The sequence below is a fragment of the Emys orbicularis genome, chromosome 4 (assembly GCF_028017835.1).
Source record: "Emys orbicularis isolate rEmyOrb1 chromosome 4, rEmyOrb1.hap1, whole genome shotgun sequence".
Taxonomy (NCBI): domain Eukaryota; kingdom Metazoa; phylum Chordata; order Testudines; family Emydidae; genus Emys; species Emys orbicularis.
The window spans coordinates 16776249-16920427 of record NC_088686.1 but is presented as its reverse complement, the minus strand read 5'-3'; the positions used below and the strand labels follow the sequence as shown (position 1 = coordinate 16920427).

Here is a 144179-nt window from a genome sequence, read left to right as displayed (position 1 = left end):
AACTTCTTAGTGTCTAGCTTCTCAGCTGAGTTGGAATTTTGACATTACTTGCTCTGTCGGACCACGAGCTTTCTTATACTCTGGTATTTCTAATATTCAAAGGGTAGCTTGTGATACCTTTATTAATGTCCAGAAACACCTTACTCCTCTGTTGTCCTACTGAAATCAATGGGATCACTCTAGGAATGAGGTATTACTCAATGTGAGTAAGGGTATCACAATCTGGGCCAAAGATTTCTGGCTCTGGAAAACACATCCAGGACCTGAAATCAGCAATTAGACATGCCTGTGTTATGAGCTGGTGAAAGCTTGTTATGTGTTGAGTTAAAACCTCACTGAGACTGGTAGGTGTGAACTCACCCTTTAGTTAACATAACTGTAAGCATAAGCCCCACCCAAGACAAAAGGGGTGGGTGGGGATGTGTGTGAAGAGAAATCTGCCAAACTTAGGTCAGACAAGAACAGATGGAGTAAGAGAGGCAGCCTGAAGGAGCAGCTAAAAGCATGAGGCTAACTCTGAAGAAACCTAGAGGAGAGGTTTTTGTGTCCCGGGTGCAGGCTGAAAACAATGCTCTTGGTGCTGTGAGCAAAAGAATCTGTTTCCTACTATTTTGTGCCATCTGTGTTCAGAGACACAGTACTTTGTACATTTTAGCTCTCTGCATTTCAAGTAATTTACAGACACTGACCACCTGTGTCCTGAGACGATACTGAGGCCTGGTCTACACTACCCGCCTGAATCGGCGGGTAGAAATCGATCTCTTGGGGATCGACTTATCACGTCTCGTCAGGACGCGACAATCGATCCCCGAATCGACGCGCTTACTCCACCAGCGGAGGTGGGAGTAAGCGCCGTCGACTGGGAGCCGCGGCAGTCGATTTTGCCGCCGTCCTCACAACAGGGTAAGTCGGATCTGATACGTCGAATTCAGCTACGCTATTCGCGTAGCTGAATTTGCGTATCTTAAATCGACCCCCCCCCGTAGTGTAGATGTAGCCTGAGGAGGTCAAATCAGGGTCCTCTGGCTCCTGTTACAGAGAGTGGAGGAATATTTAGGGAGTTAGATATTCATTTCCCTTCCCTCCCCCTCTCCCTCCCCCCCGACTCTTTGGCATTATTGCACTATTGATATTGACTAGGAATTATTTTGGGGAAGTTTTATGGCCTGTGTTATACAGACTAGATGATCACCATGGATCCGTCTGGCCTTGGAATCGATTAGTCTATATACTCTTGATAGTTAAGAAGCTGTAGTAAAATCAAATAGCCCATTTCAAGCCTCTAGGTCTCATATAATACATTTATATTTCAGTGCTGGAATCAGAGCTTCACAGGTTTTCATTGTTGCTGCTGGATAGTGGTTAGATTGCACCATCATCTGATCAACTTATTTTAAGTGACCAATCACAGTAGCAGATTTCTTTTAAAAATTGTAAGCCTGAGAGGCCACTGATTACTCTTCATGCCAAAGTTAACATGGGTCACTTGTAGCTACTTGTCATTCCTGTAATGAGCACGACATTTTGACAGTGACTATACCCAGCTTGGCTAAAGTCTTGTTTAGTTGACCCACACATGACTCAAAAGTACTAGATAATCTATTACTTCTAATAGAAAGTGTTGCATACTCTGCCTATATATGACAATGATTAATGCTATATAAATACCTTAGACAGATAGAAAATAATTGGAAAGACCAGGTAGGTGAGGTAATATCTAACAGAAGTTGGTCCAATGAAAGATATTACCTCACCCACCTGGTCTCTCTAATATCCTGGGACCAACATGGCTACAACAACAGAAAATAATTAGTAACATGTAGCTGATTAGTACATAATTCTGACTCGCACACACAATTTCAGTTATAAAATGAGTATTGTGAAAGCAGGCATCTTGGTATTTGGGGCAGGTACCAAGCATGCAAAACAAATTGGGGCTTGTTGGCCTTTACCCAAATTACTGCACTGATAAAAGGGCAAAGAAATAATAGTAGGTAAAACATCTGCCAGAAGCTGGATTGCCAAAAAAAAAAAAAAAAAAAAAAAAAGGACCCATGAGTATAAATAATCACTGTTAACAAAGGATTTTTTTTTTTGAAACCGTGATCAGTTTAAGGCACAGACACCTGTTTCCATGAGAACAGGAGCTGTATCCAGAAACCAAGTCCTCAGAACTCTTGTCAATTGCACAGAGCTAACTCAGGAGGCTGCAAATACTGCACATATGGATGTTAGGACCAGACAGAAGTCAACAATGGGTTATCTGGTGTGTGTGTGTGTGGGGGGGGGGAAGACAGATTTTATGATAACATTTTAAAATCTCTTAATATTTTTGAAAGAAGAGGAACCTTTTAGTTTATGCTGATTTTTTAAAAATAGAATGTTAACAGTTATTTATTTTAAACATATTTTGAAATGTTCATCAAGAAGTGAATTTATTCTGGAAAACTGCATCTTTTGAGTGGCTAAAGACATGAGGCCAAACCTCAAGCACATGGATATTCAGGATAACTCCTTGTTATCTTCGTCCTGTAGAGTTGTTCCCACAATTGATTTACATTCACATATCTTTTCCTTCAGGATCTTCCACATGTGAGACTCTCTATCACATACTGTTTTAGTATATGGTAGCACAAGTTCTTTGTGACTGCAGATGAGTTACACATTTTGGGTAAGATATACATAGGGCCCTACCAATATCATGTCCATGAAAAACACGTCATGGAATAAGCCCTTCCCTGTGAAATCCAATGTTCCCTTGTTCCTAGACGCGCCCTAGTAAAGGGGGCTCCTAGCTCTGGCTGGGCTGGAGAGGGACAGGACTTGTCCATTCACTGCACAGCTGCTTGGGGGTGGGAGGGAGAGGAGACCAGACCCACCTCTGGGTGCCTCCCCCTGTTGCAGGACTCTCTGGGACTGGGCAGCAGCCCCAGAAGTTCCTGCAGCTGGAGGAGGCTTGTGGAGTTGGATCCAATCTTTCCTGTGCTGCTGGGAGCACCCCAGCAAAGGGGACTCCTAGCTGCTAGTCCGAGCAGGGCTGGGGCAGGACAGGACTTGCTCTTTCCCTGCAGGGCTGCTCTTGGGTATCTCTCCAGGCTGCAGATAGCTCTGCACCCTCTCATCCCCATAGCTCTGAAGGCAGCACAGAAGTGAGGGTGGCAATCCCATGACCCCCCTACAACAGATTTGCAACACCCCCCCCATCCCCTTTTGGGTCAGGACCCCCCACAGTTACAACACCATGAAATTTCAGATTTAAACATCTGAAAATGTGAAATTTACCAATTTCCAAATCCTATGGCTGTGAAATTGACTATAATGGACTGTGAATTTGGTAGGGCCCTAGTTACACAAGAAAGTCTTTTTACATCAGGTTTCCATATAATTTGCACAAATATTGCCCAGGACTTAATGTGTTTGCAATAGAAAGCTGAGGGTTCATGTTTTCTATATTGAAAAATAAGTGTCCTTAATACATTATACGTTCACTATCCATTTATATATTTCAAATGAGACCATCATCACGGCATGTGGCTCCATTAGTTTGAAAATACAGTAAATAGCCATACCTGGGTATACATGGGGAACTATACATGCTGCATGGGGAATTATGTGCATGTATGAGTGGGAGACCTCTAGGGAAACAGAGGAGCTGAAGAAATTAATGCTGGCGGTTCAGTGGGTGACATTCTTCATGCTGAATAAAGCTCCCAATGTTACGTAGCACTGTACTCCTTGAGAAGCTGTCTTTCAGATGAAATGTAAAAGTCAGGACTGAACACTTGTATGGTGATTTTAGAAATATCAATTTTGGCTAAAGTAGCAATCTAACCCTAATTCCAGTGGTGGCAATTACCAGAGATATGAACAATTTTTGCATTAAAATCCCACACCAGACAAAACTCATCTGATTTAAAGTTTCATTGTGAAAGATGAACTAAGTGGCTCACACAAACTCTATCCCAGGTTTGTAAAACTTTTAGAATATCGGGGCAGCCCTGGACTACCTAGGAAACCGCCCTTCCCCGACCATGTCCCTTCTTTTCCCCACACAATCTCCTTTCTCCTGAAGGATCTAGGGCCCTTCTTTCACCCAGGAGTTGGCTGAACAGGGCCCTGCTCCCTAACTTCCTCTTTTATGTGTCATTTGGTGGCTTCCTGGCCTCTATTCATTCCTGTCTCAAAGTCTTTATGAAGCACAGGGCTGATCTGCTCTCTGCAGATCAGCTGCCTCCTGGCTGCCATGGTAGAAAGGAAAACCATTCCATTCCTGATACCGCACCTGAACTCAAGCAAGGGCCTGAGACATCACACACAGCTCTACTACAAAAGTTTAGACAGTGTTTTAACAAGAACAATGAGGAGTCCGGTGGCCCCTTAAAGACTAACAGATTTATTTGGGAATAAGCTTTCGTGGTGCCCAAATAAATCTGTTAGTTTTTAAGGTGCCACTGGACTCCTCATTGTTTTTGTGGATACAGACTAACAACGCTACCCCTCTGATACTTGTTTTAATAAGCTTGCTTGACGCTGCAGGGTTAAATAAACCCCAAACTCCAGGCAAACTTCAATTATAAATCCTTAATATTTATAATGTAAGTCACTGTGCAGTAAAATAACTGCCCAAGAACCATCACACCATGTTTCTCCCTAGATGTGGCTGTACTGTAAATATAGTACTCAATTGTGCAGTCCTTACTCATTGGACTAGTCCTGCTGAAGTCAATGCTTTTACACATGTGAGCAAGGGATACAGGTTCAAGTTTAAAAAGCCCTTTGCAGCTGGAAGAAAGGTGCTGTATAATGTAAAATTAATATCCTTAACCCTCTTGCAGAGCAAGTTGACAATATATTGTACTCGAATGCAAAATATTCTGCTAATTGTATTAATGTTACCTCATGGCAACTTTAGAAAAAATATTTTGTTAAAAAAGGAAAAATCCACAACGAAACTAGAAGCACAAAACTCAGGCTGCAGGTAACTGGTGTGCATGTTGCTTTTGCAGAGTGATCATACGACTTGTAATTGATGCAATTTCTTGCAATAACAAAATGTTCCTGACCTTTTGCTGGTTACAAAGCAAATGTACTTTTACTATGTCAAGTAAAATCAAATCTCTCCCCTTTCCACTTCCTGCTAGTTCTCAAGGATGCAGTTATATTCTATCCAGCTTAATAAGAAATTTGAACTAAGTCGATTAGATTAGAACATAATAGTTTAAGATGTTGATGGCCACCAAAATGCTAGCTCAATTTTCCTTCTTCAGTACTTTTCCTACATCTATTCGGATACAAGGAAGCAGAGAGTGAATGAGTGAGAGAGAGGGTTTTGAGTATGGTACTAAAGAATCTAGTGGTTTTATTAAATGTAAAGTCAGGAAATAAAATGTGGGTCACAGTCATTTTCCTCTGCTGATCGGTAGGTAGTTCTTGCATTAGACACTGATGATCCCTATCAAAACATCATGCTGCCACAGAAAGAATTCAGTATATTACTCCATATGTTGGAGCCATAGGCAGGCAGGCAGGCTCTTGTCCTTCCTGGAAGTATCAGCTTAGCAAAGTCCCACTCTACTGTACAGAATGCAGAGGGCCGAATCCTCATCTGCAATAGAGCAGAGCTCAGCATAGCTGAGGGAAGAGGGAAGTGGCTCTAAGGCACTTTGCTGTTGTTCCGTGCACCCTAAAGCTGGCTGTGGACCAAACTACGCCCCAGTGTGTGGCCCCCTACGGGCCACTACATTGACAAACAAGGATCACCAGAGTGCACTGTTCTCCTGCCTTGCCCTTGAAATGCCCCCAACATGCCCATTATGCTGGAGAGGAGGGACAGGAAAGATCTGGCATGGAGCTAGCTAGGACATCTTTATGCTGGACAGGGATTCCTTAACATGGATCTGGCAGCTCAAAGTATTTTACTTTCTTTGCAGAGATTCCAGAATTAAAGAGTTAATTAATTCATGTTTATAAAACACTTTGCGAAAGGTGCTATATGAATACAAGGTATTTTTATTTTTATATCTCATATTAGCCAATAGTGTGGTGTGCAGCTTGGGACCCTGTGACAAGCTTTTGAGGGCCCTGAAAACCCTAGATTTTGCTTGCTAACTTATTCAGGTCACTGAATTTTAGCCAGCCTAGAAGAGGGTGCTGAGTCTCGTAGCTATCATATACCATCACGGGTTGTTTTTACTTCTGACGTATGCAGTTAACATTACCACAAACGTTACAGCAAAATCCAGCAGAAAAGGCTTTCACTTCTGAGTATAAAATCTTCACTTTTCCCAAGTTACTAATAACTTGTACTGTGCCAGGTCTCTTGCAAGTACAGATGCTATTATCCTTCTATTCTTCTTCTTAAGATCCAACAGCTCCAAAGCCAACTGGTAACAAAAGAAGCTTCTTTGCAAGAGATGAAGTCAGAGTTGGAAATCTACAAAGAAAATAATGCTCGACAGTCCTCTAAAATTCAGACCCTAAAAGCTCAGGTCAAGGAGCTGGAAGAAATCGCTACATCTGTAACAAGTGTAAAGTCACAGTCAGGTGCCTATATTTATACTCTCAAAAGGAAGAACCAAGAGTTAAGTGAAAGAGTCTCAGAATTCGAAAAACATCTGAGGTAAGGTTCCAAGTCCCTTTCAAAAGTGTCAGTTTTACCAGACACCAGGTGTGTTAACAATTTGACTGTAATAGCCTAATGCATGATACGCTCAAAGAAAGAGAAACATTATTGTCTCTCAATATCCAATGCACCTCTGTTACCCACCACAATGAGTATCTATGTACTGAATGAAAAGAGGTCATTTAGGAGCTATTGGGTCAGATTCTGACTTGAGTTACATCGGTGTTAGTCCTGAGTAGCTACATTGAATCAGTGGAATTACTCAGGAATTACATTAATATGAGTTCAGAATTTTGCTCAAAATACTGTGTTTAAGTGTCAGAGGGGTAGCCGTGTTAGTCTGGATCCGTAAAAAGCGACAAAGAGTCCTGTGGCACCTTATAGACTAACAGACGTTTTGGAGCATAAGCTTTTGTGGGTGAATACTCACTTCGTCAGATGCATGACGAATACTCATGCATCTGACGAAGTGAGTATTCACCCACAAAAGCTTATGCTCCAAAACGTCTGTTAGTCTATAAGGTGCCACAGGACTCTTTGTCGCTTGCATTTAAGTTATTACTTTGCTTGCTGTTTCCTTAATTTTAATTCATGTCCCTCACTCCTGGGGTTCTCTAGATTAAAGAGTTTATCTAGGCCTGCTTCTACAATCCCATTTGAAGTCTTAAACTTCAATCATATTCCACTCTTCAGCTGTATTGTGGGAGGGTCAAGAGCCTTGTCATAAGTGTTAAATGGGAGGGTCTGGAAGCTGGGAGAGATCTTATCCGCATAGTCCCTCCTGTCAGTCCACTATCTTACCTTGTAATGATCCCTGGCCTCCTTCCAACCTTAAAATACATTGGGGGCCTGATTGTGCCCATATCTGTTTTGGATCCCATTGGTTGTTTGTATGCTCTGGTGTAAAATGGAATCTGGAGTGCTTGTAGCCCTGGAGATCTGGTTCTGATCTAGCCAGGGCCTTGTCTACATTAAGATGTTTCCCTTACGGTTACCACGGTTGCTACCATTGATTCAGCTCCACTGGTGGCAATAGTAGGGGGAGTACTAAAATACACATGGTAACCACCACATCCTCTACAGCTGCTCTCAGGAGATTTAGACAACACAATGGTTAAAATGCTGGCAGCGACCTGAAGACCTGTCTATAGCACTTCCAATTATTTTAATGAAAAGTTATTAGTGTCTTCAGTAATATATAGCGTATAGGACTGTCACTATGACAGTCTATCTTTGGGAGTGTTCCTCTATCACTGATACTCAGGCTGCTCTTTAGTTAGTGAAATTATTTTTTTAAATGTATCTCCCTTGATAAATATGGTGGGTTGAAATCACGGGGGGAAATGTTTTCCTAACTTGAACCTGCTTTGCTCACCTAGAGAATCCAAAATATACTCTGAGAGATATGTGAGCCCTCAAGCTTCGTGACATTTGCTTATCCCTAGCTATTGCTTTTGACCGTGAGATTTTGGTTTGTGGAATGTTAGTATGTTTTATACAGGATGCTTCTGGTGAGGAGAGAAAAAGCAGAGCAAAAAGTGGCCAGCTTGGAGAAGAAGTTGGCAGAGGTCACAGACAAGTTATCCTCTTCCATGAATATAGATATCAAAGGACAAGAAGATCCTTTGGGATTTTTAGTAATAAAGGTACGAGTACTCTACTCTTCATTTATTTACAGAGATTATGGGGATTGTTGCAGTGACATGCTGTGACAGTTTCTATTGTAAGTTAAATTTTGACTGCCCTGCTTTTCTGAGCACTCTGAAGAATGAAGCTACTGCCTAACATTTTCAATGGTTAGTCTCTGGCCAAGTGAGCCTGTTTGTTTTAAAGGAAGTTTTTTTTGTCCCAGGTCAAATCCAAAACTGGAAGGGACCTTTCCAACTCTCACACAACAGTGTAAATCTTATGAGAACAGCTGTGTTTGTGGAATTTCTGTCATGTTTGGCACCTCACTATCAGATGGCTACCAGAGCTCCTACCTCAAATACCTGAAGTGCAGCATCTTCCCTCTTGCCCCAGCCACACTATTGGAAGTGGTATAGGCAACAGTGGAATCTGCACCCACAGCACACTTCCCACGGAATACCACTCTTAACATCAGCAGCTCTACTAAGCAAAACAAACAGCATCTCCTCCACAGGCCTGGAGCCCCCACTGTCTCCCTCTATTCATATCCATGGAGATGGAGTTTGGCTGAGAGAGGTATTGTGGAAGGGGTGTCTCCCGCAGGTACTCCAGTGTGCTGAAAACAAAGGACTCCAAAAGGATGTGCCATCCCACCTGCAGCCCTTGGCATATTGGGGGAGGGGAATGACAGGATCACCATTTTGCTCCAGCGATCTCCAACTCGTGGAGAGCCCTTGGGAGTCACAGCCAGCTGATGTACATTAGAGCAACCAAAAGCCCTCTCAGATGCAATACTACTACTTGCAGGATTTGCAGTGCATTACTTGTCCATGAGACTGCATGCTTGGTTGGGGACCCCACGGGTACATTAATGAGCAGAAGGGATGGAGTAAATAAAGAAATGAGGCTGCTAAACTTTTCTGTTGAATGAAATTCATGTTCCAACAGCACATTTTAAATTTGTGTCTCTTCAATATTGGTTTTTATTCCCCGGTTAAACGCATAATAATGGCATCAAATATTGAAGCTGTGTCAGTAGATGGTTTGCTTTTATTATGCAGTTTCCAATGCTCTTGAAGGAACATTCACTAGAAAAGACAAGAATTGCACTTCTTGAAAAAGCCTTGGCCACTCAAGAAATGGAGCTTAAAGCTAGTAGGGAAACAATAGTGAATCTTGTTTCAGAAATGAAAAAGGAGCAAAAAACAGCAGCTGGCCACACTGAACAACTGGCAATACTAAAGAAGGTAAGGACGATACTTTCCATGTATCTCTTTTACCAACTATCAGTGATATAGTATAGTGGATAAGAGCCTGGCATACAAGGGAGAGCAAGACGCTCCCTTATTCCTTTGCATTGGCTGCCTGTGTTGTGAGTAACAGTGCAGAGAGCAGAGTAGAGCAGCTTCTGCAGGGCTGCTATGTGCCTCCACTGTTCCAGCTAGCATAGCCATGCAGGTGTGCTGGGGGAAGTACCCTGCACCAGTTGTTGACCTGGTGCAGAGTAGTTTCTATGTTGAGCAAGGTGAACGGCAGATTGTGACTCAATAGGTAATTTTCCTAGTGTAAACAGACTCTTTGGTGTTGGGCCTTACTACAGAGGCTGACTCATATTAATTTGGGGCCTAATGGATGACTCAGAGGGGGTCCCAAAGCAGACACCACAATGACGAGGACAGTGAGCATGCGCCATGCAGGTGTGAGGCTCAAGTAAAAAATTCTAGTGGCGGCCTGACAAAAGGTAGTGAAATATCAAGATTTAAAGACACTCCTTTTCCTATTTTTGGGGTGAACAACTCAGGAGAAAAGGTATGACTTTTTCGCATTATTGGCAGGATTGAAATATTTCGTTTGCACAACTGTACCTGGCAAAATCGTGTCCATCACAATAAGAAAACAATAACCCTCTTTGAATGCTTTAGCAGCACAGATATTATTTAAAGAGGTTGAAAAACCAATCCTGGATCCTCGTCTGAATGAAAGAGGAACCCCTCCAAAGAGGCCATGCTGACAGACTGAGAAATATTGCGTTACTGTAATTTTCTTGCCTTTAGGAGAAGGATGTGGCTGTATTGACCAAGAAGACCTTTGAAAGGAATAACACCATTCTCTTAGAAAGATTGAAAGACAAACAAATAGCTTGGGATAACTGTTGCCAAGAACTGCTCCATAAAGAGAAAAAATTCACTGAGTTAGATAGAGCTCTGCATGCCTCCATGTATGAGACTAAAACTACACAGACCCTATATCAAACCTTCATCAGTCAACTGGCTACACTCCTGAGCAACACCTTTATAACTGTGGCTGGGACAGAGGAAGCTATTAAAGAAAGGATACAAGAAATCTGTGGCAGTGAACATTCTTGGAAATCTGTGAGTACAGTACTATCAAAGCTAGCATTTATGAATGCCATTTTGGTAAATCTGTTCTGAGACCTGTGCTGTTCAACATATTCATAAATGATCTGAAAAAACAGTGAGGTGGCAAAGTTTGCAGGCAATACAAAATTACTCAAGATATTTAAGTCCAAAGCTGACTGCAAAGAGTTACAAAGGGGTCTCACAAAACTGGGTGACTGGGCAGCAAAATGGCAGATGAAATTCAATGTTGATAAGTACAAAGTAATGCACATTGGAAAACATAAGCCCAACTACATGTACAAAATGAAGGGATCTAAATTAGCTGTTACTACTTAAGAAAAAAATCTTGGCATCATAATGAATCATTCTCTGAAAACATACACTCAATGTGCAGCAGCAGTCAAAAAAGCTAACAAAATGTTAGGAACCATTAAGGAAAGGATAGATAATAAAACAGATATCATAATGCCACTCTATAAATCCATGGTACACTGATACCTTGAATATTGTGTGCAGTTTTGTTCACCCTACCCTCCCAAAATATTAGAATTTGAAAACGAACAGAGACGGGCAACAAAAATTATTATGGATATGGAACAGCTTCCATATGAGGAGAGATTAAAATGACTGGGACTATTCATTTTAGAAAAGAGATGACTACGTGGGGATATGATAGAAGTCTATAAAATCATGAATGGTGTGGAGAAAGTGAATAGGGAAGTGTTATTTACCCTTTCTCATAATACAAGAACCAAGGGTCACACAATGAAATTAATAGGCAGCAGGTTTAAAACAAACACAAGGAAGTAGTTCTTCACACAACGCACAGTCGACCTGTGGAATACATTGCCAATGGATGTTGTGAAGGCCTAAAGTATAACTGGGTTAAAAAAAGAGTTAGATAAAGTTCATGGAGGATAGGTCCATCAATGGCTATTAGCCAAGATGATCAGGGATGTAACCCCGTGCTCTGGGTGTCCCTAAACCTCTGACTAACAGAAGCTGGGACTGGATGACAGGAGATGGATCACTTGATAATTGCCCTGTTCTGCTCATTGCCTCTGAAGCATCTGGTATCGGTTATTGTTGGAAGACAGGATACTGGGCTAGATGGACCATTGGTTTCACCCAGTACGGCCATTCTTATGGTCTTATTTTATTTTGTGAATAAAAACAATGGGACATATTCATCTCTACTGAAACTTTGCTGACTTTAGTGGGATGACAGCAGGAATGGATTTGTCGTATTATTACAACAAAACAATATTATAAAGAAATATACATATATTACTTATATTTTAGGAACAGTTCAAGAAAGCAAACAAATTGATTTCATTATGTAAAACTGAAGGCTGAGAGGTAACATAGTGTTTCAACAATTTTTTACAGCTAGAACAAAATGTTTACCTGTACTCTAATTTTGATTCCCACAAATAGTGAGTTGAAGACTTGTAGAATGCAGAAAACCCCATTTAATTTTTTTGTAAAAGGAGAGAAGGTCTCATTTTAAAAGCATTCTCTCCTCCACCATGTGATCACTGCAGGAAGACAGCAAGTTGTACAATTCCTACATACACCAAAGTGAAATTGTCTCCCTTTGTGCTCAATGAGGATGAAAATCTATAGCCTTTGTTTTCAGGAGGTCAAACTAGATTGTCATAATGGTCTTAAAAATCTATTAGCTCATTTTCCCCCTATGTTGGAGCTTTGCTCAGTGTTTGTGGGGGGCAGAAGGGAATCAGGGAGACAGTTATGAAAAGAAGCCTAACTCCAGTAGCTTCTGTACAGTTACTCCAGATTTACGCCAGTATAGCAGAGGGTAAATTTGGCCCATTGTGGCTCTTTACTACTAGAACTTATTTTTAGGCCAGAGCTAACTAAAAAATAATGCACGTTAGCAGAAATGCAAGAATTAATTTTATACAAATAGCTTAGCAACACTAACAGTATTATATGCATAAATAAGAATGGAAAGAAAATAACCTTTGGCAATATAAACTCACTCTTACTGAAGCAACAAAGAATCATATGACCTTGCTTTAAATTACAGATGGATTAATATTTTTATTTTGTGACTAATCCTATAATGACAATGGGCCAGTTTCATTCCTAGTGAAACTTCATTGACTTTAGTTTAATCTGTAGATCACAGATGTACTGAATTTGAAAAGTCAGTCTTAAAACAGCTTGAAGCACTTACCTGTTAACACTTTGGTGTGCTGATACAGCCACCGCAGTCTCCCACTTACAATATGTACTGAGTATTGAGACAGGGGATTGTCTCACTTATTGTGGCATTGAATAAGATGAGAAAATAATGAACTGCCAATGCTATATCTGATCATGGAGAAATCCATCCATTTCTAAATCAAGAGAAATTATTGGAAGAACATTTGCAGTAATAGTTTTAAATATTTCCCCTTCTACATTGTAAAATAAAGGTAAATGAATAATTTTGTAAATAAATATCAATGAAACTGTCAGTAAATGTAATGATATATTTAGCAACATGTTTGCCATTAGGTCTGTAATATTTAGTCTCTTCCTCAAAAATTTCAAACTAGAAACAAACTCTTAGCCAAGATTCTTCTGTGAAATTGTAAAGTAAAATACTCTCCAATATGAATTAGAATAGCATCTGCTGTCACACTATGTAGCTAAATATTCTAAGATTTTTTTCACACATCATGGCCTAAGTAATTGGTTTCAAGAAAGATATTCAGCATACTATTGCTCTATGGCATAATGTTTACTCCTGGGGGAATTGTGCATCACTGTGCATCTGCAGAATTCATGGCCCCTACACATTTCTTTGCTTACCTGCAGAAAAATGACTTCTGACGGGGAAGCAAAGGGAAGCCGCAGGAGCGGTCATGTGTCCACTCCCTGGCAGTGCAGACTGGTCAGTTTGGGTACCCAGAGCAGCCGGTAGAGACGTAAATCACTGCCTGGGTGTGGGGGACACTTGGTAGTCATTGGTGTGAGAGAGAGAGAGACACTCTGTCTCTCTTGCTTGCTATTGCAGCACACTCGGCATGGCAGGGCAGGGCTTTGGGGTATTTCTGAAGAGGTAGGCGTGAGGCAGGTTCTGTTCCCTCAGGCAGAAGAGAAGGTAGCAGCCTGCCTGCTTAGTGAATTGTTCCTATTGTTCTTAGTGGATTCCCCCACGAGTATAAAACAGGTGTAAAAATGTTAAGGCTCCTTTACATTGTCAGAGTGGTGTAAAGGAAACTTATTGTAAAGGACAGTATGGCCTTATAAAGGCTTATGGTATTTTAGTGATTAGAACTGGTCTAAATTTTTGGACTGAAAAAAATTTCCTATCAAAATTTGCTCCATGAACTGTTTGCAACTGACCTTTTTGGAGATAGTCAGTAGCCAGTATAAATTGTGAGTTTGAGTCCCCAACCCCCACTTGCTCTTCAGTTGTCTATGATGTAACACTGAGCATATGGCTGCATATATTTTTTGACTAATAATTAGAAGTAAAGGGTCAATACTAGCTACATTACTATTAGACAGAGGGGTTTGGTGATTTCCTCCAATGCTCCCCACTCCCATTCTCCATCCATTGTACTGTAGTTTAAATTACCAAATAATTGAAACTAGCTGGATTTTATTGCATTATTTTGACAAAAAATATGCAGAATTTTAAAATATTGTGCGCAGAATTTTTGTGTTTTTTGGTGCAGAATTTTTAATTTTTTGGCACAGAATTCCCCCAGGAGTAAATGTTGCACAATTGGCCTGAAGCATTATGGAGGATTTCATCTCCTCAAATACATCAGATATTGGCTATTGCTGGAGGCAGGATACTACACTAGATGGACCATTGATCCCTTCCAATATGGCAGTCCAATGTTCTTAAACTAACTTGGATTGGACAAAATAGCATTGGCTTTATTATGATGTTTGTGACAATATATAGTCCAAATTTTGCACTGTGCTGCATGAGTGCATTAGGAGAGGTAACCTCTTTCTTCCAGTTCTTTAGCAGGGCAGCATTCCTACCTAGCCCACAATAGAGGGCTTGGGAGGGGGATGGACTCCTATCATGAAAAATGTCCCAAAATGGGGCATAATTGGCTGACTAGGGGTATGGACAGTCCCTCAGCAGTCAGGGCACATTCTGCCATTGGAAGCATGCAGTAGCCTCAGATATACATTGGTCCTTTTCAAAAGAGCAGCCTGCATCCTGGAATGTTGCATAGGATGGCTGAGCACACACTGGGTTGTGTTTCTGGTTACCCTCACAGTGCTGGCAGGGATTTGGCCCTAAGAAGAGTAGTTCTGAAACTCTCTTGAAGGTGGATGTATCAGAACATAAGGATGCCAGGAAGTAACAAGTATGTCAAAGTGTCAAATTGCTGTCTTTTACCCATAGAAAACTGATGAGCTGCAGCAGAAAGTTCTGTCACTAACCAGTCAGCTAGAGCAGCAGCGTGATCTATATCATGAGACTCTGAGTAAATCCTATAAAGCTGAAGAAGTGCTTCAAAAACAAAAGGGATCCCTAAAGCGTGTGGAAAAAAAGCTTGCTGCAGAAGATTTGCTCTTAGAGAGATTTATCTCCGAAAGGAAGAAAGTAAGGAGACTTCTTTAAAGGTCACACCGATTTCTCGCAACAGAAACACTGACCCTGCAGAGTCAAACTGCATTGAGCCCTGATTGTGCAGAGGAACTGGGTAGAAAGCAGGGAGGGCCCAGTCTTGCAAGGTGTTGACACAGCCCTCAACTTTCATGGACTTTCATTGGCATTGAGGGTGCTCAGCACTTTGCAGGAGGCACGCACAGGTTCTGCAAGGACAGACTCCAGGAAAAAGGCCCAGTGTGTAAATGTATTGGCAGATCTCCAGTGCTAGTGGCCAGTGAGGGATTAGGGTCCTGTGAGAGATACAAACAACATACACTTCTTATCTTACAAACTGTATATAATTTCTTTTCTTTTTACCTTCCATGTTATCCCACTCTCTTCTTCACATCATCGTTCTCCTTTTTACATTCTCATCTCTTCCCGTCTGTCCCCTTACCATTTGCTCTCATGCTTTCTCAGATGGATTTCTACATTTTCCTCCTCCTCCATCATCTCTCTTTTCTTCCCATCATCCCAGCATAGCTCCTTCCCTTCCCCAGCTTTCCAATGTTGTGGGTGGCAGCACCCCCTATCTTGAAGTGGTTTCCATTATATGCAGGGTTTACTATTTTGTTCAATGGCTTTCAGCACCCCCACTCTAAAAATTGTTCCAATGACATTGCAACCAGGCAGTGTTTGTATGGAAGGTCTGCCATGGAGGAAAGGGAAGCAAACAGCACAACCTCCCCGCTTTTCACTGGTTTCAGGGCCTTCTATCCTTTCTCCCCCTTTTTGCTCCTCCTGCTGTTAGGTAGCATCTAGCTTATAATACATCTAGGCAGATGACTCTCTAGCCTGCTTTAACTGATTGTGACTAACAAACACTCCCATAATGCGCCAGCTGAATAAGTATGGGGAGAAACTTAAAAATTGTAGCAGTAGGTATCTCATTTTGTATTATGAGTTTCAAAGCACTGGAATACAATTTAAAGAGTCTTTATGTACTATAGCAGGGAGCACTTTGCTCCTGGTCCTGGTCTAGCACTAAAGATGCTGTTCAGACTTCACTGGTTAGGTATTCACGCTGTGCAGTTTATTTAAATTCCCTCCATCAATATCTTTACAGTTCATGCAACAATAATACTTAAAACATCCCTTGTACCATCAGCCCTTTCACCCAGAGCCCGAGAGGAGAAGTCTCCCTTCCTTGTGTGCTCTCTAGGGCCTGATCTACTGTAGAAAATTAGGTCAGCATATCTATGTTGCTCAGGGGTATCACTGAATGACGCAGTTTAACTGACCTAACCCCCGGTGAAGACAGCACCTAGCTACTGCCTCTCGGGGAGGTGGATTACCTACACCGACAGGAGAACCCTTCCTGTCAGCATAGGTAGCATCTTCACTGAAGCACTGCATTGGTGCCACAGTAGCAGTTTATGTGTAAACAAGCCCTAAGTCTGAGCTCAGGCAACCCTGCTCCTCTCTTCCTGCACTTCCTTTCTGTGCCTTTTTATCAGCACTCAGCTGATCGGCTAATGAATCCTTAGTGCAGGAGCCTGCCAGCCTGATTAGATAGTTCAATCAGACCTCTCTGGGGAACCAATCAGTGCCAGAGTGATCAGAGTTCTGGCTCACTTCCTAGTTCCCAGCACTCTGTCACATGGACATTTTTTATACTTATACAGAAAAATTTATAAATGTCTTTGTAGAAAATGTATTTCAAATAACAAGGATGTGAAGTAATAAAAGGGGGGGGGGGACAAGTCAAAAGAAACTAAAAAGAAAATTACTCTTAAATGACCTATTTGTAACCTTGACTAGAATCATGCTAAAGTTTGTTTAATGCATTTTACTCACTGGCTTCTTATGCAGCACATGGGGTTTCTACAAGAGCTGACAGAGAAGCTACAGATTAATCAGGTTAGCTCACCAGAAAATCTGCACTGCCAATATGAAATGCTCTTGGACAAAGCAGAACAGCTCAGTAAACTGGATACGGAATACCTTATTGAGAACAAGAACTGCATCTTTAATTTGCAGAAGAAGGTCAGTGTAAATTCTCATTTTCACATTTTAAAGACCATTTCTCTTATTGAGAATGGCTGATCATTATTACTAAGCTGTATTAGTCTTGTAGTAATGTCTGCACTTCTGTCATAAACCACTGTAGGAACTGGATGAATGACAATGTCCACTGAAAAATACATAGATAAGTAGATTTTCATTCAAATGCCTATTAAGCCTAATCAAAAATAGAAAATACATTCTTCTTCCAATTGAACTGTAAATCTTGGTAACTGATACAGAATTTGTTATTTTTACCTGAAAATGTCAAAGATAGCATACTTACTTACTTTATGATTTCAGTACTTGGTTATAAATAGGAATTCTGGGCAAGTTTTACACCTAACGAATGTTTGTTCCCTGATGTCTGGTATTAATGTATATACTTACTAAATAAAACTGCTCACACAAACGTAATAATCAATCCAAGGTAACATTTTTCATGTGGTTTAACACTTTAACCCCAGAAAACACTTTGGGTTAAATTCAGGGACAAGAACTCAGCCCAAGTAATGGGTACTTTTTTGGAGAGAGAAGGAAGGAAGAGGAATTCTGTGGATGAAGTAGCCCTCTGTGGTACAACATACCCTGGCTGCAGGGATGTGTAAAAAGGAGAGGAACTGAAGATATGTGCAGTGATGGGTTTGTCCCAATCTTTCCTCCTCCTTCAGCCTACTCCTGCCCCACCCTCTCTGGTCCTCTGCTTTAAAGGGTGCCTCCACAGAGTTGGACTCCATGCCACACAGAGTTATGCAATACACAGGACAAGCCGTGGTTGTAATGTTTCAGTATTCGGTCTTCTTCAGGTAGGAGATGAGATGAAACAAGAATAATATTTTTAAAGGTTCCAGCCAACAATGTTTAAAGGCTACAGCCAACATATTTAGGGGTTCGTCTGAAGCAAATACTGGATGAAAAACTCTGGTCGGCACTGTTTAAAATAGGGTTTATCCTTGGTAGTCATGATAAAGTGCAATGGGTGAACATGTTAAGTGCATCACACACAGATGTTTTATGATGGTTTTTTTTTCTGGTAAGTTTTATCAAACAAAGCTGGGTCTTTCCCCTGCTTTACAAGTGAAGAGGGAGGGTCTGTGATATAAGAAAAAAACAACTATTAGAATACTGGAATATTTTCAGTGCTTAAAGACTCTTAATAGACTTCCCGAACATCAGCTAAAGCATTAAAAGTCAGCCTATTAAAATGATAACCTAATACATGCATGAAAGACTTTCCGAAAAGCAATATACATGCTTAAAGGCAACTGTGGCTTAGACAAATCAGGTACTATGTCATCCTGACCTCTCACTCAAAGCTACTCACTAGGGTATTTTTGTTTTAGGTAAGAAGAAATGTCAAATGTTAACAGCAGGAATTCAAATCTTTTATAGCATATCCTGTAAAAAAAAAACCCAACCCTCTCTTAATGCAGGTAAATTCTCAAAGGGAAAAAATCAAAATGAAGAATTGGCAGATAGAACAACTGACAGAGAAGATCAAACAGTTCGAAAAAGGAAAAGAGCAACAGGTCTGCTTGAATGCTGGGCAGGATCCACAGAGCCTGAAAGCCCAGAAATAATCTGAGAAACTTCAGGAACAGCTTAGTGAAATGAAAATGTCAAATCAAACTCTCCAGGCAAAATTTCTGAGTGTAAATGATCTCAAAGTAAGTATAGCAATCTGTAAAATCAGATGAGAAATGGCTGCTAATTAAATTCTGGGAATTCAGCGTTTTCTCTTCTATTTCTAAGGTAATTAGTCTTTTAGGCCATAGCTTTTTAAAAAAACCATTTTTTTGCAGAACAAAACCATAGAAGAACTCAGTAAATCTCTGGAAAAAGTTGAAAAGATTAAGGAGAAAGCAGCTAGAAAGGTGGTCAGTTTGAAAACAGAACTAGACTACACAGAACATGAGGCAAGGAAGGAGAAAGAGAGGGCCCATCATATGTTGGAAACAGTCACTAATGAGCTCCACATAGCAAAAAGAGCACTTGAAGAAGTAGCAAGAAGAGAAAAACAGGTACTTTCCTCCCATTACTATTAAAGCAAATCATTAATGTCTTTTTAGCAACTCTTAAAAAGCTGATTAAATAGTTTTTAGTGCCTCTGGCCCATGTTAGTTGCAACTCAGTTCACACAGTGGTAGCTTAAGGAGTTTTTAAGAGACTTATTCAAAAACCTGGAAAAAAAAGATTTTTATCCCAAAGATATCATGAACTGTGTTGCAGAAGAAAAGAGGAATATCACAAGCATCATATTATTCCATAAAAGGTAATTAGAAGTTATCTTATCCAGAGTTTTTAAAAGGTGGGGGGAAGGAAAAAAATTCTAGGGCTTTAATTAAAAATTTGTCTAGGTGTAGTTTTTTTTACCCTAAAACTGATTCTAGCAACATTCTTATCACATCCACTTCCTTATTACAATTATTGTGTGAAAGTAAGTGATAGTTTTTGCTTTTCTTGTTGTGGTTCTTTGTAGCTTGTTGACTTTAGAGAAGCTATTACGAAGATTATGGGATTTCGCATAAATACATTGGCTATATCAGACAAGGAGATCATCAGACAACTAAAGCAACTTATACAAGCCTATGAAATTTCTAAAGTTACTTCTAACAATTAATCAAAACTTTCGTGTGGTTTTACAACTGGATTTGAGAATCAGTAATGTGTATTTTGCTTCTTCTCAACACAACCTAGATTTTAGAGAGGATTTCTAGATTTCTGTAATATCATAGATATCATAATCTAGTGATTAGCGCACAGGACTGGAAGTCTGGATTATATTCCTGGTTCTGTCACTTAATTGCAATGATACCTTGGGCACTCTCTGGCTCAGGTTCCCTAGACAATACTTATCTGCCATAAATTGGTGTTCTGAGCCTTAATTATTTGTTTAATGCTTTGAAATCCGTGGACGAAAGACTCCATATAAGGATAAAGTATCGTTATATTAACTTTGACAAATCATCAAACAATTTTTGAAGAGTACCACCTACTAAATAATTTAAGTGTATTATTTTCACCATGATCTATAGTACTTAAAAAAAAGGCATGCACGATATCAGGGGTCGGCAACCTTTCAGCAGTGGTGTGCCAAGTGTTCATTTATTCACTCTACTTTAAGGTTCCGCGTGCCAGTAATACATTTTAACGTTTTTAGAAGGTCTCTCTCTATAATATATAATTAAACTATTGTTGTATGTAAAGTAAATACGGTTTTTAAAATGTTTAAGAAGCTTCATTTAAAATTAAATTAAAATGCAGATCTTATCAGTTTAGTGTGATCCTTGCCCTTGCTTTTCCTTGCTGAGTTTTCCAATGTCTGGCACGCATTTGGATACTTTAAGCTGCACACAGGCTTCTGAGTGATCAGTTGTTAACCGGCTCTGAGAGGGACAGAGGACAGATTTCATGTGTGAAAATACCTGCTCACACAGGTATGTGGTTCGAAATGCTGAAAGCATTGCAAACACAATTTTCTTCAAACAGTTACATTTCATTGGCAGGGACGTCCAGCAGATCAGAATAGAGGCCCCATGATCTCTCTCGATAGCTTTAAGTGCACTCCGCAGATCTCCAAACGTTGATGCCCACAATTCTGAGCTTTTTAACTGAATGAGCTGCATTTCAAAATCTTCAACACCCATCCACTGAAATACAGACAAATCCAAGTCACTTTCGTTGAACTTTTCAGGTTTAATTAGAAAAGAAAGCATTGGGCCAAATCGCTGGAAATCTTGAAATCTGTCAGAAAATTCTGATTCCAGTTGTTGCATGTACATTCCAATCTCATCAACACTGACAGTGCAACGTGTCGTTAGCTCTTTTATGTGTTGGAAGTAGCGGAAAGTTGAAGTTCGAATATCTCGAGGAAAAACTGCTAAGTTTTACAACAAATACCTTCCAGGTTTCATAAAGATCCAGAACCGTTTGCCCTGCACCCTGGAGATGGAGGTTGAGTTCGTTTAGGTGAGCGGTGTTGTCAGTTAGAAACATGAGCTTACACAGCCATTTGTCATCATCCAGTTCAGGGTAGTTTTGTCCTTTTTCCGACAAAAAGGCCTTGATTGCATCAAAACAGTTTACAAAGCGCACCAAAACCTTGCCACGACTTAGCCACCAAATGTTGCTGTGAAGTGGAATGTTATTATAAGCACTGTCCATCTCTTCTAGCAGTGCTTGAAACTTTCTGTGAGTCAAAGCAGATCGAGCAACAAGGACATTCACAATTTGCACCACTGTATTTATCACATTATTAAGCTTTGAATTAGAAATTTTAGCACACAGGTTTTCTTGATGGATGATACAGTGAAATCTGACTGTCGGGCGGCCAATTTGATCTTCAAGTAACTTTACAAATCCCTTCTGTATTCCAATCATGGCAGGAGCACCATCTGTTGTCACACAAGATATTTTTCTGATGTCAACTGCTCGTTCTTCAAAATGGTTTACAAAAGTTTCCGCTATATCTTCCCTCTTTGTTGTGCCATGCCAGGGTTTTAGGCAACAAAGTTCCTCTTGGATTTCATCGGAAGCACAATATCTTGTAACAACTGCCAAATGTGGAACATCATTTATATCCATGCTCGCCCCAACTGCAACGCTAAACACTGCTGTGTCCTTTAATGCAGTCGTCTGCTTTTCCTTAATGTTTTCTGCCATTTCGCTTACACATCTCTCAACTGTTCTGGCAGAGACAGGCAGTTCTTTTATTCTAGATATACATCTTTATTTGGCAAATCATTGAACAAAACCTCGGAACTGCTGAGAAAAACTTCTTTTATATATTCCCCATCTGTAAATGGCTTTCCATTTTTTGCAATGCACTGTGCAATCTTGTAACTTCCTTCTGTGGCTTGATTTTTACTTACCCTTAAGCATTTAAAAACACTGCTTTGCTTCTCATATCCTGCTACTGCCTTTTTGATCAATTCAGTCTTGTCTGCTTCATCAAGAAAGAGGTTTTCTCGTGCTTCGTTTGAAAATGTCGTCGAACACTTGATGTGCAACAAACAACACTTTCACAACAGAAAGCACAAACAGCACGGTCCTTCTTTTGAATAAATCCAAATGTGTCTGTCCAAGAAGGCTGAAATGAATGGACATCTAACTTTGCTTTCTTAGGAGCTGACATTTTGTCAAATGTACTCAACTTACAGTGGGAAAAAAATCGCGCAGATGCAGTGTGAGCGCCACTCAAAATCATCTCATGTGCTGCCTTTGGCATGCATGTCATAGGTTGCTGACCCCTGCACTATATCCTCAGCTGGCATAATTCATGGCCCCATGATTTTTTTGTAGATTAGCCTGGATTTGTCAGCAGTTAGAAATAAATATCATGGGCCACAAATTTTTAAAGCGGAGGCAAAGCTCTGCGTATTAATCCATCAACTGTACATGCAAGTTGTGGGCCATGAGCAAAATTATAACATGAACTACCAATAACAACATTTTCTGGTTTACTATATTTCCAAAAGCATGGCCTGAATTTTAGAAGTGCTATGCAATCACAACTCCATATGAAATCAATGGGAGCTATAAATGCTCAATACCTCTGAAAATTAGGGTTTTGCCTTTTAACCCGCTCTTAGTGTTTTTATATAAATGTTATTGTTTTTTCTTAGTTATTACTGTTGTTTTTACTCCACTGTATTTTATTTATCTCTCATGACAATATTTCTGTTATTTGTCTCTCAATTGTTGCTTTTATTTTTATAAATATTATTTTAGATTCTCTTTCATATGTTCCTTTACTCCCCATTATTTATTATTGTTATTTAGATAGTGGCAGTATTCCAAATGTGCTAGGGGTTCTCCAAACATCTGAGGTTCCATTTCTTGCCCTTAAGAGTCTACAGTGTAAAAAGACAAAGACAGACAAAAGTTGTGGAAAACAGACATGACATACAAATAAAGTGAGCAGAGTGATAATAAGAACGAGTATTTTAGTTTGTTTAATTTAAATAACTCCATTTCCCCCTATAATTCAGCCATTTTATCATCTTCTCACACAAGTCCCAGCTTCATTTCCTGTGTCCCATGCCCTTTCCCCTAACATTCAACATCCTCTCTACATATAGATGAGCAGTTCATTCATGAGGTAAAATAATAATAATAAAAATAATAATAATAATAAGAGAAGGTTACTCACCTTGTGCAGTAACTGAGGTTCTTTGAGATGAGTGTCCCTGTGGGTGCTCCACTCCAAGTGTTGATGAGTCCCTGTGGAGCACCCACAGGGACATCTCTCGAAGAAGAATAGAAAATACAAGAGATGAATTACTCAACTAATTTCTTGTAAGGATTACTGAGAAAATGGGAATATAGGAGGGATTTAAATGAGGAGAGGTTGGTGGCATTGTAGACTAGCCCAAGCAGGGTGTTCCATGTGTAGGGTATGGCATAGGAAGGAACCCTGAAGACAGTTGTGCCTGAACCAGGCAAATGGCGTAACTCTTATATATCATTAGCTCTTATCTTTCCATTTTGTCTTGCTGCGTTATTTCTAATTTTTATAAGATATCTCTGATTCTTACAGATACTGTGTTACAGTGACATCTTCTTCCCCAAATCCACTAGTGTTCATTCAAAACTGCAGGGATCCAATGAAGATGGAGACAGACATCTGGATTTTTGGCACACCTAAATTTGCCTTTTAAAATATTTAACTTGAGCCCATGTGTTCTTCTTATTAAAGAAATTAATGTGGGAATATTGGTAATTTATGGTGAATCCTAGAGACTCTAGAATTCTGATCAGAAGATTTCTCTTCTTCTCCTCTGATAGTATTCTTCATCAACCAACCATCTCATGAGTTCCCAACTCTGTAGTGCCACTACACTGCAATCATAGATACATATTTTAGGTGGGTGTGACATTCCCCAGGGTACAATCTGGACTGTTGAACAGCTCAATTCTCAATTGTCCCCACAATTCTCCAACCTGGGGTTCCTTTTATGTTGCTTTGCTCCTGGCTTGTTCACACACAGCCTGTCATGATATGAGTTCCCTAGCCAGTCACTCCTGAATTATATTGCAGGGTGACACCAGCAAATTTGCAGTCCCAGACTTGTCCCCAGAAATGTGCATCTTGGATTGCCCAGCAACCTCCTGGACAATACAATGCTTATAGAAAGTTTGTCATTTCATTAACAGAAAATGATACGTACAAACCCTGTTATCTCAAATGAAGGTTCCCAAACACTTCAATCCAAACACACACTGGTTTAGTTAAAACGATAGAACAGGTTTATTACCTACAGAAAAATAGATTTAAGTGATTACTAGCAATGATGCATAAAAGTCAGACTTGGTTACAAAGAACTAAAAGGTAAAGGGAAACTAATTTCTAATTTAACAAGCTAAGTGAATTTAAAAGCAAAAGGTTTCTCTCACCAAATGCTGACAGCAGTCTGGCTGGATTCGTTTAGCCAGGACCACTCCCCCAGTTCACTGATGCTTCTTTTCTTTCAAACGTTGTTGATGACGTGAGTAGAGATGAGGGGAGAGAGGTGATTTGTGTCCTCTGTTCCTCATTTTTATATCTTTTCCTCCTCTTTGAGAATCATTTCCAGCTGGGGTTCAGGCAACAGCCATTCTGTTTACACGGGAAGCCTCCAGCTTTTCCATTGTCAAGATGTAAATTTCTCACTCACACCCTTTTTCCTGCCAAAGATTGGCTGCTTACCCAGATGATAGTCCATTTGATTGTGTTGACATCTGGATGAGGAGTCAGTTTGCCTTTTGTCTCTGAGGAACTGGTCTGGACTGCTTCCTCAGATTTGGAATATGCCTTAGTAACATCATACAGTAGAATCTTATACTTTACATACAGTGTTACCACACATGTTTTACCAGGACAATAATGATCAGTGAATTATGAGTTTTCAAATGATTCCTCACAATGCACGATTTTGTAAAAGTGGTGAACATAAGAGTACAGTCTTTCACAGTGGGCCCAATTCTGCTTATTGGCTGGATGGTATCAATAGACAGGCATCCTACCCCATAAAATGCCAAATTTGGCTCAGCACAGAACATCATGTGGATGCATTAACGCATATAGTGGCCTCTACACTGTCCAAGTGACAGCATGAGAACTAACCTAACAATTCTACTTACAGATCTGCACTATATGTCTCAGAAATATGGACTAAATAAAGTATTTCTGAGCCTCTGAATGTTTCATCTGTCATCTCCAGATCAAATCTTCCACATGTGTGATGGGAAGATATGCAAAAAGATGTAGGGAATAGGCTAATGTTATTAGTTTTTCCTATACTATTGTCTGAACTGTTCATTCTAGGAGTGAATGTCAACCTTTGCTGGAATACTTAAACTTTAAAGCCTCCTCAAATGTACCCAGTAAGGAGCTAAATGTATTTTATCATCCTTCAGTTAAGTTAGAGATCCAGATGCAAAATTTAACAAGTAAGGGACATCCTACAGATTTGTAACACTCCTCAGAAGATTTTGGATCTATAATCCGATTATTCTAATTGCTAATGCAGCTAAGGTCAAACAACCTCAATCTTATACTAGAATGAGAAATTAGAAGTATTAGGCTATGGACATACTCTTGCCATTGACAATTCACTCACACCTATTATATTTTTATGGATTGTGTTTTCCACAAAAAGCCCTCAGGATTACAAGGTACAGGGAATAATTTAACAACAGTTATAAGGGACAAGCAAAATCACATAGTTTAGAAAGATTTAAAAATTAAATAGCTGACCTGGAAAACTAGATATTAAACTAACACTGATATACTGAAGTATTTACAAGGAAATTGTCCAGTTAAGCTCACATAAATCATGTCCTAGTAACACAGATGTAATGGGTCTAAATTCTCCTTTCACGCTAGGGTAAATCAGAAGTAACTCAGTTGAAGTCAGTGGAATTAGAACAGTGTAAAATTAGTATGAAAAGAGAATTAGGTCAAATGTGCATAGTTTAAAATATATTAACAATTTTTGCTAAAAATGTAGCTTTTAGCCAGGGGCAGGTCAAACCAATATCAAGAGATGTGGTAAGGCATGGTATTACAACATTGTATTGCCCCAAAGACAAGCATTGTGGCATCTGTGGCACTTTGCTAAATTTTTGCTCATGTGCAAACTTAAAAGGCCTGTTTTTTTCTGTTTTCTAGCAGTTCATACCAACCCCAAAACTAGTATTTCACTGATGATATGACACTATTTATTACACTAAATCTCAGCATTAAGATAAAAAGCTAACAGCTTTATTGAACATATTTGGCTTTTCTAGAGGTCTGCTTAAAATGATCTAAAACTTCTGGAGCCTGATTTTCAGGTTTGAGTTGGCTCTTTTGTGCTGGTGGAGTGGCAAAAATGGTCAGATAGCCAGAGGATCTGGCTACCTGGGGAATCTACAGATCTCCGCCAATCGACCCCTGAAATTCCTGGCATAGGGGGTTCATTCAGGAGAAAGAAGAGGTGGCATCTTTGTCTTTGATTATATTCCTGACTGTAGGAATGGTACCTTTAGGATGTAGGTTAGAGAAACCCTAAGACTGCTCTAATTTATGCCAAGCACTGAACTGGCTCCCCCAGCCAGCCTCCAAATCGTGTTCCTGGTAAGGTGGCATAAAGTCTCCTGTGCCCCATCCTTTGGTCCTGTAGTGAGCACAACTAAACAGATTCCACTGTTGGGATCCTAAGGTATCCTATTCCAGCATGTTTTGTTTTTGTTTTATTATTTTCAGCACCATGTGCTAGTGAAACCTATTAAGTGAAAAATTGAGTGTATTCAGGATTTGAATACTAACTTTCCTACAGCTTCTTCATAGATCAATACAGAAGGTGGAATCCTGATTGCTAAGATCACTGAAGTCAATGGCAAAACTTCCATTGACTTCAACCAGGCCAAGATCTCACTTAGAGTCCAAGCCAGTCTACCGACGCAGTGCCAAGTTTACAATGGCTCCAGTGGCTCCATGGAGCCGGGCCCATGCCCAGAAGGGGCCTGGGCCTGCTCCGCTTGCAGTGCCCCCCAAGACCCCGCTGGCTCCCCCCGCCCACCACTTGTTCCTCTCGGCCTGCCCGCTGGCTGGCCGAGGGCTCCTCTCCACTCCCTGGCTCCACCCCCTGGTCCTCTCAGCCCCCAGTGCACCTCCAGCTCCGGGCAGTCTTGGCTTCCCACCACCTGCGGGGCCCCACCTGTCTCCCTGGAGCTGAGTTGTCTGGGACTGGTGCAGAAGCCTGGCCAGTCTCAGCCAGGTGTGTGTGTGTGTGTGTGTGTGTGTGTGTGTGTGTGTGTGTGTGTGTGTGTGTGGGGAGAGACAGTGTGGAAGGCTTGGCAGGGCCCCTCCAGGCAAGTGCGTCTTGAGGGACCCTGGCCAGGGCAGGTCCTGGCCTGGCTGATCGTGCCACTCCCGAGAGGCCGGAACAATTCCAGGCCCTGGCTGTGCTGCCAGCTCTGCCCGGCAGACACAGTCGCCTCCCAGCAAGGCTGGTGAGTGCGGCCGAGAGGCAGGGTTTGGGGGAGTGGGTCTGTGGAGAGTCTGGGGGGTAGCTGGGCTGTGAAGGGGCAGGGAGGATTTGTGTGTGTTGGGGCACTAGGGAGTGGTGGTTCTATGATGGGTGCTGGGCAGTTGTGGTGGGGCTGTGGGCAGGGGTAGTGTTGTGCAGGGCACTGTGCATTTGTGCGGTGAGTCTGGGGGGGCGGTGGGCATAGTCGGTCCGGGGGGGGCTCTGGCCATAGGGAATCGGGGGGTGTTGGGCTGGGGAGGGCGTGGCATGGGCCTGCCCCCGAGGGGAAGGGGCACACTGGTAGCACAGGGCCAGGCAGGCCACTGTGCTTCTGGCAACTGCCGGTTTGTAAATAGTGCCCTCGCATTGGGTGGCCACTGCCATGCCATGCCCCATTGCCTCTGGCTTGCCCCTCGCTCCAGGGACTGACCTCCCCACGCCATGCTCCATTGCCTCCATGGGGGCCCACAAATATGTTTGGCGCCAGGCCCACAAAAGGTTAATCCGGCCCTGTCTACCGTCCTCAGTTTACACAGCTAAGAGTTGAGAAACTGTACATAAAAATATTCAGAAAGGAGGTTCCTTTCCCAGGGAAATCAGTGAAGTAGTTTTGAAGATGAATTTCTAATACTAATAAAGAAAATGTAATAGGCCATTGTATGCACCTGTTGTTAGATGTACCTTGTATCATGATCAATATAAAAGAAAATGATATTTTCTTGATTACTCATTCAAGCAGGAAATGAGGTCTCTTACCTGCAAATTGAGATGTTTCCTAAGTAATTGGATAGCCTTTGTACATCTTCAATTTTTGATGTTATTGAGTAGTTTATGGCATTTACTAAGATGTTTTAGCCTAATCATTTTTTGATGGGATAAAATACCACTATTACAAGATGGAACATTTTCCTGACAGAAGAAATCATTTAACAAAATAGATTCTGAATTACAATTACTGGTCAGTGATACATATATTGTACAGTACAGCTGCAAGAAATATTTAAAATATCAACCCGGAACTAACTATACAAATTATACAAAAACGTTTAATTGTACTGGTTTTCTTTCTTCTTTTAACCTGAAAAAGGCTTTGGCAGAAATTACTTTAGTGCTACAAAACATTTTTGTAAAGACATATCTGCTGCAGAATTACAGAATTTTTAAAAAGTTCTAGATATGATTCTAAAACAGAACTGATTTAGGAGCATAGTTAATGAAATGGTAAACAAAAGTTAATGCAATATTGGTCTCTTTTGTGATGTGTTAGAAGAGAAAACTGGGGGAAAAAATGGTTACTCACCTTTTTGTAACTGTTGTTCTTCGAGATGTGTTGTTCATGTCCATTCCAAGCAGGTGTGTGCACGCCGCGTGCACGCCAGCCGGAAGATTTTACTATAGCAGCGTCTTTAGGGTCGGCTTCGGCGCCCCCTGGAGTGGCGCCTTCATGGCGCTGTATATAGGGGCCAGCCGACCCTCCACCCCCTCAGTTCCTTCTTGCCGACACGCCGACAGAGGGGCAGGAGGGTGGGTATTGGAATGGACATGAACAACACATTTCGAAGAACAACAGTTACAAAAAGGTGAGTAACCGTTTTTTCTTCTTCGAGTGATTGTTCATGTCCATTCCAAGCAGGTGACTCACAAGCCTGAACCTAGGCTGTGGGGTCGGAGGTCACTGCAGACTGGAGTACTGCATGGCCAAAGGCTGAATCATCTCTGGCCTGGTGTGTGATGGCATAGTGTGCCGTAAAAGTGTGGATTGAGGACCACGTGGCCGCTCTACAAATTTCCTGCGTCGGGACCTGGGCCAGGAACGCAGTGGAAGAGGCCTGTGCTCTTGTGGAGTGGGCCATGATAGGTGGGGCTGGAATGTTAGCCTGACTGTAGCATTCCCGGATGCAGGTTTTGATCCAAGAGGAGATCTGCTGTGAAGAGACCGGGAGCCCCTTCATCCTGTCGGCCACGGCAACAAAAATTTGGGCTGATTTCTTGAAGGGTCTTGTCCTTTCAATGTAGAACGCAAGGGCCCTGCGAACGTCCAGGGAATGCAGCTTACGCTCCTTAGCCGAGGAGTGCGGTTTCGGATAGAACACTGGGAGAAAAATGTCTTGACCCATGTGAAATGGGGAAACCAACTTAGGAAGGAACGCTGGGTGCGGCCTGAGTTGGACCTTGTCTTTGTGGAAGACGGTGTATGGAGGGTCAGATGTCAGTGCTCTGAGTTCCGACACCCTCCGGGCTGATGTGATAGCCACCAAGAACGCGACCTTATATGAAAGATATAACAGCGAGCACGAAGCCAGTGGCTTGAAGGGGGGCCCTGTGAGGACGGACAGGACCAAATTGAGGTCCCAAGCAGGGACAGGTTGACGAATGTGCGGGAACAACCTGTCAAGGCCCTTGAGGAAGCGACCAACGAGTGGGTCCGCAAACACTGAGGTACCCCCCGCTCCAGGGTGGAACGCCGAGATTGCAGCAAGGTGTACTTGAACCGAAGAGAGGGAGAGTCCCAGGTGTCTCAGATGTAGCAAATAGTCCAATATGAGAGGGACCGGGGCGAGCAAGAGAGCCTGACCCCGTTGTGTGGTCCAGAGGGAGAAGTGCTTCCACTTGGCCAAGTACGTGGTCCTTGTTGAGGGCTTCCTGCTACCGAGAAGGACCTGCCTGACCTGGTGCGAGCATTGCATCTCCACGGGGTTTAGCCATGGAGCATCCAGGCTGTGAGGTGGAGCGACTCCAGGTTCGGGTGACGCAGGCGAGGGTGTGTATAAAGATGTTCATAGCCCTTGGATGGAACAAAATATCGCCTCTCAGTCCTTTTAGCCGTGGGAGCCAATGAGGCTGGCGTCTGCCACAAGGTGCGGGTTGTGTCCGCAATGGTCTTTATGAGAGGCAGGGCTACCCTGGATGGGCCTGACGGGGTCAGGATGTCCACCACCGGATCAGTATCCACCTCGATCTCCTCCGTTTGGATCGAGAGGCTCTGGGCTGCTCGCGTAAGCAGCTGTTGGAGGATCCTATTGTCCTCTAGAGCCAGTGCCGCTGACGTTCCCGCCACTGCCTCATCGGGCGAGGAAGAGGAGGAGATCCCCCGAAGAGGGCCTTCTTCTATACCCTCTACCTCTACCAGGGCCTGCAGCACACGGTACTCAGGCTGTGCGGCCGGTGCGGGTTCAGGATGTGGCACCGCGGCCGGTACCGGGGTTGACACCGAGCAACAAGGCGTGCTGGGCAGTGCCTGCGGCGTTGGGAGCATGGTCCCCGTTGGTGCCGGTGCCTGACTAGGCGGTGCTGTGTCCCATTGTAGCACACTCCTGTCAGACGGCGGTGCCGGTGGTGGGGGCATTAGCGGTGGGGCCACCGACGTCGAGGAGACCGATGCGGCCCGTGAGCAGGGTCCATACGCCTGACCCACTGACTGGTGGTAGGCCCATGGCGTCCAGAACGGCCACTGGGGAGGGGGGAGGGGTTTGCCACTGTTGCTGCCACTGCGGCGGGTAAGGCTGGGCACTCGCACGCGAGGACGATCTATTGGAGCGGTATGAGTCCGCCTCCGAGTCAGAGGTCTCCGAGTACGAGGACATAGGAGGGACGGTACCCACTGTCGCCAGGGACTGGTGCCGCTGGACCGGAGAAAGTTCCCTCTGCGCCGGTGCCGCTGGGGTGGCGCAGTGTGGGGAGCACGGCGATAGCATTGCCGGTTTGCCCCAAGATTGTAACTGGGGTCGAGCGGAATCCGACGGTTCTCTCCACCGGTGCGGCAATGCCGGCACCGGGAGGCTCAAGAGGTCTGAGGCAGCCTCGAACGCCTCCGGCATCGATGGGAGGCGCACTTCCTCTATGATGTCCGGGGACCTAGGCCTGTCCGGACTCAACCGTACCCTCTCCGGGGCGTGAGTCAATGGGATAGCAGAATGTGTCTGCGGCGCGGCCTGTCCCGCAGCACTCGTGGACGGCGCCGGCACCTTAGGGTCCTGGTGGGGGGAATGTTCCCTCACCGGCCTCTTCTTTTTAACCGGCACTGGTGATGGTGAACGATGTCTCACCGAGGCCGATTTCTTGTGTACCGACTCTCTCCGGTGCCGGGGTTTGGAGGCTTTGGCCTCACGACTTATCACCGGTGCCGGGGCACTGCGCACCGAGGAGGAAGTGCTGGGTGCCGGATTGGCAGGCCCAGGGTCTGATTGTGGCCGCAGGGCCGCTTCCATTAGGAGGACTTTAAGTCTCTGCTCTCTATCTTTGAGAGTCCTGGGGCAAAATGCCCTGCAGATACTGCACCTGTCTCTTTGGTGGCTCTTCCCGAGGCACCTTAAGCACGAAGAGTGCAGGTCACTCTTCGGCATGAATTTCCTGCAGTCCCTGCAGAGTTTGAACCCTGGGGACCCGGGCATGACCCAGTGGGGCGACGAAAACGTTGGGGAAAAAACCCCCAACAACTATCTATCTAAACTAACACTAAACTAACAAACTGACTAACTATTTACAACTAAGATGGAACACTGCTATGATTGCTGAAGAGCAAGCGAAGTTCCAGCTAGCCGTCACCGGCGGTAAGAAGGAATTGAGGGGGTGGAGGGTCGGCTGGCCCCTATATACAGCGCCATGAAGGCGCCACTCCAGGGGGCGCCGAAGCCGACCCTACGGACGCTGCTATAGTAAAATCTTCCGGCTGGCGTGCACGCGGCGCGCACACACCTGCTTGGAATGGACATGAACAATCACTCGAAGAAGAATTTACTGTTCATGTGTCCTAGAAAGCATCTAAGCCAACATTTTCTAAAATGTCCACTAATTTTGGTTGCTTTTAATTTTTAATTCTGAGACACCTAGGGCTAGATTTTCAGAGGTGTTGAGCACCTTGCATAAATTTTTCAAAGCACCTAAATAATGTAGAGACAGATTTTCAAAGGTATTTACATGCCAAAGGAAGCAGATAAGTACCTAGTTGGATTTTCAAAAGCATCTGAGCAGGTTAGGCACCTAACTCCATGGAAGCACTTACGTGCTTTTGAAAATCCCACTTAGGTGCTTTTGAATTTTTTACTCCACATATCCTATTAACTATATTTGGACCTGTGGGTGCTCCACACTTCTGAGAATCAGGCTTTAGCCTTCTCAGGTTTAGCACCCAAAATTAGTGAAGACTTAAAAATGTTGACCCTAACGTCTGTATTTTGTGGTGGTTAATTATGTGCTAGATTGTGCCTTTAAGTACAGGGCCTGTGTAAGGTGTGGCATATAACCACAACATCCCAGGAAGAGCCCAGGGATCTCTTCTCCCTATTTTTACTAGGAGAGAAATAATCCATTACACCCCCCCTACAAGGTGTATAGAAGATTCCCTCCTCCACTTCTCCCCCAGCAGTAGCTTCAGTCAAGTCTCTGCACACTCCTTGCTACCTCACTCATGGGCAGAATAGTGGCTTGCTCTTCCCCAGACACCTGGAGCAAAATTTTGTGGTGGGGATGGGGTAGGGAAGGCCATAGGCCAGTCTGTGTTTATGTGGAGGGGTCTTACTCCTCCTCACTAGTAAGAAGCAAATCCAACTCCCTCACTTGCAGCTGTGGATTGCTCCTTTGGGCAGAATCTTCGTGGTTCTGCTATGCAAGGATGGGCTGTGGGGCTTAGGATCCAGCAGGTGGGCAATGAGCACAAAAGAGACAGTTTCTCTGCTCTCCCAGTTCTGGTGCACAGCATGGGAAGGTGGTCCCAGCACCCAGGAAGAGCAATTCCAGGGTCACAGAGTCAAAGTCACAGAGTTTAGGGCCAGAAAGGCCACCAGATCATCTAATCTGAGCTCCTGCCTATCAGAAGCGACTAAACACCAACCAGCCACTCCCAACCCAAGCCAACAACCAGAATTAGACCATAGTATAACAGTCTTCAGGAGACTAAACTATTGTGTGCCACAGGCAAAGAATAGGAGGGACTGAAAGGCATGTTCAGCTGGCAGCAACTCTGAGAAAGAGCATGCTTAGTAGTCTGTGGGTATGGCACATACACAGTCTCGCTGCTATGCCGAAGCTGTGAGGGAATGGAGAATGCTCAAGGAGGGTGGAATCTTCGGAGAGTTTGGCTGCACTAACAAACCTCTAAGGTTTGATCCTGCTCCCACTGACTTCAGTGGCAAAATTCTCACTGACTCGCTGGGGCCAAATCAAGACCCTGCTGGGCATGTTGAAACTAAAATTTTCAGAATCTTATACCTTGGCCAAATGTGGGATGGTTTTCATAGGGATAACGACAGGCACATCCCTGATACTAGGGCAACCTCCCTGCCAAATTTCAAGTTCCTTCTGTGACCATGCAGGCATGACAGCTTCCCAGTGAAATGGTCGTACACATTTTTAGCATGGGAAAAACAACATATTTTCCTCTAACGTTATTCTGAGAAATGGCTGGACCCTTTTTTGCTGAAGTGTTAAAAAAAAAACGAAAGGAAAAAAAAATTCAGCCTGAGGCACTCAGCATAGAAAATTTCAGCCCAAATGGCTGAATTTTTACAAAGTAATAAGCAACAGAACACAGGGCCTTATAATGGAAAGTATTAGGCAACTTTAACACTAGGAGCAGCTACCAACTCTGCCTATAATACTGCTTGAATTTATTTTTTCTTAATATTTGTACCTCAATACAACCAACAAGGTTCTCGGTTTGTGTTTGTTTGTTTTCACTCATGAGATGAAGCAAGCTTTCCTTTACATCAGCTGTTCACATACCTGCCAATGAGTTATTGTCAGAATAACATCCTCTTCGGGCAACATTGGGAACTTCTAAGCAGTGGTGCAAGTAGAAATCATTTCTTGCCAGTACTGCACTTGTGGGAGGGGCACAAGGGGGGGGGGGAACGTGACCTTCCCATGTGACCCTCCATTTGACTCCTCCCTGCCCTTCCCCCAGTCTGGGGTCCCCACGCTCTCCCTGCTCCCTTCAACACCCCCCTTACCTGTCTAAAATTTTACAACTGCATCTGTTAAACAGATGCAGTTGTAAAATGATGCTTTGGATCCCTGGTGCTACCTGTACTTCCAGGTGTCATGGAGGATCCAGCAGCACCCCAAATTGAAAACTTCTTAAATGAAAGAAGGATAGGAAGGACAATCACCCCACTTTCCCTTAACACACTATCAGTGCCTCCCTTATGTCCAAACTAAGCTTCTGCCAGCTTTCCTTTATCTAAGTATTGCTCTCCGCCAGGCACTAGGAAAGCAAAGATGCTGCACCATCTGGGTTTGATGGAAAAGAGGCATAGAACTGTGTGTGCCATGTACATCTTGATGCAACTACAGCCCAAATTGTTTTATTATTTTCCTCAGCATGACATACAGGAGGGGCAATCAAAGTCAGCCTGGCAGAACATGCATGAGAACTGTCTCTGGACAGAGAAGCAATTGATCAAAATCACATTCTCAAATCCATGCTGACTGTTAATTATCACCTTATTATCTTTTAGGGGGTTACAAATTGATTGCTTAATTATTTACTCCATTATCTTTCTGGGTACTGAAGTTAAGCTGACTAGTTTGTAATTCCGGGTTGTCCTTATTTTCCCTTTTATAGATTGGCACTATATTTCTGTCCTTGGACACAATGGATAAAAAGCAGCTTGGGAGCTGGTGTCTGAAATATGGTTTACTCCACAAGGGGAAATCAGCACAGGATCTAAAAACCTCATTCATTAGCAAGGAGGAGGAGATTGAGGAGGGAGATGATGCAGGGTTGGGAAACCAGACAGGCATTACTTCCCCGCAAGATATGGCTGCTCAGGTAGAGCTGACCAAACTACAGATTGGCAAAGACAAGGAGGCAAACAAGCACTAGCTGCAGATGGCTGAGCTCAGAATGCAAAAGAAAGCTGCCAAAGAAGCAGGACCACCAGAGATGAATGGAGGTGATCCAGACAGCCCATGCCAATGAGGAGGCAGAGGAATGGGCCCACCAGCGACAACTGGAGGTGATCAAAGCAGAGGAGAGAGCATATACGTGTCAGATGGAGGCACAAGAAATAGAGCCCATAGAGCTGGAGTAGCAGAAAGGTATTCCCCAGCCTGTGGGCAATCCCCCCACCCCCTATTCACCCAGCTAGGACAGACTGTGTCCACCTTTTGAAGACTGAGAACGTATAGAAGAGTACTTAACTGCTTTTAGAAGAATATGCCAGGCCAATGGCACCCCTAAGGACAAATGAATGACTGTACTGATCACTGAAACTTAGGGAGAAGCTTTCCAGTATTTTTCTGGCCTGGACCAGGAGGAAGCTATAAACTATGATAAATATACAGAAGCTGTATTGCTAAGGTTTCAAATTATGATAGAATCATGTTTCATAAAGTTTACAAATCTAAAGAAGCATGACAATATCAGTCATGACAAATGTATGCATAAAATGTGTGATTATAGGAAAAATGGGTAAAAAGTTAAGGGGCAGAAGGGCAGTATGAGAAATTGTTTGATTTTTTCATCCAAGAACATTTCTTTAATGCTTGCTCAGATGAAATCAGAGCTACCTTATAAGAAAAGTGTCCTGACACAGTGCAGGCAGCTGCTCAGGCTGTTGATTAGCACGTGCAGGCCAGAATGGGTATTGAAAAAAAGCCCCAAAGGGAACTACACACTGTAAAAGGGGGTCTCAGAGCCGTTCACAGAAGGAAGGATGCAAGGCCAAAACTACCCCAGACAGGATCCTCTAAATAACCCTATTTACAAACATCTGGGCCAGGACGTAGGCCCAAGAAAATACTTTGAGTGTGGCTCTACTGACACACATTAAATGGATGAAAAGCTGGCTAACCAATAGGTCTAAAAATGTAATTGTAAATGGGGAAACATCATCAAGCGGATTTGTTTCCAGTGGGTCCCACGGGAATCGGTTCTTGGCCATACACTATTTAACATTTTTATCCGTGACCTGAATAAAACATAAAATCATCACTGATAAAGTTTGCAGGTGACACAAAACTTGGGGGAGTGGTAAATAATGAAGCGGACAGAGTGATCTGGATTGCTTGGTCAACCGAGTGCAAGCAAACAATGTGTTTTAATACAGCTAAATTCAGATGTATAAATCTTGGTACAAAGAATATAGGCTCAACTTACAGGATGGAGGTCTCTATCCTGGGAAGCAGTGAGTCTGAAAAAGATTTGGGGCTTGTGGTGGATAATCAGTTCCCAGTGCGATGCTGTGGCCAAAACAGCAAATGCAACCTTGGGATACATAAACAAGGGAATCTTGAGGAGTAGAGAGCTTACTTTACCTCTGTATTTGGCACTGGTGTGACTCCTGCTGGAATACTCTGTCCAGTTCAGGGGTCCACAATTCAAGAAGGGTGTTGATAAACTGGAGAGGGTTCAGAGAAGAGCCAGGAGAACGATTAAAGGATTAGAAAACATGCCTTGTAGTGATAGACTTAAAGAGTTCAATCTATTTATCTTAACAAAGAGAAGGTTAAGGGGTGACTTAATTACAGTCTATAGATATCTATATTGGGAGCAAATATTTAACAATGGTCTCTTCAATCTAGCAGAAAAAGGTGTAACACAATCCAGTGGCTGGAAGTTGAAGCTTGACAAATTCAGACTGGAAATAAGAGGTAAATTTTTGACAGAGAGAGTAATTAACCATTGGAACAATTTTCTAAGGTTTTAGTGGATTCTCTGTCACTGACCATTTTAAAATCAAGATTGGATGGTTATCTAAAAGATCTGTTCTATGAAATATTTTAGAGAAATTCTCTGGCCTAAATCAGATTAGATGATCATACTGGTCCATTCTGGCCTTGGAATCTAATGTATCTATTAATCTTTCCCTAAGGCCACATGATGGAGGCATGGTGGGGGGGCACACACTACATGGGCCGCCCACACTGGAAGGATCTCCACTGCACCGTTCTGGGTCTGGAGGGTAGTGGTAGGCAGCATGTAACCTCCTCCACCCAAGAGCATGAGTTCAGATTTCAACTCAGGGGGGGGAGAGCAACTTTCAGCGGGGGCTCTGAGGCCACTTTGGCCCCTGGAAGCGCTTAGACTAATTTTTACATTTTATTCTTCAAAAGATCTATTTCAAGAGCATTTGTGATTTTAGATACACTGCATTTTACTGAAGCAGCTCCACACACACACAGCTCCCCAGCCCTCCCCATGTGTTCAATGCAGCTTTTCCACCCAAGAATCCTGCTCCTTCCTTGCAGGCCTCCCTTCCCTCCCCCACATAATCTTTGTTGATTTGGGAGATAAGGGCACTGGAGGTTCTGGGTAATTTTGTGGCATAGTTAAATGAGAGACCTTCCAATTGAAGACTCAGACGTATAGACTTTAGATTCAGTTAGTTTTGTGCTTTATACACTTGCTTCAACCTGCACAGCCGATGCCAAACAATGGGATGTGAACACATCTTTGGTTTGAGAGGCAGGTGATGAGAAAAAAATTATAGTAAAATTATGTAAATGCAGTCTAATCCCTGTGTTGTGATCCAGAACAGCATTTTGGTTTTTTAAAATGTGTTCTGATTCCTGTTCTGATGTCAAGAATTCATTCAGGTTCATTTTCCTACGCAAGGATATGTGAAGTTATTCAGATATCTGTTCTGCTGTAGGGACAGACCAATAGCTTTTGATTTTGATGCATAACTTTATCCTTTGTTATAACAGAATAATTAAAATCCAACATTATACTCAGCTTTGCTAAATTAGACACTTTCCCTGCAATAGTCTATCTGAGAACAAACACTAACTGTTACATTTCATTAATATCTTGATATATTGATTTTTAATATCTGTATTAAAGATGGTGTAAAATTGAACGAATGCATTAGGAAATACTATGCAAGTCACAACTCTTACTTAATTGCTATGTTTCTGTCCTGGAACATCAGTTGGAAATAGGCCAGGAAGAGAAAAATTCTCCATAGAAGGAAGTAAAGGCTGTATTTGGTTTATAGCCAGGGAGAAAAAACACCCATTCACCCACACTTAGGGTTACGATATTTCAGGTTCCCAAAAAAAGGACACTGCTGGGGGCAGGGAGGGAGAAGGGGAGAGGGGTGCAGTTTCTACTGTACAGTTTCTTTCTACTTTGAATATCTAACATTTAGCGTAATGGCCTCAAAATAAATGTAAATCAAATTTAAATGTAACTTTTGGCATGCAGTCAGTCCTTTCCTACTGTGCTTCTTCCTGTTTTGCTCTACAGAGAAATATGCATGGGCACATCTTTCTCAAGAGTGGGTGATCGCTCATCAAATAGCCATGAAAGTGTTTGCAAGATGTGTATCTGAAGTTGTACTGTACAAGCAGGATCCCTTTCAGCAACTCAACAGTCAAGTTGTTCCTTTCCTTTGTCCACTGGCTTTGCCTTAGTGAGAAAGCCTCACTCTACATTTGCATTGTGAAAGGGAACAGCAGAGAAGAATTGTCTTTAACAGTTCTAAGTGACATTCAATGCTTTTGGACTTCTCAAAATATTTGGTCCATCTTTGGTGTGCTACCAAATTATTGAACTCTTCATCACTGTTGCAACCTTCCATAAATTTATTGAGATTGCTGAACTGATCAAAGCACTTAATGTCATCAATTTGCACCCTGTTCTCTGTCAGGTATTTCACATAAAATTCTATATTATTCCAATTTGGTGTCTCACTCAGGGCAATCCACATGGAACAAGAGAAGTCTTCCAGGGATGCCTTCCACATCTCCAAATATTCTAAGCATGTGCTGTACAGACATTCTATTTTAGCACAGAATATGTTATACTCTTCATCAAGTCCCTCCTTGCGCTTTTGTGCCAGTAGTCCCTTAACTTTCAGCAACACAAAGTTCTGGGACAGTGTGCACTGAGTTCAAGCTTTTCACCACTTCTACGACAGTGTTGTTTTCCGTTTCTATTTCTTGAATGGGTGACTGGAATGCACTCATGAGTGAGTGCATGTGCCAGAAGTAAATCTTACTGAACTCCTCTTTGAAAAATTTCTTAATCAGAGTGGCTGGTCTGTCCCGTGACAGGAAGAATGACTTCAAGGCCGGAAATATCTGAAGCAGCCTTGTAATACCAAGAAATGACAATAGCCATTGTATCTTCTTGTGATAAAGCAGCTTTCTGTATTCAATGTCAACAAACTCAGAGTATTCCTTCAGAAGCTCAGCTTGGACAGTGTAGATATGAAAATAGTGGTAAAGTTTTAAAATAATGCTCTCAATGTCAACATCAAATGCGTCTGCCTCATGATGGACACAATTGTTCAAAATAGTCTTTAAGGTGCCACCAGACTCCTTGTAATTGTTCAAAATGTGTGCTGGGCAACCCACATCGATTAAAGTCCCCTTCTGCAACAGCTTCTTTAAATTTGTACACACGTTCTTGCCTTCTTCATCACGTCACAATCTTCCGAACATTGTATTGCAGTTGTTACCTGCAAATGCAATACACTTCTCAAACAAATCTTTCTTTCCCAGAGTTTCCTTGATGTATTGTGCAATTGTAGTCTCATTAGGTGTGTTCTGAACCTCAATTAATTGGGACCCACCATTTTTCCAGTCATAATACTGAATTATTATTGGAAATATTTTCATAGCACCATGATTGCTTCCATCTGCAGCAACACCACAGTAAGGAATATCATCGTCTTCAAGTGCTTTCCGAGCAGCGTCAACAGAATGTGGTGCAAGCACAGAATTAATAATCTCTTCTGTCTTGGTGCGAGCAGTTGAAAATTTTCGGACTATCTCAAAATCAGGGAATATCTTTTTCAGTAAAACAGATGTACAATCCATTGAAACTATTATGATGCATGACAGCATGAAACACTAGAATGCCTTCTGCTGCACTAACAGCATCCTCTGATTTGCTGCCTAGTTTTACAAAATAATCTGTTAACTTTGCTGATGAGCTCTTTTCTCGAACGAATTTCTTGTGTTTCTCAGAATCTACATGAGCTTGTTAATCAAGAGCACCTTTATTTGCAACAGAGATATACATACCAGCTCTGCATATCAAGCTCTCTGCTTCCCATTCTACTTGACTACTATGAAAACATGGACATTTTGTCTTTAGTTATTCAGTAAATTTACATTTTCGTTTTGGCATTATGTTCAGTGGTAGGTTCACTTCACTTCCAACTCAAAGGTGTTTACAACAAATCAAATTTAACAAAATTAATCAAATTTGAGAGGAATTAGATGTGTAGCACCCCCAGAAATTCCCCATTCCAGGGCTCTAAGCATCATTAATATACGACATAAAACCAGCAGCTCCCTCCAAACCAAACAGCCAGGCAATGAGTTCCTGCCCCATGGGCCTGGCTGACCACGTGGGCTGTGCAGCAGGTCCTGTGAGGCCTCACCCCTGTGCTCTCTCTCCTCTATGATGCATGCTTGTGGGAGGACGTGAATTCTCTTCTCCAATGGGGATGGCAGAGGGGCAGGCTGAGCAGTGTGTTCTGAGAACCCATTACAAGGACCCCACGCTGCAGCTGGGCTACACACTGGGCACTTACTCCACTTTGCATTTCCTGGCTGGCTGACACCAGTCAGAGCAGCACACATTGCCACATATGCTTTGGAAATGCCTCCCAGTGGCTAGCCAGTTCAGTGAATGGCAAACATTTGCTGGTCCTGCCCCAGACAGCTGCTCACCCCCAGGCACGTTCCCACCCACTGCTGCCAGGTCCCCAGTGTGACGGGTTGGATCACAGAAACCCCCTTGGGAGCTGCCACCCGATGTGCAAAGACTACCCCTGCTTCTGTTTTCCCTGCCAGCTCAGGACTCCAGCACCCTGTCTTGCTGAGTTAGACACTCCCGTCCGGCTCCAACAAAGACCCAGGGTCTGAATCACTTGTCCCAAAGCTGCAAGTTTACCTGAAACCAGCTCACAGGAGTGTGCTTGTCTTTAGCACTCAGATGCCCAACTCCCAATGGGGTCTAAACCCAGATAAATCCGTTTTACCCTGCATAAAGCTTATGCAAGGCAAACTCATAAATTGTTCGCCCTCTATAACACTGATAGAGAGATATGCACAGCTGTTTGCTCCCCCAGGTATTAATACATACTCTGAGTAAATTACTAAATAAAAAGTGATTTTATTAAATACAGACAGTAGGATTTAAGTGGTTCAAAGTAGTAACAGACAGAACAAAGTAAGTCACCAAGTAAAGTAAAATAAAATGCGCAAATCTATGCCTAATCAAACTGAATACAGATAATCTCACCCTCAGAGATGCTTCAGTAAGTTTTTCTCAGACTGGACACCTTCCAGGCCTGGGCACAATTCTTTCCCCTGGTACAGCTCTTGTTGCAACTCACGTGATAGCTAGGGGATTCTTCATGATGGCTCCTCCCTCCCTCTGTTCTCTTCCACCCCTTTATATATCTTTTGCATAAGGCGGGAACCCTTTGCCCCTCTGGGTTTCCACCCCCCCCCCTCACTGGAAAAGCACCAGGTTAAAGATGGATTCCAGTTCAGGTGACATGATCACATGTCACTGCAAGACTTCATTACTCACTTGCCAGCACACACACATACAGGGAGACTCACAGGTAAACAGCCATCTGCAGACAATGGGAGTCATTAAGATTCCAAACCATCATTAATGGCCCACACTTTACATAATTACAATAGGCCCTCAGAGTTGCATTTTATATTTCTAGTTTTAGATACAAGAGTGGTACATTTCTACAAATAGGATGATCACACTCAGTAGATTATGAGCTTTGTAATGATACCTTACAAGAGACCTTTTGCACAAAGCATATCCCATTTGCATTATAGTCACTTATCAATTTTTTTATAAAACTATCCCAGTTACATTATATTCACTTATTATCATGTTTTTATAAAACCATGTAGACTGCACAATGTCACACCCTCCTCCTGAACTTACTGCCAGAGACTTGGACACTGACCATGGCGGAGGCAGTATACCTAAAATTCGTTTTTGGGCTCCCCTATGGGGCAGACACTCCTGTGTCCCCCAAAAGGGAAAGAGACCCTGATCCAGCTGTAGGCTCACAGCTACCAGCTCTGAGGGACCTTTCGCTGGCCAGCAAAATCCCCCCCCTTTCACTCAGGTTGGGTTTGCTTCCAGCTAGAGTCCTTGGGGTTTGTTCCCACCGCAGCAGTCACCAGAACCCCAACTTCCAGCTCCAGGATACATGTCTCTGTGCACCTCTTCCACTCCATTACAGCCAGGTCATGCTTCTGGGTCTTAATTGCTTTGTTTCTTAAGTCCAGGCTGGTGGGCAGCCTTTTCTTTTTCCAGGTCAGCCTTTTCCCAGGCAAATTGTATATCAATTTCCATTTGTCTTCCCTTGAGACCATCACTCGATGAGCTGGGATACCACAGAGAACACCCTCCTGCCAGAACAGGCACCCCTCCCCTCCTGTCTTGCTAGGTTAGTAACTCCAGTCAGCTTCAGCACAGACAGATGTTGGGCCACACCCATCTGCAGTTCACTGAAACTGAGATGCACTCAGCTCAGGGGTTTCTTAGTTAACAGAGACATTCCCAGCACCCATTGTTCAGTCTTTCTGGGCAATTTGAAACTTGTGTAGTTTTAGCTTCTTTTCATCTTCATTCTTACTTATTTTGCTTCCTTTTCTGTCCCTACTTCCCTTTCCCGAAATAAGCAAACAGAAAATAACAAACCAGTAACCACTTTGTCTGTTCTCCAGCCACCACACTTAAAACTCACTTAAAATCACTACCAGTATCCCAAAGCAATCAGCTGTGCACAGATCCTGCTCGACTACGCCACTGTGACGGGTTGGATCACAGAAACCCCCTTGGGAGCTGCCACCTAATGTGCAAAGACTACCCCTGCTTCTGTTTTCCCTGCCAGCTCAGGACTCCAGCACCCTGTCTTGCTGAGTTAGACACTCCCGTCCGGCTCCAACAAAGACCCAGGGTCTGAATCACTTGTCCCAAAGCTGCAAGTTTACCTGAAACCAGCTCACAGGAGTGTGCTTGTCTTTAGCACTCAGATGCCCAACTCCCAATGGGGTCTAAACCCAGATAAATCCGTTTTACCCTGCATAAAGCTTATGCAAGGCAAACTCATAAATTGTTCGCCCTCTATAACACTGATAGAGAGATATGCACAGCTGTTTGCTCCCCCAGGTATTAATACATACTCTGAGTAAATTACTAAATAAAAAGTGATTTTATTAAATACAGACAGTAGGATTTAAGTGGTTCAAAGCAGTAACAGACAGAACAAAGTAAGTCACCAAGTAAAGTAAAATAAAATGCGCAAATCTATGCCTAATCAAACTGAATACAGATAATCTCACCCTCAGAGATGCTTCAGTAAATTTTTCTCAGACTGGACACCTTCCAGGCCTGGGCACAATTCTTTCCCCTGGTACAGCTCTTGTTGCAGCTCACGTGATAGCTAGGGGATTCTTCATGATGGCTCCTCCCTCCCTCTGTTCTCTTCCACCCCTTTATATATCTTTTGCATAAGGCGGGAACCCTTTGTCCCTCTGGGTTTCCACCCCCCCTCACTGGAAAAGCACCAGGTTAAAGATGGATTCCAGTTCAGGTGACATGATCACATGTCACTGCAAGACTTCATTACTCACTTGCCAGCACACACACATACAGGGAGACTCACAGGTAAACAGCCATCTGCAGACAATGGGAGTCATTCAGATTCCAAACCATCATTAATGGCCCACACTTTACATAATTACAATAGGCCCTCAGAGTTGCATTTTATATTTCTAGTTTTAGATACAAGAGTGGTACATTTCTACAAATAGGATGATCACACTCAGTAGATTATGAGCTTTGTAATGATACCTTACAAGAGACCTTTTGCACAAAGCATATCCCAGTTACATTATAGTCACTTATTATCATGTTTTTATAAAACCATGTAGACTGCACAACGTCACACCCAGCAAACCCCTCCTTGGTTTGAAGGACGTGGGCAGAGAGTGAACCCAAAGCACAGTGCCATCCTTTCTTCCATGGCACAGAGAGAGCAGACTCTCCAGCTGCCCAGCTCTGAAGGCAGCGCAGAAGTAAGGGTGGCAATACCATACCATGCCACCCTTACTTCTACACTGCTGCTGGCAGGTGCTGCTTTCAGATCTGGTTGCCAGAGTATCTCTGGTAGTGGGGCTCCAGCTGCCAGCCCCCCCAGGCTGGTGGCTGTGGCTCCAGTTGTAAGCCCCCCAAGTGGCCTGGCTCCAACTTCAGCTGTAAGCTCCCAGGGTGGCCTGGCTGCAGCTCCAGCTGCATGGGGGGGGGGGGGGTGAAGAGATGGGGAAATCTCGCATATTTGGTGATATATTAAAAATCCATTCGGATGGAGATTGGCAGACCAAAAAAGAGATCATGTCCAGCAAAGCCTGGACATATGGTAACCCTACCCATACTCCCTTCTGACAGCATTGTGCTGTGGGTATGGCTGAGGCCCCCAGGGCATTTTAAATCTGCAGCCACTACCATGCAACCAGTCATCCTCACAAGATGAGGAGGCACGTATCGTCAATTTCTTAAACTTTGCTGAACCTGGAGTTCTCCCTGGCATTCATGCTGCTCTCAACTCTTCTCCTTCAATTCCCTCACCCTCCATGATCTTTCTCACTCTCTTTATATCTCTATAAACTCTCCCCTCTCATCTTATGTCTCTCACCCTCTGGGTAATGTTTCCCTGCAGCTCAGCTCTCTTTCTCCCTCTGTGCTGCTAGCAGCAGCAGATTAAAGTGATTAGAATTGGGATCTATGAAGTAAGCACCCGCCACACAGACAAGAGCCACCAAGCTCAAGATTTCAGTTAGTTTTACTCTATGGCCACCATCACATGAGGCAGAGTGGAGGGGCAGGGAAACACAAAGCAGCAGAGATGGAAAGGAGAAGTGGGGAGAGAGGAAGAAAACAGGAGGCAGGAAGCAGTAGCTGGCAAAGAGTTGGTGTATGTGGTGGTGCTTGGTTCATTCAGTGAAGCACCTGACAACATACTGAGTGCTGCCATTGTTAGCAACTAAAATTAACAGGTAGTATGAAGCACAGGGAGGGGCAATTGCCTCCCCCCAGTGGTGCCCCTGCCTCCATCCTTAATGCAGCAGTCTTGTTTACGATCCTTCTGCAGATGGTCCTACTGGCTTGGCTTTGATTTGTGATCATGTTTAAGATGGGTGTTCTGGACAAACTTGCAGGTAAATGCAATTTCATGTGGACAGTGAAGACAGAAAATTAATAAGAGTTCTCTTTTGTAACTCAACTTCTTACCAATTACAGTAGTGAAAGCAGTTGTTTTTCTTTTTAGTCCAACATTTTTAAAAACAGACCACTTAAAGGCCAAGTTGTTCTAAGTGTTTGTATTGATCAAAGAACAAAACCCAATCGCTTCAATTGTTATAGATACTTTGAAAATCATTCAGCCACTTCAGGCTGCTTTGTAACTCACTTCTCTTTCCTCTTGTTCTCACAATAGCAGTATTATCTACATCTTGACCTTTCCGTCTCTAGTATGAATACGATTGAAACATACTTTCTTGCTCAGTGGGGCAGTTTTACTTAAGTACATTTGTTGTACAGTAAAAAATAGACCTATTCGTCAACCTTGAATTGAATACAATCATTGACATTTATAGAAATGCTATTGATGAAGACAGAAATTTAATTGGTCACACCCATTCCCACACCAAATTACTTTATCCATTACTAGTGCAAGTAGGCAGTGACTTCATACTCCACTCTCTGTTCCCTTCCCCACAAACTCCCTTGTCCAGATACTTATGAAAAACATAATGAAAAAGTTAGAACATTTTTGTTGCTCTGTAAAGAATAGTTAATAATATAAATTAATAAAACATGTCTTCCATGGCTCCAACAAAAGAAAATATTTAAGGTCTGTCTGAGCAGTGAGCATGGAAGGACATATTTTGCAACAACCATAAAACTATCTCTATATATCCACACTCAATGAGTCACATGTTCAGACTTGAGGGCCCTGCATTTAAAACAGTATTGACCATTGCCAAGCATTTTCAATAGAAGGTCCTCTGCTTTGGTGCCACAAGTTTTACTAAATGTTTAGCAGTGGTGGCATTAGGCCCATCTTTGACATCAGGAGTTTCAGGTTTTTCATTTCCTAGATGATTGGCTCTTGGAGGGAAATTTTTACCAAGCAGTTACTCAGGCCCTCTAGGGAAGTGATTTTCAAACTGTGGATCGCAACCCAGTACTGGTTTGCGGAATGGAAGGCACTGAGTCACGGCGGCTCTGGTCAGCACGGCCGACCAGAATGTTAAAAGTCCTGTTGGCGGTGCTGCCCGGCTAAGGCAGGCTAGTTCCTACCTGTTCCAACACGATGCTGCGGCCCGGAAGTGGATAGCAGCAGGTCTGGCTCCCAGGCGGGGGTGGGGTGGGGGAAGTGCCCCTCAGGGCTCCGTGCGCTGCCCCTGCCCCGAGCACTGGCTCCACACTCCCATTGGCTGGTTCCCGGCCAATGGGAGCTGGGGGGGGCGGAGCCTGCCGGTGAGAGCTGCGTGGAGCCGCTTGCGTGCCTCCGCCTAGTAACTGGACCTGCTGCTGGCTGCTTTCAGGGTGCAGCACAGTCCGTGGTGCCAGGACAGGCAGGAAGCCTGCCTTTGCACCCCAGCTGCACTGCTGACCGGGAGCTGCCAAAGGTAAGCTCACACTCCAACCCCACACCCCAATTACCTGCCGCAGTGCTGAGCCCCTCAAACCCAGAGCCCCCTCCTGCACCCCAAACCCCTCATCCCCGACCCCACCCCAGAGCCTGCACCCCCACCCCAGAGCCCTGACCCCCTCCCACACCCCAACCCCCTGCCCCAGCCCAGCGCCCCCTCCCACACCCTGAACCCCTCATTCCTGACCCCACCCCGGAGCCCAACCCTCTGCATCAGCCCTGAGCCCCTCCCACACCCCAAGCCCCTCATCCCCAGCTCCGTTGGGTCGCGGTCATCAACAATTTTCTTCAACTGTGTCACCAGAAAAAAAGTTTGAAAACCAATGCTCTAGGCACCTGTTATCTCATTGGGGCTCTGGATTTAAGCATTGTAGTAGGAAGAGGGCTTGAAACATAAGCTCTTGTATCGGTGGCCTGGTATGAGGCCTGAAGCCTGGGCTAAATAGTGGTCAAAGCTTTGCTAATATAAAGCAAAGTCAGGCTGTGAACTAGAGGCAGGCCCTGCTCACAGAACCTGGCAAGAACAGAGCTGATATTGCAAAAACACACATTCCTAAGTAGTGCTAGGCACAAGAACATACAGGCAAACACATTTCAGAAGGGTGGTACCAGAACACCTCAATACCAACACATTTTCCAAAGATAACAGGAAGACGTGACCCATCTTAAATATAAGGTCAGGATGATAGTGTGATGGATAGAGATGTTTTGATCAAACCAACATGTACAAGGTAATGGGTGGCACCTAGATAGGTCAGAGGGTGGTACCTAGATAGGGCAACACGTGACTTGTTTGTATCAGTGTATAAAGAGGTATCTCAGAGGGAGTGTCTTTGGCTGGCCTAGGGGATAATGGAAAGTTAATTAACTGAGCTAGTCCATTGCAATGGGCACACATGTGTTAATGTACCTATAACCATTGAGTCAGGACATTAGGATTGTGCTTTGTTGACAATAAACCTGACCAAGTACCTTCACTATGAACCAAGTCTGTGGTTATTGGGTAGTTCGATCTAGGTCTGCTGTGCCAACTATCTGCGCAGAGCTGGGACAGAACACAGAAAATACACACACGCAGCCAAACATCTAACGACAAGCATAAATGAAATTATATTTGTTTTCCCACCTAGTCAGGATTTAACTTTTATTGGGACTACCCTGGATTCCTGGATGGAACTTACCTTTCTAATTCAGCACCATATTTTGGAGTTGCAGAAAATGGTCCATGAAGTAAGGAATCAGCTGTATGCTCTGGCTCAAGGGTATGTCTTTACTACCCGCCGTATCGGCGGGTAGCAATCGATTTATCCGGGATCGATATATCGCATTAAGACGCGATATATCGATCCCCGAACGCGCTCACCGTCGACTCCAGAACTCCACCAGAGCGAGCGGCGGTAGCGCAGTCGACGGGGGAGCCACGGCCATCGATCCCACGCCGTCTGGACCCCAGGTAATTCGATCCAAGATACTTCGACTTCAGCTACGCTATTCGCGTAGCTGAAGTTGCGTATCTTGGATCGATTCCCCCCCCTAGTGTAGACCAGCCCTAAGTATACTGTCATAACATCTTTACAAACTTAGGTATGAGGCCTCGTCAATGTATTTAAATTCTCAGGTCCACCCTGGACTTCACAGCCTCAGTGTGACACTGTATAATCCAGACTCAGTAAAATACTGAATTGGCGATTCCTTCTCCAGAATATTTTCAAGGGAAAATGTTTCTTTCAGCCTTCACCAATTCCCATGGTAGGTGCAGTTACATTCAATTTAGATCAGGGAGTACTCTAACATCTTCTTGGGTATCCAGTCTGTGGAAGTCAAAAGAGGCCATGTAAGGATAAGGCCTTTTCCTGTAGCCATATTGTAAGGCCTAAGGACTTTGTGTGCAGCCATATTAAGAGAGCAGCAGCCATGGATTAAGAAGCAGGAAGTCACATCCTCACATTCCATCTAAATTACATTAAAACAATGTAATATCAGGCTGTTAAGGAGGAGATCCTGTCCTAATATCACCCACTATCACCAGATCTTAAGATGGTTAAAGAAAACTTAGTTTGATAGCATTCTGTCTGGCAAGAAATCACTTATCAATAATTGTGGTTGTGAAATCCTCATTTCTTTATTGTTTTGTCATGGTCCCCATTTCTCTATTGTTTGTCTGTATAATCTCTGTCTGGTTCTTTGATTGTTTCTGTCTGTTACATAATTAATTTTGCTAAGTGTAAATTAATTAAGGTGATGGGGTATGATTGGTTAGATAATTTTGTTACAATATGTTATGATTGGTTAGTAATATTTTAGCAAAATGATTGGTTATGGTATAGCTAAGCAAGACTCAAGTTTCACTATAGAAACTGGGGTCCAAAGGAAGTTCTTTGGGAACCAACTCCAGGACACAGCACCAAAATTAGAGCTGCCAGACCTCAACACTCTGCCAATGACACCATGCAGAAGCGGAAGCCCCCAGATGACCTGATCCTGACTGGCCATCAAAAAAAGTTCATCTGTCTTATTGGGAGTGGTGAGCATTCTATGTGTAGCGTGTGCATTCTGTTTTGGTGATTGTTAATAAATGGAGATTAAGTAGGATATTATTGTGTAAGGCTCTTTGACTGGTAAGACCCCGTAAACCCGCAAAAGATTAAGCCCTGAGTCCACAGGGAATGGGTGTTTGCTCTGAGTCCACAAGGAATGGGCATTTGCATGGAGTAGTAGAGCCTGGAGGAGTAGAGCCTGGAGCCCACAGAGAGGTAAAGTTAGGTGCCTTTCGCCTGGAGCCTGAGTCCACAGGGAATGGATGTTTGCTCTGAGTCCACAAGGAATGGGCATTTGCATGGAGTAGTAGAGCCTGGAGGAGTAGAGCCTGGAGCCCACAGAGAGGTAAAGTTAGGTGCCTTTCGCCTGGAGCCTGAGTCCACAGGGAATGGATGTTTGCTCTGAGTCCACAGGGAATGGGCATTTGCACGGAGTAGTAGAGCCTGGAGGAGTAGAGCCCGGAGCCCACAGAAAGGTAAAGTTAGGTGCCTTTCGCCTGGACCCCTAGGAACTGGGAAAGGGTGGGGGTGCCCAAATTAACCGGGTTACGCCTTGAGCCCTAGGAACTAGGTAGAGGTGGAAGCCTTGAGCCCCAAAAGCTAGGTAGAGGTGGGTTGTTCTATAGTGTGCAAGTAAGAAAGAAATTTGTGCAGGTAACAGCCAGTGTAAGATGGTGGAAAAACTTAGCAGGAAAAACAAACATACACGGTTAGCAAGTGGTTTTTCTTAGTGTGGCTCTCAACTGAAAAGTGACTTTGTAAAAATGGCATTGTGGGGTTGCCTGTTTATTAGCTGACAATTTCCAGGTTAAACATAGCCAGTTAAAAAAAAAATCTTTTATTTATCTGCCAGCCCTGCAGCTCACCTTTGGGTCTGAAAGTCAACCTACATTCTTTCCATCTCATGCATGATCACCCTTTGTCTTCAGTTTAAGCCCTCAGTTACATCCATTCACCTACAGTATAGTGAGGGACAGAATCTCTGTGTACCCTTCCTAATATATCAGTTTCCTATATTTTTAAAACTACAATCTGGAATTCAATTAATTATTTTATGACGCATTATTGTCATCTCCTAGACTTGGTCTTGATATCTATTTGGGGAGAGCAAAGATTCAGTATGTTTAAGTGAGACTACTCCCTGCAGTTGTCTACTGATAGGTGATGGCCTTACGTGGAGAACTGCAGAAGCAATTTCATAATGGAGAATGGAAGAGTACTTACAATTAATTAGAGTTCTCAAAATATATTGCTTCTGCAGATCCACACTGACCCCTTCTTCCTCCCTTCTTTTGAGTTTCTTTTACTGTAATTGTTTAGAAGAGTTGGTGAGGAACTGAGAAGCATTAGATAGGGGTCCCTTTTTTAACTGAGGACATGTCAGGTCAGTGCATCTGTACCCCCAGCAGTTACACTGTTCTGAATGGTTCTGGGACTTGGTTGCATTGTGGCTTTATTGACATTAATTTATAATATATTCCCCTTCATGTACTTTGTGCACAAGGGGAACATAGAGTCCTGTGTTACATCTCATCTCAGTTTATTTTCATCTAATTTTCTCAGTGTTCCTGGAGAGCTGGTAAATGTTGAGTTCAACAGCTGTAAATGCTGTAGTTTGGACTCGAATTATGCCTTTCCATGCATACATAACTTCTATTTTAAATCTTCTTAATAACTACAAGTAAAATATATTCACTTCAAGACATTCTTCTAATTTATATTTAAAAAAATCTTTATAGTAGAGGTCTGACCTCTAACCTCATGTAACCTTATGTTTCTGGTTGCTTACCTGGTGTGCCTTTATTCCAGCCAGTTACCTGGTACAATAAGTCCTTAATGCAAACTGAAGTCATATGGATTCAAGGTTTTTAGTTACTATCCCCAGAATTATAGATTTGGCTCCCAGCTGAGATGACAAATGCTGATCTTTTCAAATGCAGTTTACTGAGATGCATTTTAATGAGGCTCTTAATAGTTGTTTAGGATTTATGGTGCCCTCTTAGATTTATAGTTTTGTAAAAGGCTCCTACAGAAATGCACATATATTACACCATTTCCTGCCAGGTGCTCATTGTCAAATATGTAGACGTGGTTGATTACAGCTGTTTTCTTTTGCAGCAATCTGACACACTACTAGCTGCTCCTCAGGGGCCAGATTCACGCCTGTGGCTTCCCCCAGGCTGCCACAGAGGGAGGTAGGGCAGCTTCAGGGAGAGCTGGAGGGGGGCTCATCACCTCACCAAACCTGATCTTAGTACGTGGGGCGGGGGGCTGTTTCCGAGCCTAGCAATGGGCGGAAAACACAACTATGCCTCAGCCCTGCTCCTGAGGCTGGCTGCTGTGGAGGATACGCGCTGCTATACCGCCGCCAGAGGGCTCTGGCAGCAGGGTCTGTGCTGCTGGCAGGGGGCAGGGTACCCGTTGGAGCCTCTGCGCAGGGTCCCCCAGTGGCGTGAGGGCTGCTAAGGGCAAGACAAGCGCGGCGATGGCGCCTGGCTCACGAGCAAATCGCCATATCCCCAAAGGCCGGGGTAGCACTGTGGTACCCATAGCCCCGCCCCTAAACGTGACCCTGTCTCTCATTGGCCAATCCACTTTCTCCCTGCGGCCAATCAGCTTAGAGCACTGCCTCCAGCAGCCGGGGTTGGGATTTGAATCGTCTCGGGCACTGATTAGGACCCTTAGGGGGCGAGCGACCGAGGGGCCTGCCAGGAGCAAATGAGGCGCGCGCCGCGGGGGAGGGAGGTGGCGATGGCTGCTCTCTCTGGGGAGCCAGCCAGGAGAAAGGGAGGGTGGCGCTGAGTCGAGCCTCCGTTCTGTGCAGGGTCTGCGCGTTGGGGACAGGAGAGTGGGTGGCCCGACCCCGACCCGCTCCTCAGACACCGCTGGGGGGGCAGTAGACGCTCCTCAGCACCAGCAGACTCTGCGCCCGCCCTGGGGAGGGAAGCCAGTGGGGGGCCTCCTCCCTCCCTCAGCCTCTCAGAAAGCCGGGCGGGGGGAAGCCGGCTAGGGCCCCTTCGGAAAGCCATGGGGGAAGCCGGTGTGCCCCCCCCCCCCAGACCCTCATAAAGCTCGGGGCTCCCGTAGCCCCTTGGAGAGCCCCGTGGGGGGAAGCCGGTGAATCTCACCCTCAGTTCCTCAGCGAGTCCGGGGGTGGGGAAGGCAGTGAGCTCCCACATCAGCTCCTCGGAGAGCCCGGGGGGGGGGGAAAGCCGGTGAGCCCCCCTCATCAGCTCCTCGGAGAACCCGGGGGGGGGGGAAAGCCGGTGAGCCCCCCTCATCAGCTCATCGGAGAACCCGGGGGGGGGGGGAAGCCGGTGAGTGCCCCCCCTTCAGATTCTCGGGAAGCCCAGGGCCCCCCTCAGTCCCTCGGAAAGCCGGGGGGGGGGAGGCAGGGAAGCCGGTGAGGGGACCCCTCAACCCACCCACCCCGTTTTCCAAGGGGCTATGTGCCCTCTTCAGAAAGCAAGGAGGGGTCCAGGGCTTAGCCCGTATACTGGCTTTTGTGGGGGCTGTGTTTGGACTTGCACATCAGCCGAGGGTGGTGTGGTGACCCCAGAGGAACAGTATATAAGCAAGCAGGCCACCGCAGTGCTGTGAGAGAAATCTCAGTAGCACGAAAAGCTGCTCAGAGCAGGGCTAATTGTTTGCCTTGGTTTGGTCCTGTCTGCACTTGCGTTGCAGTCAAGCCGTTTTCAGCACCATTTCAGCTGCACATGTTAACACCTGCTGTCTGCAATGGGGGAATTTTCCTAGTTTGGACCAGAGGCAGGATTGTGTGGAATGAGGATAAAGCTGGATCCATGAAGTGGGACTGTAGAGTAACAGGATTTATGTGAACCCTAGTATGGGTCAATATGTCAGTCTCCCCAGCAGGAATGGTCTTAATGCTGAGCTGCCAAGAGTCAGCATATAGAGATGTGCAACAGAACAGTTGTAAAATAGGACTTACAGTAACAACAGTTTTCTGTGCCATAGTTGGCAGGATTTATAGTCCTCCTTAGCCTTCCCAGAAGTATCTTCATAATTTACAGCAGATGGAAAAATGGACATTAAGTTTAGAAATGTTTTAGTATTTATTTAGTATTTATTGTACCACTATTCCAAATTCACCTTCCCTCCCCCTCCCAAATGCTGGGTTCAGCTAAAAATAATTTGAAGGATTTGTCAGTGGTTAGCACCACTAAAAAACTGACCAGGAAAGATAGGGGATTCAGCACATCAACTACACCTGCTGGCAGGGTTCCTATGAGGCCCCTAAAGACCTCACTATTTTGTATCGTTCCCTTGTACTCCATTTTGTCTCTGTCTTAATCTGTTTTCTCTTGTTTTGTATTTAGATTGTAAGTTCTGAAGCAGGAATTGTCTTTTTGTTCTGTGTTTGTATAGTGCCTAACAAAATGGGGTCCTGGTCTGTGACTTGGGCTCTTAGGCTCTATTACAAACAGAAACCCGAAGGGAAATGCGGCTGTTCCCTGTGCCATTTTGGGTGAATGTAGCCTACTTTCACTCTTATCCAAAGAATATATGAGCCACGAAAGACTTCCCTATCAGGAATACTTTCAATTTGTGTTAATGTTAACAGTATTATTACTGATGACCTTTGAAAACCAAAGATATATTGTAAAGAGTGCGGGCCTGATTCTCATTTACAGTAAGGACCTTATTTTCAAAGGTAGGTACACCTAAAGATACAGATAGGCACCTAAATAGGATTTCCAAAAGCATCTAATTAGGTTAGGTGGCTAGCACCTAATCTGTAGAGGAGTGTTTGAAAATCCCAGTAGGTGCCTATCTGCATCTTTAGGTGCCTGAATACCTTTAAAAATCTGGCCCAAAGGCTGCTTTACATCACTTTACTTACAGGTCCCTTCATGCTGCCAGAACAGTATAAATATTGTATAAATAAGAATCTGGCCCTTGTTTTAATGTTCATAAAGTGCTTTAAAAATGAAAAGTGCTAAATGAGTTCTTAGTATAATAAAGCTATCTACTATGGGGCTTCTGGCTTAATTTCCATCAGCAAAGCTAGCTGTAACTGGACTTTGCTAAAATAAGACCAGTTTCTTTATTTTCCTTTAAAGGTTAAAAGCATGTACTGCAATATTGTCTAATGAGGTTTTTCAAGTACAGTATATGGATTACCAGAAAGGTGTGAGGTGATTAAAAGAGCAAGTTCAAACTAAAGATTAGTTATGTCGGGCTTGTTTCCATTCATTTAAAAAAAAAAAAGCTAATGTTAGCTTTTAAAGTTTAATTTGTACATCAGTGTCAAGATTTATGCTGCTGGATATATTGATAATTCAAATTACATTGGTATATGGGAGAATATTTGGTTTATGCAATCTGGGAGCTCTAATTACAGTGAACAGCAAGCCTTTGAATTTGTCATGTCAGAAGGGAGGAGGAGGAACTTATTTTGAAGTCTTGCCTTCACTGGGAAAGGAAACATTGAGAGTATCTGTGTAATCTTGTGCTGATGAGCTGGCATCATATTGCTTTGTAAGGATTGGTATTTGAGTCCTCCGCTCTGTGGTCTAAGACAAGTGGTGGTGGGCATTGCTGCTAAAGATTCTCTGAAATAAGGAAGGAAAACAAATCCAGAAATGCTGTATGAAAACCCTAGTTAAATTTAATGCTGTCTGATGCACAACAGGTTTTCTACTCCTTAAAAGTGTATATCAGGTAGGTACTGAATTAGCTCAAATGTGTATTTTTTTTAAATGTTGTAAAAGCTCTGTGATAACCACTAGGTATGTGAACAGTAAAATATCTTTAAATTTTTATGCTGTGATATAATTTCCTTTTGGGTTTGTTTTAACAGGTTTAATTCCATTACAAGATTATGCTCTTAAAAATATGATCAGTTTGTGCAGATAAATCACCCTTTAACGCATTATCTCTTCAGAAATTCTTTGAGGATTTCATGGAGCATTTGCAATAGTTTTCTATACAGAATACTTAAGATTTATTTTTTTTAAACAAAAGTTTTTTATAATGGCACTACTGCAGTGAAACTAAGGTGAATGTTTTCACACAGATTATGGGAAAACAGACATTTCTGATTTGAGAAACAAATTTTAATTGGCTTTGGATCAGGCCCTTACTGAATTGTGTAAAATTCAAATTCCAGAAGATGTATTGAACCTTCTTTTCAAGCTTTGTTCCTACAAAGCTGTGTTTACATACCTGATTACCTCATACTTTAATATGATTAAGATTTCGCCATAAAATATTTAATTTATTTTTGTAATATAAAGAAAGAATTTTGTAGTTTGAAAATGTTTCCCAATTAGATAAGAGGGAAATTTTATTTATTAAGGATGTTTTTTAAAATATAAGGTGTTGGTATTGTAATGGGAAATATATTAAAGCTAGGAGAGTATATTATCATAGGGCTATATCAAGCCATCGTTCTTAAACAGGGCCTCATTCAAATCAAATAATGGTTCTGCCTAAAAAAGAAAAAAGGCAATGGAATCATCTGGTCTCTCATTCCTAGACACATTTAATAAAATCCCAAGTTTCTGAGGGGGATAAAGCAACTTTACAATAATTTAACTTTGGACTTTTAAAAGTCTTGTAGATACAGTATTGGGGCTTGGGAAAAAAGTTGCATAAATACTAGACAATAGCCTAAAGAGCAAATAGTTGTTCATATTATTAAGGAAAATGTTAAGCATGGTTGTGAATACACTTAGAAGTAAGTTATATTTGAATATGAAATTATACAGAATCAGATTTGGAATTGTTGAGTATACTTATCATTCTTCTCCCTCTCCAAATCACTGAGATTGTAACCATATAGTTCCTCAGGAAAAAATGGATAATGTAGAAGTGTGGCATTTTTTACTGGACCAACAAATACATTTCTGAATGTCCAATACACAGATTTTAAATCCACAATATTTAGTCACTGCTTTAGGGGCTTTCACAAAAGTTCCTCTAAACTGCATTTCATCTATGTTATTTATATATATTACCTGTGCATGTAACCTCCATCTTTTCTATCCCCTTTCCAATTTGAAGAAAAAATGTAATTTATAGTTACTTTGTCTATGCAAGATTACGACATACTTTTTCCTTTAATTTTTAGAATATGGCATGGATCAGTTCTTGGTGACTGTATTGTCAGCATCATTAAACCTCTAGTAACATTACATGTACTTGGACACTTAAAAACTTCCTTAGAGATCTTCAAAGGAGAAATACAAAAATTGGTAATCAGTATGGGAATTAAAAATCCCTGACTTTTGTTTACAATTTTGTTGTAGAAACAGGTTGGCTTGCCCTGGGCTGGAGAGCCTGGGGGCTAAGCCAGACCTGATTACAAGAGGACCTCACCTGAGGGGAATTAGGTGATTTAATATAAAAGACAGCAGGAAGCTGCAGGGGTGTGTTTGGTTGAGTAAGAATAAATAAGTAGGATGGGAGGGCTGGTGGCTTCAGGTAGAGTTTATGATTGTGGACTTTATGTTTGATTATTTTGTGGTTAAGGACTCTGACTGCATTTAGTGTTAAACCATCCCCAGAAAGGGGTGCTGTAAGCCACAACAAAGACTCTGCAGTGCTTAAGGGGCCCATAAGACAGGGGCGGCTAGAGGCAGGGCACTGCAAAAGCACCTCTGGCCACAAGGAGGCATTCAGGTGGCAGCTACTGCTAACAAGCAATCTCTCTTAATCAGTTTGAATTTCAAGATCAATGTTAATGCTTGAAATTCCAAGCAGTTATGGAGAAGATGGATTTAAAATTATTGCCATGAGTGTCTTAATTCATTTGTTTACCAGTAATTTCATAATTTTGAAGATGAAAATTGATTTTCAATTTTCCAGAGAGGAAATAACTGAAGTCTTCAGCAGAGCAACCCTAAAAAATTTTACTTGTCTGGGTGGCATTATTCCCATCTACAAATGTGAGCTTCTGTATGCATTTTTTAAGTGATAATATTCTTATAATATGTTAATGGTATGTGAAAATATACATTTAAACTATTGACAAGCAATTTTACTGTGGGTGGTTTAAAAGAAATAATGTTCACCTCTACACCATGTAAGTTTAAATTTCAGCTCTGTTTGTTAACTCTAGCTTTGGAATACCCTTATTCTCCCTTCCCAAGTATGTACAAGTAAGAGAGGCTTATCACAGAGAGGGATGATGATCCCCGAGTATGCAGAGTTTTAAAATTACCTCAGTTTCCCCATGTTCCTCTTCCATATTACACATCTGTGTCTGCAGCACGCTTCTGTTACCGGCAGGAAGTGTCCACAGAGAAAAGTCTGCTGATCTGTTCCTACAGAGAGAGAAATCATCAGGCCCAAAAAAACAGAAATCCCAAAGTAACTCTTTATATCATGGTGACAGGTTTCAGAGTGGTAGTCGTGTTAGTCTGTATCAGCAAAAACAACGAGGAGTCCTTGTGGCACCTTAGAGACTAACAAATTTATTTGGACATAAGCTTTCGTGGGCTAGAACCCACTTCATCAGATGCACGGAGTGGAAAATACAGTAGCAGGTGTGTGTATATATATATACATAGTTCATGAAAAGATGGGAGTTGCCTTACCAAGTGCGGGGGGTCAGTCTCACGAGACAATTCAATTAACAGGAGAATGCCTAGGGAGGAAAAATCACTTTTGTAGTGGTAATGAGGGTGGCCCATTTCAAACAGTTGACAAGAAGGTGTGAGTAACAGTAGGGGGGAAATAGTATGGTAGTCTCCTGTTAATTGAATTATTTCCCCCTATTGTTACTCGCACCTTCTTGTCAACTGTTTGAAATGGGCCACCCTCATTACCACTACAAAAGTGATTTTTCCTCCCTAGGCATTCTCCTGTTAATTGAATTGTCTCGTGAGACTGACCCCCCACTTGGTAAGGCAACTCCCATCTTTTCATGGTGTGTGTGTGTGTGTGTGTGTGTGTGTGTGTATATACTCCTGCTACTGTATTTTCTACTCCATGCATCTGATGAAGTGGGTTCTAGCCCACGAAAGCTTATGCCTAAATAAATTTGTTAGTCTCTAAGGTGCCACAAGGACTCCTTGTTGTTTTTTCTTTAGACCATGTTGTGTTAAGATTGAACCGTTGTTCTAGTCCAGAGGTGGGCAAACTATGGCTCGCGGGACTGTCCTGCCCGGCCCCTGAGCTCCTGGCCCAGGAGGCTAGCCCCCTCCCACCCCACAGCTCACCCCACCGCCGGCGCAATGCTCTGGGCGGCGGGGCTGCTAGCTCTTGCCGAGGAGCGCAGCTGCAGAGCTGGGGCCTGACCCGGTGTTCTGTGTTGCACGGTGGCATGGCTGGCTCCAGTCGGGCAGCGCGGCTGCCTGTCCGGTGCTCTGGGAGGCGCAGCTGTAGTGCCGCCAGCCACTGGTGCTCCGGGCAGCGCGGTAAGGGAGCAGGGAGGGTTGGATAGAGGGCAAGGGAGTTCAGGGTGGTGGTCAAGGGGCGGGGATGTGGAAGGGGGGGGCGATCAGAGGGCAGGGAACAGGGGGGTTGAATGGGGGCAGTGGTCCCAGGGGGCAGTCATGAAGGAGAGGGGGGGTTGGATGGGGTGGCGGGGGGCGGGGGGCAGGGGCGGTCAGGGGACAGGGGAGAAGGGGTGGTTGGATAGCGTAGGGGTCCCGGGGAGCAGTCCGGAATGAGAGGAAGGGTTGGATGGGGCAGTGGGGGCCAGTCAGGGGTGGGGGGCCCCGGGGCAGTCAGTGGACAGGGAGCAGGGGGACGTGGATGGGGCAGGAGTCCCGGGGGGCTGTCAGGGAATGGGGGGATTGGATGGAGCAGGAGTCCAGGAGGGGACGGGGGAGCCGTCAGCGGGCAAGAAGCAGGGGGGGTCGGATAGGGGGCAGGGGCTGGGCCACGCCTGGCTATTTGGGGTGGCACAGCCTCCCCTAACCAGCCCTCCATATAATTTCGGAAACCCAATGTGGCCCTCAGGCCAAAAAGTTTGCCCGCCCCGTTGTAGTCTGTAGTTTAACTTCTTGGCAAACTGGCTAATCTATGGGGTGAAATCCCACTGACTCAATGACACAATTCCCACTGACTTCAATCTGGTCAGGATTTTACCCATTATTTTGTTAGATTTGTTTTCCTGGTAGGGTTTGTTAGTGCTGTAGATTTGGTACAGCACACGGCTGTCCAATAACTGTTTAAAAGTCTGCCAAGTTTTTATTCTATCCGTTAAATATGGGTGATATTAGACACTATATTTAATTTAAAATTATATATGGTACTATGTGTTACATACATATAAAACGTGGTTGCTTAGTAATTTCTTATTTGTATAGTCAAGAGCAAGGAATACTTATATTTTCATGTGACTAAATGGTTCTGAAAAAGATGATACAAGGTTTCAAAAATATGTATTAAAATGGTATTTTTTGTGTCTTGCTGAGAACAGTGATGTAAATAAATCAAGATAATTGCAAAATGGGCATATTTCAAGTTACGAGTTTTGTTTAGCAAATACCATTACATAGCTTTACTTTAAAAGTAATTTGGGTGAAATTAAAATAAAATTTTGGCAAAGTTTATTAAGTCTTGAATTTTTTAGTGCTTGAGTTGTATATATTTTACTATGAAAGTGTTACAGTATTTGCAATAGACTAGTACATTGAAATAAATTACATTTGAAATATGAAATAAAACTACACAATTTTTTCCAATTGACATGAAATGTAAATGTTTTATGTTTTTATTATAACACCTTGATATTGTTTGCTTTTTGCAGTTAGGGCTAAGGCAACCCTTTGTATTTAAAAGCCCCATTTTGCCAACATTTTACATATAAAACCTAAAGTGAGTTGTGTATTTCTAGTATGTAATTTACACACACTGGGTATGCTTCCCTCCAAAAGGACGGTGCACCTTGAAAAGCTTGGCAGTCACATGAAAAGGCATGAGGTTGGTGCACAGCTTCCAAAAGGTGCAGCAGGATTGCAGAAAGATTGGTAGTGATGGATCAGGTCATCTTACCTTTAATATTTTTGTCTTGCACAGACAGATGATTTGAACTAGTCTAATATAACAATGTTGAATATATTTTAAGAGGCCAAGGCTCTAGGTGTTAATTGCTTAATAAAATAAGTACAGTAATAAAATTAGTAGAAATGTTTTAAGATTATTCACAACATAATCTGAAATGGTTTGTTGTTTTTATTTGTAGCAGTGAAGACAGACAATAATACAAACCCTTCTCAAAGTGTGTGTTGGGGTTGTGTTGTGTGGTTTTTTTTTTTTTTTTTTTTTTTTTTTTTTTTTAGGAGGAGGGTATTTCCTTGATGGTCTGGAGAGAGAAAGGGGTACAGTGCTATTCTTAATTCCCCATCCTGAAACAAGGAAATATAAATCTAGCATAGAAGCCAGTTCATCTGTAACTAGGGAAGACTGCTACAACTGTAGGATCATAAGGGCATGTTTTAAATTAACTAACTTTTTTAAAATGCCTCAAGCAGCTACAGTTAATCTGTCTGAGTCTGAATGGTGATAGACATCCAAAGATCTTTAAGGCAGTACATCTGGGGGGAAAGATAGAATCTGAGCATACACACACTATTCCAATTTTAAATTGGAAAAATATTCATTTGAAAGGGTAAAGGTTTTTTTCTAAAATTAAAAGAAATTTTATACTAGGATTCCTGGAGGAGCATGAAACAGAGGTAAGAGAAGAATGATTCTTGGGTTTAAGGTCAATATGATCCAAGCCCATGATCAAAAGTTGCTGTATACTCCTGATGTCTAAGAGTGTCCCAAGTCTAGTTAGCCATTCAGGGGAGCAATTCTGGGCCCATTGAAGTCAATGGCAAAATTCCTATTGACTTCAGTGGGGCCTGAATGTAATCTTAGGACATTTTGGAACTATTGGGCCAGATCCTGAGCTGCTATAAATTGGCAGATCTCTATTGAAGTTAATAGAATTACACAAACTTATGCTAGCTGAGGATGAGTCCCATGGTATCTAACCAGTCAAGTTATTTATAGACTGTTAGTCACCAAAGTATGTAGGTTTTCACCTGTGTTTAGGGCCTGGTTCATTGTCCATTGAAGTCAATGGAGGATCTTTCCACTGGCTTCAATAGGTTTTGAACTAGATCTTAAACTCTACTTGCTGATGGCACATGGTCAGAAGCTGAGGACAAGGGAGTCTCTCTCCAGTCTTGCCAGGTCGCCCTGGCTCTGGTGGTCTTAAACTTTGAGAGAGAGGACAGCAGAGGCTACAGTGCTGCATCTTTTCCTTCCCTGGAATCTTATGTTTTTTTCCTTCATGTGTTGAAATATATTTTTCCTCTACAGCACTTTAATAATGTCCATCTGGTTTGACTAACAACATTGCTAATGTTGGTTTTATGTGAATACAATTTTGTACACTTGATTTTCTAGATAGCTTTGTACATGGGGAATGATTCTCTGTTCCTGATCTGTTTTCCTCATGTTACAAATATTGTATAGCTTACAACTATACTAATAGTATACAACTTTATATTTTTATATGGTTAAACAAAGGAAATGATATAATCAACAAAATCCAGCCCCTGTGCCAGTTTGTGGCTACCTACTGCCAGTCTTGCTTCAGCTGCTCCCAGCAGGGAGTGAAGTTGGTCTTGCTACAACTGTTCATCCACTGGAAGTTAACATACTGTTATGATCTTGTAGAGCAGTCATTCCCAAACTTGTTCCGCCACTTGTGCGGGGAAAGCCCCTGGTGGGCCGGGCCGGTTTGTGTAACTGCCGCGTCCGCAGGTTCGGCCAATCGCGGCTCCCAGTGGCCATGGTTTGCTGCTCCAGGCCAATGGGAGCTGCTGGAAGCAGCGGCCAGTACGTCTCTCGGCTCACGCCGCTTCCAGCAGCTCCCATTGGCCTGGAGCAGCGAACCGCGGCCACTGGGAGCCGCGATCGGCCAAACCTGTGGACGCGGCAGGTACACAAACTGGCCCGGCCCACCAGGGGCATTCCCTGCACAAGTGGCAGAACAAGTTTGGGAACCAGTGTTGTAGAGAGATGTCCCTGAAGTTGCCAGTGCCCCCGTAACTCCAAGGCCAGACATTTTATGTCAAAATACTTTTATTCCCTTATATCAAATTGCAAACTAGCTTTTCTATTTGGCTAAATATTTTCTTCATTATGGTCCTGACCCTTTCAGATATTAGGGTGCTCAGCCTCTTACAGGATTGGATCTGAAGTCTGAAAAGGTTATCTTCATTCTTGCTTTTCACTTTCTGAAAAAAAAAATTCCTTGACAATTAGTTTTGTCATTAGATACCCAAGGAAGATTAGGTGTAACAAACCCTATGCAGTTAGGGAGTGCCAGGAGAATGAGGCATGTAATGTTGCTTTCTTAATGAGTGATATGTGTTATAAAACAACCAGTGAGTAGGGGTCCCATACTATGCATAAAGAGTGACTCTTATGAGAACTGCTGCACTGTCTCAGATCAATGGAGTGGTGGGGAGTGTACACAACAAGACATCCACCCTGTCTTCCCATCCTGGCTTCTGGTAGTCAAAGATTTAGGGTTGCCCTGGCCATGGTGTTGCATCCCTGACCATCTTGGCTAGTACCCATTGATGGACCTATCTTTCATGAACTTATCTAGTTCTTTTTTGAGCGCAGGTATACTCTTGGCCTTCACAATATCCCATGCCAATGAGTTCCACGAGTTAATTGTGCATTGTGTGAAAAAGTACTTTGTCTTGTTTGTATTAAACCTGTTAATTTCATCAGGTGACCCAGGGTTTTTGTATTGTGGGAAAGGATAAATAACACCCCCCCCACACACACACAAGTCATGATTTTATAGACCTCTATCATATCCCCCATTAGTTTTCTCTTTTCTAAGATGTACAGTCCTAATCTTTGTAGTCTCCTCATATGGAAGCCATTCCATACCCTTGATCATCTTTGTTGCCCTTCTCTGAACCTTTTCCAGTTCCACTGTATCCTTTTTGAGATGGGGAGATCAGAACTGGACACAGTATTCAAGGTGTGGCCATACCATAGGTTTACATAGTGGCATTATGATATTTGCTGATTTATTTTCTATCCCTTTCCTGATAGTTCCAATCATTCTGTTAGCCTTTGTGACCACTGCTGCACATTGATCTGAACTTTTCAGTGACTCCAAGATCTTTCTCGTGAGTGGCAATAGCTAAATTAGAACCCGTCATTTTATATGTGTAGCTGGGATTATTTTTTCCAATGTGCATTACTTTGCATTTATGAGGGTTGAATTTCATCTACCATTTTGTTGCCCAGTCACCCAGTTTTGTGAGATCCCTTTGTAACTCTTCTCAGTCAGCTTTGAACGTAACTATCTTGAGTAATTTTGTATCATCTGCAAACTTCTGCCACTTCACTGTTCACTCCCTTTTCCAGATCATTAATGAATATGTTGAACAGTACAAGTCCAAGTGCTGGTCCTTGGGAGATGCTGCTATTTACCCATCTCCATTGTGGAAACTGAACATTTATTCCTACCCTGTTCTATTCTTGACTCTGGTTTCTACCAGTTTACCCATTACTGGGTTAGGCTCACCGGCCTGTAATTGCCAGGATCACCTCTGGAGTCCTTTTTAAAAATTGACATTATATTACTGCTTTCCAGTCATTTGGTACAGAGGCTTGTTTCAGCAATGGGTTACTTTACCACAGTTAGTTCTGCAATTTCGTATTTGAGTTCCTTCAGAACTCTTGGGGGAATTACTATCTGGTTCCGGTGACTTACTACTGTATAATTATCAATTTGTTCTAAAACCTCTTTTGTTGACGTGTCAATGTGGGAGAATACTTTTAGATTTGTTACCTGAAAAGGATAGGTCTGATGTTCCTCTACTGATGATCACCTTTTTGGAGGATTGTTTAGCTGCTTATCGCTGCATGATACAGCACATATTTTATTTCAGCAAAATAATACATCTAGGATTTATTGCAAGATAATTTTTTGAATGGCTTAAGCTGTGTGATAGTGGAATGTACATTTACTGAATCAGCAAGGAAAAAAGTGACTATTTTACTATAGTTGGAAGGGAGTTAAATTTGAGGTGGGGGGGAGCTCATCTTAGTCCTATGTGGCTGACAAATTCTTCATTCAAAGTGTCTGACTTCTCAAGAAAATAATGAGCATCTTGTGACTTAACCTTAATAGCTGACATATCAGGATATCTGTCACTCCACTGTTTGGTTACAAAGTTGTTGCATATTCTAGGAAAAGTTGTATAGTCGTTGTTTCTGTTTCAATCTCCAGGTAATAAAGAAAACATGTATTTTCACTCTGATAATTCCAAAATTGCAAAAGTTCACTGTTTAAATTAGCTGCCTAGTAGAAAACATTTTTAAAAACTCTTGAGACAGGTAATTTGCAATAAGCAGCAATTTTCAGTTGCATGTAGGTGCATATATTTTAGTTTGTTTAGATAGTTTAATTATTTACTTGTGTACCTATTTGACCATGACATTTGAATCAATTCTCTGCTTGCTCTATAGTATACTGGACAGTGAATATCCAAGATAGAGACGATTGAAAATATAGAGCTATTTAAAGACCAGAAACCTATTTTGTTGTGGGGACAACATTAAAAGCTTGGACAATGTTTCTGCATAGTCTTGGATACCAATGCCATCCTCTAGTTTGGAAGTCAATGGAATTGTGAATTCTGCACTCAGTGTCTTAAATTAATGAATGGTAAGTGATATTCAAGGACTCAGAAATTTTTTGTTTACTTTTTTTAAAAAATGTTTCTTCAGTTGTGTGGTATTTGGCTAAATCAAATTGGCCTCAGTGGATAGAAGCATTCCTTAGCAGTCCCCCAAGCAACATATCACAAACCCCGATTCCTGTTTGTTTTTCTGTGTGTCTGGTACAGTCCAGTACTCTGAATTAGGGCTGTCAAGTGATTAAAAAAATTAATTGCGTGATTAATCACACTGTTAAACAATAATAGAATACCCTTTATTTAAATATTTTTGGATGTTTTCCACACTTTCAAATATTTTTATTTCATTTATAACACAGAATACTAAGTGTACAGTGCTCACTTTATATTTAACCCTGAAACCCATTCTTCTGACCTCCCAAGTCCCTTCTCCCCCACCCCCCCGCTCCTTACACACACTCTCACAGAGTTATACCAAGGCTGTGGACACTCTGGCTTCTAGTTTAAGCCCTTTGGGGACAACACAATAGGAAAACAAGGAACACAGGTTTTTATCAACCACAGTAACATTACTCTTTAATAAAAAAAAAGTTATAGTTCTTTGAAAATAACACAAGTCTGGAGATGCAACTACACCTATTCTGAAGGGGTGGGACCAATGTCTGTTAGTGTTCCAGGCTGGGCAGAGTCTCTCCTGCAAGTCCTTCTTACATATGGTGATGGTTGGCTGCCCTGCACAGAGCAGCATCCCATTCTTAAGTAGAGTCTGTGTCTCCTTGCCATGTACTCCACTGGGATGCTCCGGCACTACCCTAGTCATGCTTGTGCCTCCCCACGTAGTTCTTTGTGTAGAAACCCTGCTGGGGGGGGGAGGGGTTGGGAGGCACTCAAAGTTGATGGCAGAACACACCAAAGTGTTATGCTCTATCTGCCCAGTGTGGATGCTACTGGCATGAACCTAAAGGTACCTAGCTCATGTGAACGTAGTTCTGTCTGAAGCAGAACTACATTAATGTGAAATAGGTAGGACAAACTAGAAACAGCTGCATCTACATGGGCCGCAGAGTGCAACATGTTGGTGCACTCTGCAGTTCACCCTCATATTCCGCGATGCAGTGCAGCATAGTCCTTCAATGAGGTTTCATACAGCTTTTCTGGGTAGGTCTGCAGTACACATGCCTGCCATTGGGCATATCTAGGCTTGTGCAATCACAGAGCTAATTTTCCCACACACAGTAGAACATAGAGCTCATAATTTGATATAGACCTATCCCCACTCTCTCTCAGTCTTAAAATCAGTATTATTTTAGTTTATGGCTTCCCAAATTATTTGAGTTGGTGACGCCCTTCCAGACTAAGAGATGCTTTACAGCCCCATCCCTCAAGACCTCTAATCCTGGCTATGAGCAGACAAAATTGTGTAACTGTAACCTTATCAGAAATAACTAATTATGAAGTTTCAAATAAATGAAATTTAATTCTAAAGCAAGTACAACTTCTTTTCAATGTGATACTCATCCATCTTGTTGATGAAAGACAAAGGATAAATTGGTGAAAACAGATTCTTAAGTCATTTTTGAGTGACAGGTGATGGAAAGAAAAATGAAGTATTACAACCATAGATGAGAAATGTGTCTTGTAGAGAGAGAGTGAAAATGGGTTTGGAAGTTTCATTGCTTCTGCAACTAAAGCTGGGTACTTTCCTCTTTCAAAGACAGCTAAAATCTGCTAAATTTGTGGACAGGGAACATCAAGTGCAGGCTCTTGTCATAGGATATGTCTGTTTCTCTTGCAGTGGCCCAAATCAACGCCTTGGGTGATGTTGCTGGTGATCCATCTCTTTCCCTTTGTGGGTCATCAAAAAAAAAAAAATCCCGCAGTTGAGTCTGAAGTTCCCTGAAATGATAAATTCGGAGTCTTTGATTGTTTCTGCTTGTCTTTCTTTAATGGAATCTGAAACAACTGCCCTCTTGCGGGGTCCCAGAGTCTGGGCTCCAGCCTGAACCTATATGTCTGCACTGCAGTTTTAGAACCCTGCAGCTTGAGCCCCACGAGCCCAAGTCAGATGACATGGGCCAGCTGTGAGTGTTTTATTGCAATATAGACATAAGCTCATTAGGATAATTGCTCAGAGGCAGTAGCAAGGTAGACTGTGCGTGACACCCAATTGAACTGTTGAAGGCTTTGGCAAGGAAATATTGCTAATCCTTCTAGAAACATGCACTTCTGCTCTTAATTCAGAGTCCATTTAACACTGGAATCACCTCACTTCAATGTAAAACAAGTTGCTGGTGAAGGGAATCCATGTCATCACAGAGCAATGCAAAAAACTGAGTACATACAGGACAACCTTTAAGGGAGCTCATTAACAGCTTCCTGATATACATGGTATAGATTTTCAGACATTTTCTTAGCATCAAGAGCTTGACAGTGCATTAAATAGTGAAGTCATAGGTCTTTAGGGGCATGTGACAAGGCAGCAGGTCTTACCTGTCTAGCCTTGGTACAATACCATCCATGCAGATTGCAATACAATGTTCCTACTGGGGGTCGCAACTCACAATTTTGGAAACCCTGATCTAGTGGGTCACAGTTTCAGGGTTAACTGCACCTTTGACCACCCTTCCCCCCACCTGGCCTTCCTCAAGGGCACCCACTTAAAGGTTTCAGGCTTCTTCGCTGTCACCTCTCTTGGGTGGAGAGTTGTCTCTCTCCCTCCAGACAGGAATTTAGGCTTGCAGTCCCTCTGCACCTCACTGTGATTTCCCCAACAGATCTGATTGAGATCCAGCACCTGTGGTTAATCTTTCTTCCCAGGGGCTACAACAGTGTAGACCAGTTACCATCCAGCCTTCACAAAGCAAAATACATTTATGCATTACAGATCAAACACTTTTTTTAAAAAAAAGTTCTTATGTGCATGCTAAAAGCTTACCAGAGGTCCATCAGTCTTATGGTCCCCTAGTAAGCCAAAGTTTTTCCAACTCTTCCACAAGGCTTGCCATCTCCCTACCCCTCTTTGAAGTCAGCCTTTTAAGACCAAAAGCCCTTTCTTTTACTCCTGGGGGAATTCTGCGCCAAAAAAAAAATTCTGCACACATTATTTTAAAATTCTGCATATTTTTTTGGTCAAAATAATGCAATATAATCTAGCTAGTTTAAATTATTTTGGTAATTTATTTAAACTAGAATACAATGGATGGAGAATGGGAGTATTGGAGGAAATCACCAAACCCCGTCTGTCTAATAGTAATGTAGCTAGCATTTACCCTTTACTTCTAATTATTAGTCAACAAATATATGCAGCCATATGCTCAGTGTTGCATCATAGGCAACTGAAGAGCAAGTGAGCGCTGGGGACTCAAACTCACAATTTATTCTGGCTACTGACCATCTCCAAAAAGATCAGTCAGAAAAAGTTCATGGAGCATGTTTTGATTAAAAAAAAATTTCAGTCCAAAAATTTAGACCACTTCTAATCACTAAAGCACCATAAGCCTTTATAAGGCCATGCTGTCCTTTACAATAAGGCTCCTTTAACCCACTCTGGCAATGTAAAGGAGCCTTAAAATTTTTACACCTGTTTTATACTCCTGGGGGAATTCACTAAGAACAATGGGAACAAATCACTAAGCAGGCAGGCTGCTATATTGTCCTCTGCCTGAGGGAACAGAGCCTGCCCCACGCCTACCTCTTCAGAAATACCCCAAAGCCCTGCACCTCCAGGCTGAGTATGCTGCAATAGTGAGTGAGAGGGACAGAGCCTATGGTCCCCAAAGATACTGCATCCAGTTGCAATATCTGTCACATAACATTTTAATGTCTTGGATTGCTAGATATGAGATTTTGTTAAATATTTAAGACCTTACTTGTATGTAAAACAGGGGTCAGCAACCTTTCAGAAGTGGTGTGCCGAGTCTTCATTTATTCACTCTAATTTAAGGTTTCGCATGCCAGTAATACATTTTAACGTTTTTAGAAGGTCTCTTTCTATAAGTCTATAATATACCATAACTAAATTATTGTTGTATGTAAAATAAATAAGGTTTTAAAAATGTTTAAGAAGCTTCATTTAAAATTAAATTAAAATGCAGAGCCCCCCCGGACTGGTGGCCAGGACCCGGGCAGTGTGAGTGCCACTGAAAATCAGCTCACGTGCCGCCTTTGGCACGCGTGCCATAGGTTGCCTACCCCTGATGTAAAAGTTGGGATGAAGTTCAGGTCTTGAAGTCATATTTTGCATGCCAATACAAGGTAATTCCTCCAGGTCAGGGAAAGATCTTTAGGAGGGCAGTTTTGTTGTTTTTACTGGACTAAATTGAACTAGGGCTGAATTTGGTTAAATGTGTCTACTGTGAGTAAATAGAGGGATTGTTTCCATTTCTGTTGCCAGTCTAGGTCACAGAAAAAAGTGTATTGGGGAAATGGAGGGGAGAAAATTCACAGATAACTATAAAAGCTTGCAGACTTATGGGATTTTTTTTTTTTAATTTGAAGCATTTAAATGTTCAAGTAGACTTTCTGAGATCAAAGTTCTGAATAGCACGCTTCAAAAACTTGTGTTAAGATTTACACACACAATTTAGACATTTTAGAAAGCAAATGTGAAGCTTAAATGCAATGTGTGAATTATTTTTCACTGTCATTTTAATTTTTAATTTTGACTGCATCTTTACCACTATATAAAAAGCTTCAAGACATGCATTTTTATTATCCGTATTCTCTTTAGTTTAGAAAATTAAGCAACTTTTAACATTTTTATTTTTCTAGCTTAAATATCTTAGGATGACTATTTGAACAACAGATACTCTGCTTCAGTCTTACTTCAGAATGTCTGTCTGTGCATCTTCTCACAAGGAGTTTTCTCAGTTACTGCCAATTCAGGATATTGGACGTAGTAAAATAGAAATTAAAAGCTCACCTTCTGGCATCGGCTCTCCTGTTTATAGCTGCAGTCAGTCTCCTCTGACAATGCAACAGAGTCCAATTTATATTCCTTCATCATATGTGGAAAACAGACACGAATATTCTGCAATGGCTTTCTATAGTCCTGCCATGATGAATTACAACATTCCTAGCAATTTCAGCGATTCAGAAAGTGCATCTGTAAGGCAGACATCAAGCCCAAATGTTTTATGGTCTGCTCCTGGCCATATTTCACCTTTGACATTACATTGCCAGTCATCACTTTTATATGCAGAGCAACCAAAGAGCCCATGGTGTGACGCAAGACCAGTGGACCATGCACTGCCTATGAACAGGTAAATATTTTATTCTTTCAGCATTTTTGCAAGTTATTACTTGACATTTTATTCAATCATTTTAAGATTGTATTTTTTTACATATGATTTTTACACACTGGTCCATGAGAAAATGAACTCCATAAGCGCTATTGTGTTTATATCTAAATTTCAGAAGTTTATTACTTTTTAAGATGGCTCTGTCTGGAAATATTATCTACAGCTGATGGGGTGGGTTACTCATTACTATACGCTTCATAAAGCCAGCACTGTGTAAAAACTTGGTATCTCCAAGGACTTCAATGCTGTGGTATACTTTAAAAATTCTCTTTGGGTTTAACATTGATGCAATAGGATAAACTGTGTCAAAGAGAACCATATTATTGTATGGCTCGCTAACAGCGTTTAGCGGTTGCTATTCATTAACAGGACTGTCTCACTCTACAAGATTGTGTTAAAAAGCTTCTTTGGAGGCTATAGCCAGTCAAAGATCAGTACAGACAGTTGAGATTTGCACAGCAGATTCTTTGGTCAAAATTTTCATCCGTGAGCAACTGGGTGTGTCTGTAAAAATACAGCCACACTTTTTCTACACATACTCCACACTTGAATACATAGGTGGGAGTCAACATAAGCATCAATTAGAGGATGCAGTTACTCAGTTTGTGCATAAAATCTGTTTACAAATGTGGTCATTGCAAACACAGTTGTTCCTTCAGCAGCTAAATGTTCAGTCACAAGGTTCTTTACTTATTACAGGCATTACTGCTTGTATTCAGTATCGTGTAAAGAATCCAGATTTGATCTATTAAATTTAAATTAAATTAAATAAAAATAAAAAATTTAAATTATAAATTAAATTAAAATTAAAAAATAAAATATTAATGTTAAATATCAGAAAAGTTAGCCTATTTCTCCTATTACCTACATCAGCGGTTCTCAAACTGTGGGTTGGGACCCACTTTGGGGTCCTGACCCTGTTTTAATGGAGTCGCCAGGGCTGGCTTTAGCATTAGGCAATGTGGCTCAGGTTACAAGCCCCCTGCCTGGGGCTGAAGCCCTGGGGCTTCAGCTTTGAGCCCCCCACCCATGGTGGTGGGGGTCAAGCTTTGGCTTTGCCCCCCACACCTGGGGCAGCGGGACTCGGGCAGGCTCAGGCTTTGGTCTCCCCCCTCCCCTCCCCCCCCGGGGTCATGTAGTAATTTTTGTGGTCAGAAGGAGGTCCCAGTGCAATGAAGTTTGAGAACCCTTGACCTACATTATTCCCCTGGCCCCCATCTCAGGCGTTGTATTTGTGTAAGTGCCATACACAGCCTGCAGAGGGCCAAGAGAGAATTCTATCACAGCCCTGCATTGGGAAGTCATAGCACGGCATGCCAAGAATAGGACTGCAGTGGATACCACCCACTATGCCATGCTGGCTTATGCTGCAAGCCAGAGGCAGCTGTGTGGAGGCTGTTGTAACTTCGGGTATTAACAAAAAGAATGAGGAGTACTTGTGGCACCTTAGAGACTAACAAATTTATTTGAGCATAAGCTTTTGTGGGCTAAAGCCCACTTCATCGGACACAGGACACTGGCGTGTTCTCTGGGACAGCCCTGCTTCCTCTGGGCAGTGCCTTCTGCACTGTGCCTCTGGGAGGCACAGCATAGTATCTCAGCCTGTATTTTAGTTCCTTTTTGTATGAATGGTGGTATCTTATACTTGTTTGCTAAGCATAGCAGTTATAATAGAGTCCACACATACCCAATATTTCTTTTCTACTAGTTGGCTGATTATTTTTTCATACTAATGTGTCATAAATAGCTGAAATTTGAAGAAGTGGGTAACCATTGTTTTTCATCAATAGATAATTGCCATACTGCCTACTAGTGAGACAGTTGATTTTTTTTTTTTTAACTGTTATGCTATAGCATATTTTGTTCCTATTCATGGGGGGAGCACAGTTCTAAGAATGGGGATTCATTATAAATGTAGACCACAAAGATAAAACAGAAGCAATTTTCCTTATTGTAGATATCTAGACTTGAATAAGGACATTTTCCTACACAGTCCTGCTTCTCCTTTTTGCTTCATCCTGTGGTGAAGTCTTAATACAGTGTTCATGATATTAATTTATTGCCATTTATTATGATGCTGAACACTTACGAATAATAACTGAAATGAAATATCAAATAGTGGAGAGTATGAACTCTGAGGAACCAGCCGCCTGTTCCATTGATCATAAGCAGAAGTTCCAAGTAATTTTTAAAACCCATAATGAAGTAAGGTATTTGTTTAAATATGAGATACAAAACTTTCCTTGAGTTGAAAATGCATAAAATCATAGAAATGTAGGGTTGAAAGGGACCTTGAGAAGTCATCAAATCCAGCCCTCTGTGCTATGGCACAACTAAGTAAACCTAGACCACCCCTGACAGGTGTTTGTCCAACCTCACATGATGGGGATTCCGCAACCTCCTTTGGAAGCCTATTCCATAGCTGAACTAACCTCATAGTTAGAAAGTTTTTCCTAATATCTAACCTAAATCTCTCTTGCTGCAGATTAAGCCCATTACTTCTTGTTCTAACTTCATTGGACATGAAGAACAATTGATCACCACCCTCTTTATAATGGCCATTAACATATTTGAAGATTTTTCCTCATATGACAGGTTTTCTAAACCTTTTCTCATTTTTGTTGCTCTTCTCTGGATTCTTTCTCCAATTTGCCCACATCTTTCCTAAAGTGTGGCACTAGAACTGGACACAGTATTCCAGCTTGAGGTTGCATCAGTGCCGAGTAGAGTGGGACAATTACCTCCCATGTTTTACATACGACACACCTGTTAATGCATCCCAGAATGATATTGGCCTTTTTTTTTTAAAACTATATCACATTGTTGGCTCATATTCCATTTGTGATCCACTATACCCCAGATTCTTTTTAGCAGTACTACTAACTAGCCAATTATTCCCCATTTTGTAGTTGTGCATTTGATTTTTCCTTCCTAAGTGAAATTCTTTGCACTTGTTTTTATTGAATTTCATCAGAATCAGATCCTATGTGATCAGTAATAGTTCACACAGCCTTAGACACATGAACCTTGTACAGAAAAAAATGAATTTAGCAACAGAAATCTAATATCTTTAGGTTCCTATTTTTGAATATCTTGGCCGGTACTCTTTTTTGAACTTTAAGTTGTTCCCTCCTTTCCTCCCTCTCCTTTCACTAAAAGTTATTTTTTAATTAAAAAAGTTACAGTACTGTGAACAGAGGAATTATGGCATAAAATGAGGATATTTTACACACGCACACGCACACAAAAACTATGTTAAAAGAACATTATTAAGGTTGGAAAGTGAAAAATTAGAAAATGCCAAAATTAAGGTTGACTGTGTAACCTCAAATTGGCCCCCTAGTGTGCGTTATGATGATACAGTCTTTAATTACATGATCACATACTACTTTTTTCACAAGACCCCTGCTTCATTCATTGCACAATATGGAGGATACTCTTTTAATGAGCAGCCATTCAATATCTTGTTTTTTGCCTCATTGTTCAAGCATTGTTTGCCTCAGGCCTGCCTTACTGCACACTATTTATACCCTGTTACAAAGACAGAATTATTAATTCTCATGGGCATTTTTATGATGCCGTTTGAGAGGCCCAGGAGTTTCCTTTCATAACCAGTTCTAGTCTCTCCCCCTCCAATAGATTTTAACAATATATAGCGCTTGCTTTCTGCCTTGTAACATTTGTTAGTTATGCATTATAGTGTGTAATTTTCTTTTACTTCCAATTTTAACATTTCTAATGTTTAATAATAGAGATTTCAATATTCTGAAACATAACTTTTTATAGTATATCAATGAGTAGAATTAAGGTATTCTTAATTGATCTTAATCCTCATCTAAATTTAAAATCTAAATCTAAAATTAGGCTAATGAACGTTTGTTCTCATTTACAACATAAAAATACAGCTATGCTTCTAACGCTAAACCCCAAATGACTTGCTTTCCTACAGAAACAGTGAAATAGATGACAGGAAGGAATATGTCCACCAGTTTTTGCTCCCTGAAATAGCAGGAAATTGATCATGTGGGATACACCAACTTGATTCTAATTATCTCCACTCAGTGCCCCCCCCCCCCCGATTGGCCCTTGCCAATTGCCTTGAGAGAGTATACATTTCCGACTCAGGATTGGCAATCGGTTAAACCATGTGTGAGCCAGAATCATGCTAGTTAATCATCTAATCTTATTTATACTCTGCAGTGTATTCGTACCCAGTAATTATTCATTTTTCTTAAATCCTAGTAAACTGAATTTAGCCAGTAAACATTTTCATATTTTTGTGTCAAAATCTATTCAGAATAATCTCCTATATGTGCTAGATAACCACTTCTTCCTCTCTCCAGCTTTTCCAGTTTTTGTAAGCTCCTTTTCTGCTGTAATACTTGCAATCTCTAATAAAACAGGCTAATTATTTTTGTCCCTTCATCCTTTCTTTAAAACTGGGATAAATCTGCTTTAGTGATAGTTAAAACTACATTGACTATGTTAAAGCATGCTTCTACATTTTCCTTTACAATCAGTGTTCTTATTCATCCTTTCAGTATGGCTGGAGTATATTTTTAAGTGCTTTTCTAAAGTTCCACGTAGAGTCTTTGGTGAATAGGTTTTTCCTGCCCCAGAAATATATGCTAGCTCCCTAAGAACTTAAAACCCTACTGCCTACACTGATTGATATACCTGATCTCCTCCTGTCTATTCTTACTAGAATGTAGGAAGAGTAGAATCTGAGAGTAACTCTGAAGGCCCTGCTACTTTGCTTATATCTAGGCACACAAATGATTATGTAGCTTCTGGTTTTTTTTGCATACTGTTGTTGCCTACATGCACACAGAATACTATATTCTCTCCAGTTCTAGCTACAAATTCTATTTGCCAAGGACTTAAGATCTGCTACAGTCATCCAAAAGGCAAGATGCTGTGTTTTTTCTCAGTTTGCTTACAACACACTTTGTTCTCTGGGTATACATTATGAAATAATTCCCTAGCACCACTACCTCTTTCTAAATCCCTCTAATTTCTTATTGTTTCCTTATAGCATCCAGTGACACGAATCAACTGATTCCCTATTCTTATCACAATTCCCATTTACATTACTCCATCCTTCATCAGATCAATAAGTATTGTATTTGGAACTGGTTGTTATACCTCAGAAACAAGCAATGTTTTGCTCTTAGTGACCTTTCCCCTTCCTACTTGTATCCAGGCGTCCTTTTGTCCAAGAGCCTTGCCATTAGGACATTTCAACATGGTAACCTGAGTAAAGGACTTATTGATAAGTCTCACTGTCCCCAGTCTACTGAGCTGGCCCTTGAGATTTCAAATTCAGTTCTATCAGTTATTTGAGATTCAGCCAGCTGGAATGAATGAATGAAGCTCCTCATTAGGGAATGAATACATCTGAAGCAAGGTGTGTAGCACAACCTGCATTCTGTTGTCACTAAAATGAAACCAAGACCACTTTCTCACCAGCAATTAAAACACTTGCCAACCCCCTCCCCAAATAACTCTGTGATCAAAACCCTGTCTCTTGATATTAGTACTCTCAGACAATTCAGAAATGGGTTCTTTTGGTGAACCTCAGGACGCTCTTATGCTGCTTATGAGACTCCTTTTTGGAATAATGAAGGAGGGGAAGTTTCCTGACTTAAGATGGACTCAAAATAGAAATTTACCAGGAAATTGCTACAGTTAGAATTGTCCATTGCCAGTGACTACCAGTATGTAGCAGACTAAAGTCTATTTGCTATTCCATTTAGTTTTTATACTGCATCAGTCATAGTGGTATCTGAGAGCTCCAGTTCCCATGGCAAATTTCCTAAATACGGCATCCAATCATTTGCTGCTCACTTACCATTCACTAGGTCCTGTGTATTTAAATTTCTGTGAGTTTGTATAATTATCACCTCAACAGTACAATCTATTCGCCCGGGTGCTCCAAATCTTTCCAGACAATCTGTATCAACAACATTAGAGTTACAGTATTTGTTTTAATTACGTTGTGAGACAAACACTTAACACAGAGTGTTTCAGATTGCAACATGCTCAGTAATAATGAGCCTTTAAAAAGGCTAAAGTGAATACAATGAAAAATGAGAATTTGAAATATATCCTAATTTTTTACTCTTTTATAACTGATTGTTTACTTTTCCTTCAGAGAGACATTAAAAAGAAAATCTAATGGCAGTGATTGTACAAGTCCTGCTGTGAATAGTCCTGGTTCAAAAAGAGATGCACACTTCTGTGCAGTCTGCAGTGATTATGCTTCAGGATATCACTATGGCGTTTGGTCTTGTGAAGGATGTAAAGCATTCTTTAAAAGAAGTATCCAAGGTAGGAAAAATAGTTTTGGAAGCCTTTGCTTCAAAAGGTGGTGTCTTTTATGATCATATACATAAGTTGCAATTAGTGTACAGTAGTATAACATGATTTGAATACTTCATCTTATGGTCGTTTGTTTGTTGGCGTTGGGAAGGGAATGGACACTTGATCTCTTTAGGGAAGGATACAAAATATGTTGCCATTTAAAACCCTGGAGCAGACATATCCGAGAAATGGCACCTCAGACTCTTACAGATTACTTTGCCTTCAGAAATGCAAAGTTGGTGTAATAATTGTAGCTGATAAAAGGTAGAGATAGTGGGGATAGGACGGAAGGATAAAAAATAACTAAAAGTTTCACTGATATAAATAATTTAACTCTGAAGAACCTCACTCATACTAGGTAAAATCTAAAAGTTATTTTCATGGAGTCACATTGCAGCTCTTCTTAACTAGGATCAAGATAAACCTCACCTTCTAATCTTTGAAAGCCTTACTGCAAAGTTTTAGTTCTCAAATACTGGAACTCAATGCAAACCCACTGATGGCTATAGGTACATAATGTATTCTCTCCTTGCCTACTGTTACAATCTGTGGGGTGAAATAGTGGCTTCTGCATCCTTTGGTTGGGGCTTTGGCCCACTGGACACCAGTAAGCTTCAATAACCTCTCCCTTGGCCTGCTCCCAGTCTTCTCTGTGCTCTTTTAATTAGATCTAGGCCAGACCCTCACCCTGTAATATCTGAGGTATGAAAAGGCAGGCCCCAGTAGTTTCTCTGCTCATACTTCTCTTTCCCTTTTGCAATGGTATTTAGTGATGTGGAAGTACTTGCATGAGTCCTGTGTAACAGGGTAAATTTCACCCACTGAATAGCAATTTGTACAAAAGTGGTTTGCCTTTTCAAGATAGCATATGTACTGTGCATGCAACATAACAATGACTGTCAAATCTGCATGTAGTGTGAAATCAGTAAAATCAAACCTAAAATAATAAATGAGACTTTTGTGTACATATTCAGTAAATTGGTCTTGTAGTATTATGTCCAGGAAAAATGTTAACCTGATTATATGCTTTGCTCACCTACGTTTTAGCATTGAACAGTATACGTGTTTTAGTTCATTGAACATTTTAATTCACCTAGGCAGATAACATTTGGTCTTAATCCAGAGGTTCTATAAATAAAAAAAATGGCCTTCACTACACAAAACACATTTTACACTCTGCATCCAAGCTAGTTCAGGTTGTTGCTTAACTTCCCCACCCCAAAATCCTGAAGTTTCCTTTAGGCTACCTAGCTGGCTTTGTGGGAGCTGTATTAAATAAAGTTATCCCTTTTGACAATCACCATAATACTTTGCAATAGCCAATGTGAATTAAATTATCTGTAGTTCTTATTTTTTTTAGTATTTAAATGCCAGTACCTACTGCATAAAATACTGTGGGATTACAGTTATTTTCTGAAGTACAGTTACACACTGATTTATTGTAACTACAATCAAACTTGAAGTAAAAGCACTGTATTCAGAAATTAAAACTATGATTTCTTCATGAGAACCTTTATGATTTGAGTAATTGTCAAGTTTTTACAAAGCAAATATCGAAAACATAATTTTACTAGACACAGAGAAAGAAGACGGTTTTGTTACCTACCTGGATCCCAATGCTTACTCAAAGAAAAATTCTTATTGAAGTCAATGGGATCTGAACACAGCAAGTTCCTTACAGTTTAGTCAATCTGAGGATGGCTTAACGTGCACTGTAGAACTTCCCCTTGAGGGGATTCTAGGGACATCAGCAGTTAGGTAGTCCCAGGCAACATGGATTGATTTGAACTCTGCTGCCAGTAAGCCAGAGATGGCAGGCAGAAGATGCCTGAGCAGGATGGATCCCCCAGTATTTAAAGGCTTTGGGGGCAAAATTTTAACTTGTTACCATGGCAGTTGGTACAAAGTATGAACCCCTCTTACACGAGAGAAGAATCATGGGGAAAACCCTGATCACCACGCTAAGGGTATGTACATAGCTATGCTGGCATCGCCCTCTAGTGTAGACGCAGCCAACACCAACAGGAGTTCCTACCCTGTTGGTGTAGGAACACCATCTCCTCGAACAACATTAGCTTTGCCAACAGAAGCACTCTTTCATCAACATAGCTGCATCTACACTGGGGGGTTTTGTAGGCATAACTATGACAGTCAGGGATGTGGTTTCTTCACACCCTTATTGATGCATATATGCTGATATAACTGTTCAGTGTAGACCAAGCCTGAGTTTTCCTTCCCTCAGATCAGTGGAGGCTGATTTGGCCCTAAGCAATTTGAGAAATCCCTTAACTCTTTTGTTATCATGTTGTACTGCACAGAGGGAAATTAGTATCTTTTGCTCTGAGCAACATTAATTTGCTTGCTATCTGATATTTGTAGTATCTTATGGTCCAGTTCTGCTTCCACTGAAGTCAGTGGGAGTTTTGCCACATAATTTTGTTTTTCTTTGGGAGCATATGTTAGTATTGTGGCTTTGGCTTGAGGCCTTTCCCTTTTCTTCAAAATATACCTTCTGTTCTGGTGTTGACAGATCTTTACAATTGTACAGTTTTGTATTGTTAGTTGGCACAGCAGCATGCCAGATAGGAGAGTTATGTTCTTTATGGGCAAGTAAACAAAAACAAAACCCCTGGTACTTCCCTGTTGAACTCTGTCTATATGGAGTTTACAGTTGTAGTAGATTAGGGGTGGATGCCACAAAAGGCAAATCATTTTAAGGTTTTAGCTTGCACAGAAAATGTGGAGGAAGTTTTTTAAAGGTAAATTTCAACATTATTTGGCACCTATGACCCTTAATTAGAAAAGTGGTGCTCAGGAATATCTACAGTTCAGCTAAATGTCTCTTTAGCTGACCAGTTTCAGGGCTAAATTCTGTCTGCATAGGAGTCAATGGCAGTTATGTATGCATGCAACTGAGGGTCGAAGTTGTTCCATTAAAGAATATGGGGCCTATGTTCTCCTTCCTTACACAATACAAAGAGGAGAAAAGCAGTAGGAATTAAGGCCAAAAAATGCCCTAAATCTGCAGAATGGATGGAGTGACTTTATCACAGTGTCAGTAGACTTGGCCCCCCTCCCCCCCACTCCCAAGCCTGCAGATAGTCCTCCATACCTATTCAGTATGTGAATGATTCCTTAAAGATTTTTTTTTTTTTTAGTCGAGCAGTGATAGATGAATGGTTAAAACTACAAACTAGTCACTCTTTGTGGCATGCTTTCTCCATCCTCATGCAAATTTCTAAGTAGAAATCCGAGTGGGAATTAATGTTACTAAAAGAAGCCATAACCCCCTCTGAGTCCTCTATGTGACTCCTAACAAACACTTGCTGTGTGAGCCTCCAATGGCAGCATGACTCCTGAAGAGGAGAGAGGTGTTTTTTTTTTCCTCTTTAATTTCAGATTGTTTATTTTGCATTTGAAAGGACTTGGTATGCAATCAATTTCACTGTTTCCTCCGTATAGTCAGATTCATGTAAGCAACAGGGGAAGCTCTCTATCATATCTTAACAGGAAAAAGAAAAGAATTTAAAACAGAAAACATGATTTGTAAAACCACAAAAATTGAACAGTATTGAAACTACTTTAAAATAATTTTTAAACAGACAATATTTCAGGTTGACTTTATCTCTTTAAATACTATTGGTGAGGTTAATGCCTCTGCTTCAGGCCCTTTGTGCCAGGTAAAGTGGTTCTAAAAGCTCTGATTCCGACCAAGAGAGAATTGTTCTTGTGCGGGCACTGCAGAAGACAGCCGTATGCTGTCCACGTACCCCTTTTTCAAGACATTTAGCAAAGCAGGTATGAATAGCATGTTGGGGTAGAGATGGGGTGGAAGAGAAACGTTAGGAGCTGAAACTGCAGCATGTAGTGCAGAGGAGACTATGGGCAGCACAATTTTGCATATGCAGGCAGATACAGACTGCTGTAACTTAGACTGTCTCTCAGGATTGTCTAAATTCCAGGAGTTGCTCTGGACCTGTGTTCCCTCTAAGCTGTGCAGTTGGGCAGCCACCAAAGAGTGATTCAAGTGCTTCGCACTTGATTAGCAGAGCCGTGCACATCTGGCAGTGTGTGTTCAGGTGCCACCCCTGCTTTGCAGCCATATTGCTCCTGGGATACTTCTGCTGGCTGTGCAGAGTGGGGAGGGAGGGAAGAAGGGAGGTGCTGATGTCAGGGTGTCCCCCTTCTGCCCCCCACATCTCCACAGAGCAGGGGAGAGGGGACAGCCTGGCTCAGGACTCAGAGCAGGAGAGAGCTGCCTTCCAGGTGAATGAGTGAGTGCCTTAGAGACAGTGCACAGTCTCTGAGACTTCCCCAGCAGCCAGCTCTCTCTCTCCTCTCCCCTCCCCCCTACCCATGTACCCCATCTCTGTAGGGGGAGGGGGGAAGACAGGGTTCAGGACAGCAGGAGAGCTTTCAGTGAGTGCCTTAAAGAGAGAGTGCGTGGCATCTCTCAGAAACTTCCCCAGCAGCCAGCACACATACTATTTCTGTGTCTCGCACACATGCTTTCTCACTCACTCACTCACTTTCACACTCACCTCCCAACACATACAAGTATTATTTTTGTTGTTACTTCTTGGTATTTCCTGCTGCAATGCACATATATTCGTTGTAATTTTATTCTTTCAAAGTGCTGTAATTTTAGGTTTTTGACTGGTCTATGCATTTCATCATTTTTATTTCTCTCGTACACTTAAATTTAATTATTTGAGTAGTGAGTTCTAAAATGCCTAACCTGTCCTGGCTGGAGTATCCCTATGGTAACTTTTTAAAAATATACATTATATCTAGGTTTTTTGTTTCTACTGATGGTGCACATCTGCACATACCTCGGTGCACATAACAAAATTTATTCCACACATTGATTGGAAAAAATTAGAGGGAACATTGCTCTGGACCCTGGTGCAACCTAAAATCAGGAGGCAACAAAGGTGGCTTAAAGCCACCTTATAACCCTTTTGCCCAGGTTGAACTGCTTTTTTGTCAGTCACACCTGCCAGTAAGACATTAGACAAACTGTAACCTGATGTTTTTTAAGCACTGTAGGTTGAAAAATTCAAGGTTGGAAAATATTTTAATTTTACAAGGAAATGTTCACAGTAGCTCAGTTAAAATAGTTACCCTTGGGAAAAGAACTCCTGAACTGCTTGTTCATGAACCTAGAACATAAAATCTTCTGTTATTTTTTGATAGATCTATTAATTTTACAGCAATTAAAAATATAATCCCCCCCCCCCCAAATATATGAGAGAAGACTGATAAAAAACTGTAACTGATAGAGAATATTTTGCATCCATGGCTAATTTCTGCAAGGGAAATGTACAGTATTTTACGGGAAGTGACTTGGTTGTATTTAATTAATAAAATAATAGTCTACTCCAGTACACTAGTGAAACCCCTTAGGCAAAATTCTCTGCTGCTGAAACTCCACTGAAACGCCACTGAAACAAGTGGCATTGTGCCAGCAAAACATGCACTGATAATGAAAATCTGCTTTATAGAATACCTAGAATCAGAATGCTTGAGGTTTCATACAGCATGGAAATTTAGGCACTTTGGGTAAAAGTTCCAAAAGCATTTACGTCCAATTTTCAAAAGTGACTTAGACGCTTAGGAGGCTACGTCCCATTGATTTTTCTTAAGACTTAAGAGCTGAAGTGACTTAGGCACTTTTGAAAAAATTACTCTTTGGTCCTGATTCAGGTAAGTACTTAACACATTAAGTAGAAACACATGCTTAATTTTCATTGATGTAAAAGCTTAAGTGATGTAAAAGCTTAAGTGCTTTCCAGAATCAGTGGCCATATTTATTGAATACCTTTGCTTTGTATATCTTTTGCTCTAACAGTAGTATTCAGCATTATATCAGCTACAAAATGTTTTTCAAGTTACCTAACAGAAGAAATTTAACATATTGCTTGAGATTTAAATTTTTTTTTCTTTATATCCTGTTGCAGGACACAATGATTACATCTGTCCAGCTACCAATCAATGCACAATAGATAAAAATAGGCGTAAAAGCTGTCAGGCATGTAGACTACGGAAATGCTGTGAAGTAGGAATGATGAAATGTGGTGAGTTTTTATTCCCTTGTCTTTTCTATACAAGTTCTAAGTTATGCTTAGGTCTAAAAAAAGGCATGGCAGGTAACTAAAGTAAGACTTAAATTTACACGTAGGAGGGAAATCACTGATTTTCAGGAGAAAAAGAGTCACTCCAGTTAGTATTCATTTTGAGAAGAAAAATAGTAGGAAGCATTAAGGCTCCAGTCCTGCAACGTGTAGCATGCAGGAAGACTGCTTTACTTTTGCAGACGCAACCTGAAGGCAGTTCACCTGGATGTTACACCTTGCAGGATTAGGTCCTAAGGCAATGTCTATGTGACGGGTTGGATCACAGAACCCCCCTTGGGAGCTGCCACCTGATGTGCCAAGACTACTTCTGCCCCTGCTTTCCTGCCCTGTCAGCTTAGGACTTCAGTGCCCTGCCTGGTTTGAGCCAGACTCGCTAGCCTGCTGCAAACCCAGACCCAGGTCTGAATCACGTCCCCTAACAGCTATAGGCTTACCTGAAAGCAGGTTACAGAAGTGTTCTTGTCTTTAACACTCAGATGCCCAACTCCCAATGGGGTCTAAACCCAAATAAATCCGTTTTACCCTGTATAAAGCTTATACAGGGTAAACTCATAAATTGTTCGCCCTCTATAACACTGATAGAGAGAGATGCACAGCTGTTTGCTCACCCAGTTATTAACACATACACCTCTACCCCGATATAACGCTGTCCTCGGGAGCCAAAAAATCTTACTGCGTTATAGGTGAAACCGCGTTATATCGAACTTGCTTTGATCCACCAAAGTGCACAGCCCCGCCCCCCTCAGAGCACTGCTTTACCGCGTTCTATCCGAATACGTGTTACATCGGGGTAGAGGTATACTCTGAGTTAATTAATAAGTAAAAAGTGATTTTATTAAATACAGAAAGTAGGATTTAAGTGGTTCCAAGTAGTAACAGACAGAACAAAGTGAATTACCAAGTAAAATAAAATATAACATGCAAATCTATGTCTAATCAAACTGAATACAGATAATCTCACCCATAGAGATGCTTCAGTAAGTTTTTTCCTCAGACTGGACACCTTCCAGGCCTGGGCACAATTCTTTCCCCTGGTACAGCTCTTGTTCCAGCTCAGGTGGTAGCTAGGAGATTCTTCATGATGGCTCTCCCTCTTTGTTCTGTTCCACCCCTTTATATATCTTTTGCATAAGGCGGGAATTCTTTGTCCTTCTGGGTTCCTACCCCTCCTCACTGGAAAAGCACCAGGTTAAAGATGGATTCCAGTTCAGGTGACATGATCACATATTACTGTAAGACCCCAAGCCTTCATTCCTCCCAGCCTGACTCACAGGAATGCTTGCCTGCAAACAGAGCCATCCACAGTTAATTGTCCTGGTTGATGGGAGCCATCAAGATTCCAACCCACCATTAACTGCCCACTCTTTGCATAATTACAATAGGCCCTCAGAGTTATATTTCATATTTCTAGTTTTAGATAAGAGTGATACATTTATAGAAATAGGATGAACACACTCAGTAGATTAAAAGCTTTGTAATGATACCTTACAAGAGACCTTTTGCATGAAGCATATTCCAGTTACATTAGCATATTTTCATAAAATCATATAGAGTGCAACATCACAGTCTACACTTAAAAGCTTACAGAGACACAGCTGTGGTGATAGAACTGTGCCGCTGTAAGAGTGCTCATGTAGCCGTGTTATGCCGATGGGAGAGAGCTGTCTCCTCAACATCATAACACCAGCTCAATGAGCAATAGTATCTATGTTGGCAGGAGAGCATCTCCCTCTGACACAGCACTGTGCACACAAGTGGTTATGTCAGCAAAGTAATGCACATTGGAAAAAATCTGAACAATACATACAAAATAATGGGATCTAAATTAGTTGTTACAAGTTAAGAAAGTTATTGGAGTCATTGTGGATAGTTCTCTGAAAACATCTGCTCAGTGTGCAGCGACCATCAAAAAAGCTAACAATATTAGGAACCATTAGGAAGGGAGAGGTAATAAAACAGGTTCAGAGAAGGGCAACGTAAATGAGTAGGGGGGTATGGAACCACACGAGGAGAGATTAAAAGACACACTGTTCATCTTAGAAAAGAGATGACTAAGAGGGGTATGATAGAGATCTATAAAATCACTATTCACTTTCTCCATGCTATTCATGAACTGTTGCTGCCTATGTGAAGGGGTAAATAAGTTTAAAACAAACATAAGGAAATACTTCTTCGCACAGCACACAATCAACATGTGGAACTCATTGCCCAGAGGATATTGCAAAGTCAAAAAGTATAACTGGTCTCAAAAAAGAATTAAGTAAGTTCATGTAGGATATGTTCATCAATGGCTGTTAGCCAAGATGATGCCCCATGCTGCAGGTGTCCCTAACACTCCCAACTGCCAGAAGTAGGGACTGGATGACGGGAGATGGATCACTCAAAATTACCCTGTTCTGTTCATTTCCTCTGAATTCCCTCTGAAGCATCTGGCAATGGCCACTGTCGGAGACAGGATACTGGCCTAGATCAACCATTGCTGATTGTCTAAGCTGAGGGAAATATAAAAAGTAAATAATGATAATAGGGTAGTTGCTTTAATCTGGTTCTCCTGAAGTAAGCCCCCAATCCTGCAAATGTGTGCATATCTTAACTTTATGTACTGGGTAACATTTTCAGACGTGTCTGCCCCATTTTCAGAATTGATTTAGACACTTAGGGTGCGATTCACAAAGGGGGTTTAGGTGTCCAGTGGCCAAAAGTCAATATTTAGCTGCCACTGACATTCACAAACCCATGCTCAGTTGCTGCCTAACTCTGTAGGCACTTAAAATCCCTAGGCACCTAAGTTTCCACCATTAAAGTCCCCAGACACCTAAATTTCATCAGCTGGGCATGTGTACAGCCGCCAAAGTCTGTCACTGCCCAGTGCTTGGCACCTATGGGTATGTCTGCACTTTGAACTGGGGATGTGATTCCCAACTCGAGGATGAGCAATGCAAGTGGCAGGAGGGGCTAACTGCCTCCAGTGTAAGCCCATCAAAGACGCTAAGTACATACTTGGGGCAGCTAGGCCCTCCCACCGCTCACACTGCTGGGCTGCAATCTCCTTTGAGAGTGCTAGCCCAATGACAGCTAGCATTAATGTGGCTCCTCGAGTTGGCAATCAAACCCTCAGCTTGAAGTGTAGACATACCCTAATTTAAACCTAAGCCCCACTGGGATTCATAAACTAGACCTTTCCCCGCCTATCGTGCCCTTGGGGGAGGAGGAAGAGCGGTGTTCCTTTTTATGAACTTTTGCCCAATGGATAGAGCACTCACTCAGGATATGGGAGACTTGGATTCAGTTCCCACCTTGATGAGGGACTAGAACCTCGCACATCCCATTGGATATAGAGTCACTTGCTTGTGGAACCAGTGAATATTTAATTATTTATACAGTAGAAGAACTCCAACAGTAGAGATGGAGAGAGACCTGACCCACAATACCCTGTAGACAGGACACTCTCTTGGGAGGTGGGAGACCCAAGTTCAAATCCTTACTCCACATCTGGTAGAGGGGGGAATTGACTCCTTGTCTCCCACATCCTGGCTAAGTACTCTAACCACTAGGCTAAAGAGTCACAAGGTGTCTCTTGTTTCAGAGGATTAGTCGTGTTAGTCTGTTCAATTCAATCAAGGTGGAAGTGGCCTATTCCCAACAGTTGACAAGAAGGGGTGAATATCAACAGAGGGAAAATTACTTTTTGTAGTGACCCAGCCACTCCCAGTCTTTATTCAGGCATAATTTGATGGTGTCAAGTTTGCACATTAATTCCAGTTCTGCAGTTTCTCGTTGAAGTCTGTTTTTTAAGTGTTTTTGTTGAAGAATGGCCGACTAAAAAGCAATTTTCCCTCTGTTGATATTCACACCTTCTTGTCAACTGTTGGGAATGGGCAGCATCCACCTTGATTGAACTGTCGTCGTTAGCACTGACCCTCCACTTGGTAAGGCAACTCCCATCTTTTCATGTGCTGTAATATATAAACTGCCTACTGTATTTTTCACTCCATGCATCTGATGAAGTGGGGAAGTGGGTTTTAGCCCACGAAAGCTTATGCTCAAATTAATTTGTTAGTCTCTAATGTGCCACAAGCTCTCATGAATCTCACCCTTAGGTCCAGATCATTAGGTGACTTAAATAACTTTAAAATTCTGGTCTTTAGGAGCCTAACTCCCATTGACTTTCACTGAGTCTTAGGTGCCTAAATGCCTAATTTCATTTTGAAAATGCAATTTAGGGTCCTAAGTCACTTAGCCACTTCTGCAGATTTTACTCAATGAGTAGTCAGTGACTTTGATGGGACTATTCACAATCCTTATAGGTTAAGCAAGTGTAAGTCTTTGCAGGAATGGGCCCTAAATGAGCTGCAGTATCTGAGTTTCAAAAATTGCGGGAGAATGGTTTTTAAAAGTGACCAAAAATTGTTCTAATTGTGCTGAAAAAAGAAATCTCTAAAACACTTCTTTAAGTTCTCTGGGCAGAGACTATTTTGTTTTGTGTTTGTACAGTGCCTAGCACAATGGGGTGTTGATACATGACTGGGCATGATAGTAATTACTACTACTACTACTGATCTAAATCTTGGGTTGACACTGCCCATTTATCTTCCTAAATTTATAGAACTGGAATTTTTACTGTTTTCTCCCAAATATACTCATGTTCTAATAACATTCAATGTAGACTAAAACTGCTCCTTAAAAATGCTTAAATATGAGAATTTTAAAGACAAATAAATAACATCAGTGTTTTTTAAAATAGTTACATTGAAATCAGATAAGTTTCCTCAAATGAAATTCATGAGAACTCTGTCTAGTTCAGTTTTTTGGAAGATTCATAGATTCATAGATTCTAGGACTGGAAAGGACCTCGAGAGGTCATCGAGTCCAGTCCCCTGCCCTCATGGCAGGACCAAATACTGTCTAGACCATCCCTGATAGACATTTATCTAACCTACTCTTAAATATCTCCAGAGATGGAGATTGCACAACCTCCCTAGGCAATTTATTCCAGTGTTTAACCACCCTAACAGTTAGGAACTTCGATGAAAACACAAATTACATACCTTGCAATCAAAACTGAATTGTCTCAAAGAATCTCATCAGGTCACTTACAAGACATCTGTGAGAAAAGGTGATGTCTATCAAATTTAGGTTTTGGGTTGACGTGAGCAACAGAAGCCTACTTTAGTAATATGGATTGTAGGCTCAATCCCACAGTTCATTAGGTAAAGGTCTCATTGACTTCCATATGCCCATGCATTTAAAACAAACTGCAATAATTAAAGATGTATTTTTTCATAGAAAATAAAATACTATTTTCCATGGAGCAAAATGATAAATTTTCCACTCTTTTTTTTTTTTTCTCGTTAGAGATTTGCTTTAATAAGACTGTTTACTCTAGGGACGAGGAAGGTTCGTTCCACTTTCTCCTAAATTGAGGTTTCTTCCCCCTCTTCTACTGAATGGTTTGGTTTGGTCCACTTTTGGTGCTGAAACACAGGATGGGAGGGGATACTTGGGAAAGTGGACTTTTGGCAAGCTGGGGCTGGTATGGAGCTCTGCTTCCCAGCAGAGGGACAACATAGTTCATTAAGCACCAGCCACCCCAGCATGGAAAGCTTCCATAAAGTAAAACCCAAACTGAGTTTGCAAAATCTGGCATGAATATAATTTCAGATTTTAAAGCCAACAAATCCTCATTGGGGATTTCATCGACAGAAGTTTTCAATAATTTAAAAAGATGATTGGTTTGTACATAAACCCTTTGACACAGTGGAAGACATTAGGAAAACATTGCTGTGCAGTCTCCTGGTCTGATTTTTCTTCTCATCATTTAAGACGGCAGTGATGTCTCAGAAGTCCAAGCAGCAGACCACAGGTGGGGAAGGTTATTTTTTTTTTAGAACTTTGTATCAAGGTGATACTGGAGATTAATATGGGAAATACCACCACTGCCAAAAGAAAAATGAGAACCTCAGACACTGCATCTGCAAGTTTCTCCTTAGGAATCCTTGTGGCTCACTCTTCAGATTAAGAAGGCTAGTATACTGGTAAATTTCACATCAGAGAAAACACATCGCCACATCAACAGCGTCAGAAAAAAATGCCAAAATGACCAGCTGTGGAAAAGTAACTGTTTAACACCTCACCAGGCACAAGGGGAAAACAGAATTCATGCAAAAAAATAAAAAAATAAAAAATAAACCCAGTCCAGCAGGCTCAGGCAAAGTGTATCAGAAAAGTTGGATAATTTGTGGGTGATGTGTGCGCATCACCATGCTGATTACCCTTTCTACCTGAACCTGTCCTTCAAGTATGGGTATCTTTGCCCTCAACTTGTCTTACTTTTTCAGTGTGGACTGGGAGCTCCTTTTGCAGCGTTGGAGGAGCTGAGACGATTTGGAGTTCCACTGCCTCAGCTGAATATCTTTTGGAGCTTTCTGATATTGGCCTTGGTGAGCCTGACATGGATTGAGCCATTTATCCAGGGCAATCAAGAAGAGGGGAGGTACTCATCTTTTTGCTATCCTATCCACTCTGGGAGTGGCTAGGTTGGTATTTTTTGTTTGTTTGTTGCTTGCTGGGACTGGAGTAGACCCCTTCCTTAATGACTCTTCAGGTTTCCTATTGACTGGGTTTATTTTTTCTTTCACTGTTTCTTTTTTTGCATGAATTTTGTGTTTCTCCATGTACTGCCAATGAATGGTATTAAAGGAGTTCAGAAAATACAGAACCTGATTTTTCAAATGTGTGGGTCATTAATGGAATGTCCAAATCTTGTCTTTCAGTACTTTCATCAGTCAATAGGCTTGTCAGGCTTTTTACAAGTTCATGTGCCAGTTTGAGTTGCTAAGTGCAGGATTTAGATGTCCTTTTCCCCATGTTAGAAAATTGAACTCACTTTTTTAGGTGGAATTTTCAAATATTCCAAATTTACTTATGTTGTTAGAAATGAAAGAAAATGACTTTCACAGCACTGTGTGGAATTCAAATTCAGTAACTGCACTGGCTTTCATTGTAGCCATTGTAGAAATTATAGTAATTTAATCCATTGTTCTACAGTGTCTGGCAGACAGCAATTTCTTTGTGATCAGTATAGCTGAATGAATCTGTGGGTACTAATTCAAAAATACATATAAAAATTAAGCTCAAATATCAAACAAAAGTGAATTTTGAATTGTATATTCATTTGTAAAATTCACAGTTCATGCTGATTTTGTTAGCTACATAAGCCATCATTTAGGGAGCAAAAGCAATGCTCCTGACTTATGTAACTATTCAACACAGCAGAAATTGGCAATATTTGCAACTTACAAATAAAAAGCAAACAAATGATCTGCAAAGCAAAAATCATTTATTGAAGGAATTTTTCATTTTAAATAATGAAAGAATTAGAAAATTTTGTAATTTGTTCATGGTCAATTAGTGAACAAAAAAAAATAAGTAGAGTAAATTATTTAATATGATGCATCTGTTCTGCTCTGGTGACTAGTTTTTATGCTATCCCAGGCAACGTGTGAAAATAGTGCTCTTATTGTGGAGTCCCATATAAACTACAGGGGACGTTGTTAATTACAGCTTTATTCTGCAAAATGAAAGTATCTGGTAAAATGACTGACTTCTGCATTCTTTACCAAAACACCTTCTCTGGTATTACCTGCATTTTCTAGATTATATAAATGAGGAATGGCATTTAAGTGACTTTCCAAAAGTTACATAGGAGTGGGAGAGTAACAAACCTTGATCTCTGTATGTCAATGTGTTATTTGCTAGACTGCAAGCTTTTCATACAGATTGCTTCAAATTGCTGTACTTAGGCCAAATATAATGTTGGGCTAATATGTCTGCACATTTTTTGTCAAGTACTTAAAGAGCTATAGATGAAAAGATAGGATAAAATATTAAGAGTGCACTATGTTTCAAAAGAAATCATGGAAGCTTTATTAATAATTTAAAACAGCATTTGATTAACTTAAAAGGTGCTGTATCATGATTTGTTAATTAAGTTAGCAGATCTAAATGTTATATTCTTAGTCATGTTTTGCTATAATTCTTTTTTCAAATCCAAACAAAATAAATTTTAATACTGAATTAAACTGCATCCTGTTAATTACTGAAGAACTGCATTCCAGATGTGCTGATATGTGAATCATCCTTTGTCTATTATGACAATTTCAGATTAATTAAACCAAATACAAATTATAATTCAGTATCCTGTGTTTCTTTTTTTTGTTTTGTTTTGTTATCACAAAGTATATTTGTGGAGCAAAAGAGGTCTTTTAAGGGAAAATGTTGTCATTTGATATTTGTGCGCTGGACACAGTTTAGTTTTCATTGAAATTAAATATAAGTTTTACATAAGAACAGCCCTACTGGGTCAGACCAAAGGTCCATCTAGCCCAGTATCCTGTCTTCCAACAGTGGCCGGTGCCAGGTGCCCCAGAGGGAATGAACAGAACAGGTAATCATCAAGTGATCCATCCCCTGTCACTCATTCCCAGCTTCTGGCAAACAGAGACTAGGGACACCATTCCTGCCCATCCTGGCTAATAGCCATTGATGGACCAAGTTTTGCTGTTATGTTTGAAATAGAGCACAAATGCTAACATTATTATATTTTTAAAGTACAAGAAATGATGAGATGAAATTTGAATTAGTTGAATATTTCATTCTAAAGTAATTTAAAAGATCTTGCCGCTTTGTAGGAAAAATTAACAATTGTATAGTCTTACTACAGTCTGTGAATATCAATATTTGTGTGATAGTATAGGGGTAAGGTGTAGAATGTACACACACACACACACACACACACACACACACACACCAAATACCAACTTAACTGAAAAGGAATATTAGGCTTAAACCAAAACTACATTGGTACATACTTTACATGGAATAAAGAATTAGTAGTGTAGCTGGATGAAAGTTCAGTGGTGGATTCTCTGTGGTGATTAATTGTAGAACAGACATAGCAGAGCCCCTCAAATAGTACTTAGTAAAAAGGCAATTTGGAAGCTTACCTCAACTCTAAATTCAGGAAGCCAAATTCTGTTATCACTCAATGTGACTACATTGGGTCAAAATTGACCTTGTTTTTTTAAAACAGCATGAACATGTTTTAATATAGGTTATACAATTCTATAGAGAGTAGGAGGCTTTAGGAGATTAGATTCATCAGTGTGTTGTGCCCCAGAAATGAAGGGTCTATAAAATCACTATAATATCCTGACAAATGGGGAGATGCTATTGGGTGCATAACTGACCCTACTCCACTCCACAGGAACTTTGGCACCAGGGCCGGCTCTGGCTTTTTGGCCGCCCCAAGCAAAAAAAAAACCAGGGCGGCCAGAACGGCAAAGCAAAAAAAAAAAAAAAAAAAAAACCTGCGGCGCGGCGGGTGCAGGGGGACCGGCTGGGGGGGGGGGGAGGGAGTGGGTGGGAGAGAGAGAAGGGGGTGGCCAGGGCTACAGCGGGGCGCTGCCACACGGCCCCCTCCCACGGCACCGGCTTCTGCCGCCTGCCGCGAGGGCTCTGCTCCGGTCGGCGGGGAGGGAAGGAAGAGGACTGCCCTGCAGGGCGCTCTGGTTCTCCGTGCCGCCGCCCCCTACAGGGCGGCCGGTGCGGAACAAAAAAAAAAAAAAGCCGCTGTGCCGCCCTAGGATTGGGCAGAGTGCCACCTCGAACAATCTGCCGCCCCAAGCACCAGCTTGCTCAGCTGGTGCCTGGAGCCGGCCCTGTTTGGCACAGGAGATATAGTTGGTGTGGTGTTACATACAGCTATTCTTGGCTGGTGTAAATGCCCACAGGAATTATTGCAGCTGTGGAACAAATTAGGGCAATCTCTCAGTCTGCTCTAACTTGTTTTGGGGCACCTGACTGGCCCACAGAAGCCCCAGCATATGCAAGGTGTGTAACTTTAAGTGTGTGCGTAGTCCTGTTGACTTCTGCACATGGTTAAGTGTTTAACTTGATCAGAATCTTAAGTCATGGGAATACAGAGCTATATATTTAGCTGTATCTCATTGTTCTAACTCTTCAATAAATACAGATTTTCCAAGACTTGCAAGTCACACCAGAGTAGTTAATCTTTTCCTTTTGCATTTATACTTAAATGGTGACCTAGAACTCAGGGTTTATATGGTTGTTAAAGCCTGTTGCCAACTCTTTTGACAGTGCTAAAGGTTAACTATTAAAGAAACCAACAACAACAACCCACAACTGCTCCCTTTAAGGCACTATGCTAAAAATTATCCTTATAAGCCCAAGGTTACATGAAGAATTGAAATTTGCACTGGGTTCTGCAACAACCTCTTAGAATATAAAAGGAACTGAGAAAAATGTAACAGAAACAGCTGTAGTATTGTCCCGCAGTTTTAAACAAATGTATATAGCAGATCTATTTTATTTGTTCATATTTGCCCAGTGACCGCTCAATTATATTTGTATTGATTCTATGGTCAAGCAATATTTTTACTGTGATTGTTTCTGGTACTTTGGGAGATTTATTTATTTGACTCTTTGATGCTTAATGTTATATGTATTTGAAGTGAAGGTCCAGTCAAGGTCCCTGTCTTACTCTAAATTAAACAATGGTCTATTGATAACGTTAGTTTGCATGTAATGTCCTGTTGAAAGAGGGATCACTAATAGCTATGGGTGGACAGAGTGAAGTGGTGCAAGTGCTTTCTGTTCCAACTTGTAATTTAAAGGAATCTTATTATTCCCTGACAAGGAGAAAAGAGTGGAACACGTTAGTATGAAATTTATCTTGTAGTGGTTAGAGAGTCCTGCAGATTTTGAGAGAGGGTATTTGAAGAAAATTCTGCTAGAAAAAACAAAGCTAATGACTGCTGCCATGTGTTGTGATCTTGATAAAGTGTATTGCACAGTTAGTTGACCATTAATGGCCCAAAATACATCTGATACTAGCACTGGCTTATTCTTACATATCAGTAGTTTGACAGATACTGAGACTGAGACAACATTTTGATGTCTCTAAAACAAAAATTTGACTTCTAAACTATTTATTCATTTATTTATTTACTTACTTACTTCAGATATACTTATTTTAGGAAAATAAGTGTTATGGTACCAGAGAATTTCAGTTTAAGAACATCTTCTGATAAATTATTTAAATATGCCTCTGATTTTTAAATAGCAAAATCCTAGATTTTACAAATAACCATTTAGCAGTAACTAGAATGACAACAATAACAAAACCTTTTTGTTATATAATATATTCAGCAACAAAGTGGGATGAAAGTTAGGCCAAGGCTGACTGCTTTCAAAAATCCCATAGTTAAATTTTGGGAGAAGTGAAAGTATCCTCTTTTAAACAAGACTTTTTCTTAGCAGTTTTTCAAAGTACAATTAATGATGTTCTCAAGTATAGTAGTATTCACAGCCAGAGCAAATCAGCTTGCTCTGTGACATAGTGAACAATAAACAAACAACTTCTGGCCTTTAATAAGGTCCAGCTTGTATTTCCATGTGAGGCATTTATTTTGGATCAATTGACATGCTTTCAGAACTCATTCTTACTATTTATTTCTGTTGTATATGTATATATCCGCTTTGTTTGCAATCAAAGACCTGATCTGTCTCTCACTAAAGTCTATGGGAGCTTTCCACTGAGTTTAAAACAGATTTTAGATCTGATCCAGCTCACTTTGTTATATTCTTTTGGATTAAAAGAGAGCCTCCACTAAGGTCAATGGAAGCATAGTTAAACCAGTCCTGAGTGCTTTTGAAAATCCTAAATTCAGTGTGGAATGTACTTGTTGTCTTTCCCCATTTTTGGATTCAGGTAAAACTGTGGTAGAAAAAAATAATGTAATTATGTAACTTTTTTTGTCTCAGGTTCAAGAAGAGAACGTTGTGGGTATCGTATCATACGCCGTCATCGTAATTCAGAAGATCAAGTGCATTGCACTGGCAAAGCTAAAAAGAATAGTGAAAATACAACCCGAGTGAAAGAAATCCTTCTTTGTGCACTCAGTCCTGAGCAGTTTGTTTTAACGTTACTTGAAGCTGAACCTCCTAATGTGTTGCTGGTGAGTCGCCCCAACAAGCCATTTACAGAAGTCTCCATGATGATGTCATTGACAAAACTTGCAGACAAAGAATTGGTTCACATGATTGGTTGGGCCAAGAAAATTCCTGGTAAGAATTTCAAAAACTATTTTTTTCCATAGAAATTTTGTACTAAGTACAAATACCTCTACCATAAATATTAATCCATTGTTTAGATTCTGAGGTAGAAGCAGCGTGGCAATAAATGTGTAGGTTCAAGGCCTTAAGATTTTACTTTTAAAATGGCAGTGGAAAACTTACAAATTCTGCAACAAAAAAAGTGAAAATTCTGTGCACAATATTTTAAAATACTGCAGAATTCTGCATATTTGATTTGTCAAAATCACACAGTATAATCACACCAGTTTCAATTATTTTTGGTCATTTATTTCAAAGTACCTATCAGCAAGTATGTCTGTAACAATATAGACAACAAAAAAGATTGAGGAAATGTTTTTTGACAAGTAGATTCCTTACTAGGCATATTAATACAGAACTCTGAGTAATAATTCATTTAAACTACAGTACAGAACTGTATTTCCCGCACCCTTCAGAAGCAGTGCAAAGGCTTGGGGGGAGTCAGGGGTAATGGAGGGGGAAGTAATTGCTGGGAAGGAGCCTGGGCGTGAACTTGGAGGGTTGTTGGGTATGTGTAGGAAAAGTATGGAACAGGTTTTTTGCGGGGCAGGGAGGGATTGTTAGGGAGCTTCCCCCCTGCAGACCCCGGCTGACCCCTAGCCTCTTGCATTCAGTTAGGTACATCTGCCACTGTCCCTATGTCCCCTTGCATCCCCATGTCTCCTTGCATCCCCTGTCCACATGTGTCCCTCCACCCCCACTCAGCCACCCCCCTGTCCCCATGTGGCCCCACATCTCCCTCCTCTCTGTGGCCCTGCACCTCCATTCCCATTCAGCCCCTGGCCCAGTCTGTCCTACCTGACTAGCCCTTATGACCCCCTGTCTGTGACTCCCCAGCAGACCCATGCTGTCTGTCTCCCCATAGCCCCTGTCTTCTGACCTGGCCCAACAGGTGCTGTGAAGAAGGTAGGCTATTTCTTCTTCGAGTGCTTGCTCATATCAATTCCAATTAGGTGTGCGCGCGCCGCATGCACGATCGTCGGAAGATTTTACCCTAGCAACACTCGGTGGGTCGGCTGAGGCGCCCCCTGGAGTGGTGCCTTTACGGTGCCGGATTTATACCCCAGCCGACCCAGCGCTCTCTCAGTTCCTTCTTACTGCCCGTGACGGTCGTTGGAACTGTGGAGCATGGCTTAGCAGAACTCCACTTCCCTAGCTTCTAGTGTAGCACTCGTTTATAGTTGTAAATAGTTTTAAAAGTAGTTATTAATTCTTTAGTAGTAGTTAATAGTTATTCTTAGTGTAAATAGTAGTTGGGGGTAAGGGGCTTCTCCCCTTCCCTCCCTCCCGGTACCCGGGCTGATGCCTAGGTCTCTGGGTTTCAAACCGTGCTCGGCCTGCCTTAAACCGATGCCTACGGGAGACCCCCACGACTCCTGCTTGAAGTGCCTGGGGGAATCTCATCAATCCGATAAGTGCCGCATTTGTAAGGCATTCAATCCTCGGACTAAAAAGGAGTGAGACTTTCGCTTGAAGCAGCTCCTTATGGAAGCGGCACTTATCCTGATGTCCTCGGCTCTGCGCCGAGACCCAGTGCCGACTTTATCAGCTCGAAGCACGCCTGCAGCACCGGAAGGGTCAGCACCATGTCCAGACACCGACAAAGACTCCCGGCACCGGATGTCTCTGGCACCTCTACCAGCGTGGCGCTGCTCGCTGTCTCCGGGACCGAAGAAGCAGCATAAACAACCTGCTGTTCCCTTGCAGTTGCCGGCACCGCCTGTGTCTCCCTCGGAGCTGCGTCCCGTGTTGGACTGTCATGCAAAGGCACCAACCCTGGTACCGTTGACTTCGGCGCCACAAGGGCCATCGAGTCCGGTGCACTTAAGCTCCCCGGTGCGTACCGTGGTCGAGCTCGGGCTGCCGTCCACTCCAGAGACTTTCTCCACGGCACACGACCTGATTGCGCTCACCGAGCCAAGACCGTCGCAACCTTCGGTACCGCTGGTACGGGCTGTTCCCTCAAAAGGAAAGCCCTCCATGCTGTGTCCTCCGTCGCAGAGTGAGACAGGACGGCACCAATCCAGGTCCCAATCCCGGTCACGGTCCTGATCCAGTCACTGGTCTCGTTCGCGGCACCTCTCGCAGTCCCGGCACCGGTCACCATCTCGGCACCGGTCACACTCGCGGTGCTGCTCCGCCTCGCGAAGATCTTCTTCCCAGTACGGTCGGTACCGGTCCAGCTCCCGGCACCGATCCCGACGCCGGTCCGAGAGCCGATCTACTTGGAGTCAATCCCGGCACCATTCCGCCCATAGATCTTCATCGAGGTCCAGATCTGCCTCCTGGCACCGATATGACTGCCGGTCCCGCTCAGGATCGCGGTACCGCTCGAGACCACGGAGCCGATCTCCATCTCCACGGCGCGGTACCACACAAGGCGACCCAGCATATACGCTCGGCTCCACCTTGGCCGTCCCATCCCACCTCAAGGTCGTCCCAGGCAGAAAGTGGCTACCATGTCCAGGACCAAGATGCGGACGGTGCTAGCCAATGGCATGATGAGGGACAGGATCCTGGTCAGGGACCTCCGCAATGGTCCTTTTGGACCCCTTGGGCATACCATCAGGCCCAAGGTGTCCCCTTGGGGGCTTCTCGCTCTGCCCACTCGGAGCCCCTGGTACTGGAGGCCACTGTGAGTCGCCCTGCCCCGGGTGTTTCGTAGGCAACGGCTCTGCCCTCATTTCAGGCCCATGCCCCTAGCATGGTGGACCTAGGGCAGCCGGACCCTCCCCAGCAAGACCTTCCCCAGGACCAGTTAGTCTCAGGAGTATCCTCCTCGTTTTCACCCAACGAGGCGGTGGCGGGTACGTCCTCCTCTGGCCCCACAGCTATAGACCTCTGTGCCCACCAAGAGTTGCTCCACAGGGAGGCACAAAACATGAGCCTCCAGGTGGAGGAGGTGGTGGAGGTCGAGGATCCTGTAGTGGACATTCTATCTGCCGACACCCCGACCAGAATACCCTTGCCCTTTATCTGGACTATCCAGGCTAATGCCACTACGATCTGGCAATCTCCGACCTCTATTCCTCCTACTGCCAAAGGGGTGGAGAGGAAGTATTTGGTCCCTCCAAGGACTACGAATAATTGTATATTCACCCCCAGCTGTGCTCCTTCGTTGTACAGTCTGTTAACAAGAGAGAAAGACACGGCCAACAAGCTCCTGCTCCTAAATCCAAGGACACTAGACGCCTTGATTTATTTGGGCGCAAAATTTACTCTACCGGCGGCTTGCAGCTCAGAGTGGCTAACCAGCAGGCCCTCTTGAGCCGCTACAATTATAATACCTGGAACTCAATGCAAAAATTCAAAGAGCTTATTCCTCAGGAGTCCAGGAAGGAGTTCGGGGCCCTACTAGAGGAGGGCAAGAAGATAGCCAGAACATCTTTGCAAGCCTCAATAGATGCGGCAGACTCGGCGGCTAGGACTCTAGCCTCAGGCGTAGCTATGCGCCGCATCTCGTGGCTACAGGTCTCCGGTCTCCCACCAGAACTCCAGCAGACTATTCAGGCCCTACCCTTTGATGGCCATGGTCTGTTTTCAGACAAGACTGACTCCAGACTTCAGAGTCTGAAGGACAACGGGGCCATCATGCGTTCACTGGGCATGCATACCCCAGGACGCAACGTAGGCCCTTCCGACCCCAACCACAGCGCACCTACCCTAATCCCCGGCCGAGACAGGACTTCTCTAGAAGACGCGGCCAGGGTGGTAGGTGGAGACAGTCTGGTCCTCAGACGGGCCAGAACCAGGGCCCCCCCAAACCATTAGCGGGGTCCAAACAAAATTTTTGAAGCTGCGCCCGAGGGTGGAGCACCAGTCTCCTTCCAGGATCCTTCCCCGCCTTTCAACAACTGCCTCTCCTATTTCCTCCCTGCGTGGTCCCGTATAATGTCAGACCGCTGGGTCCTACGTACGGTGGAAAGTGGATACCGCCCTCCCTCCTCGTCCCTCTTCAGGGACCCCTCTCACGAGCAACTCCTTCTACAGGAGGTGCAAACGCTCCTAGCTATCAGAGCTATAGAGGAGGTCCCAAGGGAACTGAGGGGCAGGGGGTTTTACTCATGTTATTTCCTAGTTCCCAAAGCAAAGGGCGGGCTACGGCCCATCCTGGACCTGCGCGGACTCAACAAATTCATGGTAAGGTTGAAGTTCCGCATGGTTTTCCTGGGGACCATTATCCCTTCCCTGGATCCTGGAGACTGGTACGCCACCCTCGACATGAAGGACGCGTACTTCCACATAGCGATGTACCCGCCGCACAGGCTTTCCTTCGCTTTGTGGTCAACCAACAGCACTTCCAATTTACCGTCCTTCCCTTCGGCCTATACACGGCACCAAGGGTCTTTACAAAATGTATGGCCGTCGTAGCTGCCTCACTCCGTCGACATCGGATCCAAGTGTTTCCGTACCTTGACGACTGGCTCATTCGGGGTCGCTGCAAGGAACAGGTGCAATCTCATGTTCAGTTCACCATGAGCTTGTTCAGACAGCTGGGCCTGCTGCTCAATGTCGAAAAATCCACTTTGGAGCCAACCCAAAGAATAGACTTAATCGAAGCAGTCCTAGATTCAAGACTCGCCCGTGCGTGCCTACCGCACGCCCGCTTTCAGTCCATGGCGAGCATTATCCATGGCCTCCAAAGCTTCCCGACTTCGACAACACGGACGTGCCTCGGTCTCCTGGGACACATGGCGTCTTGTACCTTCGTGACCAGACACGCCAGACTGCGCCTCCGTCCACTTCAGGCCTGGCTCTCAACTGTATACCGCCCTGGCCGGGACAACATGGGCACAGTGGTCACGGTACCGCCAGAAGTCTTAACCTCCCTGGTCTGGTGGCTGAACCCCAACTCGGTATGGGAAGGGGTACCATTCCATGCCCCGCAGCCCTCCCTTGTCCTAACCACGGACGCATCATCTTTGGGTTGGGGCGCTCACCTTGCGGACCTTCGCACACAGGGCCTTTGGTCCACACAAGAGATATCCCTGCACATCAATGTACAGGAGCTGAGAGCAGTGTCCCTGGCGTGTCAAGTGTTCCGCAAGCACCTTCAGGGCCGTTGTGTTGTAGTTTTCACAGACAACACAACGGCCATGTTTTATATCAACAAACAAGGGGGAGCGCGATCGTCCCCCCTCTGTCAGGAAGCCATTCACCTGTGGGAATTCTGCATAGCCCACTTGATCGACCTGGTGGCGTCGTTTCTCCCAGGAGTCCAGAACACCTTGGCGGACCGCCTCAGCAGATCTTTCCAGGCTAACGAGTGGTCGATTCGCCCAGACGTCATCCACTCTGTTTTCCGGAAGTGGGGGTTTCCCCAGATAGACCTATTTGCCTCTCGCGAGAACTGGAAGTGCCAGGTGTTCTGCTCTCTCCAGGGACGCTCCTGGGGTTCCCTGTCGGACACCTTCCTGATAACGTGGAAAGACTACCTGTATTACGCCTTTCCTCCATTCCCGTTAGTCCACAGGGTCCTTCTCAAGTTGCGCAGAGACAGGGCCCGCTTAATTTTGATCGCCCAGGCAGCGTTGGTATACCATTCTCCTCGATCTGTCGGTGACCACTCCAATTCCACTTCCGTTGTGGCCGGACCTGATCAATCAGGAACACGGACGACTCTGTCATCCCGACCTGCAATCTCTCCACCTCACAGCATGTATACTGCATGGCTAACTCAATCTGAGCTACGTTGCTCCCCTTCGATGGAGCAGGTACTTTTGGGTAGCAGAAAGCCCTCTACCAGGTCCATGTATTTGGCCAAGTGGAAGCGTTTCTCCTGCTGGTGTGCTCTGAGCAATACTGCCCCACTGGAGGCGCCAGTACCTACCATCTTAGACTATCTCTTGTCCTTGAAACAGAAGGGCCTAGCAGTTTCATCCATCAGAGTACATCTAGCAGCGATTTCGGCCTTCCACCTGGGCGAAAATGGGCGCTTGGTCTTCTCCAATCCCATGGTCAGCAGGTTGCTCAAGGGATTAGAACGCCTGTACCTGCAAATTCGGCATCTGGCCCCTATGTGGGACCTCAGCCTGGCCCTATCCAGACTCATGGGTGCCCCGTTCGAGCCGATGGCCACCTGCTCGCTCCTGTACCTTTCCTGGAAGACAGCCTTCCTCGTAGCTATCACCTCGTCAAGACGTGTGTCGGAGCTTAGAGCCCTCACATCGGACCCACAGTATACCATGTTCCATAAGGACAAGGTACAGCTGCGACCACACCCTGCCTTCCTTCCTAAGGTGGTGTCTGCCTTCCACGTCAACCAAGACATCTTCCTCCCGGTCTTTTATCCGAAGCCGCATGCTTCTCGGCGAGAACAACTACACTCCCTAGACGTTCACAGGCCCCTCGCCTTTTACATCGAACGAAACCTTTTAGGAGGACGATCCAGCTGTTCGTAGCTGTGGCAGACCGGATGGAGGGCCTTCTGGTCTCCAACCAGCGCATCTCGTCCTGGATCACATCATGCATCAGTGCGTGCTATGACTTAGCTGGTGTCCCAACTACACACCTTACTGCCCACTCCACTCGGGCTCAAGCTTCGTTCTCCGCCTTCCTGGCTCATGTACCCATACAGGAGATACGTAGGACAGCAACTTGGTCATCGGTGCATACCTTTGCTTCCCACTATGCGATCGTCCAGCAGTGAAGGGGTGATGCGGTATTTGGCTCAGCGGTTCTGCACTCCGCGACATCTCACTTCGACCCCACCACCTAGGTAAGGCTTGGGAGTCACCTAATTGGAATCTATATGAGCAAGCACTCGAAGAAGAAAAGACGGCTACTCACCTTTGTAACTGTTGTTCTTTGAGATGTGTTGCTCATATCCATTCCAAACCCGTCCTCCTTCCCCTCTGTCGGAGTAGCCGGCAAGAAGGAACTGAGGGGGCGCTGGGCCGGCTGGGGTATATATCTGGCACCGTAAAGGCGCCACTCCAGGAGGCGCCTCAGCTGACCCACTGAGTGTTGCTAGGGTAAAATCTTCCGACGATCGTGCATGTGGCACACGCACACCTAATTGGAATGGATATGAGCAACACATCTCGAAGAACAACAGTTACAAAGGTGAGTAACCGTCTTTTTTTCTTCCCTAGCTGGCTGGGAGCTGCTGCTCTGTTCTATCATCATAGTGCCCTCTGGTGGGCAAAAGGTGGAATTGCAGCAACTTTCCAGCAGAAGCTTTTTCTGTGCAAAAAAACTTAAAATATGTGACGCTCATTAATTATGCACATGCATTCCCTCAGGAGTAAAAACTCTTTGACCTCCATAATTCACCAAAAATGTTTTGATTTAGAGAACAACCCTATCATTTTAAAATTATTGAACACTTCTTTATTAGACAAGATCAGCAATCACATGTAATGTTAATTATGTCCTTTTTAAGAAGTGGACTAAAGAGCAGTTTTGTTAGGAACCATAAATTAGCATTTTAATATGTCAACAGTGATGAATAGATTGAATAGTGATGAATATCTCTTTCTCCACTTAAGAATTTAATTTAAAATGTCTACATAATTTTAAAACAGTTAAGGCCAAATTCATCCCTGGAATTCTGATGAACGGCTCCCATTATAGTCATTGAAAACAACATGCATTTACTTTGTTGTTGCTATACAAGAGCATCAGCTTGCTAAGTGGTATGTAATACAGTGCTCAGATTGATTACATGTTCTGTTTAGAGGCAAAAATAGTTAGGAATATTCAGGGAATTATTTTATGTTTCAGTTATTGGTAATGCAAAGAACAAGTATTAAATCATAACCTTATTTGTTCTGGCCTAGAAAATCCACAGTTTTATGCCAACCCTGTCATTATGACCTACTGCTTTTCTCTCTTTTTTTAATTCTTACAAAATCAGAATGTAACTGATCACAAATCTCTGTTCAAGAAGGGCCCAGGAGAACAATAGGAACAGTTTTGCCAGTAAAGCTGTGAAACAACGGATTTTTCACTTCAGAAAAATTGAAGAAAATTTTTTCAAGTTGAACTGAAAACAAAATATTTCAAAACTTCTAGCAAATTGAAAAGTCAAAAAATTAATTTCAGGTTGAATTAAACGCTTTGTCTTTTGACACAATCAAAACATTCTGTTTTGGTTTTTACTATTTAAAAATGTTTTTGAATTTTAAAAAAAATATTTTAGTTATTTGGAACTTAAAAAATTTGAAACCTTTTGTTTAGAAAATGTTGAAACAGAATTTTTCATTTTTTTGGAATATATTTTAGGTTTTAAGTAACAGAGGGGTAGCCATGTTAGTCTGAATCTGTAAAAAGCAACAGAGGGTCCTGTGGCACCTTTAAGACTAACAGAAGTATTGGAGCATAAGTTTTTGTGAGTGAATGCCCACTTCATCAGACGCAAGATCTTCACCCACGAAAGCTTATGCTCCAATACTTCTGTTAGTCTTAAAGGTGCCACAGGACCCTCTGTTGCATTTTAGGTTTTGTTTTTTTTAACTAAAACAGTTAAGTAGAACTGACACAAATTTATGAAACATTTCAGTGTTAACAAAGATACACTTTCTGTTGAAAAATAATTTTGGTTGAAAAATTTCATCCAGATCTACTCGCCAGTGTAAGTGGCAGATCATTGACAAAGTTGTATGAAGAGGCTTGCCTTCTCTTTGGCCACATTGTTTAGCATATACTAAGCCAATGACTGTAGTCCCTCAGTTTCCTGAGAACTAAATTCACCAACAGAATAGTAGCTAAATAAAAGAAACATTTAAACAATAAAGGAACACCGAGATACAGCATCATAGGACTCAACCAGGCAAACACTTATCTTCAAGCATAGTGCTTACTACTAGGAGTCCCAGTAAGACTACTGTAGGACTACTAGTGGTAGTGAGTGTGACATCTGGTGGTAAGTGTTTGCAGGATTGAGTTTATGATTGAGAGATGAACTAGATGGTGAGAACTCATGGCAAGTTGAAGAAAGAAGATTAGACTGAGAACTGAGGCTTGTATGTCCTGACGCTGAATGTCTAAACCAGGGATCGGCAACCTTTGGCACACAGCTCGTCAGGGTAAGCACCCTGGCAGGCCGGGCTGGTTTGTTTACCTGCCACATCCGCAGGTTTGGCCAATCGCGTCTCCCACTGGCCGTGGTTTGCCGTTCCAGGCCAATGGGGGCGGCAGCCAGCACATCCCTCGGCCTGTGCCGCTTCCCGCAGCCCCCATTGGCCTGGCGAGCCGCGTGCCAAAGGTTGCTGATCCCTGGTCTAAACCATTCACCCTTATTCCTAGTGGTGTAAAATATGTGTAAATTTAAGGAAGAGAACGCTAAACAGTGATTCCTATTATGCATCAGTATGTTTTGTTGTTGTTCGGGTTGATTGGAGAAACTGCAGAACTGTACTCCATTGGAATATGTGGTTCTGTCGAAATTACACATTTTGCAAAATTAGGTTAATTTTATTTTGGGGACAAGTTCCAATGTGTTCAGAAAGAAATGTATGTTTTGGTTTGGCTTTTTAAAATGCATTTTCTTTGTAACTATTGTATTTAAAGCATTTAAAATAATCTGAAACAAAAAATAATTTTTTTTCACACAGAATTATGAAATTTTCAGTTTTCAATCCAGTTTGAACAGAGCCAAATTTTAAAATTTCAAGTCCTTCATGGAACAGAACTTTAATTGCAGCTCTGATTACTATATTTTGTTGCTGAGTTTTTGTTTGGTTTGGTTTTTGCATACTTGTAGTGTCTTTATTTTCAGAGCATTGCAAATCTTGGGGATATTCCAACTACAAGAAAAAAGTTATTAAGGCAATTAGAAATCATCATACAGATCCTAGAAGCATTATCAGAGTATTGTGTATGTTATTTTTACTAATTAGCTTGTGTCTTATAGAATACAAATAGACCATTAGTTTTAGAACAATGCAGAAAATAGAAGTGACATTAAATTGAATGCATTCCCAATTCTGAGTGCCCAACACTACCTCTTGTGATAGCTAACACAACTTTTACTTGTTATCTTATTTTATCACTCAAAGTAGAAGTGACAGTAATGGGTAGGTGCATTATATTAGTTACTTTCCTAGATGGCAAGCTATAGCTGCTTTTCATAAGTATTTTTTTAAATTAATATTTTCTTTAATTTGAATATGTTTTTCTATTTTTTAGGTATTATTTTTGGTCATATTGTTCTATTGTGACTGCAATTGGCTTTTCTCTATTGCAGAATATATCTTTGGTGTTAGTGGGTGTGATCAAGCTGAAATATTTTTCTCAGTTTAGTGGCATAGAAATCTTCAAAATTATTTTTGCTTTTAAAGTTTAAATTATTTTTAGGTTAGCTAGTTTAACATAGTAGTGATCAGGAACTGTACTGTTCACTGTTGTCTACTTCTGCTATATTCTTTTTCATATAGATTCAAAGGCCAGAAGGGACTATTGCTCATATCTTGAATACTGTGTGCAGATGTGGTCACCCCATCTCAAAAAATATATATTGGACTTGGAAAAGATTCAAAAAAGGGCAATAAAATGATTAGGGGTACAGAATGGCTGCGGTATGAGGAGAGATTAATAAGACTGGGACTTTTCAGCTTGGAAAAGAGACGACTAAGGGAGGATATGTTAGAGGTCTATAAAATCATGACTGGTGTGGAGAAAGTAAATAAGGAAGTGTTATTTACTCCTTCTCAAAACACAAGAACTAGGGGCCACCAAATGAAAGTAATAGGCAGCAGGTTTAAAACAAACAAAAGTAAGTATTTTTTTCACACAACGCCCAGTCAACCTGTGGAACTCCTTGCCAGAGGATGTTGTGAAGGCCAAGACTATAACAGTGTTCAAAAAAGAACTAGATAAGTTCATGGAGGATAGGTCCAGCCAGGATTGGCGGGGATGGTGTCCCTAGTCTCTGTTTGCCAGAAGCTAGGAATGGGCAACAAGAGATGGATCACTTGATGATTACCTGTTCTGCTCATTCCATCTGGGGCACCTGGCATTGGCCACTGTCGTATGACAAGATACTGGGCTAGATGGACCTTTGGTCTGACCAAGTATGGCCGTTCTTATTGTGATCATCTAATCTGACCTCCTGTATTACACTGGCAATAGAAATAGGCTGACTAGAACTCATTCCCACTATATACCATTGAGTTCCATAGCTTAGTAGGACTTTTGAAATAGGGTGACCAGAAACAGACACAATATTCCAGGTGAGAGTGTACCATTTCATTTATATAGTGGCATTAGAACATTTTAATTTTATAATGGCATCTTATTTATTATACTGCAAATTTTGTTTTTGTGTATTTGGGGTGGGAGGTTTTTTTGGTATGCTTTTTTGACTGCCACTGTATATTGATCAAAAGTTTTCCTTTCACTGTCTAAAGTGACAGGTCCTATTCCTGCATGGTTACAGTTAATTTACAACTCAGCAAAGTGATGCACATTTTCTTAACTTTGATATGTGTCCCTATGATTTTTCTTAGTCTTCTCTGGCTTTGACTGACCTAAATCTTCATTTAGAGAAGACACATACAAGGGGGCACATAATAGAAGTATACAAAATACCAAATTATATAGATAAGACTCTGTGCGATAATTGGATCCAGATTCTGTGACACTGGCAGTAATTCTATATCAGCTGAAAATTAAAAATCGATGTTTTTATTAAATTAAATATGAAAAAGAATTATATAATCCATACAGTAGCCAGTGTTGTTTATTTTGATATTAAGTTTGATTTGTTGTTGCCACAACCCAAGTTTTCAATATTTAAAATCTATATTTTTAGACCTCATGACATAATTGTGTCTCCCTGAGTCTGCAGACTGCCTGAAACAGTAGCTCTGAAAAGCATGAGCTGCTCCATTTATCACAATGGAATGTTAACACTGAACTGCAGATCACTTCAACAAAAACAGACAGCTACTGTGCTTTATGCGCAATCCCATACTGCCTCCCATACCAGAACAGATTCCAAAAGCCCCAACTGCCCATTCCATAGCTACCAAAACCTCCAGCTTCACCCTGACAACTTCTGCAAAGTAGGCATTTTCAATTCAAAAATATATCTCACTTATTGAAAACAAATGTTCTAGAGCACAACCTGCAGCAAGCAGTGAATTTCACAGCATATTCCATGGCAGAAGAATCATAGAAAACATGGGACCCTGGGTCTAGAGAAGGTAAATTGGAAGCTCCTATTTTTCCCTTTCTCTTACTATAAGAAGGGGCTACTGAATGAAATTGAAAGGCAATACATTTAAAACTTACACAAAGGGAATACTTTTCACAAAATGTATAGGAACATGTGGAACTCATTACTACTATACATCAAGTCCAGTAGTTGAGTAAATTTTAAAAAAGGAATTGGGCATTTTTATGAATAATGAGAACATCCACAGATATATTAGGCAGGATAACGAGAACCTGAGTGGCTATAAAAATCTCATGATATAAAAATCTAATACAACTGATTGAAAAGGGTTAGGAATAAACTGCATCTATGGTCAGGTTACTTCATGATTTTCCACTATGGGGTTTTAGAGGAATTATGGGTGTTTGTTTGGAAGTCACGCACTTTAGGTGCCCAACTATAAATACCCAGGTTTGACAAGGCTTAAGCTTGGTTGTGAACACGGGTGCACTGAGATTAGACCACTGGTCTGGTCCCTTGTTCCGTTTGTCCCTCCTTGATTTTTGAGCCTCATTACATTTGACCATCCTTTTGTTTCTTCCATTTTTAATTCTCTTTGTGTATTCTCTCCCCCTCTGTTTATCTCTGTTATTCTGTCTCTTAATCATCCTCTGTACCCGAGCAGTGTCCTACTAGGAGCAGCAGCAGAGGATCAGTTCCCCAGTAGGAGCAGTAGAATGGAATGGAATGAGTTACACTCTGCTACTACTTCTTCTGTTCCTTTGTTGCTGCTAATAGAAATTTACCTTGCACAGAGAGGTGTGTAGACCTAGAGCTGGCTCTGTGCATACAGAGGAATTTCATCCTGTATGCAAAAGCAGTAACACAAGTATGATTCTTCATGATTTTAAAACTGTTTTGTGGTAAGTTTACTCCACAACATATAACTTGTGACTATTTTCTTCTAGTGTCTGAGATATTTTCTGTGCTCTTTTTAACCTTTTCTTTTTTTTACAAAATAATGAAACAGATAGGTGGACATGTCTGACGTTACTATTTCATTGTTTTAGGCTTCATAGAGCTCAGTCTGTATGACCAAGTGAGGCTCTTGGAGAGTTGTTGGATGGAAGTTTTAATGGTGGGTCTGATGTGGAGGTCGATTGATTATCCTGGCAAGCTAATTTTTGCACCAGATCTTGTATTAGACAGGTGAGGAAAAATATAAATTAGTCTCTTCTGATGTATGTTTAATTTCAGCATATGGTAAAAGGGAGCATATAGCCATTAGGGATACTATTAACATTTCACACTTGAAAGTAAATGATACTGTAAAAATAATGTTATGAGGTTCCTAATGTCTCCAGAAAGAACTCTAGACAAAAATAATATTGTCAGGTGGATCAAACTTGTGAGTTCCTTAATAATTCCTGTCATAAATAACTATGTTCAACATACCAGTATTTGTTGATTTCTCTAGTGTCTGTCCAGCACTCTAGACACTTACCAATTTTTTAAAAAACACAATTTAAAAATAGTTTTTGTAGCTACTAGATTCCTCCAAGAAAGACTAGACATTTTATCAAACATAACATATATGATCCCCACCTAAATATACTTTTATAGCATCTTCTCCATTTGCAGTATCATTACAGTACACTAATTTTTCTAAATATGGCAAAAATAACAGGCTTTGCAATGTTAGTGAAGTAGGGAATAGCTGTGTGTCTGTGTGCTATGTAAATAAAATAAACACTGAAAACTTTTCTTTAGTTGAGTTAATTCCATATGTTACAAGTGACCATATTGCCATTTTCAGGCATCCGCATAGCAGTGTGTGCCAGTTGGATGGGATGTAATATGAACGATTCTCTGCGAGACCTAATCAGAATTTGAGCAGGTTCCCAAAGGTGAAAAGTCAATGAAGTAATCTACTCTCCTACCTGGCCCTAAAATATTGTTTCTTAAGCACTTTGCACCTATGGGGAAAAAAAGCAAAAATTCAGATCTGTAACAGTAATGTGCCTGAGTGAGATACAAAGCATCATCTTATAGGCTGCAGATAGTTAAAAGGCAATATTGGTTCTGTAGCAAAGGAAACAAATTCTGTTTCCAAATGATATGGCATAAATGTTGATTTACTTACATAAAAATCATTTCAAGGATATGCTTTGTTCAAGACAATACTAAAGAAATTACTAAGAAAAATGTGTTATGCATTGGATTTTTTATAGAAGCAGGTATGTTCTGAATATGGATTGCCTGTTGTATACATTCCCTCATCTCAGCAAGGTAGGGCAGAGTCTGGGTCAGCAGACATTAAGGGTATTCTGTAAATTAAAAAAAAGTTTTCAAGAAGTTATATGTGGTCTGTGATCCGATTTTTATGGAGATCTTCAGCTACTGTAGGGAATATACCTTCTCAAACAAATAGTTATTTGTAAAGTTCACTTTTCTCTTTTAAATCAATGATAGCTTGTCCTTCAAATCCTTCCTTAAAATTTTCCTTTGTCGTGATGCCTACAAAAAAACTTGACCACACGCAGTTAGTGAGCTGAGATCACTGTCGATCATGCTGACCAATATTGTCTAATTGTTTCCTTGTACTCCACTGTCTCTATTTCCATCTGTTGTCTCTTTTCTTATACTTAAATTGTAAGCTCTTTTGGGCAGGGGGATCATCTCTTTGTTCTATGTTTATATAGGGATGAGGGGAAATGTGTAGAAGGAATTCTGGAAATCTTTGACATGCTCCTGGCCACAACATCAAGATTTCGAGAGCTGAAATTACAGCACAAGGAGTATCTGTGTGTCAAGGCTATGATTCTTCTCAATTCCAGTGAGTACACATTTTCCCTTGAGGTATGTCAAGTTGTGCTGACTATTTAGGGGGAAAATCTGTGTCTAAAATTGGCAAAAATATCAAAGGACACATGAACCATTGAAAAAGAATGAAAGAAAAAATAGAAAGTGCTTTTTGTTGCTAACATTTTAATGGCTTTTTGTTTGGTATATTCAGTCAAGTCCTAGGTCATATTATTATTAGACAGATATTTTTGGGCTGCATTCTAGGGTAAAACCTGGTAAAGGGACTCAAAAGTCTGTACGCACTCTTCAGGGAGTGGAGTTTATGGCCCACAGAAGGGTCAGGGGCTTGTCCTTTTAAATTGCTGGAGCCTGCTGATCAGTGGGAAATTCTGCTCCTATCCCTCTGGATCAGGAGCATTTGTGATGTGGGTAAGCCCCTCTGGGCTGCTGTCTGCGGCCTCTTTGCTCCCTTCATACCAGGTTTTTTTTTAATTATAATTCACCAGCAGAAATAATTTAAAGCATTCAGCTGATCTGCAAAATATTTTTGGGAACTACATCCCTGGTTTAGGAGTAGCAGCTGTGTTAGTCTTTATCTGCAAAAAGAACAGGAGTACTTGTGGCACCTTAGAGACTAACAAATTTATTTGAGCATGTTATGTATTGGCCTTGTTCTTGGTAGACTTCGCTGTAATCATTTCATCCCAGAGTCCATCGTGTAGTGATGTGACCCAAAACAACATCTGTATAAACAAAATATGATATTGTTTATATCTACTATTTTCAGTATGTAGCCTCAGGATAATTCTGAAGGGGAATCAGAGATACTTATGTCCAGCTGTTGTCTATCCATAAATAAGTAAAATACCTGTATTTTAACAGAAAACAGAATTTTATCCTTTTATTTAGCAAGTTTGTCAATACATTTTCTTAAGAGTCTTGCTCATCTAATAATCTAAATATGTGATCAAAACCATTTCACAAGTACAAAAAAGTCAAGCTTGTTAAAAAATTATTCAGACAAACAAAAATGTGATGGTTGTAAAACAGCCATGTTAGGAAAAAACTAGCCATTTAAATGGTAAAATTAAATGAGATACCATTGAAGAGAACTCAGTACTGCCTCCTAAATCTCTGTGTGGGCTTAAAAACCATAGGTATTCACAAGTGCTCATATTATTGGTACAAGGCTCCTTCCATTTCATCTGAGGGCAAAACGGAAGAGGGACATAATCTCCTGTCAACATGCATAGGGTGACGGGCTGGCATGATCTTTTTTTAAACATGGAAGCATTTAAGGTAGAATTTTTAAAAGCATCTACTTGATTTAGAAGCACAAGTCTATGGTACTTAGACTCCTAAATCACTTATCTGCCTTTGAAAATCCCACCCTTAGAGAGAGATCATTGATCTCTGATACCAGCCAGGGTACTTTTTGGGGGCAGGGCTGTGGGGCTATTATTTTTCTTTCTTTTTCTTTTCCTTTCCTTTGGGACTCACTGCCTTAAATAATTATTTTCTTACAGGGTCCTTACATGGTCAGGGTGTTTTAGGTATCTTGTGTAAGCGCCTCAGTTTAAACTCAGTAATCATATCCCATGCCTGTATGATTTTTTTTACAAGGCCAGCCTAGACAAGGACAAGAAGAAAGACATAAATACAGTGCTGGGAATTTTGGGACAGGACAGTCTTAGTAAATCTTGAAATTAGATGTATGTTTAATTTTACAAATGTTGAATATGTGATAACTATGCTGTGGGTACTCTGTTAATCCTTGAAGGCACCAGCTCTATGGCAGTCTGTTAGACAAATCTCCCATTCAAGTCTGTGGAAGATTTTCCAGCATACAGGCTGCATAACTGGCCTGAAAGTGATTGCTATCATAATGTTGAAATGCCCATTTAGAAATTGGGATTTTTAAATTGTTTCAGTGGATTAAGAAAATTATAGTTAAAAAAAAAAACAACAACCCAAAATCAAAATCTTGCAGTCCTTACTTTGGGGATGCTCCCATTTAAATTACAGTAATGAGGACTGCAGGATTTAGCCCATAGTTTGATACTGTGTGCTTCCATATAACTTCTTGGGTGAAATGGTGTACTGGTATAGCTTTTGGCATTAAAATATTTCATGTCAATGCATGACAAATTGCAGACAGGAATATGGATGCTATGGATAGACATGACAGATTTTAAGTTTAGATTTCTTTTCTATGCTCTGAAAGCTTTTTTGTTTAAAAATGACTGGCCATTGTTTTCTAATTTGTATTTATCCAATTGAAAGCATCTGACTTAGGCTACTTTGTCCCTTTATGCTGTAGGACAAAGTATTTTTTTAATATCGCTGCATATAGTTGGTAAACACTGAATGCTAGATTTAAACTTCCCTAATGATCAGAGAGGACCATATTATAGATTTAAAACTTGCAAAACAAGCACAGACACTGAGCAACAAAAGCTTCTACTTTTACAAGAGCATCTACACTCTTTGGACCTTATTTGAGGGTCTGGCCCTTTGTCTATGGGCTTGTCTACACTGGCACTTTACAGCGCTGCAACTTTCTTTCTCAGGGGTGTGAAAAAACACCGCCCTGAGCGCAGCAAGTTTCAGCACTGTAAAGCACCAGTATAGACCGTGCACCAGCGCTGGGAGCCACGCCAGCGCTCTAAAAAACACACCTCCACGAGGGGCATAGCTACCAGCTCTGCCGTGACTACACAAGCCATGTTAAAGCGCTGCCGTGGCAGCGCTTTAACGTTGCCAGTATAGACTAGCCCTATGTCTCTGTCTCTCATATGCTGAAGAGTCTATGCTTTTGAGTGAGCAGCGTGATAACAGTACATGGGATAACCTAATAATAATTTGTTGTCCAGATTTTCACAGCAAGTCACCTGTCTGCTCTCTGAAGTACTGAAGACAAAAGCTAAAAGGGTTCTTAGGCTTAGGCTTATACAAGGATCTGATATATTTTCTTATTGCAATTTGCTGGTATGTAAAACAGCATAAGCTCTTAAACAACTACTAAATTGTTTTATTTTTTTACTATGGTGCCTTTAATATAGTTCTGTAATCCCTGTTCTTTTTTTCCTTTCTGTGAGTAAGAATGGGATCTTAGTGTTCTATCTATTGATATAGAATCTAACAATCTATTGACTTTCCAGTGTGAATTGTAGTTTGCAGAAAGCTCTTTCCTCAGTCTTCTCCAGTTCCTGACAAAGGCAAGTTATCTGCAGCTGTTCTATAATCTGCAGCAGACCTGCTATCTAGTAAAATATGTGGCAAATCAAGTTGTGTAGAGGCTACATTGTGGTTTCATCATGGATAATTCAGCATTATTAAATTAAAAGAAGGATAATTATTTAAACATTTTTCAGTTGTCACAGTCTTCATACTATTCCCACTGCAGCAGCCCAGGACACAACATTGAACAGGTTAAGTTGTTCTGCAAGCACTGTCGTGTTTTCAGTCGTGTCCATTTTAGTATTTGGAAATGGCATCAGGTGCCAATAGTAGAAGGCTTGTAATATTTTGATTATCTCCACAGTAAACTTTTTAGAAATATTACAAATGGGAAACTATCTGTCTGATATGCAATTTTAGGATTTAAGTATGAAGGATTGCTTGTTGTTTCACAGCACTCCCATTGACAAGTAGGTTTTCTTCTTTAAGTGCTTGCTCATATCGATTCCAATTAGGTGTGCACACACCATGTGCACAGTCATTGTAAAGTTTTTCACCTAGCAGCACCCGTTGGGTCAGCTGTGAAGCCCCCTGGAGTGGCATCTCCATGGTGGTGAATATAGGACCCTGCCGACCCGGCGCCTCCTCAGTTCCTTCTTACTGCCAGTGACGGTCGTTGGAAGTGCGGTTGCTTGCTTGTTCTTGCAAGTGCTCCCCTAGTTCTATTAGCTAGTTGTGTGTACATAGTTTTAATAGTTTGAATAGTGTTTTAAAGTGAGTTAGTGAGTTGAGTTGAGTTGTGTAGGAGTGGGGGCTCTTCCCCCACCCCAGCTTTCCTGTTCCCCCTTGGGATTTGGGTCATGCCTCGATCCCAAGGATTTAAATCTTGCGGAACCTGCCACAAGCCCATGGCAACAGGCGACTCCCACGACTCTTGCCTCAAGTGTCTGGGGGAGGCGCACCAAGCAGACCGATGCAAAATCTGCAAGGGTTTCGTCTTCGAGTGCTTGCTCATGTCAATTCCATTTTAGGTGTGCGCGCGCCAATGTGCACAGTTGTTGGAGATTTCTGCCTTAGCAGTATCTGTAGGGCCGGCAGTGGTGCTCCCATGTGGCGGTATATCAGGCACCGCCGGCCCTGCACCCTCTCAGTTCCTTCTTATCGCCCATGATGGTTGGTTGGAGCGCCTTGTCTTGCTTTGCAAGAACAGTAGCGGTTTATCCATTGACTTGTTAGTTGTGGTTGTACATAGTTTCATAGTTAGTTGATAGTGTGTGTTAGTCAAGAGAGTCCCCCGTTGGGACTTTGCTCCGAGGGGGCCATGCCCCGCTCCCCTGGCTTTAAGCCATGTGTGTCATGCAGCAGGCCGATGCCGATCAGCGATCTGCACGATGGCTGCCTTAAGTGTCTGGGAGAAGGTCATTGAAAGGACAGGTGCCACATCTGTAAAAACTTCCGACTGCAGACTCAAAGAGCGGGGTATCCACTTGAGGACATTATTGATGGAGGCTGCTCTTCATCCAGCATCAGAACCTTCCGCTGCGGCACCTACACCCAGCACTTTGGCCTCGGTGCACAGCACAGCACTGGACTTGGCCCGGCATAGCTCCTTCTTGCCAGTGCCGAAGAAGAATCTGAAGAAACGAAGCCCCTTGGCACCAAAGGACAGAGGAGCATCAGGCAAAGGACCTCTGTCAGGCCATGTGCCTGCTACAAGGAGTCACGGGATTACAGCGGAGGTCGGACTCACCAACTCCGCCAAGGACACGTCCCCCCACCCCGGGTAGTGGCAAGGGTTCCCAACCTGTGATGGGGCCTGCAGTGCCCGAAGCGGTCTCAGCGGCCAAGAAGCAAGGCCGACCAACTCCGCAGGTGCCATGCCAGGTGACTGATACAGCTCTGCTTGAGGCACCAAAGGGGAAGGCCACTGGGATGCTATAGCATAGACTGGCGGAACACTCCAGGTCACTGGATCGCAGATGCAAGTCCCCTCGCTGCGACCTCGGGACCCAGCGCCACACCCTAGCTCGCCGGCCAGATGGCTAAGATCTCTGACGAGAGCCACTCCTACTAGGCAGGGGACTCTGGACTTGTGGTGTCGCTCCCTGTACCGCCAGTATCGACTACTGTCTGGCCATAGGTTGCCTAGACACTGAACACCCTCTCCCAGAAGGTGGTCTCGTTGTCGGTCCCCATCCTGGAGGCCTCGCTCGGGGTCTCGACGTTGGTCATGCTCACCGCGGTACCATTCCTCCAGAAGGCGGCGCAACTCCCCGTCCCCGCACCATTCACCTACCAGGGTCAGTAGGAGGACTCAGGCATTGAGTTCAAAGGTTCAGACCGTGACTTCAGCCCGTCGCCGAGGCAGGGTGACTCCTCTCTGATGCAGGAGACTTAGGTGGCACCGGCCGCGGTGCTGACTCAGCAGGGGCCGTGGCCCCCCCAGTGGCAGTACTGGAATCCATGTGGGGTGCCGGTGATGCCAATCTAGTACTCCCAGCCCTCCCTGTCCGCATCAGACAAGCCGGCTGAGGTGCCACCAGTGCCGCAATTGGAGCGCAGCACCCGGGCGGAGGCAGAACCACCCATGCCCTGTCCTCCGGTGCTGAGTGAGCCCTCCCCGAAAAAAGAAGGGGGTGACACCATCCCTTGGGCCACTCAGTCGTCATTGTCCCCAGACGAGGTGGTGGCCGGACCCTCCCACACCAGCAGTCCCCCAGACGATTTTAAAGAGCATCAGGCCCTCCTTAAATGGGTGGCAGAGAATCTAGGCTTGCAAATTGAAGAGGTTGCTGAAGAGATAAAGGAACTCTTTAATATCATCTCTGCCACCACACTGGCAAAAATCGCATTGCCCATCCACGCAGGGATGCTCAAAATATCCAAGTCTGTGTGGCAAACCCCCTCATCTATTCCGTCAACATCCAAGAAAGCGGAAAAGAAATACTATGTCCCTGCAAAGGGCTTTGAGTATCTGTATACTCATCCCCCTGTGGCATCACTAGTCGTGTCCACGGTGAATGAAAGGGACAGACAGGGCCACCCCACTGGAACGCTCAAAAATAAATAAAAATAAAGAGGCCAAGAGACTTGACTTATTCGAGTGAAAAGTTTATTCGACAGCCAGCCTACAATTTAGGGTTTCTAACCACCAGGCCTTGCTGGGACGTTATAACTTTAACCTGTGGGACTCCCTTAACAAGTTCACGGAGGCTCTCCCATAGGATCGTGCCCAAGAGTTCACCACGTTGGTGAACGAAGGCATGGTGGTGGCCTGCAGAGTCCTCCAAATGGCCTGGGAAGTGACGGACTCGGCTCCTGGTTGCAGGCTTCTAGGCTGTCTCAGGAGATGCAGACCACAATACAGGATCTGCCATTTGAGGGTTCGGGGCTCTTTTCTGAGCTAGCTGACTCTAGGCTCCATGGACTCAAGGACTCCCGAGCCACCCTCCATTCCCTGGGCCTGCACACCCCTCAGCAGTCCAGGAAGCTGTTCCGCCCTCCGCCTCCTCCTCCGACGCAATCTAAGTCCTGGGGGGCTCCCCGGTCTGGCTTCCACAGGAGAGAGGACAAGGACAAAGGGCCTAAGAGACGCTACCTGTCTTCTTCCCATCCGGCTGCTCAACCTGACCCTCTCAGAAGTCAGGGAGGCCAGAAGCAGTCATTTTGAGGGTGCACTCAAGGACAACACCCCAGCCAATGTACTGGATCCAACCCTCCCTTTCCTCAACCGCTTCCGCCCTTTCTGGTCAGCCTGGTCCCGTGTCACTTCGGACCGCTGGGTGCTAGATACAGTTTCTTCGGGCTACACCCTGCAGTTTACAGCTGACCACCCCTCCCACCCCCCTTCCTTGTCCCTCTTCAGTGAATTTCTTGATTGCTTCACTTTGTGATAATGGCCTTCTAATAGGAACATTCTTCACATTTGCAGATTTAAACTATTCTTATGGAGCTTCATTGAAATAATTATTGGATTTTTTTAAAAGCAGCATGCACCATCAAGGTTTGCCTTTTGCTTACAGCAAACTGCAGCTGTTTTTTGTTTGTTTTGTTAAGTTCCACATGTGACCAAATCTGCCATTCTCGTGCCCCACACATCCAGGCTGTCTCCAAACTTGTTACTACTTTCTCCATAATATTTCTAAAAGCCAATGTTTTCTTTCTCATCCATGCAGCTAACTCTCTTCCAAGCCCTCTTCATCTCTCATCTTGGTTACTGCAACCTCCTCTCTGGCAAGGGCTAGAGAGTCTTTGAGGGTGTTTTGCAGGTTGGTTACAAAGTCCAAAATGTTAGTTCCTGGGGAAGATGTAACTCCCTCCCATTGTTGCTTCACCAACTGTAATGGCCCCTTAACTTCGTGGCCATAAACGAGTTCAAAGGGTGAAAACCCCAAACTGGGATGTGATACAGCCCTGTAAATAAAGAGCAACTGCTGCAACACTAGGTCCCAATCATTGGAGTGCTCGTTCACGAATTTACGTCTCATGGCCCCCAAAGTCCCATTAAACCTTTCCACTAGGCCGTTTGTTTGATGGTGGCAAGGGGTGGCAACCAACTAGTTCACCCCATGAGCTTCCCAAAGATGTTACATGGTCCCTGCCATGAAGTTAGTTCCCAAATTTGTAAGGATGTCGGAGGGTCAACCTTCCCTGGCAAAAATGTCTGCCAATGCCTGGCTCACGCTATTAGCCCTGGTGTTGCTTAGATCTACTGCTTCTGGCCATTGGGTGGCAAAATCCATGAAAGTCAGTATGTACAGCTTTCCTCTGGGTGTCTTCTTAGGTAAAGGACCCAGAATATCCACAGCTACACACTGAACTGGAACCTCAATATTGGGGAGTGGCTGGAGAGGGGCCTTGACCTGGTCTTGGGGCTTTCCCACCCTCTGGCACACCTCACAAGACCGGACATAGGTAGAAACGTCCTTGCCCATTCCCTCCCAGTCGAATGACTTCCCCAAGTGGTTTTCACCCCGGTATGGCCACTAGGGTGATCATGGGCTAAGCTCAAGAGCTTTTCCCTATACTTAGTTGGAACTACCAACTGTCTCTGAGGATGCCAGTCCTCCTTATGCCTACCAGAAAGGGTCTCCTTGTATAAGAGTCCTCCTCCAACAACAAACCTGGAACTATTAGAAGAGCTGAGAGGCAGTGGGTCACTCCGTGCCACCGTCCAATGTCCCTTAAGGCTCTCATCCGCTTCCTGCTCTGCCTGGAACTGCTCCCTTGTTGCTGGAGACATTAGTTCCTCGCTGTGTTGTGGACTTGGGCTTGGTCCCACTGGAAGCGATGCAGGTGATGGAGGTGTCTCCGTCGACTGTGAACTGCTCTTCGCTGGTGCACTAGGTTGTATTTCAGGCTCCAGTTGAGCCTCTTGCGCAGGTTTAGCTGCTGCTGCAGGCGCAGGCTCTGTGGCGCCCTCTGTTGCTGGCTCCCCTGACTTTGGTGGGGTTGCAAGCACGGGATCTGGTGCTGACTGCTCCGCCAGTTCCGATCCTTGGGCTGGTTTTGGCTGGGTCTCAGGAACTGGATCTACAACCGCTGTCATAGACTTTGGTCTGGGGTCTGGTTCTGGGTCCCTGGGCCTGTGGTATCTGGGGACACAGGCTGGGTCCTTGTAGGAGGCTCAAGAATGGAGTTAGGTGTGGAGGCCTGTTTAGCTTGGCTGCGGGTGACCATCCCCACCCTTTTGGTTAGCCTCACATGATTGGCTAAGTCTTCTCCCAGCAGCATGGGAATTGGGTAATCATCATAGACCTCAAAAGTCCATATTCCTGACCAGCCCTCATACTGGACAGGCAACTTGGCTGTAGGCAAGTTAAAAGAGTTGGCCTTTAAGGGTTTTACTGTCACTTGGGCCTCTGGGTTGATGAATTTGGGGTCCACTAGGGATTGGTGGATAGCTGACACCTGTGCTCCAGTGTCTCTCCATGCAGTAATCTTCCTCTGGCCCACACTCAAAGTTTCCCTTAGCTCTGGAGGCATTTGTGAGGCATCTGGGCCTGAAGGCTCTCGGTGGGATCCCGAGGTGATGAGTTGCAGTCAGCTGGTGCTCTTGGGGCAGATGGCCTTCACATGCCCCAGCTAATTACATTTAAAGCATCGCCCAGCTGACTTTTGGCTGTGGTGCGGAGGGTGGTTGGAGAGTAGGGCGGTAGGACGAGAGGGCATCTGGGCTTTCCCTGGCTGTGTGGAGGGCTCCTCCTTGTGAGATGGGGCCTTGGGCTGACTCCGATGCTGGGGTGTTGTCTCAGGTTGCCCCTTCTGGTATCTGATCCAGCGTAGCCTTTTCCAGCTCCATTTCTAAGTGCATCTTCTCCCTCTTCTCCTCCACTGCTAAGCGCTTCTCCTCCCTTCTCTCCTCTGCCTCTATTTTTCAGCGCCTCATCTTTAGGAAGAACATCCTGTCTTCTGCAGTTAGAGCTCGGTCTAGGTTAAGGGCCTTCCTCCATCTTGGCACCTGGATCTTGGGTTGGGGAGGGTTGACCATCCCTGCTGGGGAAATCTCCAGTCCCAAAGCCTCTCCCAGCAGTTCTGCCATGGGATTGGATGTCTGGGCCTGATCTGGGTCTCTTCTCCTAGGTGTGCTGCTTTGGGAAGACTGGTTGCTCTAGGGTTTCGATGACCGCCTGCAATTTCATGCACTGGGCTGTTTCTTGTCCTAATCTAGCCTAGCTACCTTGTTGCCACGAGAACTAGAAAAAAAAATAAACTGCTTGTTGGACTCTGGCTGTGCAGGCTGAACCCTTTGCCTGCCTGTTCCCCCCCAGGCAGCAAAAGAAAAGAAAAAATTCTCCCTGGCTTTCAAGCAGCCAAAAGGAAAAATGTGTCCTTTTAAAATACTGAGGTCTGTGCTTCTGGTTCAAAATGATCCCACCGCTGTGCCACCATGTCAGGGTATACCCTCCTAAATCTGAACTCTGGGGTACAGATGTGAGGACTCGCATGAAAGACCCCCGAAGCTTATCTTCTACCAGCTTAGGTTAAAACTCTTCCAAGGCACAGTCTTCTGTCTTGGACAGATATTGCTGCCACCACCAAGTGATTTTCACAAATCAAACAAAAAGTGAGAACTCTGTTATTCTCCGACACAGGGAAGGGTCACTTGGAATCCCTATCCCCCAAGCCTCTTCACCCCCTTTCCTGCGGAGGCTTGAGAATAAAATACCAACCAGTTGCCTTAGCAATGTGAGCACAGACCAACCCCTTGTCTAAGGACTTTGGAATCAAAGGATTCTTTAAAAAAAGGTAAATTTTATTAAAAAAGAAAGAAACACACCTGAAAACGCAGGCTTTAGGGATTAAACACCAAAAATAACTTTCTTGGGGTTTAGCTTAAAGTTTACAAGCAAAACAAAAGCACCTGGGGTTAGCACCGAGGAATCCACAAACCAAAACAACCAAAAAGATTCCTAATCGCATGTGTCTTAACTTTTCCTGTGCTACTTACATATCTGGGGTTCCAAATGAGGAGTTTCTACGTATGATGATAATGATTTCCCATACCTGGCTTAAAGCTTACAGCTGTTGCTGCCTTCCCCTCTCTCCAGCCCAAGAGACAAAGAAAAAAACCCGCACACCCAGCAGTTTTTTCCAATTTAAAAGGGTACAGCCTCCCTGTTGGTTCCCTGGTCAGGTGCCAACTCAGGTTAAGCTTCTCTTAACCCTTTACAGTTAAGGCAATTAGGGTACAGCTGCTAAGGAGAATTCTATAGCTACTGACTGGCTGGGTGTCCATAAAAAGGAGCTCCCCCCTGCATTTATCACAGCATCTGTTAAGACCATCTTCCTTTGTGAATCCCTCCATTGCTCTTCCACCATATTAAATTCAAGATTCATGTCATAACCTTCAAGGCCCTTCACAACTCTGCACCTCCCTAATTATCCAGCTCTGTTTTGTCACATTGGTCTCCTCTGCTCCATCAATAATGCTAGTTTCAACTACTTCCTTGCCTGCTCCTCCCACAGTCTTCCCTAATTAATTTGTTTTGTTTCTATCTTTAATGCTTCTTTTAACATTTTACAGTTTATGCTAGTATTATGACAAATTTCTGACTTGTAAGGAGGTTTGAGCAGGTAGAGCCAAGGAGTTGGCTGTACATCAGTGCCTTCCTCACTCACTTGATAAGCAATAAAGCCCTGATCCAGTAAAGTGTTTAAGCGAGTTATGTACCATTTTGCTCCTAGCCCCATCCCTATGTAGGAGCTGTTTCAGAGAGGGGAGGGAGCTGTTAGAGAAGCCATGAAACTGCTCTTACTTAAACAAAGGGCCGGAGTAACCCCTGGGGACATCCAAAATTGGAGAATGCAAAGGTAAGTGAAGCTCAGCCAGACCCAAGAATCTGGCTCTCTATCTTTAGTAGATATTAGAAGCCAATTGTTAATGTAGTTGTAAGATTGGGGGATACTTAAGTATGCAAATGGCACGACAGAATTGATGAGTAAAAAAGTTTCTATCAGAGCTCGAGATCTAACGTGAAGCATCATACGTATAATTTTAATAGGACTTGGAATTTATTTTATTTGATTCTATTGAAAAATTACATCCAAAGGCAATCCATGCTCATGTTTTTTTCTGGTGAGCTGTAGTGCTATTTTGTCTTCTCTTTGTTTAGATATGTTTCCATTATCAGCTGCTGCAGAAGAATCTGAAAGCAACAGGAAGCTACATCACTTGCTTAATGCAGTAACTGATGCTTTGGTGTGGGTTATTGCAAAAAGTGGAATCCCATCTCAGCAACAGACAACTCGTTTGGCTAACTTGTTGATGTTACTTTCTCATGTCAGGCATGCAAGGTATATTTTACAGAATTATGTAACTCTTTGAGGTTTTAATATTTGTTGTTAAATCCCCGTAGAAATATCCGGTATCATCGTTTTAGGGTATTCATTGTCATTATTCTAAATTGACAGGATTAACTAAATAATATACTCAAATCACTTTGACTTGCAGCACATTGCATTCACCTGAAAGTGCACATCTTATGTAACCCTTCTGCCAGGTGGAGCCAGCAGAAACCAGGGCCGGGTTCAATATCTAGGGGTTCCTTTCCATCGATACAGCACAGAATTGGCTCGAGCCCCCACCCAGTAACCTGGGAAACTTACACACCACCCCTGGGTGCCTCTGAGAGGCAATACTTCCCCACTCGCAAGCACAGAGTCTAAGTGTAGAAAAGAAACTTTTAATAGAAGGAGGGAAGTAACTCGGCTTTAATTTGGGAAAACACCACAAACAGGGTTCATAAACATAAACCGTGAGTAAAAGACCCACCCCCAAGTAGGTTGGACAGTGTCCTTTTCCCCTCAGGTTCTTAAGTCCAGCAACCCAAACATCCCTTTCATGTGCCCAACCCATCTCTGCACCCCACTCACAGTTGCTGTCCTTGAGTTCAGAGGTGCATCTGCAGAGTTCACCTTCTCCCCTAGGTGGGGTAAAGAGGTACCTTACTTGCTCCGCTGCTCGGGCAATCTCTCACTGCCCCTCTCCGCCAGCCACCCTGCTGGCTGTTCACCGACCGCTCCCGCCGGCCGCCTGCTCGCTGCTTCTGCCGGCCACCTGCTCTCCGTTCTCACCACACCTCTCCATCAGCTGCCCTGCTGGCTGCTTGTTCACCACTCTCACCATGCCTCTCCACTGCTGCCTGCTTACTGCTCTTGCCACGCCTCTCCACCACACCAGCCACTCATTCACGAGCTGTCAGTTGTCTTCTGCTGCTACCTGCCTCTCTGCTGTGACCTCTGCACATCAGTCCCTTAGTAATTTTTAGCTTTTAGCAGGCAGGGCAGAAACACAGTCCTACCACAATTGATTTCAGCTCTGACTGGGCATTTAACATAACAAAGAGGCTCCTATGAAGCCTGTTTAGCTCAATTCTTTGAACAGTGGGGAGGAACAGGTTAAACCAGACTAGGGAGAATCCTTGATGAGGGTGCAGAGCCTCCTGGCTGGGATACCTGTCCCCACCCCTCTTACTTTCACAGGGCTCGGACATTCGAGCCCCTGATTAATGACATTCTTTCAACGGAGGGTGCCCCCCCTCATTTGGGACAGGTTAAGCACAGTTCTGCTTTCCTGTATTCCTACAATAATTACAACATTGGTAACCATATTTCACTACCCCTGCATTCAGTACTAAGGTGATTTGTACCCAACACCAGCCAAAGTTGATCACTTTGACACCACTGTATCTGTTGAATATGTAAGCAGAGCAGAAGCAAACTGTTCATAAACACACCCAAAGTCTCTCTCCCTCCCAGCTAGCTGTCAGGGAAGCATTCATTCAGACCCTGCTTACATCTATACTTCATTATTTTAAATAAATCCTCTACATATATCCCCCAAATACTACATCCTTTTCATTTATTTTTAGCACTTCACTTCTTTCACTTTTATTTTTTTTCCTTCTCTCTAAAAGAGCAGTAATGTGTCTCCTTCAAAATCATTCTGAAATTTCCAGTGCTGTTTGGTGGATCAACAGGTCAAGTGTGCTTTGGCATTCATGTCAGACACGGGCCTAAAGTCTGATTTCCTCTACTAGTTCTTTTTTCAAAATCAAGTAGTCTTTTGCTGAGTGGTTTTGAAAGTGTGGGCATGTGTTCGTGCTTCCTATAAGACAACAGATGCCCATCCCATGGGACACAACTATATAAAAATATAATATATATATATATAAAATATATGATATATATATCAACCTTCAGTCAGGACTTTATGTGGAATACAAAATTCTTCTTTGAGTTCTTTCCTACATGTATGCCACTTCTGATGCACGTGTGCCCTCTGTATTCAACATCAGAATCTTTTGACCAGCAGCATCCATTGGGCCACGCCTGCATACCGCATGCCCAAGGGAAGGGAAACCAGCTGACTGTCAGTTCTTTTTTAGTGTTTGTGGCTGCAAGATGTGACTGAAAGAACAGTGTCCCTGGCTCTTGCACTTACACTTCTCCACTAGAGAAGAACTGGAAGTGCTAATAAATAAATACAACTATGACATTGTTGGCATCACTGAAACTTGGTGGGATAATACACATGATTGGAATGTTGGTATGGATGGGTACAGCTTGCTCAGGAAGGATAGACAGGGGAAAAAGGGAGGAGGTGTTGCTTTATATATTAAAAATGTACACACTTGGACTGAGGTAGAGATGGACATAGGAGATGGAAGTGTTGAGAGTCTCTGGGTTAGGCTAAAAGGGGTAAAAAACAAGGGAGATGTCATGCTAGGAGTCTACTACAGGCCACCTAACCAGGTGGAAGAGGTGGATGAGGCTTTTTTTAAGCAACTAACAAAATCATCCAAGCCCAAGATTTGGTGGTGATGGGGGACTTCAACTATCCAGATATATGTTGGGAAAATAACACAGCGGGGCACAGACTATCCAACAAATTCTTGGACTGCATTGCAGACAACTTTTTATTTCAGAAGGTTGAAAAAGCTACTGGGGGGAAGCTGTTCTAGACTTGATTTTAACAAATAGGGAGGAACTCGTTGAGAATTTGAAAGTAGAAGGCAGCCTGGGTGAAAGTGATCATGAAATCATAGAGTTTGCAATTCTAAGGAAGGGTAGAAGGGAGAACAGCAAAATAGAGACAATGGATTTCAGGAAGGCAGATTTTGGTAAGCTCAGAGAGCTGATAGGTAAGGTCCCATGGGAATCAAGACTGAGGGGAAAAACAACTGAGGAGAGTTGGCAGTTTTTCAAAGGGACACTATTAAGGGCCCAAAAGCAAGCTATTCCGCTGGTTAGGAAAGATAGAAAATGTGGCAAAAGACCACCTTGGCTTAACCACGAGATCTTGCATGATCTAAAAAATAAAAAGGAGTCATATAAAAAATGGAAACTGGGACAGATTAGAAAGGATGAATATAGGCAAACAACACAGGAATGCAGGGGTAAGATTAGAAAGGCAAAGGCACAAAATGAGCTCAAACTAGCTACAGGAATAAAGGGAAACAAGAAGACTTTTTATCAATACATTAGAAGCAAGAGGAAGACCAAAGACAGGGTAGGCCCACTGCTTAGTGAAGAGGGAGAAACAGTAACAGGAATCTTGGAAATGGCAGAGATGCTTAATGACTTCTTTGTTTCAGTCTTCACCGAGAAGTCTGAAGGAATGCCTAACCTAGTGAATGCTAATGGGAAGGGGGTAGGTTTAGCAGATAAAATAAAAAAAGAACATGTTAAAAATCACTTAGAAAAGTTAGATGCCTGCAAGTCACCAGGGCCTGATGAAATGCATCCTAGAATACTCAAGGAGCTAATAGAGGAGGTATCTGAGCCTCTAGCTATTATCTTTGGAAAATCATGGGAGACGGGAGAGATTCCAGAAGACTGGAAAAGGGCAAATATAGTGCCCATCTATAAGAAGGGAAATAAAAACAACCCAGGAAACTACAGACCAGTTAGTTTAACTTCTGTGCCAGGGAAGATAATGAAGCAAGTAATTAAGGAAATCATCTGCAAACACTTGGAAGGGGGTAAGGTGATAGGGAACAGCCAGCATGGATTTGTAAAGAACAAATCATGTCAAACCAATCTGATAGCTTTCTTTGATAGGATAACGAGCCTTGTGGATAAGGGTGAAGCTGTGGATGTGGTATACCTAGACTTTAGTAAGGCATTTGATACGGTCTCGCATGATATTCTTATCGATAAACTAGGCAAATACAATTTAGATGGGGCTACTATAAGGTGGGTGCATAACTGGCTGGATAACCGTACTCAGAGAGTTGTTATTAATGGTTCCCAATCCTGCTGGAAAGGCATAACGAGTGGGGTACCGCAGGGGTCTGTTTTGGGACCGGCTCTGTTCAATATCTTCATCAACGACTTAGATATTGGCATAGAAAGTACGCTTATTAAGTTTGCGGATGATACCAAACTGGGAGGGATTGCAACTGCTTTGGAGGACAGGGTCATAATTCAAAATGATCTGGACAAATTGGAGAAATGGTCTGAGGTAAACAGGATGAAGTTTAACAAAGACAAATGCAAAGTGCTCCACTTAGGAAGAAAAAATCAGTTTCACACATACAGAATGGGAAGAGACTGTCTAGGAAGGAGTACGGCAGAAAGGGATCTTGGGGTTATAGTGGACCACAAGCTAAAAAAAGCTAAATATGAGTCAGCAGTGTGATGCTGTTGCAAAAAAAGCAAACATGATTCTGGGATGTATTAACAGGTGTGTTGTGAGCAAGACACGAGAAGTCATTCTTCCGCTCTACTCTGCTCTGGTTAGGCCTCAGCTGGAGTATTGTGTCCAGTTCTGGGCACCGCATTTCAAAAAAGATGTGGAGAAATTGGAAAGGGTCCAGAGAAGAGCAACAAGAATGATTAAAGGTCTTGAGAACATGACCTATGAAGGAAGGCTGAAAGAATTGGGTTTGTTTAGTTTGGAAAAGAGAAGACTGAGAGGGGACATGATAGCAGTTTTCAGGTATTTAAAAGGGTGTCATAAGGAGGAGGGAGAAAACTTGTTCACCTTAGCCTCTAAGGATAGAACAAGAAGCAATGGGCTTAAACTGCAGCAAGGGAGGTCTAGGTTGGACATTAGGAAAAAGTTCCTAACTGTCAGGGTGGTTAAACACTGGAATAAATTGCCTAGGGAGGTTGTGGAATCTCCGTCTCTGGAGATATTTAAGAGTAGGTTAGATAAATGTCTATCAGGGATGGTCTAGACAGTATTTGGTCCTGCCATGCGGGCAGGGGACTGGATTCGATGACCTCTCGAGGTCCCTTCCAGTCCTAGAATCTATGAATCTATGAATCTATAAACTAGTATTTGTACGCAGTTCTCTTACCATAGCTTAGGGTTAGCTAGGTAGTGTAAGTTAGGTGAATTCTTTTACATTTTTCTTCAGCTTTATGGTTGATCATATAATATCTTGGTTTTAAGTATTGTTCATCATGTGAGGCAGCTGTTCCCCTTAATAACAGGTGCTTAAAATGTTTATTCTTTCAGTGAGTGTCAGGGACATATCACAGAGAAATGTGCTTTGTCGTTAGTTTTTTAAATGAACAATGAAAGTGAGAGTTGCTCAAGTAAAAGCTCTTCCTCCTATGTAAGGTACTACCTCTGTCTTTTGTGAGGGCTGTCTTAGACCAGGAAGGCAGGATCCTTTGGGCTCCGAGCAGTCCTCCATAAAAAGTGCCCTGGAGCTACTTTCTCTGCCTTAGCTTCTAGGGCTCCTGCTTCTTCATCAAAGCATTTTTCTGCTGATGTTGGTATAATTCCTTCTTCCCACCACAAAAGAAGGAGGTCTCAGCATTCTTTCTCCAAAAAGCATAGAAGCAGGTCTCCATCTGAGGCTGTGTCTACACTATGAGCTAGGTGTGAGATTCCCCTGCTTGTTTACACGTACTCACACTAGTTCTCATCGAACTAGCATGAGTATAAATAGCAGTATAGCCACGGTAGCACAGCTAGCAGCTGTGGCGGCATGGCTGAGCTGTGCTGAGTACATACCCACTGGTTTCAGGTGGGTTTGTACTCTGCATGGCTCAGCTGTGCCTTCACTGCCACTACCATGCAAGTGAGACTACATGGCTATTGAGCTAGCACGAGTATGTGTACATGAGCAGGGGAATCACACCCCGAGCTCATAGTGTAGACGTAGCCTAAATTGCGTGTGAAACAGAAGAAAGACAAGTTTCCTCTTTCTGCTTTAAAAAAGGGAGGTCGCGGTCTGACGAAGGTCGTTCTGGCACCTGTAAGACCCTGAAGCTAGATCTTTGTTACCTGCTAAAAACAATTCTCTCTCTGACAGAAGTATGGACTCTACGGTACCTCCCAGGTGCTTGTGATACCATTAAGGCGTCGGTATCGAGTGCAGGCACAGTGGGAGCGTTCCCCATCTTGGTACCGGTCTCCCTGACACCGGTACCACTCTCCCCAGTACCATCAGTGGTCTATTATACCTGGTCAATGAACGCCAGTAGCCATGACCAGTAAGCAAATGCAGGTGTCAACGGCTCCTCCCTGGTTGCAGGAAGGTGGTTCCTCCGGTATGGAGGGCCAGTTCAGCCCATTACCCAGGTCCCATCGGCGAGATTGGGCACCGGATCCCGCTCCTTCATTTGTGGCATCACAGTGGCAGCATGACTAGTGGCCAATGCAGTGGCCTTATTGGAGCGCATGGGGTGTACCGGTCATGATGATGCCCCCTTCGCAGCACTCCTCGGTGGCTGTGTCACAGCATCGGTGGGCGGCACCGGGCCCGGTACCGGATGCCAGTTCTGAGGTTGGGGCGGAGGAACCTGTGCCCACCCCTAAGCCTCCTTCTCTGATGGTGGTCGAGACTCCAGCACCTCCCCCAGCAGTCCAGTCTTCCTCGTCATCCCTGGATGAGCCGGTTGTGGGACCTTTGAGAGCTAGCCCGCTGGATGACTTCAGGAAGCATCAAGCCCTTCTCCGGCACATGGCCAAGAGCTTGAGGTGCAGGAGATGGCAGAGCAGGAGGACACCCTCTTCAGTGTCCTCTCAGCCTCTACACCCACCTGGGTTGCCCTCCCTGTGCATGACAGGGTTCTCAAGATAGCCAAGGCCCTGTGGCAGACCCCTTCCTCCACCCCTCCCACCTCGAAACGGGCTGAGAAAAAGTATTTCATTCTGGCCAAAGGTTTTGAATACCTTTGTGCCCACCCAACCACAGGCTTGCTGGTTGTGTCTGCGGCTGAGGACAAGCAGGTTCACACCTCCTCGCCTTCCAAAAACAAAGAGGCCAAGAAACTCAATTTATTTGGGAGGAAAATTTATTCAACCGCCAGCCTGCAATTCCGGGCAAACCATCAGGCCCTGTTTGGCCGGTACAATTTCATCCTCTGGGACGGTCTCAAAAAGTTCCAGGAATCCCTCTCTCAGGGTCTGGCCCAAACGTTTGACATCCTGGTAGAGGAGGATACTGTGGCAGCCAGATGCTCCCTGCAGATGGTATGGGACGCGATGAACTCAGTGGCAGGGTGGTCACATCGGCAGTGGTTATGCGACGCAGCTCCTGGCTCCAAACAACGAGCCTCTCTTAAGAGATGCAGACCACGATTCACGACCTTCCCTTTGATGGAGTTGGTCTCTTTTCTGATCAAACGGACGCCAGGCTGCATGGGTTGAAGGACACTAGAATTACCCTTCGCTTGTTGGGCATGCACACTCCACAATCAGCCAGAAAGCCCTTCCGATTGCCACCACCGCCAAGACCCTGGCAACCCCGTCAGGGCTCTACTAGGAGACAGGATGCTAGCTTTAGTCGCCAATGCCCTTCTTCCTCCCACTCACCCACCCAGCCTGGGCCTGCCAAACACCTAGGGGGTCAGAAGCGATCATTTTGGGGGTGTGCCCGAGAGTGGTGCCCCAGTCAGCCAACCGGATCTTACCCGCCTTTTCCTCAACTGCCTCTCTCCCTACCGCTTGGCCTGGTTGCAGGTTACGTCAAACCACTGGGTCCTGGACGCAGTAGCTTGGGGCTATACTCTGCAATTCTTATCCACCCCTCCCTCCCACCCCACCCCCCCACTTCCCCATCCTTCTTCAGGAGAAGCTCCTGGGCTTGGGGGCTGTGGAGGAGGTTCCTCAGGACATGGAAGGAAGAGAATTCTATTCCTAAACCCCGAAGGCCAAAGGGGGCCTCAGGTCCATCCTGGACTTTAACAAGTCTCTCAAGAAGTTGAAGTTCCACATGGTCTCCCTGACCTCCATTATCCCTTCCCTGGATCCAGGGAACTGCTACGCCACTCTCGACTTAAGACGCTTACTTTCATGTCTCCGTATTCCCAGGACACAGGCGATTCCTGCATTTCATAGTGTCAGGGCACCACACCCAGTTCACAGAGCTACCCTTTGGCCTGTCCTCAGCCCTCAGGGTGTTCACAAAATGCGTGGCACTGGTAGCGGCTTACCTGAAACGTTGAGGGGTCCAGATTGTCCCGTATCTTGATGACTGGCTCATCAAGGGCAGGTCTCTGGCGCAAGTGCAGAGGAGCCTTGATCTGGTGTGGTCCACCTGCAGTGACCTGGGCCTGTTAATAAACACAGAAAAGTCCATGTTAACGCCAATCCAACATATAGAGTTTATCGGAGCGGTTCTCGACTCCACGCAGGCCAAGACCTTCCTTCCAGATGCGCGTTTTCAGGCCATGTCGGACCTGATCTCCCACATAAAGAGCCATCCAAGACAATGCCTGTGACTGATGGGCTGCGTGCATGTACGTGGTCAGCCATGCCCGACTTTCTGTGATCTCTGCTGGTGTGGCTGGCCTCGTTCTATGTCCCCAGCAGGCACGATCTGGACTGTGTGGTCATGGTGCCGAGCCACATCCTCTTGTTCCTGGACTGGTGGCTGGATCCCGAGTCGGTGCTGAAGGAGTTCCCTTTGCAACCCCGTCTTGGACGCGTCAGATCTGGGATGGAGCCCACCTAGGCGGGCTCAACACCCAGGGCCGCTGGCTACAAAACGATCTAGCCCTTTATATCAATGTCAAGGAGCTCAGGGTGGTTCCCATGATGGCACGGTTCCCGAAAGGTCTGGAGCGCCTTTACCCACATGTCCGGGACCTGGTCCCCCCTTGGGACCTGAATTTTGTGCTGTCAAGGCTCATGGGTCCCCACTTCGAACCCTTGGCTTCCTGCTCACTCCTGGAAGGTCTCCTTCCTGGTCGCTATAACTTCAGCCCATAGGATCAGGGCACACACATTGGAGCTGCCTTATACGGTCTTCTATAAGGATAAGGTCCAGCTGCATCCACACCTGGCTTTTCTGCCTAAGGTTGTCTCCCAGTTTCATATTGGTCAAGACATATACTTACCAGTCCTTTGTCCAAAGCCTCATGCGCATACCCTGGATGTCAGATAGATGCTGGCCTTCTACATAGGGAGAACAAAGCCATTCCGTAAGTCAACACAGTTGTTCGTTGCAGTCACAGACAGGATGAAGGGTTGCCCAGTGTCTGCCCAGAGAATCTCATCTTGGATCACGGCCTGCATCTGCTACTGTTATGAGCTGGCGAAGGTGCCTCTGCCGGTGATCGTGAAGGCTCATTCAATTAGGGCACAGGCATCTTCGGCAGCCTTCCTGGCGCAGGTGCCCATCCAAGAAATCTGTCAGGTTGCCACCTGGTCATCTGTCCACACGTTCGCGTCGCACTACACCAAGCAAGCTCGAGATGAGATGACGCTGGCTTGGCAGAGCAGTGCTGCAAGACAGTGAACTCCAAGCCCACCTCCGTGGATACTGCTTGTGAGTCACCTAGAATGGAATTGATATGAGCAAGCACTCGAATAAGAAACGGTTACCTGCCTTTCGTAACTGTTGTTCGTAGAGATGTTGCTCATGTCCATTCCATTACCTGCCCTCCTGCCCCTCTGTCAGACTTGTTGGCAAGAGAGAACTGAGAGGGCGTAGAGCTGGCGGCCCCTGATATACTGTGGCATGAGCGCAGCACTCCAGAGGTACCCTAGGGGTACTGCTAAGGCAAAAATCTCTGATGATTGCACACGTGGGCACACGCACTCCTAGAATGGAGTGGACATGAGCAACACATCTTGAAGAACAACAATTACAAAAGGTAGGTAACTGTTTTTATCATGTTCTCCTTCCAGAATATGATTATCTTAACTGGCACATGGATCACTTACTGGATAGTTCCAGTAGAATCAAAACAGGCAGTGAGATCTTTGATCACAGGTCAGCTTGCAACATGGACCTCTCTGCATACTACTATTGATGCGTCTATTCACACCCTTCACCAGGTTCTCCCAGAGTCACAGCAGTTCAGGAGAGAACAAGAGGGTTATCAGATACTGTGGACTAGATTGATGGCATCTTGCGTCCTAGCTGCAATCCTTTGGAATTCTCAGAGAAGTCCAGAATACAGTCGAGGAACTCTCCTTCAAAGGGAACGAACTTTGTAGTGCTAAACTGATTGTACACTACATTCTTTAAAAGATTCTTGAGTTACATTGAGGTATTTGGGAATTGAACACTCCTTAGCTTAGAAGAAAACCTCTAGACATCAAATGTATTCCAGATAACCACCTGCGTTTTCATACAACCAGCCTTATCAAAGACCAGAAAGAGGTAGTAAGAGACCTTCGTCCACTATGACTGCAACCACTATAAGGCTGTTTCTGTCTTCCAAATAGTTTGACAGTCACTTTGAGAGCTGTCAGAAACCACTCATAGAGTAGCTATACCTGTTCCCTACCCCATTTGGGAATTCTTTCTGGCTTCCTGAAAATAAAATAAACAAAATTACCACAAACCAATGGATGCCATAGATGATATAAAAAGGTTACTTCTTCATCAAGTGCTTGCTCATTTCGATTCCAATTAGGTGTGCATGCACTGCGTGCACGGCCATTGGAAAGTTTTCCCCTAACAGCATCCATTAGGTCGGCTGTGGAGCCCCCTGGAGTGGTGCCTTCATGGCACACAATATATACCCCAGCCAACCCGGTGCCTCCCCAGTTCCTTCTTACCACCCGTGATAGTCGTTAGAAGTCTTGCTCTGCTTGATCTCCACGCTTCCCTAGCTCTCTAGATAGTTGTTGTTAGTTTGGTTTATAGTTCTTGTTTTTGGTTCCCCTCCAGCCCAACTCTTCTTCTTGGGCTCCATGCCCAAGTCCCCGGGATTCAAGCCCTGCAGGTCCTGCTCTAAGCCATGCCAACGGGTGACCCCCATGACTCTTGTCTGATGTGTCTGGGGGAGGCTCATCAAGCCGAAAAGTGCAGGATCTGCAAAGGGTTTTGTCCTCGGACTAAAAAGGAGCAGGACTTTTGCTTGAAGCAGCTCCTTATGGAGGCGGCTCTTAACCCTCAGCCTCCTTCGGTGCAGCAAGACCCAGCACCGAGCGTTTCGCTGCACAGTGCCCTGGCGGCGGTAGTGGAGGTGGCACCGCGGTTGGACTCGGACCGAGACCCGCGGCACCGATGCTCCCCGGCACCACAACCGGCGACATCGGCTCAGCACCGCCCCCACTCTCCTGATCAGAAGTGGCACTGGGAGGAGTGGTAGATATGCTGGAGGGTAGGGATATCATACAGAGGGACCTAGACAAATTAGAGGATTGGGCCAAAAGAAATCTGATGAGGTTCAACAAGGACAAGCGCGGAGTCCTGCACTTAGGACGGAAGAATCCCATGCGCTGCTACAGACTAGGGACCGAATGGCTAGGCAGCAGTTCTGCAGAAAAGGACCTAGGGGTTACAGTGGATGAGAAGCTGGATATGTGTCGACAGTGTGCCCTTGTTGCCAAGAAGGCTAACGGCATTTTGGGCTGTATAAGTAGGGGCATTGCCAGCAGATCGAGGGACGTGATCGTTCCCCTCTATTCAACATTGGTGAGGCCTCATCTGAAGTACTGTGTCCAATTTTGGGCCCCACACTACAAGAAGGATGTGGAAAAATTGGAAAGAGTCCAGTGGAGGGCAACAAAAATGATTAGGGGGCTGGAGCACATGACTTATGAGGAGAGGCTGAGGGAACTGGGATTGTTTAGTCTGCAGAAGAAAAGAATAAGGGGGGATTTGATAGCTGCTTTCAACTACCTGAAAGGGGGTTCCAAAGAGGATGGATCTAGACTGTTCTCAGTGGTTGCAGATGACAAAACAAGGAGTAATGGTCTCAAGTTGCAGTGGGGGAGGTTTAGGTTGGCTATTAGGAAAAACTTTTTCACTAGGAGGGTGGTGAAGCACTGGAATGGGTTACCTAGGGAGGTGGTGGAATCTCCTTCCTTAGAGGTTTTTAAGGTCAGGCTTGACAAAGCCCTGGCTGGGATGATTTAGTTGGGGATTGGTCCTGCTTTGAGCAGGGGGTTGGACTAGATGACCTCCTGAAGTCCCTTCCAACCCTGATACTCTATGATTCTATGAAAGCCAGAAAAGGGTGGCTATCCTACGCTGATACCAGCTTCCCTGGAGCCAGCCACTGGGGTGCGTCCCGGAGGGGAGCACCCGGGAGCAAAGGCTGCAGCTGCGGCACCGTTGACTCGGGCCCCGAGGGGGGATCCGTTGAGTCCGGTACCACTGGACTCCCCAACCCGCAGCGTGATGGAAGTCGAGCTACTTTCTACCCCAGACACCTTTGCAGCGGTGAGGGACCTTATTGCCATGATGGCATCGGGGTCTCCTCAGCTCCATGCCAAGACCCCAGTGCCTCTGTGGTTGGCACCATCTCGGGGCAAGCCGGTGTTGATCCACCCTTCAGCACCAGAGGTCGAGCCGCGGCACCATTCCCGACGCCGCTCAGAGTCCCGGCACCGCTCTCCATCGCAGCGCTGGTTGTACTTGCGGCGGCGGTCGTACTTGCGGCACTGCTCCAGATCGCGTCACTGTTCCAGGTCATGGCGCCGCTCTTCCTGCTGGTTGCCGTCGTGAAGCAGATCCTGGACCCGGCACCGTTCGTCGTCTCGGCCCCACTCCAGGTCAAGGTGCCGATCCAGGTCTCGGCACCGCTCCCCAGCTTCACGGCACCACTTCACGTCTCCCTGTTGGCGCTCACCGACGCAGATTTGCTCAGCACTGCCCTGGCCCTCATGCTCCGGCTCTCACTCCTTGGGATTGGAAACTGGTTTGAGGTTTTTGGACCGTCGCCAGTCAGACCGTGGCCACCCTGATGTGGGGGAAGGGTCATGGCAGGCACGCGGACAGGGACCCACACAGAGAGCCACCCAGTGGCCGTTTTGGGCTCCATGGGCGTACCATCAGGCCCAGGGTGCACCATCTGGAGCTTTCTGATTAGCTGCCTCCGAGCCACGGGTGCCAGAAGCCGCCGCCAGTCAGCCTGCTCCGGGGGGTATGGAAGAGGTGGCATGCGCTCTTCCCGCTTCAGGTCCCGCTCCGACTCCGGTCCCTGAGCCGGATCCTGCGGTTAGTGATGCAGGACATCGGGCCCCCGCACCGCAGGGGGGTCAAGACGACCCTCTTTCCCCCGTGGCCGCCTCTTCCTCCTCTCCCGACAAGGCACTGGCAGGCACCTCTATCTCCGGGCCCTCCCAATTGACATCTATGCCCACCAGGCCCTCCTGCGCAGGGATGTGCACAATATGAACCTATAGGCCAAGGAGGTGGTGGAATCGGAGGATCCTGTGGTGGACATTTTGGCCCCGGAAGGCCCATCAAGGGTGGCCCTGCCTCTCATCAGGACCATCCAGACTAATGCCAAACCATCTGGCAGACCCCGACTTCCATTCCCCCTATGGCCAAATGAGTGGAATGCAAGTACTTTGTCCCCTCGAAGGGGTATAACTACTTATTCACTCACCCGCAGCCCTGCTCTCTTGTGGTTGCGGCTGTGAACGAGGAGCGACACGGTCAGCCGGCCCCTGCGCCCAAGTCGAAGGACGCCAAGCACCTCGACTAGTTTGGACGTAAAGTTTACTCTACATGGGGGCTTCAGCTCCGGATCGCCAATCAGCAGGTGTTCCTGAGCCGTTACAATTTTAACTCCTGGAACTCCATGCTGAAGTTCAAGGAGCTTCTGAGTCCAGAGAGGAGTTTGGGGACTTGGTTGACGAGGGCAAAACAGTGGCACAAACCTCTTTGCAGGCCTCGCTGGACGCTGCAGACTCGGCCGCGCGCACGTTGTCCTCCAGGATTACCATGAGGCGCACCTCCTGGCTGCAAGCCTCTGTTCAGCAGATGCTGCAGGACCTACCCTTTGACGGGGAGGGTCTGTTCGTGGAACAGACCGACTCTAAGCTGCACAGCCTTAAAGACTCGAGGGCGACAATGAAGTCATCCCGGCAACCCAGCGGAAACACTTCAAGCCTCAGCAACTGCAGCAGCGCTCCTACCCTCCTTGGCCAAGGCAGGATTTTTACTGATGGCAGGGGCGTAATGGCAGGAGGAAATCCTCTAACCTCCCGTCTGGACAAGGCCAGGGCCCCACCAAGCCATTGTCAGGCTCCAAGCAGGCCTTTTGAAGGGACGCCCGAGGACGGCATACCAGACTTAACCCCGGATGCTACCCTCCCTTTTTTTAATCGTTTATCCCATTTCCACCGTGCTTGGTTGCAAATAACCACTGATCGCTGGGTCCTTCGCATGGTGGAAGTGGGATACTCTCTCTCATTTTGTTCCTCCCCGCCCTCCTTCCCCGTCCCTCTTTAGGGACCCTTCTCACGAGTAACTCCTTATTCAGGAGGTTTGGGTGCTCCTCGCCATGGGAGGCATCGAGGAGGTTCCGAGGGAACTAAGGGGCAGGGGGCTTTACTCCTGATATTTCCTAAACCCCAAAGCCAAAGGGGGCCTTCGGCCCATTCTGGACCTGCGTGGGCTCAACAAATTCATGGTCAAGTTGAAGTTCCGCATGGTCTCCCTGTGCACCGTTATATCTTCCCTGGATCCTGGAGGCTGGTATGCTGCCCTCGACATGAAGGACGTGTACTTCCACATAGTGATACATCCGGCACACGGATGCTTCCTCCACTTTGTGGTCAACCACGAACATTACCAGTTCATGGCCCTTCCCTTCGGCCTTTCCACGGCCCCCTGGGTGTTCACCAAATGTATGTCGGTCGTGGCTGCCTTCCTCCTTCGATGGCGGGTGCAAGTATACACTTACCTCGACGACTGGCTGATCTGGGGCCGCACTAGAGAGCAGGTGCAGTCCCACCTCCGCCTGGTCAGGGATACGTTTCTTCGGCTGGGTCTCCTCCTCAACATAGCAAAGTCGACCCTGGAACCAACCCAGAGAATAGAGTTCATAGGGGCGGTTCTGGACTCCGTTCAGGCGCGGACCCTCCTGCCGGACTCTCGTTTCCAAACTATCACGGGTCTCATTTGGGGCCTTCAGAGCTTCCCAACCTCGATGGCAAGACGCTGCCTGAGTCTCCTCGGCCACATGGCTTCGTGTACATATGTGACCTGGCATGCCAGGTTCCGGCCGCTGCAGGCCTGGCTCGCTTCGGTCTATTGCCCGGGGCACAACAGCCTGAACTTGGTGGTCACTGTTCCAGAGCGGGTCCTCGCCTCCCTCCGCTAGTGGCTAGATCCCCGGGTGGTGTGCGAAGGGGTCCCCTTTCACAGCCCACAGCCTTCCTTGTCTCTGGTCACAGATGCGTCAGCCCTGGGGTGGGGTGCTCATCTCAGAAACCTTGGGACTCAGGGCCTGTGGTCCCCGTCCGCGCTGTCCCTGCATATCAATGTCCGGGAGCTGATGGCAGTGCATCTTGTTTGTCAGGCCTTCCAGGAGCACCTGCAAGGTTGTTGTGTGGCGGTTCTCACGATCAACACCATGGCCATGTTCTACATCAACAAGCAAGGGGGGGCCCGCTCCTCTCCCCTCTGCCAGGAAGCCATTTGACTGTGGGAGTTCTGTATAGTCCTCTCCGTTCACCTGGTGGCGTCTTTCTTTCCCAGGATCCAGAACACGCTGGCGGATCACCTCAGTAGGTTCTTCCACTCGCACGAGTGGTCTCTGCGGCCGGATGTCGTCCACCCCATATTCCAAAAGTGGGCGTTTCCCCAGGTTTGCCTCCTGCAGCAACCGGAAGTGCCCAGCTTTCTGCTCCTTCCAGGGTCGCTGCCCGGGCTCCCTCACAGATGCATTCCTGCTTCCCTGGACGGGTCGCCTGCTTTATGTCTTCCCTCCGTTTCCCTTTGTGTACAAGGGCCTACTCAAGATCCACAGAGATGGGGTGAGGGTGATTCTGGTGGCTCTGGCGTGGCCCCGGCAGCATTGGTACACCACGCTGTTGGCACTGTCCATGGTCGTTCCAGTCCCATTGCCTCTTCTTCCCGACCTGCTCACCCAGGATCACGGTTGCCTCAGTCATCCCGATCTGGGGTCTCTCCACCTCATGGCATGGATGCTGCATGGCTGAACCCTGTGGAGCTTCTGTGTTCAGACTCTGTATGACAAGTACTGCTGGGCAGCAGGAAGCCCTCCACTCGAGCCATGTATCTGGTGAAGTGGAAGCAGTTTTCGTGTTGCTGTGACCAGCACCACACCCTCCCCCTCCCGGCGCCGGTGCCCCTCATTTTGGAGTACCTCCTGCACCTGAAACAGCAAGGCCTGGCGGTGTCTTCCGTGAAGGTTCACCTCACAGCCATCTCGGCTTTCCACCTGGGCGTGTCTGGCTGCTCTGTTTTCGCCAACCCAATGGTTGCTCACTTTCTCAAGGGCTTGGACCGCCTCTATCCTCAGATCCCGCAGCTCGTCCCTTCATGGGACCTTAACCTGGTCTTTTCAAGGCTCATGGGGCCCTCGTTCGAAACGCTGAACATGTGCTTCCTCCTGTATCTCTCCTGGAAGGTGGCTTTCCTTGTCACCATCACATCGGCAAGGTGCGTCTCCGAGCGGAAGGCCCTTACCTTGGAACCGCCTTACACGGTCTTCCACAGGATAAGGTACAGCTCAGACCTCACCTTGCCTTTCTTCCCAAGGTAGTGTCGGCCTTTCATACTAGCCAGGATATTTTCCTGCCTGTTTTTTACCCTAAACCTCACACTGGTCCCCTGCATTCCCTCAGTGTCCACAGGTCCCTGGCCTGCTACATCGAGCGCACTAAGCCATTTAGGAAATTGACCCAGCTTTTCGTTGCGGTGGCGGATGGGATGAAGGGTCTCCCGGTCTCCTCTCAGAGGATCTCCTCATGGATTACATCCTGCATCCGTGCTTGCTATGAGCTGGCCGGCGTACCGACCCCAGCTCTCACTGCTCACTCCACTAGGAACCAGGCCTCGTCAGCGGCATTCCCAGCCCAGGTACCGATCCAAGAAATCTGCAGGGCAGCGACTTGGTCCTTGGTGCATACCTTCACCTCACACTATGTCATTGTCCGGCACGCCAGGGACGATGTGGCTTTTGGTAGAGCGGTGCTGCAGTTTACATTGTTTCACTCCGACTCCACCGCCTTCATAAGGCTTGGGAGTCACCTAATTGGAATTGATATGAGCAAGCACTCGAAGAAGTAAAATCAGTTAGTCACCTTTGTAATTGTTGTTCTTCGAGATGTGTTGCTCATATCCATTCCAAACCCACCCCCCTTCACCTCTGTCAGAGTAGCCGGCAAGAAGGAACTGAGGAGGCGCCGGGTTGGCTGGGGTATATATTGAGTGCCATGAAGGCGCCACTCCAGGGGCTCCACAACCGACCCAATGGATGCTGCTAGGGGAAAACTTTCCAACGGCTGTGCACGCAGCGCGCGCACACTTAATTGGAATGGATATGAGCAACATATCTCGAAGAACAACAGTTACAAAGGTGAGTAACCGTTTTTTCATGCAGTTCCAGCAATACCGGATTTACAATGGCGCCACTGGCGCCGGGCCCACGGTCGAAAGGGGCCCAGGCCTGCTCGTCTCCGCCCCCCGCTCTCTCCTGTGGGGTCAGAAAAGCTTGAAGCTGCCGGCTGCTGGGGTTCCTTGGCAACCTCTGCCGGCAGTGAAGCTCCTCCCCCGCCTCTTTCCCCAGCGTGCTATGTTCCTTCCCCCCCTCCCTGCCGCCGATCAGCTGGATCAGCTGCTTGCCGGCAGGAGGGAGGAGGAGGAGCAAGCCGCAGCAAGCTGCTCCGGGGAGGAGGAGGAGGAGGAGAGGCAGGGGTGAGGCCTTGGGGAAGGGACTGGAATTGGGGCATACCCCCTCCAGCCCCCTGCGTGAGCACCCCCACGATCCCAGCCCACATCCACAGCCCTCTGTCCACCCTGACTGCTGCACCCCCTCACACACCCTGAGCCCCCTGCACTCCCCTCACATACCCCGAGCCCTCTACCCTGACTCCTGCACCCCCTCACACACACCCAGCCCCCTGTCCTGACCCCTGCACTCCCCTCACACCTCCCCAGCCCCCAGCCCTGACTCCTGCATCCCACCTCATGCCCCCCCAGCCCCTGCCCTGAAACCTGCACCCCACTCTCACACACCCTGCCCTGACTCCTGCACCCCCCCCCCCACATCCTCCCCCCCCCATCCTGAGAACCAAACAGGAGCTGCCCCAGGTAAGCGCTCCACACCCCAACCTCCTGCCCCAAACCTGAGCCCCCTCCCTCACCCTAGCTCCTGGCCAGACCCCGCACCCGAACATTTTTTTCCCAATATTTGGAAAGATCATTAAGTGGTCCGTTGAGACCCTCCGTGATTTTCAAGTGGTCTGTGGAAAAATAAGTTAGACTACAAGAACAATCAAGGTACCTCACTTTATTTTCATTTACTTGCTATTACTTATAGGAGGAGGATGAAGAAAAAAAGAATGAAAAACGGGGGCAGGGGGAGATGAGAGAATGTTCTTTCTCTTGGCTGGGTCCCAAGGAGGAGCCCCAAAAATGAAGCTGAGCACAGGGCTGGGGGGCCCCACTAACTCTAAATCCACCACTGGTTCTCACGTCACCTGGGCTGGGGATACTGTCAGCTGATCCCCACGGTCTCCAACCTATCTGGGCAGTACAGCAGACATGGCCCTGCCCACTAGCTCGTCTCCATTCCCTAGCCCACCCACCACTTGCCTCCCCCGCCCCCCTTAAGGATTAGCCCTCTTACTTTTAAAAATGATTGCTTGCCCCTCTCCTCCACTCAGGCTTTTCTGGCAGCCCTGTTGCCAGGTATCCAGTTTTAGATTGGAAACTCCAGTAGAAAACGGGACCTGAGTGTCCGGTTAGCAGTGACTGGATACTAAATGTCCGGTTATAGGAGTAACCACATTAGCCTCCGCTCCTCCCACTCCCAACACCCACCCCAGAGGACTGGAAGAGAACCTGTCCTGCTGCTGTGGGAGGAGGGGCAGCTCAGTGCAGAAAGAGACAAAGAGAATGGGATAGAACCAGGTAGGTACCCGCTTTAGGTGGGCAGGGGCAGGGGGGGATCCTGTTTACCCCCTCCCCAGTCCTGCTGCGCTTGCAGTTTACCCTTGACCCCTCCCTTGCTCCAGAGACCAACCCTAGCTCCTGCCCGACTGTGCTTTTACCCCCGGCCCCTTTTACAATCATTCCCCAGGGGGGCCCACAAATATGTTTGGTGCCGGGCCCACAAAAAGTTAATCCGGCCCTGAGTTCCAGGAGCTTCCTACCCCACAACCACCTTTCCTTTCCCTTTTCAGAGACTCCTCCCAAGAGAGACTATTACATGAAGAGGTGCAATTCCTTGTATTTCTTCTATTTCTCTGAAACGTTCCTCTTCAATTCATGGGAGGAGTTTTTGTTCCTGTTGCTGTCTAATTCCCAAGATTGACATCTCATTCTGGACTTGAGAGATCTGAACACCTTTGTTTGCCTGTTCACACTTAGAGTGGTGACCCTGGCTTCAATAATCCCTAAATTGGATCCTCTAGGCTGGTTTGCCATTCTGTATCTGAAAGATGCATATTTCCACCCATCCAGTGCACAGGAAATACCTGTGGTTCGTAGGTGGGAAGACAAACACACTGCCAGTACATATGGTTGCCTTTCCGCTTGTCAGAAGCCCCAAGAATATTTATAAAATGTCTGGCTGTAGTAGCAGCACACCTAAGAAGGCAGGGCATTTTAGAATACCTATATCTTGACAACTGGCTGATTCAGGGAAGTTTTCCTCAGCAAATCACGAATAGCATACATCACATTCTACAGCAGTTCTCTAGTTTGGGGCTTGATATCAGCCAAGACAAATCCTCTTTAAATTCCATTTTTTGAGTCAGTTATAGACTCCACCACAGTGAGGGCATATCTGCCATGAAGCAGATTTGACAATATATTTCTCCTCATAAATCAACTACAGACAAGCCCTCGGACACCAGTAAAAACATGTGTACAATTGCTAGGGCATATGGCTTTGTGCACATTTGTGACTCAATTTGCTTTTGTTGTTTATTAGGATGGTACTTACCACCCAATAAACATCATCTAGACGTGGTGGTTCAGATTCCCCCAAACACCCTATTTTCCTTAAATGGTAGAAGAACCCAGATCAAGTCTGCAAGGGTGTTCCCTTTTCTCCATTGCTCCATACCAAGGTTCTAGTGATGGATCCTTCCACTTTGGGATGGAAAAGATCATCTGGACACACCTGGAGCTCAGGGCACGTAGTTGCAAGAAGAGTCTCAATTACACATCAACATATTGGAGCTCAGAGTGATCCAAATAGCATGTGCTACATTTGTTCCTTACATACAGGCAAGGCAAGTGTTGACTGAACCCCTTCCTGGCCTGGGTGAACCCCAAAGCATCACACCATGGCAGATGAAAGGCTGAAAACGTTACCTGATTGCTTATGCACCAGGTCCACAGGATGATATCTTCCTGGCACAGAGGAGTAGATCTGGCTCCTCCCTGTTTATCTAAAACATAGCTGTGGAATTGTTAGTCATTAATCAGATGCTCTTTGCCTGGATGTTTTATTTTTTATTATTTTTTAAATCAGGTAATGTTTTCAGCCTTTCATCTGCCATGCTGTGATGCTTTGGGGTTCACCCAGACCAGGAAGGGGGTCAGTCAACACTTGCCTTGCAACTATGGATACCTCAAATGCTATGCTGCTGTGGCTCACAGCCCTGGCACCAACAGCCAGCAGACAAGCATGAAGATCTCATCTTGGCTTCCACCACCGAGTTACTCTTTGCAGGGGGACCTCAACAACCCTTCCAGCCCCGAGTTCTCCACAAAAGCGTTTCTCTGCAGCGCTCAGCCACTCTCACTGTAACCCTCACAAAACCTTATTAAGTTGGCTGCTCCTTTAAAGAGACAGTACACAGCAGCCTGTTAACTTAACTGGGGTTAAAATGATATAATCTTGCTATTATGTTAAGAGATCGTGAGGATGAAGATGGTTAAGCCCTTAGCAATTTTGAAACTATGAATAAAAAAGAGGGGTGGTGTTGACTTCTGAACTTGTCATTGCCTCCCATTCCTAAAACCCCACTCGGATTAAATGTATTTAAACCACTTCCGAGTGTTGACTTGTTGTTGTTTTTATTCACAGTAACAAAGGTATGGAGCACCTTCTGAGCATGAAGTGTAAAAATGTGGTCCCAGTCTATGACTTGCTGCTGGAAATGCTGAATGCACACACGCTTCGAGGTCAAAGAAAGTCTGCAGTCACAGATTCTGAATTTGGCACATCAGAACAAACTGATACTAGAGATGATACGCGGAATATGGCAGAACAGTAACTTTATAATTACCTGGAAAATCACGTTTGTGGGAAAGTGTGAAGCAAAACAACATTGTTTAGAGCTATCGAAAACTTGATGTCTCATGAATCTTAGACAACCTTTTTGGGGCCCTATTCTAATCTTTCAGATTTGCACATGTTTATCTTGGATAAGGCTGTATATCACCTCCTGTATTGTGCAAAGCACATCTTGTCCATGTTTCTGACATAATACTTTGCACTTACACTAATGCTTTCTGTCTGAGACTTATGAACACAATACCCCTGTGAGACTGGAAATTATTATTACCCCTTTTTAAAAAATGGGTAAACTGAGGCAGAGAGAAGCTAAGTGACTGGCTTAAGAACCAACAGCAAGTCAGTGGAGAGCTGGGAATAGTGTCCTGACTCCCAGTTCTTGCTTTAACCACTGGACTATGTTTTCTGTCAATATATCAACAT

At 43.9% G+C, this 144179-nt stretch overlaps 1 protein-coding gene and 1 pseudogene across 1 annotated transcript; both read left to right on the top strand.

Moving 5' to 3' along the window:
* Positions 1-8124: 8124 nt before the first annotated feature.
* Positions 8125-19913, top strand: LOC135877164 (coiled-coil domain-containing protein 170-like; annotated as a pseudogene).
* A 50482-nt stretch (positions 19914-70395) lies between these two features.
* On the top strand, positions 70396-143736 carry ESR2 (estrogen receptor 2). Its single transcript, XM_065404288.1, has 8 exons — positions 70396-70838; positions 77032-77207; positions 83201-83317; positions 95222-95524; positions 108743-108881; positions 110375-110508; positions 122273-122453; positions 143547-143736. Exons 1-8 carry the CDS (start codon positions 70408-70410, stop codon positions 143734-143736), a joined length of 1671 nt encoding a protein of 556 aa, XP_065260360.1. The 5' UTR covers positions 70396-70407.
* Positions 143737-144179: the final 443 nt, after the last annotated feature.

Excerpts from the sequence above, each read along its gene's own strand:
- ESR2 (XM_065404288.1), top strand. The coding sequence starts at position 70,408 with ATGTCTGTCTGTGCATCTTCTCACAAGGAGTTTTCTCAGTTACTGCCA. Across the intron at positions 95,525-108,742 it reads TTGGGCCAAGAAAATTCCTG|GCTTCATAGAGCTCAGTCTG; the intron begins GTAAGAATTTCA and ends TCATTGTTTTAG. Across the intron at positions 110,509-122,272 it reads TATGATTCTTCTCAATTCCA|ATATGTTTCCATTATCAGCT; the intron begins GTGAGTACACAT and ends CTCTTTGTTTAG.